The sequence below is a fragment of the Dasypus novemcinctus genome, chromosome 8, assembly GCF_030445035.2.
Source record: "Dasypus novemcinctus isolate mDasNov1 chromosome 8, mDasNov1.1.hap2, whole genome shotgun sequence".
NCBI lineage: Eukaryota > Metazoa > Chordata > Mammalia > Cingulata > Dasypodidae > Dasypus > Dasypus novemcinctus.
This window is the reverse complement of record NC_080680.1, coordinates 17533259-17677437: the sequence shown is the minus strand read 5'-3', so window position 1 is coordinate 17677437 and position 144179 is coordinate 17533259. Positions and strand designations below refer to the sequence as shown.

Here is a 144179-nt window from a genome sequence, read left to right as displayed (position 1 = left end):
AAGAGACCAGGGGCATTTTCCTCCTGATCTCCCTAACCTTCTTTCTCTACTTAATTCCCACTTCTAAGTTGGTTATAATCTTTTAAAAATGGAACTTCCCATCAAAGGGAGGAGGTGTTCTAACTATAGAGCAGTCAGGCCCCTTACCTTCAGCTACCTCACAAAAAACGTCCTGCTCTCCCTTCACAAACACAGATACTCTCTGTTCCAACAGCTATGCCCACTGGACAAACACACCTGATTAAACAGAAGCAGTGGTTAGGTCTCCCCACCCCCCTCCCCACTAATGCACTATTGCCTCAGTCTTCAAAAGCTTCAGTGATAGGAAAAAAGAGGTGGGGTGGGATGGGTGTACAGACATTAAGAACTTGACCCCTCAACCCTGGCCCAAAAAAGCAAGAGATATTAATTGGGCATGAGGAATAATATTCTGCCCTTTGAGTTGCAGCTAGTAGGACAACCGGGAGAGAGGAAAAGTGGCCGAGGGATGAAGAACTAGGAGGAGTTTGATGGCTGAAGGTTTAGTCCTCTTAGTTTTTATACTGGAAGGGCTCATCGCCGGTCTCGTTGAGAAGACACATGCGTATGAGGGCTTCTGTCACTGCAAAGGGGTCACAGTTGGCGGATGGACAGCGATCTTCAAAGTAACCCTTCTTCTCTTGACCAACAGTCCTGGGAAGGCGGATACTGGCACCACGGTTGGCCACACCAGCAGAAAAATCATTGATGTTGGAGGTTTCATGGAATCCAGTTAGGCGCCGGGCATTGTCCAGCCCCCCCTTGGGATCATAAGCGCGGATGTGGTACTGGTGTCGCTTACTTAGTTTCTCAATGGACTCCTCAATGTACTTCAGACCATTCTCTTCTCGCATGGCCTTCGTGCTGAAGTTAATATGGCAGCCTGCACCATTCCAGTTCCCAGGAATGGGCTTAGGATCAAAGGTTGCTATCACACCAAAGTCCTTGCATACAGGATGCAAGATGAAACGGGCCACCCAAAGATGGTCTCCCATATCGATTCCTTCGCAGGGCCCTATCTGGAATTCCCACTGAGCAGGCATGACCTCAGCATTCGTTCCTCCAGTCTTGATGCCGGCATACAAGCAGGCCCAGTAGTGGGCCTCCACAATGTCTCTGCCATAGGCTTTGTCTGCTCCCACACCACAGTAATATGGGCTTTGGGGCCCCAGGAAGCCATCGGAAGGCCAGCCGAAGGGGTGCCCATTTGTTCCCATAAGGGTATATTCCTGCTCCATTCCAAACCAGGGGTGCTGGTTGCTCACCATGTCCATTATCCGTTTACAGGTGTGCCTCAAATTGGTCTCTGCAGGCTTTCGGTTGTACTTGAACACTTCACAGAACACCAGCTTGTTAGGGTCCTTGTGGAAAGGGTCCCGAAACATGGCAACAGGGATGAGATACATGTCACTGTTGGAACCTTCAGACTGAAAAGTACTAGAGCCATCAAAATTCCACTCGGGTAGCTCTTCTTTATACTTGGGCTCACTGTCCAGGGTGCGGGTCTTGCAGCACAGTCCTTCTCCAGTGCCATCGATCCAGACATACATGGCTTGGACTTTCTCACCCTGAGGCAGAGCCATATAAAGCTGCTTGATGCCTTTGTTCAAGTGGGAACTTGCTGAGGTGGCCATGGTGGAAGGTGTTCTGCGCGGCGAGCAGGGCCAAGAGCGGGCTGGCTGCGAGAGCCAGGTGAGGCAAGGAGGCTGGGGTTAGGGGTCAGACGCCCACCTCTCTTCTCATTCTCGGCTCTCGGTGTATAGTTCTTTTAATGTGCTTTTGGATTCTGTTTGCAAGTATTTTGTTAAGGATTTTTGCATGTATATTCATTAGAGATATTAGTCTGTAATTTTCTTTTTCTTTTTTTGTAGTATCTTTATGTAGTTTTGGTATTAGGGTTATGTTGACTTCATAGAATGAGTTTGGTAGTGTTCTTTCCTGTTCAGTTTTTTTGGATGAGCTTGAGCAAGATTGATATGAGATCATCTTTGAATAATTGGTTAATTCACCTGTGAAGCCATCTGGTCCAGGGCTTTTCTCTTTCGGATGTTTTTGATGACTGTTTCAATCTCTTCAGCTGTGATTGGTTTGTTGAGAACTTCTATTTCTTCTAGAGTCAGTGTTGGTGTTTTGTGTGTTTCTAGGACTTTGTCCATCTCTACATCATCTAGTTTTTTGGCATACACTTTTTCATAGTATCCTCTTATGATCTCTCTTATTTCTGTGGAGTCAGTGGTAACGCCCCCTCTCTCAGTTCTGATTTTTTGTATTTGCTTCTTTTTCTTTGTCAGTCTAGCTAAGGGTTTGTCGATTTTTTTAATCTTCTTAAAGAACCAACTTTTGGTTTTGTTGATTCTATTGTTTTGTTTGTTGTTGTTGCTGTTCTTGATTTCATTTATTTCTGCTCTTATCTTTACTTTTTCTTTCCTTCATCCTGGTTTGGGATTAGTTTGCTGTTCTTTTTCTCATTCCTCCAGGTATGCAGTTAGATCTTTGAATTTAGCTCCTTCTTTTTTAATGTGCTTTAAGGGATATGAATTTCCATCTCAGCACTGCCTTTGCAGTGTCCCATTTTTTTTTTTTTTTTTTTTTGGTCTCCCCTTGCAGCTTTTTGCATGCTGTCTGCTCTCTGAGTTCATTTGCTGTATGTTCTTCTGTGCCTGTATTTATTTTATTTATTCCCCTCCCCCTTGTGGCTTGTTTGCTGTCTGCTCTATGTGTCCGTTTGCTATGCGTTCTTTTGCTTTGTTGCTTGTCTCCCTTTTTGTTATATCACCTTTGCTGAATCTGCTCTCCACGGTGCTTGCGGGCAGGGCGGCATTCTGCTGCACTTGCTGGCCAGGCAGCACTCCACAGCACCGGGGCCAGTGGCTCTCCACACCGTATGGGCAAGCCTGCCTTCACAAGGAGGCCTCCCATATGGTAGACGGGAGCCCAACTGATTAAGTCACAGCTGCTTCCCCATATGTTTTGATATATTGTGTTCTCATTTTCATTTGTCTCAAGATATTTGCTAAATTCTCTTGCAATTTCTTCTTTGACCTACTGTTATTAAAGAGTGTTGTTTAATCTCCATATATTTATGAATTTTCCCTTTTTCTGTCCATTATTGATTTCCAGCTTCATTCATTAGGATCAGAGAAATAGTTTTGTATAATTTCAATCATTTAAAATTTATTGAGACTCATTTTGTAACCCAGCATATGGTCTATATTGGAGAAGGATCCTTGAGCACTTGAAAAGAAGTATATCTTGCTGTTTTGGGATGCAATGCTCTATAGATGTCTGTTAGGTCTAGTTCATTTATCGTGTTATTCAAGCTGTCTCTTTCTTTAACCTCTGCCCAGACGTTCTATCCAATACTGATAGTAGTGTTTTGAAGTCCCTAGCAATTATTGTGGAGACATTTATTTCTTCCTTCACTTTTGCCAGTATGCATCCCATGTATTTGGGGCATTTAGGTTAGGTGCATAAATATTTAGTATAGTTATTTCTTCTGGTTGAATTGGTCCTTTTATTAATATATAATGACCTTCTTCATCCCTTATAACATTTTGCATTTGAAATCTATTTTATCTGATATTAGTATCACTACTCCACCTCTTTTGTTTACTATTTACATGGAATATCTTTTTCCAACCTTTCACTTTTAACCTGATTGTGTCCTTTCATCTGAGGTGAGTCTCTTATAGACAACATATAGATGGGTCATATTTTTTTATCCATTCTGTCAGTTTTGTCTTTTGATTGGGGAGTTCAATCCATTAACATTCAATATTATTACTGTAAAGGCATTACTTACTTCCTCCATTTTGTCCTGTTGTCATATTTTTCTATTGTCTGTCTTCCTACCCTTTAGTTTACCCTTCTTAATCTTCATTTCTAAACTCTTCTCCAAATCTCTCACCTTCGTTTTTTCCTTTCAGGTTGCAGCACTCCCTTTAATATCTCTTGTAATTCTAAACTTTTGGTAACATATTCTATCGGTTTTTTTAAAATTTATTTTTCATTTCCTCCCGCCCCCGCAGCTTTTTGTGTGCTGTCTGCTCTCTGTGTCTGTATTTATTTATTTTTATTTCCCGTCCCCCCTTGTGGCTTGCTTGCTGTCTGCTCTCTGTGTCCATTCACTGAGGGCTTCTCTGTGTTCTCGCTTGTCTCCATTCTTTTTGTTGCGTCACCTTGCTGAGTTGGCTGTCTGCGGTGTATGTGGGCTGGGCAGTGCTTTGCAGTGTGCGGACGAGCCTGCCTTCACAATGAGGCACTGGGACGAAAACCAAGGGCCTCCCATATGTTAGACGGGAGCTCATCTGATTGAGCCACAGCCGCTTCCCTTCCATCAGTTTTTGTTTGTCTGTGAAGACTCTGAATTTACCCTCATTTTTGAAGGACAGTTTTGCCAGACACAGAATTTTTGGCTGGCAGTTTTTCTCTTTCAGTCCCTTAAATAAATCATACTACTTTCTTTTCACCTCCATGGTTTCTGACAAGAGGTTGACATTAATCTTATTGCATTTCCCTTGCATGTGATGCTTTTCTTTTCTTTGCTGCTTTCCAAATCCTCTCTTTATCTCTGATATTTGTCATTCTGAATAGCAGTTGTCTTGGGGTAGGTCTATTTGGATTTATTCCTTTTGGGGTTCATTGGACTGGGCCATGTATTCCTGTTTCTTATTATGGTTTGTAATTTTTTGTTGGTGTCTAGGCAACTGTTTATCTTCATGGCTTTATTCAGCTGATTAGCTTCTCTCTCTAGGGTTTTATTTCATTGTTGTTTTTGTTTGTGTGGTAAAGTTTCACTTTGACACTTCCTTCCTCTTATTCTATTTCCTTGCTATTGTCTATGGTCCCATGAAAAAAAATTAGGACCAGAGAAAAGGAAAGATATAGGAAGAGAAAAAGAATAAATAGTAATAATAATAGTAAAAGGTAGGAGAGGAACTGTACAAGTTCTAGGAAAACAAATAATTAACATGAGTAAGAAGTACGGAAGAATAAGATCAAAAAAGTGGAATAGTAACAATGAAACAAGACACAGAATAGAGAAAAATATATGGAATGAATTAAAAGGCTGAACTGATGAGGAGAGAGGAAAAGAAGTAGAGAAAGAAAAAAGTGAAAAAAGAAAGGAGAAAAAGTAGAAATAAAAACAAGAAAAACTGAAGATCAAACAAAAAGGTGGAATGAAAGAACAACAGAAAACAAGATACGAAGATGAAGGAAGAAAAGAAATAACATAGGTAGAGAAAATCAGTAAACAACCAAAAAATGGAAATGAAGCAGAAACACAAAAACAAGAAACAAGACTGCAGCAACTCATTTTTTAAGAAAAAGGAGAACGAAAGAAAAAAACAAAACAAAACAAGAGGCAAAAATAAACACGGAAAAACAGCCTTCCCTCTTAGACCCGTAAGGATCTTCTCAGGCTGCTGTGTTCATCAATCACCCTGCAGCCTGCCCTCTGCAAATTTTGAACCAGGTTTTAGTGAGTAAAATAAGGAAAAATGTTAAAAGGAAACTTTTTCTCTAAAAAGAAAAATAGATCCAAGAAAAGCTAATACAAAGAGAATGTATATATATTTCCTGTCATGAAGTTTCAGCTGGAAGCCCAATAACCTCTTGGATCACTTCTCTAAGAGGAGCCAGAAATCAAACCAGGGACCTTGTATATGCAAGGAAGGAATTCTTTCACAGAGCTAACCTGTGTCCTTAAGGTTAGTGGGCCTTTCAGAAAACTATCCACCTCCCTTCCCCCAGGCAGGTTAGATTCCTTGCAGTTTGCTAGAGTCCTGCTGATTAAGCACCTGTCTGTCCCTGCCTCCTCTCTGATCTACTTCCTTTCTTTACCTGGGTGTCTGGGCATGACAGCCTGTCTGAAGAGATCCCCCTCCCCTCTCCCTGTCAAGTCGGGGTCCCTTCCAGGGGAAGGGCTCAGCTGGCCAAACTCACTGCAAAGAAACCACTCTCTCCCCTCCCAGAATCCTCTTCCTCCCTGGGAATTTGCCCTCTCACTCCCTTCAGAGCTGGAAGCCAGTGGCTCCACCTGTGCTGTTTGCCCTGAAGGTGGGATATATGTGCCACTTCCAGCCATAGGCGTGAGTAACTCAAAATCTTCTTTTGACGTCTTTATCTTTCCAGTACCTGCTTAGATGACTAAGAACACTTTCCCATTCTATATATATCCAAAGTTGCTGGGGGAGGAAGGCGTCTGCTCTCCTGACAGGCAGGTTTTACCTTTGCTTAATATCTCTGGGGTGGGGGAGGGGAGACCTTCCTGGTGGCCAGGAGATTTAAGAACCCAGATTAGTTGTTTCGGCTTCTTTGTCTCTCTGTCCCTCACTCTCCTGGGAGTTGTAAAATAGTGTCCTGGTCTGCTGTACCCCAAAGCAGGTCCCCAAGCCAGCCTTTGGCTCTTCATTGTTTTAGTGAGAGCTGAGCCTTATCTGTCTAACCCAATGGCCATGTTCCCACATTTCCTCTAATATATTTTTTTGTCTTTTTTTTTCTCTTTTTTTCTAATGTATTTTTAATTTCATCCATCTGATCTTTCATTCCCATAAAGTCTGTTTCTTTTCTTTGCAGGCTTTCAAATTGTTGTTTTTGCCCTCCCAGTGCCTTCTTAACATCTTTTATTTCTTTGGTCATTTTTTCTTTAAATTCTTTGAAGTAATTTAGGAGAGCTGTGTGACTATCACTGGTTAATTGTCTTAAATTCTGTATCTCTTCAGGCTATTTGCTTAGTTCTTTTGTCTGGGCCATCTCTTCCTGTTCCTAGTATGGCTTGTAATTTTTTGCTGATGTCTAGGCATCTGAATATGTTGGTGAATTTACTCTGATGGCCAATTTCTCTATCTTGCCTACTTTTTTTTTCATAGCTCCTCTTCGATATTTGGTCCAACTTATTTTAAGTCTTTAAAATTGCCTAATCTTAGGTTGTCAAAATCATACCAGGAACTCATTATTGGGGTACAGATATTCTCCCAGTGGTCATATACAGAGAGTGCCAAAAACTGTTTTGTCCATGCAGTTCCAAGACTGGCCAGCAGATGACATTTGTCAACACACCTTTCCACGGAGGTGTTTCCCACTCAGTTTTCCTGTGTTCCTGTGTTGAATCTCCAGATCAAAGATTCAAAGCAGGCTCTGCTGGCTGAATTCACTGAAGAAAAGCACCCCAACCTCCTCTACCTTTTCCTTTGAAAAGCTGACAGGGAGGAAGATGTCTGTTCCCCTCTCAGACAGCTGCAGTGAGCCAGGGGTTTTTCCCCCGCTTACTATCTGGGGGGTGAGGGAGAGGAGCCCTTCCGGCTGCCATGGGGGCTTGATAATTCACGTTTGTTGTCTCTCTGTACCTCACCATCCTGGGAGTTGTGTAGCACTGTCCTGGTCTACTGACCCCCAAAGCAAGTCCCTCAGACAGCTTTTGGCTCTTCTCCATTGTTTCTGTGAAAGGTTCAGCTCTGTTAGTCCATTGCAATCTTCCCACAATCCTCTAGTGGTATTAGTTTGATGATGCTCTTTCATAGTTTGTAACAAATATTTCACAACTATGCAAGGTGTCTGTAGTGGAGTCAAGTATGGGAGTCCTATATGATGATAACATGCATGTTTGTTTTGTTAATTCACAATTTTTACTATGCACTTATAGTTTAAGTATGTTCAGATATAAATAACATACTTTGATAAAAATTTTTTTAAGTAAAAGATATTCCTAAAATTCATGGAATCTGGTTGGAACATATGATCCTTAAAGTTCTCACACTTACTAGAAACCAGATATGTTGAAAAGTACATGGAAAGCAGAAGTAATTACAGGAAAGGGTTTCAGGAAAATAAGTGTGCTTATTGAAAGGGGAAACAAGATTTGATGGCCAGGAGAGGTTCACTTTTGAACAACACTAATCTATATTAAGGTAACAGAACTAGAATAGAGCAGGGAATCCAATCCTGTTGGAAAGATGGCTTTCCTTCCATTCAGTTTTACATTTCCTCTTGTGCATTTGCATTTGTATTCCTAGGAAAGGTAGGAGAATTAGAGTGAGGGCTTTAGGACAGTTTATTTAAACACAAGGAAATTGGTGCCATTAGAAATTTATTTTCGGGAAGCGGACTTGGCCCAGTGGTTAGGGAGTCCATCTACCACATGAGAGGTTCGCAGTTCTAACCCCGGGCCTCCTTGACCCATGTGGAGCTGGGCCCACGTGCAGTGCTGATGCGAACAAGGAGTGCTGTGCCATGCAGGGGTATCCCCGTGTAGGGGAGCCCCACAAGCAAGGAATGCACCCCATAAGGAGAGCCGCCCAGTGCAAAAGAAAGTGCAGCCTGCCCAGGAATGGAGCCGCACACACGGAGAGCTGACACAGCAAGATGACGCATAAAAAGAAACACAGATTCCCGTGCCACTGACAACAACAGAAGCGGACAAAGAAGAACATGCAGCAAAATAGACACACAGAACAGACAACTGGGGCAGGGGAAGGGGAGAGAAATAAATAAATAAATCTTTTTAAAAAAGAAATTTATTTTGGTGTTGCTGTGCAGAATGGAAAATTGGGGACTCCAAATGAAGCATGAAGACTTCTTATGAGTACCCTACATTGTATTCTGTATTTGACAGTTTAATGTCCTAGACCCAGATAAGCTCCCTATCCCAACTCTTTCTCTTCTATAACCTCTAAAAATCTTTGCTGATGATTTTCCTTGCCATTCTACTTACTGTTCCAAATCATTGTTAGATTTGTCCCATTCTCTGATTTTCCTGTTCCAGGGTCTAACTCTCTCAAAACCCTACATTCTAAATTAATTGTTCCATTCTTGTATATCCACTTCTCTACCCAATTTTAGAAATTTTACTTAAAAATGCCAAATACATATGATATTCATTTTCACTTTCCTCTTTCCTCTCCCATTTTCCACTTTAGCAAATCCCTTCTGTCACCAATGAAAGGAAAGGGAATAAAGTTAATATATACTTGGCATTACTTTATTTTTTTGGAGACTCAGTGAGAAATCAAAGCTTCAAATATATAATAGCACATATGTATAAAAGCTCCATTCCATAATAAATTATTTAAAACTTCTTAAGGAATTTTCACCTTTCTCATTTTTAGAAAACTGCAACTTGATTTCTCAGAGAAGAGCCAGAAATACCAAGACAACTATTTCTGTCAGGTTTTATTGACCAGCAACAGAACAGTGACTATAGAACAAGAAGAAGTTCCAAGAAAATCATTTACTCAGGAACTGGCACTTTTCCTTCAAGAAAAATACCTTTTAAATGTGACACTGTGGGACCTATGTACCTGGGTGTCTACCCGTTGGACCTACATAATTATTCAGAAAAGAAGACTGATTAGTTTATGTAAAAATGGCTTCTCAATATTAGAAATGAGATGGAGAGAAATCTTTTGTTTACAATTCAAATTTGAAAGCTTGTAGCTATAAGGAGGAACTTATTCACCATCAGACTATTCAGATTTTGGGGAAAACTATTGATTATATTTATCATGGAAATGCTTTCTATGATAAGGTCACTTTCATCACACATAAGAGTACCCACATAAAAGAGAAGACTTATTATAAATTTGGACAAAAGCTTTGTGAGAAGTCAACGCTCACTGTCTCCAAGCATTTGCACAAAGAAGATTCACTCTGAATTTAACAAAGATGAATGTAATAAAAACGAGAACAATTTCAATAGAATCATTCAAGTTCAGAGAACTAACACAGGATGGAAAACCTTCAGCCAAGCACCACTCTTCAGCAAACATCAGAAAATTCCATCAGGAGAGAAAGCCCTTGGAAGTGGGAACTATTTCAGTCATAATTCAGCACTTACAGTACATCAGAAAATACACATAATAAATATCTTTTGATAACAGCATATGTAAGGAAACCTTCAATTCCCAGTCAATCTTAAATATACATCAGAGAAGTTGCATGAGTGAAAAAAATATGTGAGTGTAATGAATGTCAAAAATTCTTCTCTAGGAGTTATCTCATTGTATATAAAAAAACCTCATGATATGAGAAAACCTATAAATGTAACGAATGCTTGAAAATCTTCAGGGGTTGTCAGGTATAAAGGGCCATCAGAAAAGCCACACAGGAAAGAAACCATATAAATGTGATGGATGTAAGGAAGATTTCTACCAGAATGCAAACTTCAGAGAGCATCAGAAAACTCACAGGGAATTAAACATATGAATGTAATGAATATGGAAAAACTTTCAACCAGATACTAAAGTTCACACCCTATCAGAAAACCCATGCAAGTGAGAACATTTCATGAGAACATTTCATTGAAAGCTTTCAGCCTGAAGTCATACCTAATAGAATATCAGAGATCTTCCATAGAAAAGAATCCATATAAAGGTGATGTATGTAGGGAACCTTTCAACCAAAAGTCGGTGCGAGGTATACTTTGGAGAACTCAGGGAGATAAACCCTATTAAGGTAATGAATGTGGATGTTTCTTTGCAAAAAATGAACCCTCCTGAAACGTGAGAAAATTTAAACAAGAAACCCTAGACATGCATTGTGTATGGACGGTTATTCAGCCATAGTTTTGTCCTTATTACACAAGAGAATTAACCCAGGGAAAAAACTGTAAGAAGTTAATGAATATGAGAAAAATTATGTATGAACTCAATCCTCTGTAAACTCACACTGTGGAGGAACCCTGATAAACTACCAAAAATGTAACAACTTTTTGGTCATATATTGAACATCCTTGAACAAAGAAATCATACAGTAGAGAAAACTTAGATTTACTAAATGGGTGATAACTTCTGCCAAAACCCACTTTCTCCGTATCAGGAAAAGATACACTGAGCAGTGGAAATCTTACAGTGTATCCACCCCATGAAATAAATCTTATGACCATAAAGGACTTAGGAATGCTGTTCCAGAAGTCAACCCTCTATATGGGCAAAATCCCCATAAGGTATATACTACTTGTTCACCAATAACCACTTCCTTTTCTCCTTACTATACAACTAGTCTCAATTTCCTAAGCAGTCTTTTTTTAAAAACTGCGCTTGTTAAAAAAGATACATAGATCACAAAAAAATGTTACATTAAAAAATATAAGAGGTTCCAATATACCCCACCCCACTCCTCCCACATCAACAACCTCTTTCATCAGTGTGGCACATTCACTGCATTTGGTGAATACATTTTGGAGCACTGCTGCACCACATGGATTATAGTTTACATTGTAGTTCACACTCTCCCCAAGTCCATTCAGTGGCTTATGGCAGGATATATAATGTCCAGCATCTGTCCCTGCAATATCATTTAGGACAACTCCAAGTCCTAAGCAGTCTTTTTATCCAAAGGGAGTAATGTCACAAACCTGTGAGCAGTGGATTTGGGTATTAGTTCTAAAACAAATCCCGTGAAAGTGACCCATCCATTCTATATGTTCTCTGCTGTTCTTAGTGCCTATATGGATGCGGAAAAGTACCACATGGAAGGAGTCATGATTCAAGAATCATGAAAAGAACATGAAAAGAACAGTTTCCTCCCCCTCCCATTCTGATAGTCTGGATTTTGTGAGGAAGAATTAAAATTTATTCTCTGTTGAGCTGTTATTGTTTAGGATCTAATTGTTTCATATCCTGGCTAATATAAGCTGTGATGTCTGTGAGAAGTTTGAAGTCTGTATGGATCACGAAGGTCACATGGAAAGAACCCCAGTAAACATGCTAAATAATCATAAGCTCTTATCCATAAATAATCTTTATTATAAACCAGGTAAAGAACAGGATTTGTCTGATATTTCCTTATAATTGCATTTAGGTTACTGTTACATACATGGGCCAAAGATGGCTTCTGTGTATGGGCCCTTATATTGTTTAATTCTTTATTAGCTCAATAGCTTCTTGGTGCCAAACTCAAATTATTATACATCCAGTCATTTAAAAAATAGCCCCAATACTCATAGTTTTAACGATTTGGAATCTGCCTGCTTTGCATAACCTGTGAAAATGTGCCCAATATCTGCTAGTCATAGATAAGACAACTCTGAAGCAATAAAACCACCTCAAACCACTGTTCCCCTTAAGCAAACTCTAGCCTAATATGCTGCTGAGCAACATCACCTAGCTACATGGGCACCTCCGATTACTGAGAGTTCTTTTTCTGGATGTGGCCTTATGCTACCGTCTCTGGAAGGTCCTGAGCCATAATATTTGAGGATGTCAACTTTGACATGAATATTATCCAAGAACTTGCACCCTATTCTATATGGAATTAATGTGTTTCTGGTTATACACAGGAGAGTTGAACATTGTTAGGAAGAAACATATACATGCACATGTCTGTTATTATTTTCACTCAGAGATTAAAGTATTGTTGCTGAGTTGACAAGGGGTGGATTGTGATGGTTAGGCTATTGTGTCAACTCAACCAGGGAATTGTGCCCAGGTGTTTGGTCAAGTGAACACTGGGTTAACTGTAATACAAGGGCATTTATGGACTTTAGTCACCTTTGAATTTACTGCAGTGGTAAATCATAGATAGCTGATTACAATTACATCAATTAGGGAGATTGCCATCAGCAATGGGTTGATGCTTTATCCAATCAATTGGGTATCTTAAAAGGGGAAGTGATTCCAGCATTGGGTGAGAATTTCCCTGCTCATCTTTGGACAGCCAATGTCTCCCATAACTCAAGAACCTTCATTGGACTTTCATTGGAGCCCCGGTTGCATCCTGCTTGTGGAACCTAGATTTGTGCATCCCCACGATCACATGAGAGACTCTTATAAAATTGCATATTATTGATAGGTCTTGTTGATTCTGTTTCCTAGAGAACCCTGACTGATACACCATCTCAGCCATTCTCAAAAAACAATTCAAGATTGATCACTTTCATAATTTTCTGCTACCTTCAACAATATCCATTATTCAAAGGTTCCCATCACTTCAAACATAAACCCCTTTATGCATTATCTCCCTATTCTGTGACCACCATATAATGTACTCATAATTTCTGTCTCTTCGTATTTGCATATTTTAACTATTTTATGTAAGTGGAATTAATTATACAATATATTTCCCTTTGTGTCTTATTTATTTCACTCAATGGACTTCATTCATTAAAAAAAAGACTGAGTAGTCCATTGTATGTATATTCTACATTATTTTTCTCCATCTGCTGATGGATATTTGGATTGCTAAACCTTTGCCTATTGTTAAAAACACTACTATGAACATTGGTGTAAATGTTTCTGTCTGAGTCTTGCTCTCAGTTCTCTGGTATATACCTACATGTGGGGTGACTAAGTCATATGGTAGTTCTATGTTTAACTTTTTGAGGAACTGCCAATCTGTTTTCCACAGTAGTTGTACCATTTTACATTCCCACCAGCAATGTATGAGAGTTGCAATTTCCCCACATCCTCCCCAACAGATTATATATTTTAATCAATTCTGTGATACATATTGATAAAGCATACAATTCATCCTAGGTGTACAATCAATGATATTTGCTATAATCATAGCTGTGCATTCATCACTTCAATCATTATTAGAGCATTTTCATTATTTCAATAATAAAATAAACAAAAAAACAGACGAACAAGAACATTTCTCACATCTCAATCTCTCTATGCTTCCCCCACCATACATAGCTGCCATTTCTGGCTATTCTATCCAAAGTGTATAATCAATGACTTTTAGTTAACCCCAATGTTGTACATTAATCATCCTAAAAATTTGAGAACAATTTCTTTACTCCAAAAAGAGAGATTCCAAACCCCTTAGCATTCCTTCCTCAGACTTACATAATAACTGATCTCTTCTCATCTTTATGAATTGATTTATATTTACATTTTATATAAATGGAATCATATAATATGCAGTACTCTGTATCTGGTCTCCTTCACTTAGTATATTTTTTTGGTCTGATATTAATATTGTGCAGTATTACCTTACATTTGTTCAGCTTCAAGTAAAAATGGTCTTATATTTGCAATTCTACCCATATTCATATATCACATAATATATTTATATTTCGTGTAATATATTTAGTTCATAATAGTGTAATCATAGTTATTTGACCTTTTGTGTCTGGCTTGCTTCACTCAATATAATGTCTCCAGGTTCATCCAAGTTGTCATATGTTTCACAACTTCATTTCTTCTTATTGCCACATAATATTCCATCATGTGGGGAAGGAGATGTGGCTCAAGTGATAGAGCTTCTGCCTACCATATGGGAGGACCTGAGTTCAATCCCTGCAGTCTCCTAGTGAAAAAGAAGAAGAGAAAGTGTGCCTGCATGGCAAGCCAGTGTCCATGTGAGTGCCCACATGGTGAGCCAGTGCCCACACGAGTGCCCACATGAGTGCCCACGTGGTCAGTGCCCTGTAGAAGTGAGTCATGCCACAGGATGATGCATCAAAAGAGAGATAAGGGGAGAGTCAAGGTAAAGTACAGCAGAAACCAGGAACTGAGGTGGTGCAATTGACAGGGAACCTCTCTCCCCATCAGAGGTCTCCAGCATTGAATCCCAGTGAATCCTAGAGGAAACAAAATGAGAAGAGAAGACAACAAAGACAGCAAAAACAGGAGGGTGGGAGGAGGAGAAGGGGGGAAAATAAATCTTTTTTAAAAATTCCATCATGTGTACATGCCACAGTGTGTTTATCCATTCATCAGATGATGGATATCTGGGTTGTTTCCAGCTTTCGGCTATCATGAAAAATGCTGAACATCGGTATGCAGATACTTATTTGTGTCACTGCTCTCAGCTCTTCTGGGTATTTACCTAGGAGTGGTATTGCTAGGTCCCATGACAAGTCTATATTCAACGCCATTAGGAACTGCCAAACAGTCCTCCACAGTGGCTGTGCCATTCTACATTCCCACCAATAGTGAATAAGCATTCTTATCTCTCCACATCCTCTCCAACATTTACAATTTTCTGACTTTTTAATAGCAGCCAGTCTAATAGTTGTGAAATGATATCTCATTGTAATTTTGATTTGTATTAATCACTTGGGATGTTGAACATTTTTTCATGTGTTTTTTTGCCATTTGTATTTCTTCTTTGGACAGTCATCTTTTGCCCATTTTTTAATCAGACACTTTGAATGGTGTGGTCTCCATAAATATCATGGATGTTAAGCCCTAATCAGATATGTGATTGCCAAATATTTTGTCCCATTGAGTCAGCTGCCTTTTCACCCCTTTGACAAAGTCCTTCAAGTTACAAAAGTGTTTAATTTTGAGGAGATTCCTTCTACCCGTTTGTTGTTGTTGTTGTTCAGGCACAAGATTTAAGAAACTACCACATACCTCAAGATCTTGAAGATGTTTTCCTACATTTTCTTCTAGGAATTTTAGGGTTGTTGTTTTTATACTTAAGTACTTGATCCAGTTTGAGTTAATTTTTGTATAAGGTGTGAGATAGGTGACCTCTTTCTTTCTTTTGGATATGGCTATCCACTTCTCCCAGCACCATTTGTTGAATAGACTGTTCTGGTCAGCTGAATGGGCTTAACAGCCTTGTCAAAAATTGCTTGACTGTAGATGTGAGGGTCAATTTCTGAGTTCTCGATTTGGTTCCATTGGTCAATGAATCTATCCTTATGCCAGTACTGTATTGTTTTTACCACCCTTTTGTATGCAAGCAATATGCTTTAAAGTCAGGAAGCAAGAGTCCTCCAAATTTGTTCTTTTTTAGGACATTTTTTGCTATTCAGGGTCCCTTACCGTACCAAATAAATTTGAGTATTGGCATTTCAAGTTCTGCAAAAAAGGCTGTTGGGATTTTTATTGAGACTGTATTGACTCCGTAGATCAGTTTCAGTAAAATTGACATCTTAATCATATTTAGTCTTCCAACCCATGAACACAGAATGTCCTCCGTTTATTTAAGTCTTCTTCTGTTTCTTTTAGCACTGTTTTGTAGTTTTCTGAATATAGGTCCTTATGTCCTTGGGTAAGTTTATTCCTAATATTTTACTGTTTTAGTCGCCATTATAAATGAAAATTTTTCTGAGTTCCTCCTCAGATTGTATATTAGTGGTGTATAGAAACACTATTGATTTTTTCACTTTAACTTTGTATCTTGTCACTTTGTTGTGGATATTTCAGGATTTTCTAGATATAGGATCATGTCATCAGTGAATAGGGAAAGTTTTACTTCTTCCTTTCTTATTGGATGCCTTTTATTTCTTTTTCTAGCCTAATTGCTCTGGCTAGAACTTCTAGCACAATATTGAATAATCGTAGTGACAACGGGTATGCTTGTCTCAGCAAGAAAGCTTTCAGTGTTTCACCATTGTGTACGATGATGGCTGTAGGTTTTTCATATATGCACTTTACCATATTGAGAAAGCCTCCTTCCATTCCTATTTTTGAAGTGTTTTTATCAAGAAAAGGTGCTGTATTTTGTCAAATGCCTTTTCTGCACCATCGAGAGAATCATGTGATTTTTCTTCTTCAATTTATCAATGTGGTTTATTACCCCAAGATATTCTTGTGTTGAACCATCCTTGCATATCTGGGATAAAATCCACTTGATTGTGGTGTATAATTCTTTTAATGTGCTTTTGGATTCTATTTGCAAGTATTTTGTTGAGGATTTTTGTGTCTATATTCATTAGAGATATTGTTGTGTAATTTTCTTTTTTTGTACTGTTTCTGAGGGATCAGTGGTAATGTCCACCTCTCATTTCTGATTTTATTTGTGGCTCTTTTTTTCTTTGTCAGTCTAGCTGAGGGTTTGTTAATTTTATTGGTTTTCTCAAACAACCAACTTTTGGTTTTGTTGATTCTATTGTTTCTTTGTTTTGTTTTGTTGTTGTTCTCAATTTCATTTATTTCTGCTCTGAACTTTCTTTCCTTCAGCTTGGTTTGGGATTAGTTTGCTATTCTTTTCCTAGTTCTTCCAGTTGTACAGTTATAGCATCAATTATATCTCTTTCTTCTTTTTTAATGTAAGCATTGAGGGCTACAAATTTCCCTATCAGCACTGCCTTAGCAGTGTCCCATAGGTTTTGATATGTTGTATTCTCATTTTCATTCATCTCAAGATGTTTGCTGAATACTCTTGCAATTTCTTCTTTGATCCACTGTGCTGTTTAATCTCTCTATATTTATGAATTTTCCATTTTTCTGTCCACTATTGATTTCCAGCTTTATTATGTTTTAATCAGAGAAAGTGTTTTGTACAATTTCAATCTTTTTAAATTTATTGAGACTTGTCCTGTGACATAACATATGGTCTATCTTGGAAAAGGATCCATGAACAATTAAAAAGAATGTATATCCTGCTGTTTTGGGGTGCGATGTTCTATAGATGTCTGTTATGTCTAGTTCATTTATCATATTATTCAAGTTCTCTGTTTCTTTATTTCTCCTCTGTCCAGATGTTCTATATGGTACTGAGGGTGGTGTACTGAAGTCTCCAACAATTATTGTAGAGACATCTATTTCTCCCTTCAGCTTTGCCAGTGTGTGCCTCATGTATCTTGGGGCACTGAGGTTAGGTGAATAAATATTTAGAATAAACTGTACACTTTTATAAATTTTTAGTTACATTATGGTTTACATTTAAACTATACACTTTTATAAATTTTTGGTGAAATGTAACATGTCCTATATCTATCACTTGTGGAACACTTCCATTGCCCCCCAGTTACCTCTGCTTCTATCTATTCTATTTCTCTCTCCCTCTCTCCTCATAGCCCACAGCAACAACCAAGCTTCAGTGTTAAGAATATGAAGATACACAGGGAAATTACAATTAATGTAACTTATGGATGATAGTTAACAGTAATATTGTAATATTTTGCAGCAATGGCGAAGAAGCTATATCAATTCTAAGGGATAACAATAGAGGGGGTATGGGATTTTTCCTTTTGGAGTAATGAAAATGTTCTAAAATTGACTGAGATGATGACAGCACAACACTGTGCTGAAAATGAGATCTACTGAGTGTACACTTTGAATGGATTGTACAAAGCATGGGTCTGTATAACACAGGAATCCCGTGGTGGAAGATGGACTTCATGAGCAAATACAAGAATGTTTTCTCATGAACTATAACATATATATATGTTATATATATATATATATATATATATATATATATATATATATATGGTGTTAAAAAATACACCAAATGGACTTTAGCTAAAAATATTTTGTAGTTAGTATATGGGCTATATCGTTTTTGTTTTTAATTTCTCTTCCCTTCCCCCACTCCCAACCCTGGTCGTCTGTTCTCTGTGTCTATTTGCTGCGTCGTCTTCTTTGTCCACTTCTGTTGTTGTCAGCGGCACAGGAATCTGTGTCTCTCTTTGTTGCGTCATCTTGTTGTGTCAGCTCTCCGTGTGTGCGGCACCATTCCTGGGCAGGCTGCACTTTCTTTCACACTGGGCAGCTCTCCTTACGGGGTGCACTCCTTGCGCGTGGGGCCCCCCTACGCAGGGGACACCCCTGCATGGCAGGGCACTCCTTGCGCGCATCAGCACTGCACATACATGGGCCAGCTCCATGGGGGTCATGGAGGCCTGGGGTTTGAACCGTGGACCTTCCATGTGGTAGGCAGATGCCCTATCCACTGGGCCAAGTCTGCTTCCTGGGCTAGTAAGTAGTAATATTTTGACTCTGATTTTTCATAGTTTGTAACAAATGTTTCACAATAAAACATGATGTTGGTGGTAAGGTGAAGTATGTATGGGAGCCCTGTATGATAAAATGCATGTTTGTTTTATAAGTTCACAACTTTTACTATACAATTTTGTGCATGTTCATGTATGAATGATATACTTCAATAAAATTTTATTTTAAAAATTATTCAATATAATTCATCCCTAAGAGAACAAAGGAATAATATTATCCACTAGGAGCACAGAAAGCATTTGACAAAATTTAAGACCTATGGATGATAAATGTCTTAGGAAACTTAAAATAAAGAGCATGTACAAAAAATACCTAGAGTAAAAATCAGATTCAGTAATGAAATATTGAACACTGTCCCCTTCAGGTAATGTATAAGATAGAGATATCTGTTACCTCTACTTATGTTGAACATTGTACCAGAAAACTTACTAATCAGCTAAAAAACAAATTAAAGATAAAAAAGATTGAAAAGGCAGATGGAAAATCATCTTTATGTGGAAAGACATTATTGTGTACATTTCCAATGTAAAAGAATCTACCAAAAAGCCATTAAAACTAATACATCAATTTAATAAAATGGCTAGCTAGAAGATCAATATTTAAAAATCCATTGTATTGTAATAAACTGAAAAAACTGGAAAATGATACTGCAAAAATAATATCATTTATAATAGTGTCAAAATACATGAAATATCTAGGAATAAATCTAATGAAAGAAATCAAACACTTCACTCATCTCTAAACTGAAGAACTATCTAATAGGATTTTCTGTGGAAATTGGAAAAATTCTTACATTACATATTTCAAGATTTACTATAAAGCAACAGTAATTATGACAGTGAAGTACTAGCCAAAAGATAAATAACTGGGCCACAGGAATAGAATGTAAAATTTAAAGTAGATCCACATGGTCAGTTAATGAAAACAAAATTCCACTGCAATTCAGTGGACCAATGATGGTCTTTTCAACTTTAGACTTGTTACTGAAAAGATTTGCACTGTCACCTACATGAAAAATATCAAAAACATTTTTCCACACTTCAATGTGTTTAGTTTCTGTAAGGAGTAAGTTTGGTTTATTCTTCCCATCATTTCATTCTTTAAACAAAATTATCTGCCTAACTCTTCAGTGGCTTTCAGAAATGTAAGAAATAAACTTGCTGTTCCACTTGGGAAAATCGGCAGCATCAGAGGGCCTGCACCTTCCTATATGCCAACTTTGCCCTGCTAGTCTTGTGCTTTTCTATATCTTCCCTAAACGATTGTAATTTATTTCTAATTCTACTTTTCCATTTTAATGTGTGGACCCTTAAACACCTATAAGTCCATATGATCACATGGGCTTAACCCTGCAGTTTTTCTCACAGTGAATGTAAACTATTTTCCTATAGATTTGTTAACAATTTATAGCCCCTTGACAAATTCACAAAAAATTAAGAGAATTGATATTGATATTTTATTAATAATATTCATATCTCAAGTCAGAAAATCAACAGAAAATTCTTAAAAAAAGAGATGGAATGCTTAATGGTATAAAATTTCTTTATATTTTGTCCTAACCAGTTGTAGTTTTTAAAAGGACTTTTTTTTTTAAGGGCTGGAGATTGAACCCTCACCTTTATATGTGGGAAGCTGGTGCTCTACCACTGAGCTACATCAGCTCAAATGTCTCCACTAATGTGGAGCCTTAAACCTGACTCTTGGAGTTCAGGACAGCTGTGCTATCCATTTCTGTAGCCACTAGCCATACATGACTACGGCACTGGAAACATGACTAATGTAACATGTTGAAATAATATTTTGGGTTTATGGGGTTAAACACAGTGATTTCTTAAAATTAAGTTTGTTTTTTTTTTCCCAAATGCATTGCTTGTTGGTACTTGGTAGCCATCCCTTGGTACCAGGGAGGCTCATCCCTGTGAGTCATGTCCCAAACTGGGGGGAGATTATTGCTTTTATATGCTGAGTTTAGCTTAGGGAGAGGCCACATTTGAGCAACAAGGAGGCTCACGGCAGGTAACTCTTAGGCACTGTACATCACTAGGCTAAGTTTCAATTTTAAGAGCAAACACTTATAAGCAACAGTCATTAATATCAAGGGGCCTTCAATGGACCATCCTCCTTCACAAGTCATTGTCCCTGTACATGGGGCATTCTTGTTATTCCATTAGAGAATGTGGCAGAGCTCCCCCGGATGGAAATTTGATATTCTTTTGGTTATTGTGTGAATCTCCACCCAACATGACAATGTCCCATGAACATTTAAACATATTTACATGCCTTATATGTACACCCAGGTGAACTTCCTCCCATGTATCCCCCCTCACTGACACCCCACACCAATGATCCTCCCCTGCCACAGTTGTGACCCTTCTGTGATCTAAAACCTCTTCAAAATTGAAGCCAATAAAATAGCCACATACAATTAATAAAAAATTAAATAATAATGATAGTTTTACACATAAGAAGTATAATACAGAAAAAATTAATAAAAAGTAAAAATAAAACAATAATTTTTAAAAATTGGGATATTAAAAAATAATGAAAAAGTATTTAAAGAAAAAAAAAAGACTGAGAAAAGCTAAAGACAAATAAATTTGTATGGCTAAGAGATTTCAAAGTGAGTTGGGAGGCCATTTCAGAGGTAGCACTTATGCACATTCCAACAGTATCTCATTGACGCCAAAGTAGATACTACTCCAAATAGTGAAGCTCCTCAGGAATATGGAGACATTTAGACACTATAGTCAGGGCAGATAGTTCAGGAATTTGGCCCCTTGCCAGTGAGCCTAATCTGGTATATATGCTCCCCAGTGTGACAGAGTTAGACTCAGTAGTGGTTTCCCTATGCATGACTCTTCTGTCCTTCTATTTAAACCTATAATTAGTACTAAAGTTGGTAGGTATATCCAAGAGACTTAAATCTTTGGGTTGTCCATGTGCCAGCTGAGCCCTGAATACCTATGGAGTTGCAACAGCTACTCTCCAGTTGAATGGACAACTAACAGGGAGGAGATGATGAACAAGCAACATACAAAGGAACCGAGAGTGCCTACAACTTCAAGCAAGAGAGTCCTATCCACTGGATGTTTGGAATTGAAGCCCCCCTCAATTAACAGTGGAGTGGGCACTATCATCCTAGAGTCTTCAGGATTGGGAAACAAACTATGGACTAAAATAAACTTATTAGTATTCTATTAAAAACTTATTGTGATTCTAGCAATGGAAGAAATATCATTGTTGTGGAGACAGTGACCCATGGATGTTCTGGGGTTAGGGAGAGGGAAAAACAGGTGTAATAGGGGGGCATTTCTGGGACTTGGGAATCACCCTGAATGACATCACAATGACTGATGCAGGTCATTATATTATCCAGCCATAACCTACAGAGTCAAATGGGAAAGTGTAAACTACAATCCATGCTTTGTGGCAATGCTCCAAAAAGTGTTTATCAATTGTAATGAATGAACCACATTGAGAAAAGATGTTGCTAATGTGGGAAAATGTGGGAGGGGTGGGGAGCGGGAATATATAGGAATCCCCTATTATTCTCTGTAACTTTTATGTAATTGAAGTATCTTTTTATATTTATTTATTTATCCCCTCTTCCCCATTGTTTGGCCCTCACTGTCTGCTCTCTGTTTGCTGTATGTTCTTCTGTGTCTGCTTGTCCTCTCTTTAGGTAGAGTTGGGAACCAATCCTGGGACCTTCTGGAGTGGGAGAGAGGTGCTCAATCTCTTGTGCTACTTCAGCTCCCTGGTCTGCTGTCTTTTATTGTGTCTCCTGTGTCTCCTTTTTTGTGTCATCTTGCTGCACCACTCCTGTGCCGGCTTGCACTCCTGCACGGGCCAGCACTCCTGCATGGGCCAGCACGTCGTGTGGGTCAGCACTCCACGTGGGCTAGCTCTCCGCTTGGGCCAACTTGCCACACGGCCCAGCTTGCCTTCACCAGGAGGCACCAGGAATTGAACCCTGGACCTCCTATATAGACGGAAGCCTAATTGCTTGAGCCACATCCACTTCCCTGAAGTAACTTTTAAAAATAAAAAAAAGTGGAAAAAAGTGCTCAAAATTAATTTCACCTATTTATTTTTACTTTACTTTTCTTTCTTTTTTTTTTTTAAGGAGGTATGGGGGATTGAACCTGTGACCTCGGACATGGGAGGCAGGCACTCAGCCATTGTGCTATATCTGCTCCCATTTATACTTTTTAAATATCATCAGGAGAAAATTTAAAATTATATATGTGGTTCTCTTATCTCTCACACAAGCACTGCACTATAGTACCAGGCTGTGCCAACTGAGAACAGTCAGCCTGGATAGAGCAGTGAGAGATCAGGAGTCTCAGGTTGATCCAAGGGGTTTGAGGAGATCCCAGAATTCCCAGCAAAACGCTGCTTGGCATATAGTAACATTCTTTCTGTAATCACTTCACCACCAGTTTTGGAGAGTTGGCAAAAAGTTACACTGCTAAGTACTGTGAAGGCTGCAATGTTGGGTTTAAGGCAGGTAGGCATTTAGGAATGACTTGAATTTGGAAAGCATATCTGTATTTTCATCCAAACTCCCTCATCCCTTTTAATCTGGATTAGATTGTTCCCACCTTTGAAACTCTTTTCTTTTTTTGAAAATGCTATGATTATACCTCTGCATAGAGGATCTGTAAGGATTGAATGAAATACTAAATGGAAAAACAAAGTGTCTTCCAATTACGATGGGAGCCAAAATTTACACACTAGTATTAAGTGACTGTTGGTTAGATGCTATACAGGCGATGGCTTTTGTCTGAGAATAACACCAAGAAACAGTTTTTATTGATACCTTGCTTTTTAGATGAGAAACCGGCCTGCCACTCATGGGAAAGCGCTGGAATTTACTGGAGTCTTTCTGGCTTCAGAGCTCACTCTCCTTGGCCTGCGCCCTCTGGCGTGCTGGTGGTCAACTATGCACAGGCGCGTTCCCTTCCCCCGCCAGCAGGGGCGTTTCGTTGTTGGGGCTGCGGGCTGGCCAGGGCACAAGGTCCTCCACATCCGAATCTGCACCGAGAACCGTCTCCGTCTCCTGACCGAAAGCGGTCTCACCGGAGCCCGGAGTCGGATTTCAAATGTTTTAAAATCATTTGAATCGAGGAATCAGGTTTGGGGAGTTCCCTCTCACCGCCGCTCCCACACTGTGCCCCTCACGATTGTTTTTTTTTCCCCCCAAAGCATTAGTTTATCTACAAGATGTCACTGACAGTCTGATACCTGGAGCCAGGTCGTCCTAAAGCCCCAGGTTTATGGGTTCGACTTTATGACGTAACAGCAAATGAAACGTGTTCTCCTAGATCGGATCCTGCGTGGAAAAGACAAGCGCTAGAGAAGACATCTGAGAATAACTGAGGAAATTTATGGACGTACTGATATCAGAAATATTTAGGAAAACAACTGTTGCTCTTATTAATTGTAATCATGTAGGTAACTTCACTTATTTTTTTAGCGATGCAAATTAAAGTCTTTAGGATTGTGTTACATACCGGTAATTTCCTTTAATAAAACATTTCATTAAAAACAATTAGAAGGGAAGCGGATTTGGCTAAAGCAATTGAAATCATGATTATCTTATGGGAGGTCCTGATTGGGTTCCCGGTGCCTACTAAAAAAAGACCAGCACACAACAAACAGACACAGTAAATGCAAACAACGAGGGGTTAGGAAGAAATAATTTTTTTTTTAATTAGAAAATGTAAAGATTTCCTGCAATAAGAAATTCAGAGTAAGCTTCTCTTAACTACTTTCTACTTTCCTGCATTTGAAGATTTTGTACTATAAAGTTTATAAAGGGAAAAATATGTGCTATCCCCCACAGGTGTGTGCTTTTTAAAACAGAGCTACCAAAGAAAAATAAAGATATATGCAAATATCTCTTAATAAGGCTGTAAAATGTAACAGACATTAGAAAATGAAGCCCAGAGTTAAGAGTGACATCTGTGACACTCAGAATTTATCTCTAGAAAAAAGGAAAAAGCAAGCAAGCTGTTCAAATTGACATAGGCAATAGGTGGAAGTATTTAAGAAAATGATTATCATGTAATTTAGGCTTCTCCTAGAGATGAACTTGCTGAAAATTTATGTATGCACACTTCTGACTCTACCAAATTAGAGCCACTTAGCATAATAATTTATGACCTTCTGTCACTAAACTATATACACACACTCACATATTTTTCTTGTCATTCATTAATACTTTCATATTCCATTGATAAAAGCATAGAAAATAAGTTTCTATTAGAAAGAATAAAGTATCAATGTTAGCAGTTAGTTATTGCATTTGTCCACATAAGGTGAACAAAGGAAAAAGACTAGTCTATAGACACTGAAAATATGCTAACAATTACAGGTGTCTAGATGTAAAGACTAAAACTTCTTTGATAAAGTCAGAATTCTCAAGAAGTTTTCTGTGTGTTTTTTCTCTTCGGTATTTTTATATTTTGGTTGCCAACTTGAAGGAATTATTCCAACTTTTATTCAAATAAAAAGTTAAAATGATGATTAAAATGCATAGTAATGCCTTTGTATTAATATATGTGCTACTGCCAAAATATTTTTAAAAATTTGTCCTGATACAGAGAAGTTCAAGTCCAGGTAGAATTAAAAGTGGGAAGGCAGTATATGTCAGACCTGAGGCTTAAAGCAGTGGGAAAGAGAATATGCAGTCAATACTGGAACAAAGTAAGGACGTATCTATGGTTTGGAGTGAGTTGCTACAAGGTGCATCATGGGAACAAAGACTGTCATCAATGACGGTTTTATTATTTATACAGCACAAAGGGTTCAAAAGAGCAGGGACCTCTCTGTAGTCCAAAACTTGTTCAAAAAGGAAGCCCAGGTTCTCCAGAATGTATTCACCGGGTGCAGTGGATGTGCCACAATGATGGAAGAGTTTGTTGATGTGGGAGGGTGGAATGGGTGGGATGGGGGTTATATGGGGACCTCATATTTTTTGAATGTAACATTTAAAAGAAAATAAGGAAGAAGAAACAATAATTTTGGCATTAAAAAAAAAAAAGAGGGAGGAGGCAAGATGGTCGCTGAGTGAACTTGCCTTGGCGGTCTGTCCCGGGAGGAGACGGCTGGGCGCGGCTGCAGGTTCTCCAGGTTGGGGCTTTTTCGGGATTTTTGCAGGGCAGAGGTGCCTGGACATCGATTGGGTGGAGGGGAGACGGAGAGGATTGGTCTGGTGGATATAATTTGGGTTCTATTGCCCGCAGGTGAGACCCGTGCACGGGCTCCTCCCTGTTGGGGGTGGGGGGAACCGCGGACCTGCCCGGGGCTCTGCTTTTGGATGGGTCTGAGGTGCTGAGGAGTTCGCGAGTTCTGGGTGAGCTGTTGGCGGGTTGATGCGGCCGGTCGCCTTTGCGGATCGATTTGGGAAGATAGTCGGTGTTTTGTTGTGAAGCGGGAGAAACTTTGGATTGCGAATACAAACAATAGCGCTTCCGCCTGAAGTCCCGCCCCCAAAAGCCCGGCAGCCGGGCTCCAACCCAAATAGGCTGTAGGCAATAAAGAGATGTAAATGGAAAATTGTTTTAGGCTGCGGTAAGGGAGGGGGACATGTCTGGAAGCCGATTAGGGAATATTCTGTGAAGCTTGGGAATTCCGGTTTTGGAATCTATTTTCGGTGTCACAGGCCAGGCTTCAGATCTGTACTAGTAAAGTGGCTGTGGTGTAGAGGCGCCCTCTAGTGGCAGTGGTTTGGAATCACAGGACGGGAGCTGTCCAAAAGCTGAAGTGAGATATACTAATACTAATGAGCCCAGCTAAGTAAATGAATTGCAGGGTTCAGTCATAATATAGAGTTTGCGGATCTGACTTCCCCCATAGGGCTGGCACCCAGCTGTGGGGATCCCTGAGGGCTGTGTTACAATGTGGGGCTCCCAGGCTTCCTGTTGACCAGATTGGAGGTTGCCAGGCCTGAATTCCCTAAACTCTGGTGGCCCACACTGCAGAAACTCACACCTCTTGAGTCCTCAATATCTCAGACTTTCCATCCCTGAATCCATCACGCACTGAGGTCCATCTGAGGTCCTTAAATGCCCTAGCCTTCAACGTTGGTGTTTTTTTCTTTATCGTTTCATTTTCTTTTGTTTTTATTTTCATTTAGACTTATTCTTTACTTTTTTCAATTCCCTGATTGCTAACACCACATTATCCCCTAGTCTTCTCTCACAGCGTATCCCCCAAAGTCTTTTTTTACTCAGTTATTTAAGGTTTTTTTTTTGTGGTAGGTGCTGTGTAGTGGGTGTTTTAATTCGGTTTGTGTATGTCTGTTTTTTTTTTTTTTATCTTTCCCCTACCTGTTCCCCACCCTTTGCCCACCCTCTTTTCCTTTCTTCCTCTCATCCCTTCCCCCCCTTTTTTTCTTTTTTCTTTTTTCTGTTGTCTCTCTCCCTCTTGTCCCTCATATTCTACTTAGTTTATTTTAACTCAATTATACAATAGGTGCGGCAGGAAACACCTCACATTCGCTGGGTTTTCTCATCCTTCACTGCCTCATTTCTGTGTGAACTGATTTAGGCTACCTACACTATCCTCTTTCCCCTACATCTTGATATCCGCCACCATCTACTGTCTCTCCTATATTCCACCTCCCACCTCCCTTTCTTTGATCCACGAAGGGTCTAAGTCTTAATTCCTAATAGCTTGGTTTTGTTTTCTGTCTGTTATCCACTCTTGAAACTATTACCTTTCTTTGCTCTTTCCCTCTCTCACGAAAACAATAGCTTTTTAGCTCATACCATATTCCTCCCATATTCAATCATCTACCTCATAATAAGTACTCTACCTACAGCTATAACTCTACACAATTTCCATGAATTTAACCTCCATCCTCCCAGATCTCATATTCTTGCTTTGTTAACATATATCACCAATACTACTTTACACTTTTCCCTTGCTTACACAAATGCCTTTCCCCAACACTAATACTTTCCTTTAAAGTGAACTTAACCAACAACAAGAAATTAGAATAAGAAGAAAAAAGTGACAAAGAGAAGATATAACACCTATGCAAAAATAACAGCTAATTAACCTCCAAGAGTAGACAAAGAAGCTAAGGAACTGATTAAATCTGTCAAGATAAAGAGATGACCAGAAAGCAACAAAAATCTACAAACCAAACCAGTAATCAGGAAAACATGGCTGAATCCATTCAACAAACCAAAAATCACGAAGGGGAGCAAAACTTTACACAAGCAATGAAAGATCTCAGAACATTTATCACCGACAAATTTGACGAAGTAATGAAAGAGGTTAACAACATGAAGACATCACTTGGAGGGGGAATTGCAGACATACACAAAAACATAACAGATATGATGGGAATGAACCCCACAGTTCAAGAAATCAAAAATACACTTGCAGCAAATATCAACAGACTAGAAGAGGCAGAGCAGAGAATTAGTGATGTGGAAGACAGTACATCAGAAATCAAACAGATAGTAGAAGGGGTCGATAAAAAGATAGAAAAAATCCAGCTAGGACTTAGGGACCTGAATGACAATGCAAAACGCTCAAATATACATATTATAGGTATTCCAGAAGGAGAAGAGAAGGGAAAGGGGTCAGAAGGAGTGTTGCAGGAAATAATGGCTGAAAACTTCCCAAATCTACTGAAAGAGACAAACGTACATATCCAAGAAGCACAGCACACTCCACTGGTCATAAACCCCAACAGGCCCACCCCAAGACATATACTCGTCAAATTATCCAATGCTCAACACAAAGAGAAAATCCTAAAAGCAGCAAGAGAAAAGAAAACCATCACATACAAGGGATGCTCCATAAGATTAAGTGCTGATTTCTCATCTGAAACCATGGAGGCAAGGAGGCAGTGGTATGATATAGTCAAGGTACTAAAGGAAAAAAATTTCCAACCAAGAATACTCTATCCAGCTAAACTAGCATTCAAACATGATGGAGAGTTCAAAATATTCGCAGACAAACAGAAACTGAAAGAGTATACCAACAAGAAACCTCCCCTTCAAGAAATGCTAAAGGGAGTTCTGCAGGAATAAAGGAAAAAACAGGAAAGGCAGAGTTGGAGGAGAGTATAAGAACAACAAGAACAACAAAAAAGACAAAAAAAAATACAAACAAAATATGACAAACACAAATCCAATCAAAATATGGCTAACACAAATAATTCCTTGAAAGTAATAACACTGAATGTCAACGGATTAAACTCACCTATCAAAAGATTCAGACTGGGACATTGGATAAGGAAATATGACCTATCCGTATGCTGTCTACAAGAGACACATCTTAGACCGAGAGACGCATGAAGATTGAAAGTGAATGGCTGGAAAACAATCATACAAGCTAACAATAACCACAAAAAGGCAGGAGTAGCTATATTAATATCAGACAAAATAGACTTTAAATGTGAAAAAATTGTGAGAGACAAAGAAGGATACTACATTTTAGTGAAAGGGAAAATCTGTCAAGAAGATCGAACAATCATAAATATTTATGCCCCTAACAAGGGTGCCTCTAAATACGTGAGGCAAACGCTGGAAAAACTAAGTGAAACAATAGATACATCTACAATTATAGTGGGGGATTTTAATACACCACTATGAACTCTGGACAGAACATCTCAAAAGAGAATCACCAAAGAAACAAAACAACTGAACAGTATATTAGAGGAGCTGGATCTAATAGACATATATAGATCGCTACACCCAAACACAGCAGGATATACATTCTTCTCAAGCGCACATGGATCATTCTCCAAGATAGATCATATGCTAGGCCACAAAGAAAGGCTGAATGAATTCAGAAAGATTGAAATCATACAAAACAATATCTCTGACCACAGTGGAGTCAAGCTGGAAATTTGCAAGGGACAGAAGCCCAGATTTCACACCACAATTTGGAAATTAAACAGCACACTCTTAGAAAAACAGTGGGTCAAAGAGGAAATCTCAAAAGAAATCAATGACTACCTTGAATCAAATGATAATGATAACACAACATACCAAAATTTATGGGATGCAGCAAAAGCAGTACTGAGAGGAAAATTTATAGCCATAAATTCATATATCAAAAAAGAAGAAAGAGCAAAAATTGAAGAACTAACTGCACATTTGAAGGAATTAGAAAAACAACAACAAAGTAACCCAACAGGAAGAAGAAGGAAGGAAATAACAAAGATAAGAGCAGAACTAAATGAAATAGAAAATAAGAAAGCACTTGAAAAGATAAACAAGACCAAGAGCTGGTTTTTTGAGATCAACAAAATTGACAAATCTTTAGTGAGACTAACAAAGAAAAAAGAGAGAAGATGCAAATACACAAAATAAGAAATGAGAAAGGCAATATCACCACTGACCCCACAGAAATAAAGACTATCATAAGAGGATACTTTGAAAAACTATATTCCAAAAAAATGACAATCTAGAGGAAATGGACAAATTCCTAGAAACACATAAGCAGCCCATATTGACAAAAGAAGAAATTGATGATCTTAACAAACCAATCACAAGCAGAGAGATAGAATCAGTTATTAAAAATCTCCCAACTAAGAAGAGCCCAGGGCCAGATGGCTTCACAGGTGAATTCTACAAAATATTCTGGAAAGAACTGACACCAATCCTGCTGAAACTATTCCAAAAAATTGAAACAGAAAGAACATTACCCAACACCTTCTATGATGCCAACATTACCCTAGTACCAAAGCCAAACAAAGACATCACAAGAAAGGAAAATTACAGATCAATTTCTCGAATGAACCTAGACGCAAAAATACTTAACAAAATACTTGCTAATCGTATTCAACAACACATTAAATGAATTATACACCATGACCAAGTGGGATTCATCCCAGGTATGCAAGGATGGTTCAACATAAGAAAATCAATCAACGTAATACACCATATAAACAGATTGAAGGAAAAAAATCACATGATTGTATCTATTGATGCAGAAAAAGCATTTGACAAAATACAGCACCCTTTCTTGATAAAAACACTCCAAAAAATTGGAATACAAGGAAATTTTTTGAACATGATAAAGAGTATATATGAAAAACCTAAAGCCAGTATTGTTTACAATGGAGAAATCCTAGACTTCTTCCCTCTAAACTCAGGAACAAGACAAGGATGCCCACTGTCTCCGCTCCTATTTAACATTGTCTTAGAAGTACTTGCTCGAGCACTGAGGCAAGAACCAGAAATAAAAGGCATTCAAATTGGAAAGGAAGAAGTCAAAATTTCATTATTTGCAGATGACATGATCCTATACATAGAAAACCCTAAGAGATCTACAACAAAGATTCTAGAACTCATAAATGAGTTTAGTAAAGTTGCACGTTATAAGATCAATGCACAAAAATCAGTAGCATTTCTGTACACCAATAAAGAGCAAGATCAGGAGGAAATCAAGAAATAAATACCATTCACAATAGTAAATAAAAAAATCAAATACTTAGGAATAAATTTAACTAAGGAGGTAAAGAACTTATACACCGAGAACTATACAAGATTGTTCAAGGAAATCAAAGAAGACCTAAATAAATGGAAGACTATTCCTTGTTCATGGATAGGAAGACTGAACATTATTAAGATGTCTATCCTACCAAAACTGATCTACACATTTAATGCAATCCCAATAAAAATCAACACAGCCTTCTTTAAGGAACTAGAAAAACTAACTATGAAATTTATTTGGAAAGGAAAGAGGCCCCGAATAGCCAAAGACATACTGAAAAAGAAAAACGAAATTGGAGGAATCACACTACCTGACTTCAAAACATACTACAAAGCTACGGTGGTGAAAACAGCATGGTACTGGCATAAGGAGAAACACATAGACCAATGGAATCGAATTGAAAGCTCTGATATAGAACCTCACATATACAGCCATATAATATTCGATAAAGCCACCAAACCCTCTCAACTGGGAGAGAGTGGCCTATTCAACAAATGGTGTCTGGAGAACTGGATAGCCATATGTAGAAGAATGAAAGAGGATTACCATCTCACACCTTATACAAAGATCAACTCAAGATGGATCAAAGACCTAAATATAAGAGCCAAGACCATAAAAACCTTAGAAATCAGTGTAGGGAAACATCTACAGGACCTTGTAATAGGAAATGGATTTATGAATATCTCACCAAAAGCACGAGCAGCAAAAGAACTAATAGATAAATGGGACTTCCTCAAAATTAAAGCCTTCTGCACCTCAAAGGAGTTTGTCAAGAAAGTAAAAAGGGAGCCCACACAGTGGGAGAAAATATTTGGCAACCATATATCTGATAAGAAACTTATAACTTGCATATATAAAGAACTCCTATATCTTGAAAATAAAAAGATAAACAACCCATTTAAAAAATGGGAAAAAGACTTAAACAGACACTTCTCCAAAGAAGAAATACAAATGGCAAAAAAGCACATGAAAAAATGTTCCAAATCTCTAGCTATCAGGGAAATGCAAATCAAAACCACAATGAGATACCATCTTACACCCATAAGATTGGCAGCTATGAAAAAAACAGAAGAATACAAGTGCTGGAGAGGATGTGAAGAAAGGGGAACACTCATCCACTGCTGGTAGGAATGCAGAAGGATCCAACCATTCTGGAGGACAGTATGGCGGTTTCTCAAAAAACTAGCCATAGATTTGCCATATGACCCAGCAATACCACTGCTGGGTATATACCCAGCAGAACTGAAAACAAGGACACAAACCGATATATGTACACCAATGTTCATAGCAGCACTGTTCACTATTGCCAAAAGTTGGAATCAACCCAAATGCCCATCAACAGATGGGTGGATCAATAAAATGTGGTATATACATGGGGCCACCCCTCGGCTGAAGTGTGGTTTGCTGGCCTGGCAGGGGAGCAGCCACAGTAGGCCTAATTCCACTGCCCCCATAATAGGGTGGCTGGTTGGACTCACTGCCACCCCTGAAGGGAGCTCGGCATGGGTGCAGAGTGCCCTCGGGTCTCCCCTTCTCGGCAGCCATGCTTCCGCGGCCACCCCTCCTCCCGGATGGCGCCACACGATGCCTTGTGGGGCGGCACCCTTCTTCTTCTTTCTCCCTGTGCAGGCGCAGGGCGGAAAATTCCAGTCTGCCCTTTTCCCTCCCCCCGACAGCAGCAAAAGCCAGGCGTGGGCGGGAAACTCCAGTCTGCCCTCTACCCCAGCAATAGCAGCCACCAATCACTAAACCCTGCCACTTCCCCCAGCAACAGCAACAGCCAATCCCTAATCACCACCCCTCCCCCATCCAGTACCGCCCACTGACCTTTCTCCGGCAACCAATCAGAACAGGGCGTGGCTTCGACCAATCAGCCTTCCCCAGCCCCTATAAAACTGTTGCCTCTCCCTCAATAAAGTGGACTTGCGTGTTTACCTTGTCTCCGCGGTAGTTCTTCTGCCGTGCGCCCTCCAGGCCTGAGAGCCCCTGACAAGGGCCTGGCCTCCCTTGTCCCCAGTTCATCGCCTGCTTCTCCGGGTGACCCCCTCGTCGCCGGCTTCGCCGGGCGACCCCATCAGCCGAACCCCGCAACCCCTTGTGAGACCGATCCCTCGTCTGCTGCCGGACCGACCCCTCGTCCCAAGTGGGACCGACCCCTCGTCCCAAGCGGGACCGACCCCTCGTCCAGAGCTGGACCGACCCCTCGTTCGCAGCCAGACCCCACCTCTACCGACCGAGCAAGCCGCCGCATATACACACAATGGAATACTACTCGGCTGTAAGAACAAACACACTACAAACACATGTGATAACTTGGATGAATCTTGAGAACCTTATGTTGAGTGAAGCAACCTAGACATTGAAGGACAAATACTACATGACCTCAATGATATGAAATAACCAAGCTGCCCTAGATAGCAAGAGACTGAACGATAGGCTTACAAGAAATCGGAGGGTGGAGGAAGGATGTGAGCCGATGTCTGCAGGGGTGGAATTTAAGACGAGATGGTGGTAAGTATGAACACAAAGAAGAGATAAAAGGGGGGCAAGGGGTTGCCTCTGGTTGGGGCTTTGCGGGTTTGAGGGTGGCTGGGGAGGGGCGGATGGGTAACGTTGCCCAAAAGTGGGGGGAGGGAGGGGTAGCATATGAACACAGGAGAGGGTCAGGTGTTGGTGGAGAGTAAAATGCCGAGAAAATCATATAAACATATAATAAAGAGGCTTACCTGTTTAGAACGCTTGGAGGGGAGGGTCTGATGCAGGACAGGCTCCTGGGCAATGTCTAAATGCTCATTCTGCCAGAGTGGGTGACACCATGGGGTAGAAACCCAAGTAGTGAGAGTGGGGGTGGACCCACATCCTGGGGAGGACTAATGCCATCAAATAGAGGGAACTGTATCCCTCGAGAGAAAGGGTGGCTCCCAGGGCATTGGGGCAGTTGAGCAAGTTAGGCCCTGAACACTATTCCATCTATCTCTGGAAGTGGCTCCTCGGGAAACGGAGGTTGGCTGTCACTGTGGGCACCAAGGTGGAAGGGAAAATGGACGTTAAATGTGTGGAACCAAGGTAAATGGGGGGTAAGAGAGGAGTTTCGTGAGAGTACACGAGGATGGATATAAAACATGTAATATTACACCATAACATATAGGAGATGACAGACTGATAATGTAAACCATAATGTAAAACATAGGATAACTAAGAATGTAAAAAACTGTGTATCCTAAAGTATGCACCACAATGTAAGCACAGATGTCACCTGGTTAGAAAGCTATTGTCTCAGACTCTGTACATCACGTTAAGTAAATATGATGTGAATAGGGTGTAAGAGTATCGATGTGGAAGGGAAAAGGTTTTGGTGGTGGATGTATGGGAGTGCTGTATATTATATATATGCATTGCTGTGGTCTAGGACTCCTGTGAAGAGAAGCTCAATAATTGGGGGGGGGGGGGGAAGAAAAGAAAAGAAAGAAAAAGATAGGATGTAGAATTTTTTCCAAGTCAACACATATTCTTTATCTAACCTTTAAACCCATCGCTATATGCCATTTCCTAGTAAGGGACCCGGACATTATATTGGGCTTCAAATTTCAGGGAGTTCTGGATCACAGAGTGGTTCAACAATGGCAATGGAGGGATACTGGTATGGGATACCATTGACAGGTGATATATGGCTGACAGGGAGCTATACAGAACATATGTCCAGGGTGCATGGTAATGTTTGGATATACTCACAGTGGCAACAATTAAAAACCACAGCAGAGGGGGTACTGGGTTCCTGACCAGTGGTGCTCTGTCATGGTCCCTAGGGGAGCAGCGACAGTCTCCCAGGTGCAGCGGCTGGGACTTGGGGGAGTGGGGGTTCAAAAGTGAGCCCCTGACGCTAATGACTATGCTTGTGAGCTGATGGGCCTGAAATAAGAACAAGGCCTAGAGCAGCATTGTGCCTGGGAATTTCCTCCTGTCAGCCTTCATGTTACTCAAATGTGGCCAGTCTCGAAGCTAAACTCGGCATGTAAATGTAATGCCTTCCCCCCAGCGTGGGACATGACACCCGGGGATGAGCCTCCCTGGCTCCGAGGGACCACTATCAACTACCAACTGATGATGCAACTGGAAAATGACCTTATACGGAAGGTTCAATGCGGATCAGCAGAATATCCCTGTCTACATAAAATAACATGACTTTAAAATGCTGTTTGACCTAATGTAAGGGGGAAATGGAAAGGAGAAATGAGTTTATATGGCTACGAGTCTCTAAAAAAGAGTCTGGAGGCTGTCAGAAGGATTGCCCTTGTGCACAACTGAGTGGGGTCTGAGAGACAGATAGAGCAGATACAACCCCCAGGTATTGGTTCCTTTGAGGGCTAAAGAGACCCGTGGGAGTTATGGTCATGGCCGATGGGGTTAACTACCAGGTCAGATGGCCCCTCTTTGGAAATGGTGTTTATGTGTGATGAATCTGGACTCAGATGGGATCTCTCTTCATGGGACTTTCATGCTAATGTGCTGGAGGTGCAGTTGGTGTTGGGGTTTGGGATATATTTGGGGGATTTGAATCTCTGGACTGACAGTGTGATGGCCAGGTCCTGAGCCTCAGCAGACTCCAGCACCTATAATCTGATTCATTGGACTCACCACACTCAGCTAAGATGGAGTTGAAGAGAGACAACCACCACACCACGGAGCCTAGAGTGATTACAACTGAAAGTGGGAGGATTGCATCCAGCATCCATGTGGAATCTGAGCCTCCTCTTGACATAGAGGTGCAATGGACACAACCAATCCAGTGTCCACATAGAAAAGGTGGCATTGGATTGGGAAAAGTGGACATGGTGGCTGATGGGTATGGGGAAAGGCGGGAGGAGATGAGAAGTGGAGGCGTCTTTGGGACATGGAGCTGCCCTGGATGGTGCTTCAGGGGCAGTCACCGGACAGTGTAAATCCTCACAGGGCCCACTGGATGGAATGGAGGAGAGTATGGGCCATGATGTGGACCATTGACCATGAGGTGCAGAGGTGCCCAGGGATGTGCTTACCAAGTGCAATGGATATGTCATGATGATGGGAATGAGTGTTGCTGGGGAGGTGGGGAGAGGTGGGGTGGGGGTGGTGGGGTTGAATGGGACCTCATATATATATATTTTTTTAATGTAATATTATTACAAAGTCAATAAAATAAAAAAAAAAGAGCAGGTAAAGAAATTACATCATGACTGGTCTTCCAGGGTGACCCAAACTGCTTGGGTCTGGTCAGTAGATAGCAGCTCCACACACATCACATCATCTATGGTGTTTGAGTGTGGTATTTACTTACCCAGGGTGGAGAGAGACTGCCACTAGGAACTCTTGCTCTGATTAGCATCTGGGTCCACTTGTTCCTGGTTTCCACGCACAAGGTCTTAGACTTACCATCTCTCCCGGAGTGTGAAATGGAAGCAGACAGAAATATCATTGCACAACAGAGGAGGAGGCAGGGGATAGGCAAGGGCTGGGAGAAGTCTGCTGTGCATGTGAGCTTGACTTCTCCAGCACATGGAGCTCCATTACAATAAGTAACTCTCAGAGGGATTCAAGCTGCAAACATTTAAAAGACAATCTCTAAGTTCTTAAAGAAAACAAAATGTTTTGATAAAAAGTACAAAATCCCTAGACTACTTGCCTAAGAAATGCTTGCCCTCTTCCCCCTACCATGTGCCTGAGCATCACATCCTGAGCCACATCCCCCATTCTAGGAGCCTGGCCCAGGGTACTAAGATGGGCTACAGACCTGCCCAGTGCTTTACCTATTTCACTGCGGGTTGTGGGGGAGGAATTCCTGGGGCCCTGCACAAGAGGAAGAAGACCTATGCTGGAGGGAAGGGAGGGAAAAGGGAGGAGAGAAGGGGGCAAAAGGGGATGGGGGATAGAGACGGACAGGTACCACGATCATGTGTGTGGCAGGGCCAGGGGAGCTAAACGCAAGAACTGAATCTTCTAAGTCACTGTATTTCTGAAGGTTCTATGGAATGACCTGTTAAAAGATGTGATTTTCAGTCTGGCAAAAATGGACCCTACTCAGTATTGGCGAAGGGAAAACAAACTTATTTTCCCTTGAACAGAAAGTTACATAATAGACTTCTTTAAACAAACAAACAAATATATATATATACACACACACATATAGTTACTAGAGAAGTTGTGAGCTTACAAAACAATGTGCATAATGTGCATAAATACCATACAGTGCCCTTCCACTAACACTTTACATTGTTCTGGAACATTTATTATAAATTATGAAGAATGTCATCAGACTATTACTGTTAACTATGGTCCATAGCGTACATTTGGTATATTTTTTCCATACACCCCCTATTATTAACTCCATGCTTTAGTATTGTACATTTGTTAAAATTCATGAGAGAACACTCTCATATTTGTACTGTTAACCACAGTCCATCATGCATCACATGGTTTGCTGTGTTATACAGTCTCTTGTATGTACAACTATTCAAAGTATACATTCAGTGGCTCTCACATTTATCAGACTTGTGTAGTCATCACCAAACACTGTTTTCCATAGTCCAAAAGAAAAAAATCCCATACCCCCATCATTGATCCTTAGCACTGATATAGTACCTTCTTTGACATTGATAAAGAATATTACAATATTGCAGTTAACTATAGTCCATAAGTTACATTAGTTATATTTTCCTATGCATCAACATAGTCTTACCACTTGGTAATAGTGACATAGAAGAGCATTCTTGTATTTGTACTATTACCCTCAATCCTCATCCACCTCCAGGTTCACTATGTTATTCAGTGCCTAGATTATTCCTTAGTTTTCTTTCAATTGACATTTACTTCCCTAGACTACCCCTTTCAGCTACAATCCCATTTATATATATCCCAGTCATGTCAACTATGCTCACTATAATGTGTTATCATCAACTCTATCACTTCCACACTTTTACAGTCAAGCTAAATTAAAATTTCTACATACATTAAGAATCATATGTATATAACACATCTTGTTTATCCATTCATTGGTTGTTGAACATTTGGGTTGTTAACAACTTTTGGAATTGTGCATAACACTGCTATGAACATTGGTACACAAATATCTGTTTACACCACTGTTTTCAGTTCTTCTGGATATATTCCTAGTAGAGGAATTGCCTGATCATATGGCAGGTCTATATGTAGCTTCCTGAGGAACCACCAAACTGTCTTCCACAGAGGCTTGCACCATACATTCCCACCAGCAGTGAAGTGTTCCAATTTCTCCACATCATCTCTAGCACTTATTGTTTTCTGTTTTAAATAATGGTTATTCCATGAGATGTGATATGATATCTCACTGTAATTTTTATTTGCATATCCCTAATAGTTAGTGAAAGTGAACATTTTCTCATGTGCTATTATACCACTTGTATTTCCTCTTTGGAGAATTTTCTATTTAAGCTTTTTGTCAATTTTTAATTGAATAGCCTGCTCTTTTATTGTTGAGTTGTATGATCTCTTTATATAGCATGGATATCAAATCCTTATCAGATATATGGTTTCCAAATATTTTCTCACATTGTGTAGGCTTAGTCTTCCCATCCATGAATATGGAATGTTCTTCCATTTACTTAGGTCTTCTTTGATTTCTTTTAACAATGCATTGTAGTTTTCTGAATACAAGTGCTTTACATCCTTAGTTAAGTTTATTCCTCAGTATTTGATTCATTTAGTTGCAATTTTAATGGAATTTTTTCCTGATTCCTCCTCAGATTGTTCGTTACTAACATACAGAAACACTACTGATTTTTTTGTGTATTAATCTTGTATCTTACCACTCTGCTGAATTTGTATATTAGCTCTAGTAGCCTTGATGTAAATTTTTCAGGATTTTCTAGGTATAGGATCATATCATCTGCAAATAGTGAAAGTGTTTCTTCTTCCTTTCCAATTTGGATGCCTTTTATTTCTTTTCTTGCCTGATTGCTCTAGCTAGAACCTCTAGCACTATATTGAACAAGAGTGGTGACAATGGGCATCCTTGCCTTTTTCCTGATCTCGAAAGGAAAGTTTTCAGTCTTTCAACACTGAGTACAATGTTAGCTGTGGGTTTTTTTTTTATCCACCCCCCTTGCAGCTTTTTGCTTGCTGTCTGCTCTCTGTGTCCATTAGCTGTGCATTTTTCTGTGTCTGTCTTTATTTTTATTTATTTTCCCTCCCCCCTTGTGGCTTGCTTGCTGTCTGTTCTCTGTGTCCATTCGCTGCATGCTCTTCTGTTTTTGCTTGTCTCCCTTTTTGTTGCATCACCTTGCTGAGTCAACTCTCGCAGTGCCTGTGGGCCGGTGGCACTCTGTGGTGCCTGGGTCAGTGGCTCTCCACAGCACGTGGGTGAGCCTGCCTTCACAAGGAGGCCCCAGGACATGAACCCAGGGCCTCCCATATGGGAGATGGGAGATGGGAGCCCAACTGATTGAGCCACAGCTGCTTTGCCCTCTGGGTTTTTCATATATGCGTTTTACCATATTGAGATATTGAGAAAGTTTCCTTCAGTTGCTATCTCTTGGAGTTTTTGTTTGTTTTTTACTAAGAAAGGATGCTGTATTTTGTCAAATGCCTTTTTTGCATCAATCAAGATGATGTGACTTTTATTTATTAATGTGGTGTATTACACTGATTTTCTTGTGTTGAATCACCATTGCATGCCTGGGATAAAACCCACTTGATCATGATGAATAATTCTTTTTTTTTTTTAATTATTTATTTATTTTTAAAAATTACATTAAAAAAATATGAGGTCCCATTCAACCCCACCGCCCCCACCCCCCACTCCCCCCACAGCAACACTCTCTCCCATCATCGTGACACACCCATTGCACCTGGTAAGTACATCTCTGAGCATCACTGCACCCCATAGTCAATGGTCCACATCATAGCCCACACTCTCCCACGTTCCATCCAGTGGGCCCTGGGGGGATCTACAATGTCCCATAATTGTCCGTGAAGCACCACCCAGGACATCTCCTCGTCCCGACAACGCCTCCACATCTCATCTCTTCCTCCCATTCCCCAAACCCAGCAGCCACCATGGCTACCCTTCCCACACCCATTCCACATTTTCTCTGTGGACATTGGATTGGTTGTGTCCATTGCACATCCATGTCAAGTGGGGGCTTAGATTCCACATGGATACTGGATGCACTCCTCCTGCTTTCAGTTGTAGACTCCATGGCTCCATGGTGTGGTGGTTGACCTTCTTCAACTCGATGTTAGCTGAGTGGGGTAAGTCCAATAAATCAAAGTGTAGGAGCTGAAGTCTGTTGAGGCTCTGGGCCTGGGTGTCATATTATCAGTCCAGAGATTCAAATCCCCTAAATATATCTAAAACCCCAGCACCAACTACAATTCCAATAAAGTAGCATGCAAGTCTTGTGAAAAGAGATCCCCTCTGAGTCCAATTCCATCACGCAGAAACACCAGCTCCAAAGAAGGGCCATCTGCCATGGCAGTGAACCCCATCTGCCATGGCCATAGAACCCGTGGGTCTCTTTATTCCTCAAAAGAACCAATACCTGGGGTTGTATCTACTTTATCTGTTTCTCAGACTCTGCTCAGTTGTGCATAAGGGCATTCCTTCTGACAACCTCCAGACTCTTTTTTAGAGACTCATAGCCTTATATTCTCATTTCTCCTTTCCATTTCCCCCTTACATTAGGTCAAACAGCTTCCCGAAGTCATGTTATTATATGTAGACAGGGATATTCTGCTGATCCGTGTTGAACCTTTAATTCAAGGTCCTTTTCTAGTTGCATCTTCAGCTGATATTTGGTAGTGATCCCTCGGTGCCAGGGAGGCTCATCCCCGGGTGTCATGTCCCACGCTGGGGGGAATGCACTGCATCTACATGCTGAGTTTGGCTGTGAGAGTGGCCACATTTGAGTAACATGAAGGCTGTCAGGAGGAAACTCCCAGGCACAGTGCTACTCTAGGCCTTATTCTTATTGCAGGTGTATAGGCTCAAAAGCATAGCCATTAGTATCAGGAGCCCACTGTTGGGCCCTCCTTCCTTCCTGGTTCTTGCTGTTGTGCCTGGGGGACTGCCGCTGCTCCCCCAGGGTCCACGACAGTGACCCCCCGGCCAGGGGCCCAGTACCCCCCCAGCTGTTGTTTTTAATTGTTTCCACTATGAGTATATCTAGACATTACTATATACCCTGGGCATATGCCCTGTATAACTCCCTGTCAACCATATATATCCTGTCAATAACATCCTATATCAGTATTCCTCCACTGCCATTGTTGAACCACTCTGTGATCCAAAACTTCCCATAAAGTGAATCCCAACATAATGTCAGCTTCACAAGAGTCTTAGATCACCGAAATTCATATATACAATATTCAGTACTTCCCCAGATTCACCATAAAACCCTTTCCCTTCCACAGTGATAATCTTTTAACTTGTTCATATCATATTTCCTGGAACTGATGTACAGATTCTGAGACAATAGCTTTCAAACAAGATGACATCTGTGCTTACTATGTGGTCCATACTTTAGGTTGTACAGTTTTCTAAATTTTTTAGTTATCCTATGTTTTGCCTTATGGTTTACATTATTAGTCTGTCATCCCCTATATGTTTTTGGTGTAATATTACATGCTTTATATTCATCTTCGTGTACTCTCACAAAACTCCTCTCTTGATGAATAATTCTTTTAATGTGTCTTTGAATTTAATTAGTATTTTGCTGAGGATTTTTGCATCCATATTCATTAAGGAAATGGGTCTGTAATTTTCTTTTTTCATAATATCTTTATCTGGCTTTGGTGTAAGGGTGTTATTGGCTTCATAGAATGAGCTTGGTAGCATTCCTTCCTGTAGCAGTTTAATATAGTTATGAATTCCAAAAACAGATATTGGATTATGTTTGTAAACTGGACTGTCTTAAATTTCCCATTTCCTTAATTAAATTATGATTAGGGATTTGATTGGGCCATGCCAGTCCTCACCAGGGGGTGGGGACTCACAGATAAAAGACATGGCAAAAGAAGAGAGATGGAGTATTGAGCTGGAGCCCTGAAAGTAAGCACACAGAGGAGCTTGGTGGTGAGGAAAGAGAGAAGGTCCTGAAAGAGAAATAAGCTGTTTGCCTAATAGTCTACAGCTGAACTTGTGGAAATAACAGAGCAGCTGAGCCCAGAGAAAGGCAAGCCCCAGAAAGAGAGGAACCCAGGAAACTTGAACCTTTACAGACATTGGTAGTCATCTTGCTGAAACACATGGCAGTAGACTTTGGTGAGGGAGGTAACTTGCACTTTATGACCTGGTAACTGTAAGCTTCTCCCCCAAATAAATATCTTTTATAAAAACCAACCAATTTCTGATATTTTGGATCAGTACCCTTTTGGCTAATATACTCCCTGTTCAATTTTTTGAAAGCGTCTGAGTAAGACTGGTATTAAATCTTCTTTGTATGCTTGGTAGAATTCACCAGTGATTCCATCTGGTGCTGGGCTTTTCAATTTGAGGAGTTATTTGATGACTCTTCCAATTTCTTTGCTTGTGATTGGTTTGTTGAAGTCTTCTATTCCTTCTAGGGTCAGAGTAGGCTGTTTATATGTTCCTAGGAAATTTTCCATTTCATCTACATTGTCTACTTTGTTGGTGCAGTTGTTTGTAATATCTCTTTATGATGTCTTTAATTACTGTAGGGTCAGAAGTAATGTTCCTGTTTTCATTTCTGATTTTATTTGCATCTTCTCTATTTTTTCATTTTCAGTCTTGCTAAGGGTTTGTCAATTTTGTTGATCTTCTTGAAGAACCAACTTTTGGTTTTGTTAATTCTTACTATTATTTTTTGTTGTTATTGATTTCATTTATTTCTGCTCTGATTTTTGTTATTTCATTCCTTCTTCTGCTTTGGGCAGAGTTTGCTGTTCTTTTTCTTGTTCTGCCAGCTGTGTAGTTAGGTAATTGATTTTAGCTCTTTTTTTTTTTTAAATGTAACCATTGACTGCTATAAATTTCCCTGTCAGCATTGCTTTCACTGCATCCTATTAGTTCTGATATGTTGTGTTCTAGTTTTAATTTGTCTTAAGATATTTACTGATTTCTCTTGCAATTTCTTCTTAGACCCATTGATTATTTAACAATGACTTGTTTAATCTCTGTATGTTTGTGAATTTTCAATTTTCCTGCCTGTTGTTGATTTCCAGCATTATTTCATTATGATCAGAGAAAGTTCTTTGTATAATTTTCTGTTTAAATTTATTGAGATCTGCTTTGTGACTGAACATATGGCCTATCCTGGAGAAAGATGAATGAGCATGTGAGAAGAATGTGTATCTCATTGTTTTGGGGTGCACCATTTTGTATATGTCTATTAGGTGTAGTTCATTTATCATATTACTCAGGCTCTCTGTTTCTTTATTGATTCCCTGCCCATATGATCTATTCAATGATAAAAGTGGTGTATTGCAGTCTCCAACTATTATTGTAGAGATATCTATTTCTCCATTCAGTTTCACCAGTGTTTGCCTCATGTAATCTGGGTATCCTAGTTAGTTGCATATACGTTTATGATAGTTATTTCCTCCTAGGAAATTGCCCATTTTATTAGAATATAATGACGTTCCTTGTCACTAACAGCAGCTTTGCTTTTCATCTGTCAGTTTCATCTGATATAAGTATAGCTACCCCAGCTTTTTCTTTTGGTTACTGAATGCAGGGAATATCTTTTTCCAGCCATTCACTTTCAATCTATTAGTATCCTTGGGTCTAAGGTGATTCTCTTGCAGATAGCATATAGATGGCTTACATTTTCTTATCCATTTCAAGGGTCTGTGTCTTTTGATTGGGGAGTTTAATCCATTAACATTCCATGTTATTACTGAACAGGCATTTCTACTTCACCCATTTTGATCTTTGGGTTTTATCTGTCATATCTTGTTTTCACCTCTCTCTCCTGTCTCTTCTTCTCAGGATGTAGCACTCCCTTTAGTATTTCTTGCAGAGTTGGTCTCTTCATTTCAAATGCTCTCAGTTTCTGTTTATTTGTGAATATTAAGTTGCTCTCATTTTTGAAAGACAATTTTGCTAGATATATGATCCATGGCCAGCAGTTTTTTGCTTTCAGTATCTTAAATATATCATATCACTGCCTTCTTGCCTCCATGGTTTCTGATGAGAAATGAGCCCTTCATCTTATTGGGCATTCCTTTTATGTGATTAATTTCTTTTCTCTTGCTGCTCTCAGGATTCTCTACCTTTGCATTTGACATTCTGATTAGTATGTGCCTTGGAGTAAGTCTATGCAGATGTATTCAGATGGGAGTACATTGTGTTGTCTTTGGACACAGATATTTACATGCTTCAATAGGGTTGGGAAATTTTCTACCATTATTCCCTCAAATATTCCTTCTGACCCCTTTCCCTTCTCATCTCTTTCTGGGACAACCATGACATATGTTTGCACATCTTTTGCTGTTATTTAGTTCCCTGAGGCACTGTTCATTTTTTCCTCAGTCTTTTATCTGTTCTTTTGTATGTTTATTTTCAAAGGCCCTGTCTTCATTCCCTCTAATCCTTTCTTCTGCCTTTTCAAATCTGCTGTTATATGCCTCCAGTGTATGTTTAATTTCATTTATTGTGGCTTCCATTCCCATAAGATCTGCTACGTATGCCTTCATATTCTTCTTTGTGCTCATTCAGTGTCTTCTTAATATACTTAATCTCTTTAACCCAATCTTTGAATATATTAAGATTTGCTTGAATATTTATGATTATTTGTCTCAACTCCTTTATGTCATCTGGAGGCTTAGATTCTCCCTTTGAGTTAAAGCTTCTTGTTTCTTGGTATGGATTATAATTTTTTGTTGGTGCCTCAGCATCTGATTTACTAGATGTTAATTCTGTGTGCAGACTCTCTCTTTAGTCTAGGGATTTCTATTTCATTTGCTTTGTGCTACAGCCCATTTTTGATATTTGGTTCAACTTAATTTTGAACTGCATAGTGGCTCATACTTAGCCAATCTGAGATTTTTTTCTGCTTTTTCATCTGTTTCTTGCCCTTTCTCCCTTGCTGGCTGCAGAGTAGGAGCTAAGGATGCAGTTGGTACTGTAAGCTGTGGAGGCTGATGCTGCTCACATTGCCCCAGGAACCACTGATGCTTCTCCCACCTTCCTATCCTGCCAGTGGTAGGGATGGAGCTGCAGCCACATCTTGTAACCCAAGCCATGAGGCCAAGGCCATCTGTAGTTACCCAGAAAGATTGATGAATTTCCATGCCTCTTCCTCCCCTGCCTGGGTTGGGGATGGAGCCGCTGGTGTGGGTAGCAACCTAAGCCATGTAGGTTAAAAATAACTGCAGTTGCCCAGGTAGACTGACAAAACACTGGCCACCCTCCTCCCCTACCATGGGTGGGGATGGAGACTGAGGCATGCCCAACAATCCAGTCTGGGAAAGCCAAAAACTGCAGTTGCCCAGGGAGCCCAAGGGAGCATGATCTCTCCTCCTGCCCTGTCTCAGACAGTGATGGAGTCACTAGTGTATCCAGTTTTCTAGTCCATGTGGGCCAAAATGGCTGCCACTGCCTGGAGAGGTTAAGGGGCACAGTTCCTTTGTCCTTCCAGGGACAGGGATGGAAAAAGAGGAGTGCCCAACAATCTAGTCCATGTGGGCTGAAGGTGCCTGCTTGTTGCTCAGAGAAGTAGAGGAAAAACCACCCCCTCCTGTCCTATCAGGGTCAGTGATGGAGCCACAGGTGTCCAAAAATTCAGTCCATGAATGCCAAAACACCTGCAGCTGCCCAGAGAAGCTAGGGAAACACTGTCTTCCTCTATCATATTAGAGGGTAGGGATGGAGTCATGGGTGCACAATAATCTAGTCTGTGTGGGTCAAAAGCTCCTACAGTTGTCCAGAGAGTCTGAGGAAACACCACTGCTCTTCTATCCTATTGGGGGAGTGAAGTTTTGGAGCCATGGCTGCCAATCTAGTCCCTGCTGGTCAGAAGTGCCTGCAGCTGCCTGGAGAAGCTGAGGAAATACCATCCCTTGCCTATCCTATCAGAGGCAGTAATGAGGCTGGTGAACCCCCCCTACTTCCCTCCTGCTGGAGGTGGGGCTGGAGCCTAGGCTAGGATGCAATCTAACCTGGGTGGAATGTAGCCAGTCCCTACCTTCACTGTGTTTCTCAATCAGTCCCACTTTCCCTCATGCCAGGGACAGAGTTAAAGTGGAGGCTACTGGACTCTTTCCAACTTGGACAGCTTCAAACTTTAGCTATTTTTTCTTCCCCTCCCCCTCCTCCACCCTGCTGTTTTTGCTGTGTCCATTTGCTGTGTGATTTCCTGTATCTAATTCTATTTATTTATTTATTTAGTTATTTATTTCTTTTATTTAACTCCCCTCCTTCCCCTCCTCCTACCCTGCTGTTTTTGCTCTGTTGTCTTCTCTTCTCATTTTCTCTCCTCTAGGATTCACTGGGATTCCATTCTGGAGACCTCTGATAGGGAGAGAGGTTCCCTGTCAATTGCACCACCTCAGTTTCTGATTTCTGCTGCATTTCACCTTGACTCTCCCCTTGTCTCTCTTTTGATGCATCATCTAGCTGCATGACTCATTTGCACGGGGCACCAGCTCAGCACTTGGGCACTCATGCAGGCATTGACTTGCCACATGGGCATGCTTTCTCTTCTTTTTCACCAGGAGGTCTCAGGGATTGAACCTAGGTCCTCCCATATGGTATGCGGAAGCTCTATCACTTAAGCCACATCTGCTTCCCATCTATTTCTCATTTTGTCTTCTTTTCTTGTCTTTCTCCTCTACGATTCACCAGAATTTGATTCTGGGGACTTCTGATGTGGAGAGAGGTTCCCGGTCAATTGCACCACCTCCGTTCTTGGTCTCTGCTCCCCTTCATCTCTCTTTTGTTGCATCATCATCTTGCTGTGTGACTCACTTGTGCAGGCACTGGCTCACCATGCAGGCACTCAGCTTGCTACACAGGCACTGGCTCGCTATGCAGGCACTCACACAGGCACCTGGCTTGCGGCATGGGCACTGGCTCACCAAGCAGGCACCCATGCGGGCACTCAGCTCGCCATGTGGGCACTTGGCTTGATGTCTGGGTACTCTGCTCACTGCGCAGGCACTTGGCTCTCCATGTGGGCACTGGTTCACTGCGCAGGCATGCTTTCTCTTTTTCTCACCAGGAGGCCCCAGGGATCAAACCTGGGCCCTCCCATATGGTAGATGGAGGCCCTCATTTGAGCCACATCTGCGTCCCACTTTAGCTGTTCTTAAGATTAGCCTTTAGCAAGCTGAATTTACTAATCAGTATCTGAAGTTGGCACCCAACCATCTCTGCCTCTCCCTATTTTGGGAAATGAAGCTTCCATCTCCAGGCAGGGAAGAGCTCCTGATGTGTCTTGTACTGCGTGTGGGGGATGGGCACCAGCCTCCACAGTGTAGACTGTCTACTCACAAATCTTCATTGCTGATGAACAATCTTCTCTTACCATTTATCCAAGCATGTTGCAGGATGCTCTTCTGGTCTCTTGCCCCACCCCCATGCTTTATATAGCTCTGGGTGATTACTAAATGCACTGTAGTACAAGCTGACTTTTGGAGCTCCTTACTCGGCCATCTTGCTCCTCCTCTCTAGACTTCTTTTTAAATTAAACACAATTTTCTACATAAAAACATTAAAGCTGAAGCCAAACTATCATCCCAAAACATTAATTTGTTTTATGCAATTAGGATAGTCTTTCCTTGTTTGTATGTTGTTGCTATAAAGAACATAATTTTTTTTCCATATTATTCCCATTTTGAGTTGTTCTTTGCTGGTGTATAGAAAAACACCTGATTTGGCAGTCCAACTCAATATGTTTTTGTCACATTGCCACCTCCTTCTATATCTCTCTTACTGTAGTGAAATTCCCTCTACTTATAAGAACACCAGTCAAATTGACTTACGGGCCCATTTGAACACCAGGGTTTGTCTGCTCTAAACATGACAGTGGCTACATCCTCTCTAAGCATTTGAGTAATGGCCCTGAATTCTCCAATCACTGGACTCATCTTGACCTCTTGACCTGTGGATTCCCCTCTGGCCTCGACATCTGCATCAATGGTTCTGCCCTTCAAGTTATTGCATTTCATTTTGTCCCATATCTGTCTTCTTCAGTCTAGGTTGGCAGTGGTTCTGCAATAGATAATTCTCAAAAATCTTGTTGGACTTTGTGACAGTTTGAAGTTCTTTTATGAATCCCCCAAAGAGAAAGATTATGTTTTTGAAGCAATCCATTCCTGTGGGTGTGAGACCCTTTTGATTTGACTACATCTGTGAGGCCTGACTCAGTTTGCATCTCTGCCCTTTTACTTGAGCTGATACAAATGATGACACAGAAAGAGAGACACAGGAAAAGGGAGGTCTGCCATTTTTGATCCCACAATGTGAAGGAGGAATCAAGGACCACTAGCAGGTAAAGCTTTAACAGGAAGCCCTCAAGAGGCTTGGCTCACACTGTAGCTCAAGGCTGAAGAGATGAGCCATATGCATGATAGTTCACAACTGATGGGAAAAGATTGGAGCAGCTGAGACTGAGAGAGGAGGCCCAGAAAGAGACAAGCCCTATGCCTAGTTGCCCTCAGCTGAGCTCTGGGAGATGGTAAACTCTGGTGGGGAATGCAGGGATCTTAGCAGAGATTGGCAGTGATCTTTGTCACATGGCAAGACCCCAGAATCACCAATAGCTGATGTTGGTGATAAAGCATTTCTTACATACTTTTATTTGGACATCTCACAGCCTCAGAACTCTAAGCTTTTATACCTAATACATTTCCCATTATAAAAGTCAATTCATTTCTGGTATTTTTGTGTTAGCAGCCCTGTGGCAAACTAAGACAGACTTCTATGGAACTCACAGGAGACCAAGCCATCAGACAAAAGGATATTCCACAGGTCTTTTTTGGAAATTGCATTTCCATTCCAGACTTCTGAGATGCTGATTGGACCCATGAGTCATATGCCCAATCGTTTTTGCAAATGGTTGCAAAAAAGCCTGTTTCCAGAGAACATTATCTTAAAGGCTGAGAACTTTCCAAATCAACTGTTGGCTACTTTCTGCTTAACATTTGATTCTCCAATTGATATCTTTATGGTCTCATTGTACTACAAGTAAAAAGGAGAAACCAGGCTGCACTTTCCAGTTTTCTTGCAAATCTTCTTTGCAAAATATCCAATTACATCACTTACAAGTTCATCACTTACAAGTTCTGGAACATTAGGATATAACTTCCCCAAGTTCTTGGCCACTTTCTAAAACATATAGCTTTTTTTCCCTTTTCCAATAACATGTTCTTCATTTCCTTCTAAGGCTGCACTAGAATTACCTTGAAGATCCCTATTTCTATCAATAGTCTCTTCAAAGAAATCTAGGCTTTTTCTATCACATTTCTCAAAATTCTTATAATCTCTAACTACAAACTAATTCCAAAGCCACTTCCACATATTTTTAGATTTGTTACATGAGGACCCCTTTCCCAGTAGCAAAAACTGTCTTAGTTTGCTGGGGTTGCTCTAACAATGTAACAGACTAAGTGGTGTAAAACAACAAATTTATTATCTCATAATTCAGGAAGACAGACATCCAAAATCAAGGTGTTGGCAGGCGTTGTTTCCTATTAAAAGGAAGAATCCTTTCCATACCTTTTTCTTGGCTTCTAATAGATGGTCAGGGTTCAAGGAATTCCTTGGTGTGTGGAATCATAACTCAAAATCTAACTCTACAACATGGACATCTTTGTTTCTTACTGCTCATGTCCGAATTTTCTCTGCTTATAAGGGCACCAGTCATATTGGATTAAGGGCCTCACATAAATCCAGGTTAGCTTCATCTAATAACATCTTCAAAGATCCTATTTCTAAATTGAATTAGTCATAGGAGTGGAGGCTGGGACTTGAACCTACCTTTTTGAGGAACTCAATTCAACCCATACAGTATCATTTACTTTACTTTTTATACTATTTTGTTTTCCATCTTTCATCTTTTTTAGTTTTTTTTTAAAGATTTATTTATTTATCTCCCCCCCCCCTCCCCGCCCCATTTGCTGTGTGTTCTCTGTGTCTGCTTGTATTATCATTAGGTGGCTCTGGGAACCAATCCTGGGACCTTCTGGAGTAGGAGAGAGGCGATCATTCTCTTGTGCCACCTCAGCTGCCTGTTCTGCTACATCTTCTTATTGTATCTCTCTCTGTGTCTCCTGTGTGGGATGGCATTCCTGCATGGGGTGGCACTCCCGTGTGGGCCAGCACTCTGCTTGGGCCAGCCCACCATGCAGGCCAGCTTGCCTTCACCAGGAGGCCCTGGGCATCGAATCCTGGACCTCCTATACGGTAGATGGGAGCTCAACTGCTTGAGCCACATCCATTTCCCCTATTCTTTCATTCTCCTGGAACTGAGTTTATTTTCCTTTATTTTGACTCAAAATGGAGGATTGAAGGATTGAAAGTGTATGCTCCCCTTCTCAGAGATTATTGTCAGGAAATATCTGTTGTTCAATGCCTGAAAAGTCACCTCAAATTGTCAAAGTTTTACCTGTTTCTGGCAGGCAGCCAGGCTTGTCTGAATTACTCCGTAATTTCTAGATATAATGTACCTTTAAAAAATCATTCTGTGACCTGCAGCTTCCAGATATCCTCACCCAGCTGTGATCTGATCTAGCATTGTGGATGCACCCATATGCTCTGTTTTTACCACTCCTGGGCCTTTTCTATGAGTATATAAAAATGAATAATTCCCAGGACTGGCAGCAACTGGACCCTGCTCAGAAAAATCCAGTACAAGGATGTGAAACTGGAGAACAATAAAAACGTAGTCTCAGTGGGTTATCATGTTAAAAAATCAGAGGTGACATTCAAATTGAAGTAAGGAGAAGAACCATGGATAGTGGAGGAATTCTCAGGTCAGAACTATCCAGAAGTTGATGATACCTAGTAGAATGACAAAGAGATCCAAGTCAAACATTTGAGGCAAACTGTATTCCTCAGCAGCAGAACACTGATTACAGAGAGAGCTAATGTGTTTGGAAAAACATTTAATCCAAACATGAATATTGTTCCCTCAAGAAAAATACCCTACAAATATGATTCATGTGGAAATGGCTTGAAAACTAATTCAGAAGTAATTGTTGCAAAAAAAAAGCTATATTCCTGATGAATACAGTGGGTGTGGGAAACTATTCCATACTAAGCATGATGAAAGTCATTCTGAAATGGAAAAGTACAAACATAATCAAATTAGGAAAGCCAGAACTCAAAATGAAGATTATTCTGCACCAGAACATTCAGACTTTGAAACAACCCTTTCACGTTAATCAATGTGGGGAAATCTTCTTCAAGAGTTCTCATTACACAGAAGAGGGTACATGCTGAAAGGAAACCAAATGAATGCAGGCAAGTAGGAAAACCTTCTCTAATAAGTCACCTTCACTGAACATCAAAGAATTCATACAAGGGAGAAACCTTATGTTTGTAATGATTGTAGGAAAACTTTCCATGTGAAGACACACCTCACTTGACACCAAAGAACTCCTTGGAGAAGGACCCTATGAATGCAGTAAAATTAGGTAAACCTTCTCTGACAAATCAGTCCTCATCATACATCAGAAAATTCATAGAGGGGAAATCCTATGGGTGTAATGAATACAGAAAGTCTTTCCTTTGGAAGTCAGCCCTCACTGAACATTCCAGGTTATATACAGGGGAGAAACCTTATGAATGTAATGAAGATGAGAATTCCTTCAGCAAGAAATTTTACCTTGTACATCAGAGAATTCACAGAGGAGAGAAACCAAATGAATGTAACGAATGTGAGGAAAACCTCCTGCTGGTCAACCTTGACTGTACAGCAAAGAATTCAGACAGGGAAGAAACCTTATGAATGTAACAAATGTGTGAAAGCCTTCTTCTATCAGTTATCCCCCTCAATGTGCATCAGAGAACACAAACAGGAAAGAATCCCAATGAATTCAGTCAAGATGGAAATTTTTTTATGTACTAAATCTGTCCTAATTGTATATCAGATAGCTCAGAGGAAATTTTATGAATGTAATGAATGTGGGAGATTTTTCTGCTAGAAGTCCATACTCAATATACATAAGAGAAATAATACACGAGAGGAATACAGGCTGTTCAATAAATATTGCAGAATATTCAGTGTGAAGTCAAGCCATGATGAACATAAGAGAATGCACAGAAAAGGGAATCTTTATGAGTGTAATGAACATGGGCATGCTATCAGCAAAAACTCACACTATGTACATTAGAGAACTGTATGGGAGGGACTATATGAATGTAATGAATGTAGGAGAACCTACTACCAGAAGTCAGCCCTCACTCACCATAAGAGAATATACACTGGAAAGAGATCCTATGAATGTAACAAATGCGGGAAAATTTTATCCCAGAAGTTCTCCTTCATTGAACATCAGCGAACTCACACTGGGGAGAAATGAATTTAACCAATGTGGGAAATCTTTGTTATAAGGCAGTCCTCAGGGTACACTGGGGAATTCACACAGGAGAGAAAAACCTTATGAATGTAATGAATGTGGGAAAACCTACTGTCCATTGTGGACTTTCACTAAACATCAGAAAATACACACAGGGGAGAAACCCTATGAATGTAAAAAATGTGCGAAAATGTTTCACCACAAATCAAACTTCCTTTTACATTGGAAAACTCACAAGTGGGGAGCAGACTGGCTCAAGCAATTGGGTGCCCACCTCCCACATGGAAGGTCCCAGGTTCAGTTCCTAGTGCATCCTAAAAACAAGCAGATAACAAGCAGACAGACAAGGGAGCCATCTTGAGGGAGGATGGGAATAAAACTAAAAAGCAAAAAAGAAAACTCACAAGGAATATTTTCCAAAAGGTAATAAATTCAAAGAAAGAACAAATCAAATAATTAACACGAGATAAAATCCTATGAATACTCATAGAAGGGTGAAATCTTATGAATATAATGCATGTGGAAAATTTTTCTGCCATAGTCAATATCACTATATGCCAGAGAACTCACAGGAGAGGAATATAGTATGTAAAGTGGTAAAAACATTCATTATCAACTGTCACGATGTTCAGCAACAATTCAATTATGCCAAGTGTGCCTCCCTTTTCTCCCCTCCAGTACTGGGGCTAGGGATTGAACCGGACTTCACATGTGGGAAGCTGGTGCTCAACCACTTGAGCCAATCTGTTTCCTCTGCCTCCCTTTTAAAATAATGACACCAATATTATTTTAAATTGTTAACTGATTCCTCTCCACTGTGTTTCTTGAGTTTGTATTATGAGGTATGAATTCATTCTAAATCAGTGCCAATTATTCCTGGGCTGATTGAGTACTTTACAATTTCCCAGTTTATGGTGTATAAGTTCTCAAATTTGGCAACTTGGTTTTTTTTTTTTTTAAAGATTTATTTATTTCCCCCCTCCCCTGATTGTTTGTTCTCTGTGTCTATTTGCTGCGTCTTGTTTCTTTGTCTGCTTCTGTTGTCAGCAGCACGGGAAGTGTGGGTGGCGCCATTCCTGGGCAGGCTGCACTTTTTTTTCGCGCTGGGCAGCTCTCCTTACGGGTACACTCCTTGTGCATGGGGCTCCCCTTCGCGGGGGACACCCCTGCATGGGGCGGCACTCCTCGCGCATCAGCACTGCACATGGGCCAGCTCCACACGGGTCAAGGAGGCCCGGGGTTTGAACCGCGGACCTCCCATGTGGTAGACGGACACCCTATCCACTAGGCCAAGTTCGTTTCCCGGCAACTTGGTTTTTGTCTTCTCATTCTGTTTCCAAATCTAGTAATGGACTCCCATTATTTTATCTATAAAAGTGGTCATTAACTCAAGAGGACTCTACCACAGATGAGCAACTAATAAAGCTGAGACAATGAGAGCCCTTCCTAAGATATTTCTAATGCAGGAGTTCTTAACCTTTTTTGTTCCATGGACTCCTTTGCCAGTCAGGTGAAAAACCACAGACCCCTTACTAGGCCCACATTATACTGGGGTTTGAGATGGAGATCCTCTTTCTCTCTTTTGAATGTGGATGTCCAGGTCTCCCAGTGCCATTTGTTAAATGGACTGTTTTGGCCCAGTTGGATGGGATTGACAACCTTGTCAAGGTTCCCTTGACTGCAGATGTGAGGTTCTTTTTCTGAACCCTCTATTTGATTCCATTTGCCAGTCTGTCTTTGTGTCAGTACTTTGGGGTAAGAAGGTGGAAGTCCTCCAACTTCATTCTTCTTTTTAAAAAGAATGAAGTTGGAAGCTTCTTTGGCTGTTTGGGGGCACTTACCCCTCCAGATATATTTGATGATTGGCTTTTCCAGTTTAAAAAAGGCTGTTGGAATTTTTGTTGGAATTGCATTTGGATCTGTGGATAAGTTTGGGTAGAGTTAACATCTTGTGATAGTTGGTTTCATGGTTGATGAATGTGGAATGTCCTTCCACTTGTTTGGGTCTTCTTTGGTTTCTTTTGGCAATGTTTTGTGGTTTTCTGAATATGGGTCCTGTGTCCTTAAATTTATTCCTCGGTATTTGGTTCTTTTAGTCATTATTGTAAATGGAGTTTTTTCTGACCTCCTCCTCAGTTTGCTCACTGATAGTGGATATTGGATAGTGGTTAGAAATGCTATTGATTTTGTGTGTTGGTCTTGTATCCTGCCACTTTGCTGAAGTCATCTCTTGGTTCTAGTACCTTTGTTGTGTTTAGTAGGAGACTGAATGTAGTCTGAGAATGGGGCACTGATACTTAATGTATGTAGAATGTTTAATGAGGTTGTTAAATATGTGGAAATGGATAGAGTTGATGGTAACACATTATAATGCACATAACTAACACTTCTGATTTGCAAATGTGATTGTGCCCAAAAGGCAGAGTATAAGGTTAATATTAATTAATAGAAAATAATCTAGGGACTGTTTAATACAATGAATTCAGTGGCAGATGAGGATTGTAACTTTAATACAAATAAAAGAATGTTCCTCCATTACAAAGTGTTAGGAATATGGTGACGCATGGGGAAAACACAAGTATTGTAACTTATAGAATATATTTAACAATAATATTGTAATATTTTTGTAGCAAAGGCATAGAATGTATTATATGAATGCTAAAGGTAAAAATGAATATGAGATTTAGATTTATGAGATGAGAATATGATCTTTGTTTTCATTTTGTTCATTAACAAGGAGACCCTGATCATATAATTTAACTAAACCATGCTCATTTATTCATCTTTTGGAACACTGGAGAAACAAATGAGTATGTTTTTAGGATTAAATAAGATAGGTGTACCTGGACACCTATCTTATTTTTTGAAATGCTTCCATATTTTGTTGAGCTGCCTTTTATCTTTTGTGTTTTGAGGTTGAAATAACTTTTTCAAAAAAGATAATTCTCTGTAATTAATACCACTGAATTGTACACTTGAAGGTGATTAAAATAGGAAATTTCATGTTCTATATGTTTCCACATAAGAATAAAATATATATAGACCTTTACAACAGAGAGAACCTTACAGTTATTGATTTTAGTAATATAAATGTAAAAATATTGGTTCTTCACTAAAAAATGTTCTACACTATTACAAAATGTTAATAGGGGAAATTGTATGTGTGAGGGGAGAGGTATGTGAGAACTCTGAACTTTCTGCATGATTTTTCTGTAAACCTACAACATTCTAGAAAACAACAAAAAGATCATAAGATCAGTGTGGTTTTTGTGCAGAGATTGCTTAAAGGTGCAAAGATTACAAGAAGTTAAAAGGTCTTGAAATGGACCAGGAGAGAGAAATTGGTGGTCACAGGGATGAAGAGAAGGGAAGAGATACCTTTGGGATCTAGATGACAAAGTAGAAAATAATGGGGTAGTTAATGAAAGAGTTAATGTTGAATTCTTTGGGCATCTTGATGGATATTGGTAAAATTCACCTATAAAGACATATTTATAAATGCTTTTAGCAGAAAAAGAAAGCACTGCTTTTAAAATATAATAGGGCTCATTTAATCAAGGACTTGAGTTCACTCAAGTTGCCTAAGAGCCTCACAATTACACTGTATATGGTTGTACACACACATTTATATGATTGTATTCACACTTACTGGATGGATGCAGACACTAATGTACAAGGCATTCACACATACGCACCCATAGAATGTGATTTTACACATTAGTATAAGTATTAAATGAAAGAGCCATATGTACCTAAATAACCCTCTTACTGATTTACTGATCATACAAAAAAGAGAATTTCCCTAGCTACAAGTAGGATGCTAGTGTATCCAGGAATGTATCTCTTATTGTACAGTGAATAATAGCCTCTGCCATGAAGCTAGATGAAGTGACTCTGTATTCAATTGTACAGGAAGCCTTCAGCAAGAATGGGGCTACCAGACATACCTAGCTCTGTCACTGGAGGACCTCGAACTAGCCCTACCCCTTATAAGACTGAGGGGTCATTATAGGGATCTCAGTCCCCCCATGAGAACAGGACTCCAAGTGGGCATCCAGGGTCAACTCAGGGATTTATTCTTTCTCCCCAGAATCCAGCCCTCTTAGATGGCATTAGGGCAGAGTGGCTGTGAACTGCTTTAAGGGCAGATCATTGTGGTAGGCGGAAATCTAAAATGACCACCAAATATGTTCTGCACTAATCTCTAGATCATGTTAATATGTGAACAGTCACATTAGTATACTAAGTTATAGGGCACAATTGACTTTAATATGAGATTTTTCATGTGGGCTTGATATTATCACACAAACCTATACTATGCCTGATGGTAGAAGTGTAAATAAGAGATAATTGAAGCATAAGAGCTTGACCTGCCAATGCTGCACTGTAGATGGGAAGTTCACAAAAGAAGGAATGTGGGTGGCCTTAAGTAGTGCATGGCAGCCACCAGCTAACAGGGAACTAAGTAACAGACACTTTAGACGCGGGAAGGAATAAGAATCTGTGAATAGCATGATTAACCTGGAAGGAGATTCTTCCCCAGAACCTCCAGATGAGCAAAAGCCCAGCCCAGCGGTTCCACTTAGTGTGAAACTCTGAGCAAAAGCTCAACCAGGACCTTCGGTCTACAAAAATCATAGAAAATGAGTGCTAATTTGTGGTAATTTCCTACACCACTATAGAAAGCTAATAAAGATTTCAGTACAACCTGGGTGCTGCATAACAAATAAAAAATGTGTACACAGCTATAGAACCAAGCTGTGGCAAGAGGGTGGAACAATTTGGAGGACAATTTTGAGGAACATGATGGAAAAAATCTAAATAAACATGGTCAGAATGGAGTAGAAATGTGGACATTGAGAATGCTGCTGGCAAGAACTCAGGAGGAAATGTAAAACACATTATTTGAAAATGAAAAAAAAAGGGAGGGTATTTCTTACGTACTTAAAAAAACCTTACTGTAATTATATCCTGAAGGTGTTGCACTTGTAAATTGTGAACTTGTACACTGAGGTGAGATTTACCAAAAATATTGAAAATGTTTCTACTACTTCCTTTGCTGAAACACTGGAAATAACTAAGGTTAGAGTAGACATTCACAAGAAATCAAGGACATGACTCATAGATCCACTCATTCAAACTAGGTGGCCTCTAGAAAATTTGTGATCACTTGTTATGGAGCAATAGAAACAAATACAATCGTAACATTTATGAGCTTCCTGGATTCTCTGAACAGTGGTTCTTAAAATTTCTGAGTCATTACATGTTACCCTTTTAAAAATCTAATGGAAACAATGGACCATCATCACACAAATATGTACGAACCAAATACAGCCATAAATCTGCACACATCTCAGATAAAAAATGGAAACCCTGTGGCTGATTTGTTGGTCTCAGTTTGAAAATGAGTTGGGGGTAGCTCAGTATATTTATTTTCTATTTCTCTTAAAATGTAGTCTGGAAGTGCACACAATACAGGAGGGCAGGGCTTTACAATGCAGAGGGCATAATCATGAAAACGAACCAGATAGCCATTTACCCTGGCAATATTACTTGGTTTCCTTCCACCTGGGTGTGTTACACAGCCCTGGCTTCCTGCCATTATGCCAGAAAAGGTTGATGGCAGACACTAACACTTAGTTTACTAAACAGTTAGTGAAGACTGTTCGGTAGAAATTTTAGTTATTTGCAGATAGTTAATCAGGAAGATTCAAGGTTGTTCACTCACAAAACAAGGCTGTCAGGCAAACATACGGGATCTGGGTTAGGGCAGATTGTAAAAAGGCTGCTCATCAAACCTTTCACAAGTGATAGACTGAAAACCCTCTGATAATAGGTTTCTCTCTCTGCCTGTAGCAGTGCAAAAACCCTTAGTAAGCAGATGCACAGAAAATCTAACTTTTCTTGGGTCTCCAAATGAGACTATCATTTGTTAGAACAAAAGAATCCCATAAGAAAGATAAACAGGCAGGGAGGAGAAAGATCCAATTGGTATGGGGAAAAAAGGTTAATGACCAGAATGTAAATGACATTCTCCAGTGGATGAAGGGGTAATGGGGTGTGAACATGTCTGAAGCAGAGAGAATAGGTGAAGTCTGTGTACCCAATCACTACTCTGTCTCAGATTCCAGGCCCTCTGGGTAAATTAATTTTACTTTGCAGGCACCTAAATGACAATAAATTTAATGCAAATCCAATCATAATTTGTAAGACTTATTGAAGGGGGGAATTAAGCTACCAAATATTATCACTAAGAAAAAAAAAAACTTTTTTTTGGGGGGGTGAAGTATGAAGGATTGCTGTATATTGCAAAAATGTTACAAAGGCAGAGGAAACAGCATGAACATAACAAATACAAATAGAGAGTTTGGTGAAAACAAACGAAGAAAAACAGAACATGATAAAGGGACACAGGGACCAAATGACGGGGCTCCCGCTGAATAAATTTGAGATTTTTTTTCAGCCCTGCCCCATAACCTCTGGAATTGTGATGATTTGATAGTGATTATAACCCTCTGGATAAATACAGCAAGCAGGAGTCCAAAGTGGTGGAAAGAAATGAAAGGAAGGAAAGGAGGAAACTCTTATGATTGAATACCAACTGGTAAGGGCAGAAGGAATATGCATTTGAAAAAAATTACTATTAAGCAAACATAATTGCTTTAGGCTAGGGTCATAAATACATGCTAGATCTGTAGGAGAAAGTTTGAGAATTAGCAGGATGTCTAAGCCCAAAAGTATCTCATTATAAGGTATTTATCAATACAAAGGGTAAAAAGGTGGCATTGTGCAGAGAAACTTAGTAGTCACCACTTCAATGACTAAGTTAACACCACAATCAATAGGACCGAGTGACAACATGTATCCCTTCATCTGATGTCCTCAGAACTCAGCATACTCTTTGGTACTGCTGGACATTACTAAGCCTACTCAAAGGAAACAGAAGAAAGGTCCAAATAAAATATGTTCCAAATTCTCCAAATATGCCATTATGGCTAAATACAAAGAAATGGTAAAGAGTTGTGATTACAGGAGACTAAACAGACACAACTACAGAATGTAAGGCATGATATTGTACTTTCTTTTGCTATAATGGGTGTTATTAGGCAAGTTATACAAAGAAATGGTAAAGAGTTGTGATTACAGGAGACTAAACAGACACAACTATAGAATGTAAGGCATGATATTGTACTTTCTTTTGCTATAATGGGTGTTATTAGGCAAGTTAGTAAAATATGAATAAGGCCCATTGATCAAATCCTAGCATTTTATGAATGTCAATTTCTTGATTTTGATAATTATTCTGAGATATTGAAGGAGATACCATTTTGGGAAATTCTTACATGTGAGGAAATCTTGGGTATTTCCTCTGATATTTATCAGGTTAGTAATGAAGAATAATTCTGGATAAGAGTTTTTGATCATTTAGGATGTCATCAGTGGTTAGTCATGTGTGAATTTTCTTGTATTTACATTGAGTTCACATCTCACAGAAATATTTTATTAACCTATTGTGATTATACCCCAGTATCAAGTACACTTATACTTACAGAACCTCAACAATTAGTTTATATCATCACAGAAAATCCAACTGTATTACATGGGGGAAAAACACCATTCCATAGTCACTCTTTTACCCTGGCTCCTTCAACCTTATAGTCCCCATCATCAGTTTATGACTACCAGTTTCCTTGGGAATAAACTCTTTTCTGTTTTGGCAAGAGAAAGGAGACAACATTGAGACTGTGATGGATATCTTTAATGAGACTGGTTTGTCACTGACTTCTACGTTCTACTATTCAGAAGTTGTTGATATGATCCCACTTGGAGAAAAGAATGGTTGGAAAATTTAAACTATGTGTGCCACAAGGGAAAAGAGAAAATGGTTATTGTTGAACAATACTCAATATATGATACATAAGGATAAGTCAAACTGAGATTTGATTTACTAAAGATTTCCCACATTCATTACCTTCAGAAAGTTTCTTTTTTTGATGTATTATGAAGTCTCCACCCTCAAAATATTTTCTGCTATACTGAAACAATTACATTATTTCTTGTGGTTACTACACATACATTACTTTCTAGGTTTTATCAGTGTGATTTTTCTGATCATGAATGAGTTTTGACTGCTAGCACAAAGCACACCCATTTTTACTTTTTCTTTTTGAAAGTTGAGTTCCCACAGAACATTTTCCATGTTTCTTGTTTGAATTCTGATATATGAGGACTATTCTGTGTCTGAAAGATTGTCCATAAAAAACGTATCATCACTCATTTATTCACAGGGTTTTCTGTTTTGTTTTTCCCCTGTGCATGTCCTTGGATGTTCTGTGAGGTTTGATTCTCAAGTGAGAGTTACCTGAATTCTTTATATATGTTCAACCCTGTGTGGGCTTTTTGATGTTCTCTAAGGCTTTACTTATGGCTAAATGTTTTTTCACACACATCATATTTTGAGGGCTTCTCTGTGTGAGCACTCTGAAGTTTGATTTCTGGATGAAAGATTCTCCATTCTACTTATAATTGTACAAGTTCTCTGATCACTTATTAGGAATTTCTCGTGGAAAGCTTTCAGTATTACGTACATAAGTTTTATCTCTCATGTGATTTCTCTGATGTCCTGATATACGATTCCTATGTGTGAGATTTTCCAGTATTTTACAATAACAGGATTTCTCCATGGTATGAGGTTTCTGATGTACACTAAGATTCGATTTCTGCCCGATTCTTCACACTGATTTTACATTTACAAGGTTTCTCACTTGTGTGTTCTATGGTGCCTTCTTAGACCTGACATCACTTTGAAAGCCTTCCCACATTCCTCACATTTATATGGTCTTTCCCCTGTGTGAGTTCTCTGATGATTCCTGAGGACTGAAATTTGACTGAAAGACTTCTCACATTCATTACACACAAATGGCTTCTCCCCTGTGTGAGTTCTCTGATGTATTTTGAGGTTTGACTTGTAGTCAAAAAATTTCCCACATTCACTGCATTCAAAGGGCTTCTCCCCTGTGTGAGATCTCTGGTGTACTCTGAGACTTGATAGTTGGCTGAAAGATTCTCTACACTGAGTACAACTATATGGTTTCTCTCCTGTGTGAATTCTCTGATGTCTTCTTAGAACTGACTTCTCACTGAAAGCTTTTCCACATTCATTACATGCATAGGGTTTCTCTCCTGTGTGGGTTCTCAGATGTCCTCTCAATTGTGATTTCTGACTAAAAGCTTTTGCACACTGATTACATTCGTAGGGTTTCTCCCCTGTGTGAATTCTGTGATGCTTTATTAAGCCTGACTTCAGTGTGAAACCTTTTCCACATTCATCACATTTGAATGGTCTTTCCCCTGTGTGAGTTATTTGATGTTTCTTTAGCCCTGAAACATGGCTGAAAGATTTTGCACATTCATTACATTTAAAGGGTTTCTCCCCGGTATGAGTTGCCTGATGTATTGTGAGGGTTGACTTATAGTCAAAAGCTCTCCCACATACATGGCATTCAAATGGTCTCTCCCCTTTGTGAGTTCTCTGATGTATTATCAAGACAGACTTATAATCAAAAGATTCCCCACATTCATTGCACTGAAAGGGCTTCTCCCCTGTGTGAATTTTCTGATGTATTCTTAGACCTGACTTTGTACTGAAGGCCTTCTCACATCCATCACATTGATAAGGCTTCTCTCCCGTATGAATTCTCTGATGTCTCCTTAGGACTGACTTTTGAGTGAAAGCTTTTGCACATTCACTACACACAAAGGGTTTCTCTCCTGTGTGACTTCTCTGATGTCCTCTGAGAGTTGATTTATGCCTGAAAGATTTTCCACATTCATCACATTTATATGGTTTCTCCCCAGTGTGAGTTCTCTGATGTTCTTTGAGATTTGAATTATGGCTGAAAGCTTTTCCACACATACTACATTTAAAGGGTTTCTCCCCTGTGTGAATTCTATGATGTCCTCTGAGTTGTGATTTCTCACTGAAACCTTTTCCGCACTGATGACATTTATATGGTTTCTCCCATATATGAGTTCTATCATCCTTTTTAAGACCTGACTTCAGTTTGAAAGTTTTCCAACATTCATCACTGTTATATTTTTCCTCTATGTGAATGCTCTGATGATTCCATAGGCTTGAAATATGGTTGTAAGATTTCTCATATTCATTACATTCAAAGAGTTTCTCCCCCGTGTGAGTTCTCTGATGTGCTATGAGGACCGAATTATAGTTGAAAGATTTCTCACATTCATTGCATTTAAAGGGTTTCTCTCTTGTGTGAGTTCTCTGATATTTCTTTAGGCATGATTTCTTACTCAAAGCTTTCCCACACTCATAAGTTTTTTCCCATGTGTGACTTTTCTGAGGCTGACCTAAATGTGAATTAGGGCCAAAATCTTTTCTGTAATCAAAGGGTTTTACCAATAAACGAATTCCCTGATTTTCTGTAAAGTGGGATTTAGGGCTAAAAGTTTTCTCTCCTAGGTCAGTTGTTGGAAGTTGAGTGAAGCTACTGAAATCCTTTCCATTTTCATTACAATTATGTTCATTTATTCCACAATGACTGCTATTCTCTTTATGAATCTTCTGAGATACAGTAAGAACAGATTCATCACACAGGTTTTCCCCCAAATTACTGAATTTATATGATTTCTTTTTTGTGTGTGCACTATTAGATGTAACAAGGGCAGCCTTCTTCAGGAAAGCTTTTCCACATTCAGTATATTCCAAAGCTTGTCCCAAAGTATGAATTGTCTGATCCTGAATAACTTCTTTCTTCTCATGGAGGACTTTAACAATTTTATTGTAATGAAAATCTTTCTGCCCAATATTAGTTTTGCTGTCATTAGTAAGGAGGAGCCATTTCTCACAGGCATTTAACTTATCAGCTTTCTCTTTGGAATATTGATAATGTGGGTCCAATGAGCTTATACCAAGATAAATAGGTCCTCCAGCACTACAGGAAAAGGGCACTGTTTTTGAAGGAAAAATGTTTATGCCCATATAACATTGTGTTCCTGAGATGTTCTCTTGCTCTGCAGTCAATATTTTGTTGGAGAATAAAACTTGCCAAAATTGTTTGCTTTGATTTTCTGAGCTCTTTTCTAAGAGTTCCTCATGTTGGCAGTCTTCTATAATGAAAAAATTAAACAACTTTATGACAGATAACGTACTTTTTACAGTATGGGGCTTATACAAATATGCCCTACTACATATTTGACACCTTGGTTTCTGGCTCAGTCTCATAGCTAAAGTAATTCCAAATGAAATTCTCTAAACTATTTTTTATTGTTAGATACAAAACACAAAATCCAAGTTTCCATAGTGGAAAATGGGAGACATGTTTTTGCAATTTTAAATTATAATTCTCAAAATTAGTCTACATGCTTCATTTGGAATTGTCTTTGTCCCATTCTAGAAATCACCACAAACATAAATTCGTAATGGCACCAATTTCTTCATTCTTCTGGTAATGTCTTTCACAAGAACATACATGTACAAGTGATGTGTCAAACTGATGTGTATAAGTCATTCTTCTACCTACACTACATTCACTGCTCTACCCTGGCTCTATTATATCAGGCATCTTTATTATATCACGGCACTTAAATGAATTTCTCTTATCAAATCTTAACTTTTCTTTCAACTTACTCATTTTGCCAAAACTAGCTTAGCTCCCATTCAAACCTTAATTCACTTTTCAACTTCTTTTCAACCTATCTATGTTTTAATGACTTTGAGAAACTAAAAATTTCAACCTGGCCCCAGAAACCTTACAAATATCTTTTATATTACTGTATCATAAATTTGTTGTGTGTGTTCTATTGCTGTCACCATGCTGCTATCTACATTCCATACTAAACTGAGTCAGACTTATACTAAAAACCTATGAAGGACTTGAGTTCACAGACCAAGGTCCTGAAAGATGTAAAGATTTAAAAGACATGATTCTGGGAAAGAAGTTTTACATTATCTGAATGCTCATTATGTATTCTAGCTACCATTCCACTGGTCCACATTATTTTATGCTGTAGTCTCAACAAATGATCAGTCCCCATTAAACAGTTCATTTGCAACAATGTTACAATTTTTTTCTCTGGTTATCATGATTCCAGCCTTGGCACAATTTACAATCTAGAGCCCAAGGTTAAAAAATTTTGTTTTTGAAAATGGATTCTTATTTCTTCCAATGAATTTATGCACCACTTATATTAAAATCTGAAGTAGTTACTGCCTATGTTTTTCATTTTTACAACAGATACATGGAGAGAATGCATATATCTGAGAAACAAATTTTAGGTAAATTACTATCACTAAAATCAAGATGCATCTTAAATATGATGGCATGACCAAAGTAAAATGGGCAGCATTTCCTCTTGGTTCTCTCTTAATTGTTCACCATTTAAAAAATGGCAGCTTATATGAATATAAAAATTTTTCATGGAGGTTTGCTTCAAATACAAACCTCATTCTGATTTACTTTGCATCTCTCAATATAAAGGAAATCAGCACCTTATAAAGCAGTGAGTCACAACTTTGAAAAAAGCTCACTAGATGCAAAGAAAAACTGATGAGTGTTTTGAAGAAAACGTAAAATTAATAAAGGGAATAATGAGACTGTAAGATGAGGGATGTCATTTTAGACAAGGTGGTAAGGGGAGGCTATACTGAGAAGGGGATATGTAAGATTTCTTTATCTATTATAGACGCAAACCTTTTGTGGCACATATTTGTAATAAATATCATCTCTCATCGGTTATTCTAGTTCAAACCTTTAAAAAACATAAAACTAACATGAATGTGCACCAAAGTCTTACACGTATTTCAACAAATGGGAGAGGTGAACACACTTTGATATTAAGTATCTGATAGGTCAAGAAAAAGAAAACATCTGCTTACAAAAAAATCGCAGGTATTTCTTCTTGAGAAAAACTTTCTCCATGTGTAAAGTCAGGTCTATCATGAAATTTATAGTAATCATTTCCTCAATCTACTTTATTGCTTAATAACATATATATGCAACTCAAAAACTGCCATAATTTTTATTACCATTAGCATTATATAAATCAGAGTGCTTGCTAACTATATTCATTGTTGTCTTTCTTACGTGCTCAACATTGTGAGCTTGATCCATGTATTTGCTTGTAGACATAATTTGGTACATTCCCTTTGCAGTGTAGTATTACTCCTTTCAATAAATGCACTACAATTTATTTCTCCATTCTACTGTTAGTTGGCATTTGGCTTGTTTTCATTTTGGAACAAAATTCTCACAAGCTTCCCAGGGCATAGCAGCACACCCTTCTCAAGAGTACACAGCTGGAAACAGAAATGCCTGATAGGGCATATGTGTATCTTTGCCTTTACTCAATACGCCCATTGACTTCAAAAGTGAGTGCACCACTTTCAATTCCACAGCACTGAAGAAGAATGGTGCTCCACATTCTGAACAACTTCTTTTACTATGAAACTCTTAATTACTGCCAATTGTATAAATAAAATATGGGATGGTCCCTTGCTGCAGTTTCATTTTACCTTTCTTACATAACAAAAGAGGTTAAATACCTCCACTTCTCCATGTTTACTGGACATGTGGATTTTGACTGGGGAAGTTTCATATTAAATCTTTTGCCCATTTTTCTGCTGAGTTGCCTGCTTTTCCCTCATAGGTTTACACAAGTCCTTCATATAATCTGAATAAATATTACTGGTCTTGGCTCTATATACTATAAAAGATTCTATGTTGTGCCTTGTCCTTTCCCTTTTTACATAATTAAAATTATGAAGCTTAATATAGTCAAGTTTATCTATCTTTCCTCATACACTAAATGACTGGTCTGCTAAAATTCCCTACCTAGCTTAATAGATTTTTATTAAATCTATTTTTCCCGCTAAAACATTTGTAATTTTGCCTTTAGTCCACCTAAATTGACTTTGTGATATGGTGAAAATTAGAGGTACATTATATTTCATATTAATAGTTTGGTAGCATTTTGCAGTGTTACCTGTTAATAAATCAAAGTTTGTTAAAACATGTGAAACTTGAGGTGGTCCTGGGGAATCCAGGAGCTTTCTAAAAAAGACTTCCAGTAAATCTGCTCTATTAAGTATATTTATTGGGAAGGCTATATTATGCTCTAACCATTATATCCTTCTATTTAAAATGTGCAATTTCTCAATTCCCTATTCATTTAGATAATATCTAGTATTTCTCTATTATATAACGACAAAATTGCTTCCTATTTCTATTCCAATCCTTTAACTGCCAATTTTAGATGCTTTAATAACATTTCTTAGTTTTTCTTTTTCTTTTAAATATATACAAATCACTTAATTTTTCAACCTTAAATGATATTCATAGCCCCATATGTTCAAGACAGGATATCTACATGCTTATATCTCATTCCTTTTGTTAGTTTTTCTTCTTACACATTTTATTAGCTATTTTAGTTTAAAATTCCAAAGATAACGACCTCTAAAAGAAGATGCTAAAAAATATTTCAAAGTGCCCACCAATAACTCATTACTTTGGATCTTGATTAATATCCTTGAATACTTTCTCCAAGCACTTAATATCTCACCTGTGCAGCTTCTGTTTAGAAATCCTTCCTCTAACAACCATGGGTCTTCTTGTTCCAATGCAAGTATCAGTTCTGGTTTTGAAAAGCAGTGGCCTGTAAATAGGAAAGGATTTAGAATTTGTATGAGCTGCATGGGCTTTACATTCTCTGATTATGAAGGTAGACACAGCTTCAGAAGTGGCACACTGTACATGCATATTTGACCCATTAAAGAGAGAAGTGACAATACAAAACATTTTCTTGACTCAAAAAGGACCAATTTCCTTAATACTCTGAATTACAAACCTAAATAATACAATTTCTAAAAGGTCAACATCTTGGGTTTCTAAGAAGTGATTTTCATAGGGACATCCATTTCTGGCTATGAAGACAAGGAAGATGATTTATCACTCCAAATCATAAACTAGAAAACTATGCAATATTTATAATGGATTTTATTTATTTTTAAAGATTTATTTATTGTTAAAATTTACTTCTCTCCCCTTCCCCCCCCCCATTGTCTGCTTGCTCTGTGTCTACTTGCTGTGTGTTATTCTGTATCCATTTGCATTATCAGGCAGCACTGGGAATCTGCTGTCTCTTTCTTGTGTCATCTTGCTTTGTCAGCTCTCCATGTGTGTGGTGCCACTCCTGGACAGGCAGCACTTCTTTTGCATGGGGCGGCTCTCATTATGGGGAGGAGTACTCCTTGCCCATGGGGCTCCCCTATGCGGGGGACACCCCTGTGTGGCATGGTGCTCCTTGTGCACATCAGCATTGTGCATGGGCCAGGTCATCACATGGGTCAGTAGGCCCTGGGTTTGAACCCTGGACCTTCCATGTGGTAGGCAGATGCTCTATCTGGCGAGCCAAATCTGCCTCCCAAAGAAGAGTTTTTAGACACTTGACTACAGGCAGAGCAAAAAGGGATTCTGGACAACAGACACAGCATTGAAGAAATGGTCCACAAATATTTAAAAGACAAGCACAAAATCCAGCATTCAACAACAATAAAATTCATAACATCAAGCACCCAATAAAAAATTATCAGGCAGGAATAGAATCAGGAGATATGATTTTTAAGGAAAAAAATCCATCAATAGCAACAGAATAAAAAATGACACAGGATAAAATCAGTAGTTGAGAACATTAAAACAGCTATTAAATTGCATATGTTCAAGAAGATAGGGAAAACCATTACCGTGATGAGAAGAGAAATATAAAATGATTAATATATTGGGAAGCGGATTTGGCTCAACTGATAGAGCGTCCACCTACCACATGGGAGGTCCAGGGTTCAAACCCAGGGCCTCCTGACCCATGCGGTGAGCTGGCCCACACTCAGTGCTGATGCACACAAGGAGTGCTCTGCCATGCAGGGGTGTCTCCCACGTAGAGAAGCCCCTTGAGCAAGGAGTGTGCCCTGCAAGGAGAGCCACCCTGCACGAGAAAAGCGTAACCTGCCCAGGAGTGGCACCACACACACAGAGAGCTGACGCAACAAAAAGAGACACAGAATCTCAGTGCCACGGACAAGAATGCAAGAGGACACAGAAGAACACACAGAGAATGGACACAGAGAGCAGACAATGGGAATGGGGGCAGGGAGGAGAGAGAAATAAATAAAAATAAATCTTTTAAAAAAAACAAAAAATATATAAAATAAAAAATAATGTATATTAGAATTTATAACACACTTATAAGTAAAATATATTATAAAAAGAGCAAAAAATATGGTAGAGAGAAAATGGAAGAAAAGTATAATATTCTTATATGTGAAGTGATAAAATATTGTTTGAAGATAGATTATGACAAGTTAAAGATAAAAAAACAAAAAAAGAAACACTAACAAATAGCAAATATTCATATGGTACATTTAAATTCAACCATATCAACAGAACATAAAACAAACAAATGGTCTAATCAGTCCAAGTAAAAGGCAGAGATTAACAAGACCCAACTACATGATGTCTTCAAAACTCAACTACATGAAGTATATAAGAAATCCACTTTAAATTTAACAACACAGAGAAGTTACAAGTAAAAGTATAAGGAAAGGAAAGACAGCTTGCAAACACTAATGTCTGAGAGGCTATTTTAATACCAAAGTAAAATTACACTATATACCTCTAACAACTACTAATATAAAAAATAATGACACTATAAAGTATTTGCCACAAAAGGAAATAACTGGATCTCTCATACATTGCTGGTGGGAATACAAAATAATACTGTCACTCTGGATAATCACTTGGCAATTTCTTTATGAAACTAAACATATTCTTACAATATGACCTAGCAGTGACACTCCTGGATATTTATCCAAAAAAAATTAAAAATAAAAAATAAACTATACAAGAATTATTTATAATAGCAAATACATGAATGGCTAAATAATCTGTTAAAATTCATACAACAGAACACTGTGCAGCAATAAAGGGAATCAATTTATATGAACTGTAACTTGGATGGATCACAAGAGCATTGTGCTGAATAAAAAAGCTAATCTCAACACATAACACACTGTATGATTCCATTTATATAACTATCTCAAAATGACAAAATTATAGAGATGGAAAACAGAACTGTAGTTGCCATAGGTTAGAAATAGTGGGGGTAGTGGTTGTGGCTCAACTGATAGAGTCCACCTACCATATGGAGGGTACAGGGTTCAATACTCAGGGCCTCCTGACCTAATGTGGTGAGCTGGCCTATGTGCAGTGCTGCCGTGTGCAAGGAGCGCTGTGCCAGGAGAGCGTCCTGCAAGGAGAGCTGCCCCTTGTGAAAAAAGTGTAGCCCGCCTGGGAATGGCGCCACACACACGGAGAGTTGACACAGCAAGATGACGCAACAAAAAAAGCGACACAGTTTCCTGGTGCCACATGACAAGAATGTTAAGCAGACACAGAAGAACACAGTGAATAGACAGCGCAGACGATGGGGGGGGGGAGGGGAGAGAAATAAAATCTTTAAAAAAAAAAAAGGAATAGTGGTATAGAGGATGTGAGTGTTCCTAAAAAAGAGAAGCACCACAGAGATCTTTGTGCTGCTAGAATAGTTCTGTATCTTGACAGTGGTGGTTATGCAAAACTAAATAGAAGATAAAATAGCACAGAACTATTCACATACATTGTAGAAATGTCAGTTTACTGGTGTTTATAGTGTATTAAAGAGAAAGTAACCATTGAGAGAAACTTGATGAAGAATAAAACTTTTGCTAATTCCTCTGAATTTATAATTATTCCAATACAAAATATTTTTAGAAAAATTATACACAAAAAAAAAAACCCAAAAAATCCTGAAAACACTTTCTCCTTCAAAAAACCCTATTTAACAAAAATAAGACAGCAACCTAAAGATGGAGACAAAAACTTTCAAAACGTAAGTGATAAAGCTCTAAACTCATTCAACTCATGTCCAAAAAAACACAAAGAAACTACTTTAACCAGCACAAAAAAGGGGTAAAGATTGGATCAATTAAAGATTACACTGAAGATTTCACTGAAGATTTATGAATAGCCAAAGAGCACAAGTAAAGATGTTCAATGTTGCTAATCATCAGGGAATACAAAGTAAAACTCAGTAAGATAAAAGTAGAATGTTTAAAAATAATAATATATAGCAAGCCAAACACTGGTAACCAAAAGTATGAGAACTCTCATACTTTGCTAATGAACATGAAAAACAGCATAGGCAGCTTAAGAGCATTTGGTAGTTTTGTTCAGATACATATATGAAGACCCACCAAGCTCATTCCTTGGTATTTACACAAGATAAATGAAAAGAGATACTGATGTAGTAAAGACTTGTATGCAAATGTTCACGGAAGTATTATTCATAATAGCCTCAAAGTGGAAAAGAAAGTCTATGAATTATAAATGATAATAAATTGGAGTATATGTGTACAAAGAAATACTAATTGGGATAAAGGTCTAAACTGTTGACATACACAAACACTTGCCTGCATTTCAAAAGCATTATGAAGAGTGAAAAAATCAGACAAAATAGAGTATATCTTTTTATAATAATTCTGCTTACATAAAATTTGAGAGAAAGCAAATCAGTAGTTGTGTGGCATCAGTGGGGTAGGGATGGAGGAAAAGGACTCCCTGCAAAGGACTACAAGAAAACTATCTGAGGTAAAGAAATATTCCAAATCATGATGTTTTTAGTAGTAATGAACTGTATACATTTCTCAAAATTTATCAGAGTTGTATAATGAAAAATAATGAATTTTATTTTCTTTAATACACTGATTAATATTAAAAAAGAAAAAAGAAAACAGAGAAATGTACTCTAGGTTGTTACATGTGAGGATCTGCTCACCCACTGAGATGAGGTGGCTGTAGTTCTCCAGCATCACATCTCTGTAAAGGGTCCTCTGAGCAGGGCCCAGGTGCTGCCACTCCTCCTGGGTGAACTCCACAGCCACATCCCTGAATGACAATGAGGCCTGAAACAGCACATTTCTGGTCAATCTGAGGGGTCCAGAAACAGGTGACATGGAAACACCTTAGGAAATGAATCTTACCATGTTTACTGTTGAGTGTTTCAAACAAAATGTTCAAAGAATGCCTATGATGGCCCTAATCTTGATGAGGAGAGTTCTCCACAGAAGGTGAGGGGAAATGCTTCAGGGGCTCTAGGTATGGATAAGGCAGACAAAGAGAAGCAGGGAGTGATTCTCAAATTATTATTTGATGACGCTTCTGTAAAAGTTATCACAATATAAACTTTCATTTTCTAATTGTTGCTGGAATATAAATAAGTCAATTTATTCATTCTAATAGTTTACATGTAAATAAGTCTGGATTTTCTACATACGCAATGTCACATCTAAAAAATGGGAATTTTGTTTCTTCCTCTCTAATCTTGTACCTTTTATTTCTTTTTTATTCTCAATATCTCTGATTAAAATTTCCAATACTTTACTTTCAATCTATGAGAAAAATATCCTGTATGACGTTATGACATATAACATTATCATAGAAGGCCAGCTTTATATACATCAGATGAATAAAGATCCTTTTTATTCTTAGTATTTTTTTTGTCTCTTAACATCAGTGGGTATTACATACTCAAATTCCTTTACTACATATAGTCATATGAACATATGATTCTTCTCCTTTACTCTGTTACTGTAATGAACTACACTGCCTTTTGATCAATTCAAATGTATATTCCTGGAATGTAAGTGATTTTGGCATGCCACACATTTATAATATATATCTTTGATTTTTAAAAATGACTTTATTTCAAATTTTTAAAAAATCAAAACAACAGCAAAAGGCAGTTCAGTAAATTATTTAAGCATTACTCCTAAAAAGTCCTGTTCAGGCACTTTTACGCCACCTAATTCCAACTACTAAGTCAATTGTTCCTCCAGTGTTCAGAAAGATACACAGATTAACACAGATTAGTTAAATAATACAGTCAAGGTCTCCTTATTAATGAAAAAAAGAGAAAAAAATTCTGAATCATATTCTTATCTCACAAAACAAAAGCCCGTATTTCTTTTTTTTCCCCTTGCTTTTAGCATTTATATAGTAACAACTTAGCTTTTGGTACAAAGACATTAAAATGTTGTTGTTAACTATAGCCTACAAATTAGTTATACTTTTCCCACATGGTACTACATGAATAAATTATAAGTCAATGTGGTCAAAGGAGAAATTTCAGGTTGAATATATCAACTAGCATAAAAATTTTAAAAAAGACTAACATAGGACTGTACAACACAAACAACCTGTTGTAAACAATGAACTATAGTCAAGAGTATAATTATAAAAATGTTCTCTCACAAATTGTAATAAATGTACAATAACAAAAAGTGATAATTATAGGGAAGTATGTGGGAACTATGTATTTCAAGTATGATTTTTCTAATAAATGTATGGACCCTTATAAAATTTCTAAATCCATTACAATACAAAATGGTGAATGAACAAAGAGCTCACCTGAGATTTTTTCATCTTCTGTGGTTCTTAGGAGAATGCAAAGAACTGTGATTTCAGCTAGGGCGACAAAAAGAGAGACCATGGGATTTAGTGAGACTTATAGCTCCTACATTTACCTACTAAAAATCTGAATCTTCAGCTGGGGAGCAGCCTTTCTATGGGATGGGGACACTTTTAGGCCTTGGCATAAATAGGACCATGCTGAAGCGGTGTATTTGTTCATGAGCAATTGTGAAATGATGATGGGGACTTCTCCTGCAGCTCTTCACTGGATGAATATAAACTTTCTCAATCGATTTAATTATAATGGCTGTGTCCTTCTGATAAATAAACACAAAGAAATAACAGCAAAAAGGAGTAGGTGAATTACAGTGCAACAAAGGATAAGACACCATTTTTTCTTTAAAGTGCATCATTCTTCTATTTTATCAGCAGGAGTGTTTACTCCTTGTTTAATATAACGTCCTTGTTTAATATAAAGAGAGCAGAGTAAAAGAAATGAGGATGCTTTAAGGCAAGGATTTAAAATTATTTGTTTTAACTGATGCAGTTTCTCAAAGAAACTTTTTGATAAGACGCTACTGTTGCCTATCTGTGAATGAACTGCATTGTGTGTCCCTGGACAATTTACTGATCCATTCAGGTCTAACATCTTTAAAACTTTCAAAGTGTTTGAAGTAGATAATCCTGGAATACCTTTGTGAACCATCATTCTAGACTTTTCTGAGGTTTGGATAATGTCTGTAGTGTCACATAAGGTAATGGACATGAGTCACAGAAGTGTATAATGCATACAGAATGGAGAATGAAGGCAACAGGAAACCCTTTACAGATGGGTGGAAACAGAATTTCCTAACTTCTGGTTGGTTTTTCCTTACATCCAGACCTTTCCCATACTACCTCCACTATGAAAGGGCTTTCTTGGGTAGCCTGCTTATGGGCCTCCCAGCTCACCTCACTTTTCTCATAGCTGGATCAAACTCTCCACTGTTACACAGTCTGTGGCAGCTTCTTGAAGTGGTCACATCAACTCTAGTTCATTCTGGGCAGGGGAATGAAGAACCATTTCTGGCCAAAGAAATCAGAATCTGATCCTTTCTGGGTACTTTTGTCTCTGCTCTGAAGCTCTGGTGGGAAGTAAAAGTCAAAGGGATCAACATTCCCTTCCAGCTGGCTCCCAGAGATCCCCTGCTTCCTATCACATTTGTTCCAGGAACCTGAGAAGTGGACCTAAGAAACATATTAATGTGAGAAACAAACTAATTTTAGGGCCAAAATCCTGACATTTGGAATTGCCAGTAATATCAGACTTAAAAACACAGATAACCTGCCAAACTTTATTTGACCGAAGGGAGCTGAAAAGACAGTAAAAATATCAGAACGCATTTGCCACATGGTAGGCTGCCATCTACATTCACTTCACATAATATCACCAGTGACTTGGCGACAGGTGACTCAGTGCTGTGAAATCCTTAATGTTGGTTTTAGGTATGTGCAATATTAGAAAGGGCCTGAGACTGGGAGTAAAGCATTTGAGTCTTTGAATCCAAGTTTCCCCACCAGCCAGCTTTTGACCTGAGCACATCACTCCACCAACTTGAACCTCACTTTTCTGGTAAACGCATACAATTATACCGATTCATAAAGTGGCTGGGAAGTTGACATAAGTCATCCAATGAAAGAAAAAAGTGTCTTCTAAATAAAAACGTTATTGTCACTTAAACATCTGTACGCGGCACTCGTATAATTACAGGAGACCTTAACTAACTTTCAACACATTGTCCTGCAGCCGTCATTATTAACCTCATTTCCAGATAAGTGAACTGACTCTTTCCCAGGTTCTATAGCTCGCCCCCGGTGACAGGTGACAGACTTGTAATTTACTAGGTTTACAGCTCCAGAACTCTTAGACCCATGGCCTGCTATTCCTGCCACCGTTCAGCGTCAAGGTTATAAGCATACTGAACACACCCTGACCTCCCTCTTCCGCATGGGATTTTTCCCGGTCGAGCTGTAGCTGGGAAAGGCAAAAGGTCTCCGAATACTCGGCTCACATCAAGAATCTTCTCCTGACAATGCCCCGGGAGCCGGTGGGGCCGGAGCAACCAACCATGGCCTTCCGGGGGCCGAAGGCCGGGACGGGCGCGCGCACGGTAGTCGGGCCGTTGGGCCTTTCCCATCGACTTCCCATTGTCGCTCCTCAGACCCCAGCCTGCCACCTCTGGCTGCTTCCCACGCTCTCTTACCCGACTCGCATAACCTTCACTCGCAGAAGTGACTCAAGTCGCTTTCCGGGACTCCAACCGCTACGGCAACTCGGAAAAGGCCGAATGAGAAACCATCGCTACCCGGCACATGCGCAGAAGTAAGTCTATTCTTCCCAGAGAGCGGTGCGATGCGTCACAGTACAAGTCCAGACTACATTTCCCACAAGCCCTTGCGTCCGGTCTTTGAGGAACTCTCCTGGCGTTTCCGCTTCGTAGAAGGTTGGGGGATGGTATTCTTCTCAAGGTTTGTCTTTTACTGGAGCTCTCAGAGTTCGCAGAAGTTATGTATTACGCTAGAATTCTACCGCCAAATGTAAAGCGGGCCTATCTGATCCTGAAGGAAATGACAAGCTTTTTTTTCACAAGGCATTTGGAGACACTTGAGAAAACGTGAATGTGAACTGGACTTAAAAAACATCAAGTAAAAATTACTATTACTTTTCTTAAGTGTGAGAAAACTTTGGGAATTGTGTAGGGAATTTAACTCATTTGTTAAAGCCTTGATTATTGAAGTATTTAGGATTTAAATTATATAACTGTAAATTTCTTTACAGTTAGTTAATGAAATTTATCCTGGGACTTCCATTCTGTCTCTATACAATTCCGGGACATACTGATCCCAGAGCCCAGTACTGGATCCCGCAGATTCCACCTTGAGAATTCTAAGTAGGAGCTGAGACTGGTGCTGCAGTTGTATCACATATAACGACACTGTTGGTTTTTTATATATTAATGTTGTTTCTTGCTGCATTCTCATTGCTTCAACCAATTTTACGTTAATAAAATCCTGGATTCCCATACACATAATGTTAAGTGTACTGGTCTGAAGGTCTAAGGACCCAGAAAAACATATTTTAAAAATTATCCCATTCCTGTGGGCGTGAACTCAATGTAAGTCGGAGTTTCGCTGAAGTTACTACAGTAAGGTTCAGTCAGGACGGGTCTTAATTCTATTATTGGAATTCTTTATAAGCAGAATGAAATGCGGAGAAACAAAGCCAAAGGAGTAAGAAAGCCACCGGAGTAAGAAGCTGAAATAAAGGAAACCTGGAAGACAACAGAGGCCAGGTGAGGCTGCTATATGCATTGTCTTGTGACAAGCCAAGGACCAAGAATGGCCAGCAGCCAACCCCAGAATGTCAGTCTTTGGGGAGAAACCACCTCCTTCGTGATATCTTGATTTGAACTGTTCAATTAGCCTCCCATTGTTCAAGCCAACTCACTTCATGGTATTTGCTTGAGGACCCTAGGAAATGAAAACAACCCAAATTGCCAGCTTTTCTCCAATATTTATACTTCTTAGGCAATTACAAATAATTAGTACAAAAATACTGGTGGAAACGAAACAAAAAAGTACTGGTGGAGCGTCTCTCAATCATAACAGACTTTAGCATTAAGATCACTAAGTGAGAAAAAGCGGGCTGTTAATTCAACAAACATTCATTGTAAACCTATTGTATATATGTTACTAGCATAAAAATGTAAGAAAAATACAGTGAACCCTCACTGTAACAAATGCACACACAATGCAAGTTGTTAATAATATGGTATTAAATGGAAATTATTTTATGAATGGTTTTTCTGTAAGCCTACAAATTCTCTAATAAAAAGAAGAAGAAGAAAAAAAGAAAACCTGCTAGATAATAAACATCACTCCAGATACTGGGAGAGCAACATGAAATAAAAGGTAAAATTCTCTACCTCCATGGAGTTTATGATCAGGATTGTTGTGAGGCATCTATGAGTCAGGGACCCTACCAGAAACAGGTGTTACTGTTAATAAAGACAAGAGAGACTAGTAAAAAGGACTCTTGACAAAACATGGACAGGGTTCATGAACTACCCTGTGAATAATGACAGTGGAGAAAGATTATCACCACCAGGTCTGAAATGAGAGGATGGAGAATTACCAGGACTAGGCAGAAAATGTTAACTCAATAGGAGCCATGGCCTTAGGAATAGAAACATTGTAATGGTGAAACATGGCTCAGCACAGAGAGCCATTCGAATATATGCTCCATAGCCACTTGTTTGCCACTTTCTAATTTCCTACCCTCTGGTAAGCATTTATAAGTCCCACTCTATGCTTCTTCCTAGAAGCCCATCCACACATATTTACACCAGAGCTTTTTGTCACCAATTTTATGCTCTCATTCTTTTCTAACTCCTAACTACCAGTCAACTGATTGAGCCATTGGGCATGAATCAATATAAACCTCAACTCAGAACATCTCTAGTCATCACAAAGTGGACAATTATACCTTGTTAAACTGCACATTGGAAAGATTTCATTTCACTGCATCTTCTCTGAACCACCACTCTGGGTCTATAATTGCAGGAGTCATTATTTCTAGATGATTCCACCATACATAGTAGGTCATATGTGAAAGAGATTCAACCTGTCTATGTCTACTTATCTTACTTGCAAATGCTTGGGGATGATCCATGGTATATATTTCTGACTAAATAACCAGGAATTTGTTCAAAGGGACCCAGCCTCTTACCAGTTGTCTATAAACTCATATGTATCAGGAAACTGAAAGAGGTTTTGAATCCCTATAATGGAGGTTTATGTTAATTTTCTACCCATGAGACCTTGAAAATCTCTGCACATTGGATATGCCCAAGAGTTTAAAAATAGATTTGTCAGAATATCCTTCACATACACTGGCTGGTTTTGACTGTAGTATTGAGGAAGGTCATGAGTTCCTTTGATTGTTTATTTCTGGATTAGACATTGCATTTTCCCTCCTGGATAGTTAGGTGTTACTCCCATTATGGACTTGGAGTCAATAAGGGAGGTTGTAGGGACAAGTTCAGAGGAGAGATGGCATCTTCTCTCCGGCTGAGTTACACTAGGAGCGGTCCTTGGAATGTGGAGAAAGAAGTGAGAAATCTATTGTCAGAAGCCAACTGATCCTTACGCTTTTGCTCAGCTCATCACAAACTTATTTTCTCGAACTGAAAGGTCATCTTAGATTTGGAGAGGGTGTGCTAGGTACAAGGAATCCTAATTAGTCGGCCTCAAAAGCCTGATTCCCCTGGCAAGAGCAGAGGATATCTGTTTTGACCACCCACTACTAGATGTGTGATCACATTCTTTTCTTCTGGTGATAACTTTGGGATTCCTGGCTGCTTTGCAAATCTACCTCTGAGAGGGAAGAAAGTTTCTTCTTGATATTATCTTTACACTGAGTTCACCCTAGCAGTGATGGGGGGAGAAGGTGGTACTTGCTAGGCATTGGTTCATGTGAATAGAAATCATTTTATAGACATGTCTGGGTCATGGTGACCTGTTGAAGATAGCCTTCTCTTTAGAACCGTATATGACTGAATCTGTGAGGTAAATTCTATTTATTGAATGCTGAAATATTGGACCATTTTATTTTTCTATCTACCTAGACACCTCCATCTGGAAACTGTTCTCCCAGCTTTCAGTCACTATAGATTAGTTCTGTCTCTACTAGAATTTCATGCAAAAGCAATTATACAGTGCATACTTCTTTGACTCTGGATTTTTCAGATTCATCTTTTTATAGAGTAACAGCAAGGCAAGGCAAGGCAGGACCAGCCTCATAGAGGGAAGTACAGCTGCTGATGAGCAAACATAGAGGCTTGCTGGTCCTCTAACATTGTTTTGAGTCAAGTCATTGCTTCTACCTTTTTTCTATTTTGAATTAGCCAATGTCCTCTTTACTAGCCCATCCACTTCACAAACTTCCACTTAGTCAATCAGAGCCTTGATTATTTTTCATTCCAAGAAAACACCAGCAAAAGAACTGGTTGTCAACACCCATGAATCTAAGGAGTAGAACACGAGTGCAGATGCTGCAACCAAAGTCCTAAAAAGCTGCAGGCCAGATACTGGTGCATGAATCTAGCCACCAAAGTTACATCCTTAGATTGACATTTTTCGAGATTTAGTTTGCTGTCAGGAACAGCTGCAGACAAATGTCCCTACTGATGGACATTTCTTCTTGGATGAAACTTAAAAGCCATCAACTTTGGTATTTCAAGTTATGATTTTTGGTGATGGCTTCGAAGACTCGTGCTCCCTCATCATTCCAAATGATACCCTCTAATAAAAGGCTTTGAATTTGAAATATGAAGGCTCACTCTTGCTTTTATGACTGAATATCCTATAATTCCCTGGCTAAAAACTTCTAAGCTTCCAAATGATCTAACTGATGGGTGACAGTTTGGGGTTTTTTGGACCTCCTAAGAATGTCATGAATAGGAGTCTCTTTCCATATAAGATCCTGCTCAGGGAGCTGAATTCCTGCAGATTCTTTCCAATATCATGGCCAAGGACAGTATAATATTGAGTAAGAGTAGTGACTATACTTGGCTTGTTCCTGATCTTAAAGAGTAATATTTCACTATTTCACCATTAAGTGTGATGTTAGCTGTGGGATTTTTATAAGTAATTAATTGATTTTCTTATGCTGAACCACCCTTCCATACGTGGGGTAAATGTCATCTGAATATGGTGCATTATACTTTTAATGTGCTTTTGGATTCAGTTTGCTAGTATTTTGGTGAGGAATTTTCCATCTATATTCATATGAAATATTCAATGGTAATTTTCTTTTCTTGTATCTTTATCTATCTTTGGAATGAGGGTGATGTTGGTCTCATGGAATGAATTAGGGAGTGTTTCCTCTTCTTCAAGTTTTTGGAAGATTTGAGTAGTATCAGTGTTAGTTCTTTAAATGATTGGTAAAATTCCCCTGTGAGGCCATCTGGTCATGGACTTTCTTTTTGGGTAGGTTTATGATTACTGATTCAATCACTTAACTAGTTATTAGTTTGTTGAGATCTTCTGTTTGCTCTTGAGTCAATGTAGTCTGTGCTTCCAGGAATTTGTCCATTTCATTAAGGTTATCTAATTTGTTGGTATATAGTTGCCCATAGTTTACTCTTTTTTAAAATACATTTTTTATTTTTTTAAAAAGATAGTTTACATAAAATGTTATATAAACATAGTTTATTATTGTAATCTTTTTTTTTATTTCTGTGGGGTTGATTGTAGTGTCCCTTTGCATTTCTGATTTTAGATATTTGTGTCCACTCTTTTTTTCTTTGTTTTTTCTTTTTTTCTAGCTAAAAGTTTGATTATATTGACTTTTTCAAATAATCATCTTTTAGTTTTGTTGATTCTCTCTATTGTTTTTTATTCACAACTTCAGAAATCTACACTCTAATCTTTGTTATTTCCTACCTTCTGCTTGCTTTAGATTTAGTTTGATCTTCTCTTTCTAGATCTTCCAGTTTAGTCTCTGAATTCAAATTTTCTTGTTTAATGTAAAAAATTAGAGCTATAAATTCTCTCAGAACTGCCCTTGCTGCATCCCATAAGTTTTGGTATGTTGTGCTTTCATTTTCATTCACCTTTTCTATTTACATTGTGATTTCACCTTTGACCCATTGGCTTTTTGTGAGTATGTTATATAATTTCCTTATATTTGTGAATTTTCCATTTCTCCCTCTTTTGTTGATTTCTAGTTTCATTCCATTGTGGTCATTAAAGATAAATTTTAAGAGTAAATTTTTAAAATTTATTGAATGTTGTTTTGTGACCTAACATATGGTCTGTCCTGGAGAATAACAAATGTGTAGTAGAGAAGAATGTGTATTCTGCTGTTGTTGGATGAAGTGTTCTGTAGATATCTAAGTCTAGTTGGTTTAGAGAATTGTTTTAGTCTTCTGTTTCCTTATTGATCTTCTGTTCAGATGTTCTATCCATTAATGAAAGTGGATATTTAAAGACCTCTACTATTAATGTAGAACCATCTATTTCTCCCTTCAAATCCGTAAATATTTGCTTCATATATTTTGGAGTTCTGCTGTTAGGTACACATATATTTATAATTGCTATGTCTTTTTGTTGAATTGACCACTCTTATCAGTATATAGTGATCATTTTTATATCTTGTAAAATATTTTTTGACTTAAAAGCTGTTTAATCTGATATTAATATAGCTACCCCAGCTCCCTTTTGGTTACTACTTGCATGGTATATTTTTTCCATCTGTTCACTTCCAACCTCCTTATGTGTTTGAATTTAAGGTGAGTCTTTTATAAATAGCATATAGTTGGGTTGTGTTCTTTTTATCCATTCTGCCAATCTCAGACTTTTGACTAGAGTGCTTAATCCATTTATATTTTAAGTAACTACTGAAAATGCAGGACTTTCTTCTGGTATTCTTCTATTTAGTCTTGTCAAGTCTTATACCTGTTTTGACCTTCAGTTCATCCATTAATGCCTACTTTCATATATATTTGATTTTTTTTTGGTACCATATTGAGTCCCTTCTCATTTATTTCTGGATATATTTTCATATATTTTGTTTGCATTTCTACTGAGTTAAAAGTAACCTCCTAAATATATAATAATCATTTTTCACTTGATACCAACTCAACTTCAATAGCATAGACATACCTTATTCCTATACCACTCCATCCCCCACTTTTCTTGTACTGTTACAAATTATATCTTTGTATATTTTATGTCCAAAACCAGAGATTTATTTTAATGTTTTATGCAATTGCATTTTAATACCATCTTTGTATACTAAAGACTGCTCATGCAATATACCAGGAATGAGTTGGCTTTATCAGTTGGAACTTATTAAGTTAAAAGCTTACAGTTCTGAGGCTATGAAAATGTCCAAATAAAGACATTATCAGGAATATTGTCTTACCAAAGGTCACCTGCTGGTAATGCTGGACTCATGCCATGTGAGAAGGCAAAATGGTGTCTGCTTTCTCCTCCAGGCTCACATTCTCCCTGAGCCCAGCTGTGGGCACAGAGACACATGGCTTTCTCTCCCTTCTCCTCTGGGCCTCATCTCTTTCAGCTTTAGGCTAAAGTGGCTTCCTCTCAGCCTTTGTGTTCCATTGATTCCAGTTTCTGGGTTCTTCTCTGCCTCTTTCACTTCTTTCTGTATGTCTCTGTTTCTAGTCCTCTGTTTATAAAGAACTCTATTAAAGGGATTAGGACCCATTCTGGGTTCCACAATCTAATCAAAGGCCCTTAACTGAAGCAATCTAGGCAAAAGTGATCTAATCAAAAGGTCTCTTAATGGAACCAATCAAAAAGTCCCATATAGGTTTACATACTCAAGAATGGGCTAGCTTAAGGACATAATTTTCTAGGGTCCACAAAAGACTCAAACCAGCATAGTACTTGTAAGAAGTAAGAAGTGAATTACATACAAAAAATACAATACTATAATACTGGCATTTGTAATTACCCAAAGGGTTACCTTTACCGAAACTTTTATTTCTTTAAGCCACATTGACCACTCTCTAATGACCTTTCCTTTCAGTCTGGAAAACTCCCTCTTTGCATTGCTTGTAGGGCAGGTCTAGTGTAATGAAATCCCTTAGCTTTTGTTTATCTGGAAATCTAAATTTTTCCCTCATTTTTAAAAGAAAATTTCACAAGATATAAAATTCTTGTTTCACTATTGCTTTCTATAAGCACTTTAAGTATTTCAATGTTTTGCTTGCTTCCATGATGAAATTTTAATCTACTTTTAATCTACTTGGGACACCCTTGTATGTAATATATTGCTTTTCTCTTACAGCTTTTAGAATTCCCTGTTTCACATTCAACAGTATGATCACCATGTGTGTGGGCATATTTCCCTTCAAGATTATCCTTTTTGGTGTTTGGTGGACTTCTTGGTTGTGAATATTCATGTCTTTTGCAAAGTTTGGGAAGTTTTTTCATTATTTCTTTAAATATTCCTTCTGTTCCTTTCTCTTGTTCTTCTCCCTCTGAGACCTCCATAACACTATGTTGATATGCTTGATGGTGCGCCACAGATCCCTCAGGTTATTTAAGTTTTTTATTGTTCTTTTTTTATGGTCCTCAAGCTGACTCATTGCAGTGGTCTTGTCTTCGAGTTCATTGATTCTTCTACCAGCTCAAATCTACTATTAAAACCTACCTGGAAATTTCTGTTTCAGGTATTGTGGTCTTCAGCTCCAGTAGTTCTATTTGCTGTTTGGTTCCTTTTTAGAACTTCTATCTCTTTATTATGGTTCTCATATTGTTCACTTACTGTTTTCCTGATATTTCCTAGTTCTTTCTCTGTCTTTTTCTTCATCTCCTTGAGCATATGAAAGATCATTTTTTAAAAAAGTTTTTGATTGATGTGTCCATAATCTGGTCTACCTCTTATTGATGTTTTCTAGATTTTATTTTCTTTCTTTGGATGGGCTCTCATTTCCTGTTTCTTCGTCTTGTAATATTTTGTTTCACACTGTACATTTTAATATTTAAAAATACTTACTCTTGGATTCAATCCCTGGCCTGTTTCTTGAATTTGTATCCAGCTAGTGATATGACAGAGATTTTCTTGTGTACCAGGAGATAGCAAAACCAAACAAAGCAGTACAAAAACCACCTTTCACAGTTTGCAAATTGGTTTTGCATTGCCTGGTGCTGTCCCCTTCGGCATTCGGCCCTATTATCAAGGTCAGCACAAGGTGAATGCAAAGTGCTGTGTCCTCTTTGTCTTTTCTGGGTCTATGTCTTGTCATATGGTTATGCTTGCTAGTGGTCTTAGGAGTTCCCCTGTTTACATGAATTTGAATGTTCCCTCTACTCCCCAGGAAACAGACCTTCCCCCTTTTTTGCCCCAAGCCAAAAGACTCAATTGTTTCTTACACTGCTTTCCCTGTCTCAAGCTGATTTTGCCTGGAGGGCAGGTTCTGGGAGTAGGAGAGAACCAGGTCAGTTTTTCCCAGCTGGATCAAGGCCAAGCACCCAAATAGGGATTGTAGCCAGACCCAAAGTTCCCTAGGGTGGGAAAGAGAGAGGGTCAAGGAAGGGTGCCAAGTGCTTCTCCTATGACTCAGTGAAGCTGTGTTTTCTTCATTTGACACTTGTCTAGTGTATAGAGCCATTTAACAGCTTTCTGTAGTTTTTAAAAGGTAGTCTATTTAAATTCTCCTTTGAAGATTTTCCCTGAAGCAGATTAGAACAATGGCCTCCTTCAGAGCTGTACTCACACCAGTTTGAAGTAGCTAATCAAAAGCCATGATCAGGGAGTTCTGAGAAGATAGCCTCTGAGTAGGCAGGCAGGGCTCAACTTGCTGAAAAAATCAATAGAGAACCGGCCAAAAGGAGTCTGAGGAACCTGCTATCGGGGTCAGAAGACCAGTTTAGTGCTGCGCAACCCCCAGGAAGATTTGGAATGACTAAATCCTCAAAGCAGCCGGGAAGGGCACCCATCCCCCACCCTCAAGATGTTAAGGCTGGATAAAATCCCTGGCTCAGTATAGCTGATTAAGAGGGAAGAGATGTCTTCCTCCTTGCCAGCTGTTACAAGGGAAGCGGGAGGCTGCGTTGCAGGGTGTATTCAGCCAGCAGAGCCCACTTAGAATCACAGCTCTGGCCCGACAGAAACACGGGCAAGTGAAGATTGAAATAAACACTTCGTAGAATGGTTCATCAATTAGCACCATCTGCTGGCTGACCAGGAAACTGCAAAGAGAAAAATGGCTTTTTGGTCTCTCTTAACACAAACTCCTGGGATAAAGTCTGTGCCCCAATAGTGACTCCCTGGCTCAATTTTGATAACTTAAGATGGGCAATTATAAAGACTCAGAATATGTTGAACCAAAACTCAAAGAAGAGCTGTAGGGGGAAAAAACCACTAGGCAGGAGAGAGAAATTGACCATCAGAGTAAATTCACCAACATATTCAGATGCCTAGACATCAGCAAAAAATTACAAGCCATACTCAGAAACAAGAAGAGATGGTCCAGCCAAAGGAACAAATCAAACATCCTGATGAGATACAGGATTTAAGATAATTAACTATTGATAATCACACAAATCTCCTAAACCAATTCAATGAATTGAAGGAAAGTATGACTAAAAGATAGAGAATAATAAGATATGAGAATGGAAAGCCAAAGGATAAAATGGACGAAGTAATACCTCTACAGTAATAACATTAAATGTTAATGGCTTGAACTCCCCGATCAAAAGCATAGACTTATAGAATGGATTAAAAATATATGAGCCATCTATATACCGGCTATAAGAGACTCACCTCACTCCACATCTATATCAAGAGGGGGCTTAGATTCCACATGGATGCTGGATGCAATTCTCCTGCTTTCAGTTGTAGACACTCTTGGCTGCCTGGTGTGGTGGTTGACCTTTTTCACCTCCATGTTAGATGAGTGGGGTAAGTCCAATAAACCAGAGTGTAGGAGTTGCAAGTCTGTTGAGGCTCAGGGCCTGGCTATCACATGGTCAGTCCAGAGATTCAGGTCCCCTGGGATACATTAAACCCCAGCACCAACTATAGTTCCGGTAAAAGTAACAGGAGAGAATTGTGGACAAAGATCACATCTGAGTCCAGCTCCATCACATGGAAACACAAACTCCAAAGTAGGGCCAACTGAGATGGCACTGAACTCCATCTGCCATGACCATAGAACTTGTGGGTCTCTGTAGCCCTCAGCAGAACCAATACCTAAGGTTGTATCTACTTTATCTGTCTCTGGGACTCTGCTGAGGTGTGCATAAGGGCAACCCCTCTGATAGCCTCCTGGCTCTTTTTGGAGACTCATAGCCATATAAACTCATTTGTCCTTTCCATTTCCCCCTTTTATTCCAGTTGAAAAGCATTTTAACTCCTGATATTATATGTAGATTGAGATATTCTGCTGGTCTGAGTTGACCCTTTTATTCAAGGTCATTTTCTAGTTATATCATCAGCTGGAACTTGGTAGTAATCCCTTGGCACCAGGGAGGCTTATCCCCGGGAGTCATGTCCCATGCTGGGGGGAAGGCAGCACATTTACATGCTGAGTTTGGCTTCGAGACTGGCCACATTTGAGCAACACGGAGGCTCTCAGGAGGTAACTCTTAGGCACCCTGCAGCTCTAGGCCTTGTTCTTTTTATTAAAGATTTATTTATTTATTTATTTATTTATTTATTTATTTATTTATTTATTTATCTCCCCTTCCCTCCCCACCCCGGTTGTCTGTTCTCTGTGTCTGTTTGCTGCCTCTTCTTTGTCCTCTTCTGTTGTTGTCAGTGGCACAGGAATCTGTGTTTCTTTTTGTTGCATCATCTTGCTGTGTCAGCTCTCCATGTGTGCGGCACCATTCCTGGACAGGCTGCACTTTCTTTCGTGCTGGGCGGCTCTCCTTACGGGGCGCACTCCTTGCGTGTGGGGCTCCCCTACACGGGGGACACCTCTGCGTGGCACAGCACTCCTTGTGTGCATCAGCACTGCACATGGTCCAGCTCCATCTGGGTCAAGGAGGCCTGGGGTTTGAACCGTGAACCTCCCATGTGGTAGACGGATGCCCTAACCACTAGGCCAAGTCCGCCGCATAGGCCTTGTTCTTATTTCAGGTGCACAGGCTCACAAGCATAGTCATTAGTATCAAGGGCTCATTGTTGAACCTTCCTTCTTTTTTGGTCTTTGCTGTTGCACTTGGAGGATTGTTGCTGCTCCTTTAGGGACTGTGCTAGAGCTCCCCTGGCTAGGAACTCAGCACTCCCTCGTTGTTGTTTTTAATTGTAACCACTATGAAAATATCCAAACATTTTTATGTACCCTGGATATATGCCCTGGAGAACTCTCTGCCAACCATGTGTCCCCTGTCAATAACATCCCACACCAGTATTCCTCCCCTGCCATTGTTGAACCTCTCTGTGATCCAAAACTTCTTCAAAAGTGAAGCCCAATATATTGCCAGGTTCCATTAATAGTAAAATGGAATATAGTGATGAGTTTAAAGGTTCCATTCTAAGGTCCACAGGATGGAAGAACAGAGTATGGATTAGAGTGGACTTACTGATATTCTATTCATGAACTATTGTGATTAGTAATCAAAGACAATGTGGCATTGGTGTGGAGAAAGTGGCCATGGTGGCTGTTGGGGGTAGGGAGTGGGAGCATTTTCAGGACTTGGAGTTGTCCTGGGTGGTGCTGCAGGGACAGTTACCAGACATTGTATGTCCTCCCATGGCCCACTGGGTGGACTGTGGGAGAGTGTGGGCTGTGATGTGGACCATTGACCATGAGGTGCAGTAGTGCTCAGAGATATATTCACCAAATGCAATGAATGTCTCATGATGATTGAGGAGGTGGTTGTTATAGGGGGAGGAGTGGGGTGAGGGGGGTGGGGGTATATAGGGACCTCATATTTTTTGAATGTAACATTAAAAAAATAAAGAAAGAAAAAAAGAGAAAAAAAAGAGACTCACCTCAAACATAAGGACACAACCAGGTTCAAATGAAAGGTTAGAAAAAGATATTCCACACAAATAGCAACCAAAAGAGATCTGGAGTAGCAATACTAATATCGAACAAAATAATTTTTTTTTTTTTTTTGCTGGTGATATCAGTTTTATTGGGAGGGGGGTGGTAACTAACACCTGGCTGGGAGCAGGGCCACCCTCACAGGTTGTTGAGTTCCAGCAGGGTCTGGTCCAGGGTCTGGTGAATCTCCACGTTCTCCTCCTTGGCACTGGCCAAGGTCTCTTCCAGGTCATCAATGGTTTTCTCCAGCTTTGCCACGGATCTTTCAGCAAACTCTGCTCGGGTCTCAGCCTCCTTCAGCTTCTTCTCCAGCAGTTTGATCTCCTCTTCATATTTATCCTCTTTGGTGGAATACTTGTCTGCTTGGGCCTCCAGGGATTTCAAGTTGTTGGTAACAATTTTCAGCTCCTCCTCTAGGTCCCCACATTTACTCTCAGCCACCTCAGCCCTCTCTTCTGAGCGCTACAGCTCTCCTTCCAGGATCACCATCTTCCTGGCCACCTCCTCATATTTGTGGTCTGAATCCTCAGTGATGTGCTTGGCCTCCTTCAGCTGCATCTCCTGCAGGTCCATCTTTTCCTCGTCCTTCATGGCCCAGTTTTCAATGACCTTCATTCCTCTTTCACTCTCATCAGCCGCCTTCTCAGCCTCCTCCAGCTTTTGCTGGGCTGTGGCCAGGCGCTCCTGCGCCCATCCAGCTCCTCCTCTACCAGCTGAATGCGGCGGTTCAGGGAGGCCACATCTGCCTCAGCATCAGTGGCTTTCTTCTCGGCCTGCTCCAGTTTCTCCTGGGCATCCTTGACTGATTCATAATACTTTTCCACCTCATCCTCAGTCCCCTTCAGCTTCTTCTGGAGAGCCTGCTGCTCCTCTTCCAGCTGCTTGCAGCGGTCCTCAGCTGGCTTCTTGTCGGCCTTGGCCTGCTCGGCGCGGTTGATGGCATTCTCCTTGTCCAGCTTCAGCATCTGCATCTTCTTCTTGATGGCGTCCATGACTGCGGTGGGGGGAGGGCCGGGCCAACAGGCGGTGCGCACTGGGCAGACTGGGTGGGCTGCACGGACCGTGCACGGGCGGCGGGCAAGGAGGACCAAGCCGGACTCCAAAATGGATTTTAAATGTAAACTGTTATAAGGGATGAGGAAGGTCATTATATATTAATAAAAGGGTCAATTTACCAAGAAGAATTAGCAATAATAAATATTTATGTACACACTGGCAAAACTGAAGGGAGAAAAAGATGTCACAATAACACTTGGAGACTTCAATACACCACTCTCAGTATTGGATCGAACATCTGAACAAAGGATACATAAAGAAAAAGAGGACTTGAATAATATTAAAAGTGAACTGGACCTAACAAATTTAGAGAGCATTACACTCCAAAACAGCAAGATACACATTATATGTTGAGTCACAAGACAGTTCTCAATAACTTTTTAAAAATTGGAATTATAGCAAAGACCTTCTCTGATCATAGTGGAATGAAGCTGGAAATCAATAATGGATGGAAAAAGGGAAAATTAATAAATATATGGAAATTAACTAACATACTCTTAAATAATCAGTGGGTGAAAGAAGAAATTGAAAGGTAATTCAACAAATATCTTGAGATGAATGAAGATGAGAACCCAGCATCTAAATACCTATGTGATATACCACAAAGGCAGTGATGAGAGGGAAATTTATAGTCCTCAATGCTTACATTTAAAAAGTTGAAAGAGCTAAAACTGAAGATTTTATTGTACACCTGGAAGCATTAGAAAAAAGAACAGCAAACTAATCCCAAACCAAGACAAAGAAAATAAATAGTAAAGATCAGAGCAGAAATAAATGAAATCAAGAAAATAAAATTTAAAAAAAATAGAGAATCAACAATCTGAAAGTTGGTTCTTTGAGAAGATCAACAAAATCAACAATCCCTTAGCTATACTGACAAAGGAAAAAAGAGAGAAGATGCAAATAAATAAAATCAGAAATGAGAGGGGGGAACCTTACCACTGACCCTGCAGAAATGATAGAGATCATAAGAGGATACTATGAATAACTACACACACACACAAAGCAGACAATGTAGATGAGATGGACAAGTTCCCAAAACACAAGAACAACCTACACTGACCCTAGAAGAAACAGAAGATCTCAACAAACCAATCACAAGTAAAGAGATTGAAACAAAAACCTCCCAAAGATGAAAATCCCAGGACCAGATGGCTTCACAGGTGAATTTTGCCTCTCGCTCAAAGATGATCTAATACCAATTTTGCTCAAACTCTTCTGAAAAATTGAACAGGAAAGAACACTACCAAACTCATTCTATGGAGCCAACCTCAGCAGATAAAGATACTACAAAAAAATAAAATTACAGATCAATATCTCTAATGAATATGCAACTCAACAAAATGCTTACACACAGAATCCAGAAGCACATCAAAAGAATTACACACTATGATCAATTGGGCTTTATTCCAGGTATGCAAGGATGGTTCAACACAGGAAAGTCAATTAGTGCACAAAAACACTTTAATAAATTGAAGAAAAAAAATCACATGATCCTCTCGATTGATGCAGAAAAGGCATTCAACAAAATATAGCACCCTTGTTTGATAAAAACACTCCAAAAGATAGGAATAGAAGGAAACTTTCTCAATGTGGCAATGTGTATATATGAAAAGCCTACAGCTAGCATTGTACTTAATGGTGAAAGACTGAAAGCTTTCTGACTGAGATCAGGAACAATTTAAGGATGCCCACTGTTATCACTGTTATTCAATATTGTGCTAGAAGTTCTAGCTAGAGCAAATAGGCTAGATAAATAAAAAGCACCCATATAGGAAAGGAAAAAGTAGAACTTTCACAATTTGCTGATGATATGATGCTATATCCAGAAAATTCCAAAAAATCACAACAAAGCTCTAGATGAGTGTAGAAAGTGGCAGGATACAAGATTAATACACAAAAATCAAGAGTGTTTCTATACACTACTGATGTGCAATTTGAGGAAGAAATTTTAAAAATTCCATTTATAACAGAGACTAAAAGAATCAGCATGATACAGGCATAAAGACAGATTGACCAGTTGAACCAAATTTAGAATTCAAAAATACAACTACAGTGATTTTTGACAAGGCTGTCAAGTGCTCCTCACTGGGCCAGAACAATCAACTCGACAAATGGTGCTGGCAGAAATGATATTCATATCCAACAGAAAGAAGAGGACCCCTATCTCACAATTTATACAAAAATTAACTCAAAATGGATGAAGGACCTAAATATAAAAGCTACAACCATAAAACTCCTAGAAAAAAAATGTAGGGAAACATCTTTAAAATCTTGTGTTAAGTGGTAGTTTCTTAAACCTTACACCCAAAGCAAGAGCAGCAAAAGAAAAAATAGATAAATAGGACCTCGACATTAAACACTTTTGCACCTCAGAGGACTTTGTCAAAAGGATGAAAAGGCAGCTGACTCAATGGGAGAAAATATTTGGAAATCACATATCTAATCCATGTTTAATATCCATGATACATAAATAGATATGAAACTCAACACTGAAAAGACAAACTACCCAATTAAAAAATGGGTATAAGATTTGAATAGACATCTGTCCAAAGAAGAAATACAAATGGTGAAAAAAAACCACTTGAAAAAATGTTCATCATCACTAGTGATTAATGCAAATCAAAACTACAATGAGATATCATTTCATACCTATTAGAATGGTCACTATTAAAAAGTCTGAAAACTACAATTGTTGGAAAGGATATGGAGGGATAGGAACAGTTATTCACTGTTGGTAGGAATATAGAATGATAAGTTACTGTGGAGTATTGTTTGGCAATTCCTAAGGAAGCTGAACATAGACTTGCCATGTGACCTGGAAATACCACCACTAGGTATATACCTAGAAGAACTGAGAGCAGTGACATGAATAGACATTTACACACTGAATTCATAGCAGCTTTATTCACAATTGCCAAAAGATGGAAACAACCCAGGTGTCCATCAATTGATGAATGGATAAACAAATTGTGGTATATACACACAATGAAATAGTATGCAGCTGTAAGAAGAAAGGGAGTAATGAAGCATAGGATAGCATGAATGAACCTGGATGACATTATGTTGAGTGACACAGAAGCCAGTCACAAAAGGACAAATACTGAATGACTGTGCTATTATGAACTAAATATATTGCATAAACTCATGGAGTTAATATATTAGAATATAGGTCACCAGAAAATAGAATGAGGGTAGAGAATGAAATCTAAGGGTTAATCTACAGAATTGGTAAAAAGGTTGTTTGTAAATCTTGGGAAATGACTACAAATGATGAAAGCATTTCATAGTGTTTGTAACAGAACAATTATATGTATGATAAATTGTTGAAAGGGAATATCTAAGGCCATGTATAGTACTAGAAGGAAAGCTAAAAAGTATATCATGGGACTGTATAGCATAGTGAAACCTCATGTGAAATACGAATAGGGTACTATTGCATATATATGATTGTTTTTACAAAATATAAATACAAATAAACTAGAAAGATGGAAACAATAGAAGTTATGTATGGCAGGGGAAGCATAAAGAGATTGAGAGGTGAGTTTTTTTGCTTGTTTGTGTTTATTATTATTGTTGTTGGAATAATGAAAATGCTCTAATGATTGAAGTGATGAATGCATACTAATTGGTATATGATTATACCAATTATCACTGATTGTATACTTTAGATGATTTATGCTTATTAATATGTATCAATAAAATTGATTTAAAATTTTAAAAAAAATTTGTGATCAGTGATCAGACTGCACATCCCTGGATCTTGGGGAACTGGGTTTCTATACCCCACCCTGGGTCCAGCAAGTGACACTAGGTGATGGGGTTGAAAACCTCACTTTCCAGTAGCTATTGCACATAGAGTGCAATTAAACAGCCTCTTCCTTCCAATCTTTCCTGAATGTTGCACAGTGTTCTACTATACTTTGGAGTTTCAGAATAGTTGATTCAGACAGTTTCTGCCTGTGTAACAGTTGTTCTGGTGGAGGGACTGATTCCTGAAACTTTTGCTTCACAATCTTCCTGTAATCCTCCTCCCGGATTTTAAAAAATGACAGTGTCACCTCATGTTTGCTGTTTTTTTTTCCTTCCAGGTGTTGATGGCATGATCTACTGATTGAGAACATTCACTTGCAGACAGACTACCTGTGCTCAAATTCTAGACCCCTGTGGGATCCTCATTTGCAAATGTGGATATTTTCACCTAGGTCGTAGTGTTATTATTAGGATTAAAGAAAATAGCCTATCTAAAACAAATGGAAGAATGCTGGCACATTACATATGAATGTTACATACGTGCTAGACACTATTATCATTATTTTATTACTACCACCATCAATATTTCTTGTACTTACTTAGGAAAAATTATAGAGAGATTTAGCAAATTCACATTAGGCCTGGAAGGGTTGATCTTCCAGGATCCATGCCCCTCTTCCTTGCTGTCAAGTCACCCTCAGATGCCAAAGGGATATGCCTGACAAGCCTCAGCTAATTATGTAACTATACCTTTCCTGTATTTGGCTTGTTTACACAATGCGTATGAAGCAGCTATATCCAGTGTGATTTTTTAAGGAAATTTTGTTGGACTATGGGGGGAGGTTTCTTCCATGATTAAATAAATTATACATGATATCACTTTATTAAAGTCATAATTCTGCTTCATGAGCTGTCATATTACCAGCACAAGCAGGTTCCTTTGGGAATTTAGAATAGCATAGCAGTGTCTCCACTGTAAAATCTACAAAACATTAAATTATCTACAGTGGGGCTTCTTTTGATGTGTTGTGAGGTAAGCATGAACCTATATGTTCCCCAGGTGCGTAACCAGTTGTCAATAAAATTTTGGGTTTATCTGAACCATCAGTAATGGAGTAATTTACTATTTTTCTTCTTCTTTTTAAATAACTTTATTGAGATAAAATTCATGTACCATAAAAAAGATGAATCTTTTAAAAAGTGTGTAATGCATTGGTTTCTAGCATATTCACCCATTTGCACATCAGTCACCACTAACTTAATTCCAGTATATTTCAACACCCCAAAAAGCAGCCCCATACCTATTAGTAGTCACTACCTATTCCTCTCTCTGTATCCCCTGGCAACCATCGATCTATTTTCTGTCTCTATGGATTTGTTATTCTGGATATTTCATATAAATATAATAATACAATATTTAGCCTTTTGTGTTCATCTTTTCACTGAACATAATGTTTTCAAGTTAATCCATGTTGTAGCATGTACCCAGAATTTCACTGATTTGTGTGATCAAATAATACAGATATACAACATTTAAAAAACCAGTTGGTGGCCATTTGGATTGTCCCTTACTTATTTTTAAAATTTTTTAAACTTTTTATTGTAGAAACATATGTACAACTCAAAACTTCCCATTTTAACCACTTACAAGTGTACAATTCAGTTAATTAATTACATTCACATTATAATATGGTCACCAATATCCACTATTCCTACTTTTACATCACCTCAAACAGAAACTCTGTACCCAGTAATATCTCCCTCTGCCCCATCACCCCCAGCTCCTGGTTCCTGTAATACACTACTTATCTCTAGAAATTTTGCTTCTTCGTTATAAGCTAGATCTTACAACATTTGTGTGCTTTAATTCACTCAAAATGCTATCTTCAAAGTTCATACATGTTGAGACATGCATCAGAATTTATTTGCTTATGTCTGAATAATAATTCAGTATATGTATATACTACATTTTGTTTATCCATTCATTGGCTGATGGACACTTGGGCTGATTCCATCTTTTGGCAATTGTAAATAAAGCCACTATGAACATTGGTATGCAAATGTCCGTTTGCATAACTGATAAGTAAAATAGTTTCAATTTCCATTGATTTAGTAAATAAAATATTAATGTTTTATATTTTGATAATTTATAAACCTTCTATAAATTATGTATCATATGCTTTCATCATATACAGTATTTTTTCCACTCAATCAGTAAGTAAATATTTGTTTAACCCATAATATCAATTCCTACCACACTCTACTATAATTCAATTCAGACTAACAAACAATGAGAAAGGTCATCAAACATATGTGCCATTGTGGGACAAAACATGCTTGATTTTTATTTTCATTTTATTCTGAGTTCTGGACACAGAGTAATCGCTACTGTCAAATAGTTGCAATGACCTGTCATAATCCAAAGTTTATTTTCTATTTGCCTGCAATGATTTCAAAACTACCTGTGAACATTTACGGGGCTAACTCACCACCGCAGATTGTTGCAACATGAGATTACTTCTATTCCCATTCTTTCCTTTTATATCATCTACATAAGACAGAAAATCCTGGAAACCTCACTTTTTTTTCTTGGTTGCAGCTTTTTGTGTTGTGTTCATGCTCTAATTTTTGTCAGTTTAGACTTTAACTTGGAAATTTTTCAGTCTTTTTAGGCTGATCTGTGATATTTGCACCACAATGCTTTCCAATGGTTATGTAGATTTTATTTCTCTTTCATAAAATCAATGGGATTGCATATTTTTAAGATGTCCCCAACAGAAGAAGCCCCCTATTGACAAACCACTAATGTAGGGTCTTAAACTTGACTCTTGGAGTTCAGTAGAACCCTGCTAACCATTTTTGCAGCCTGACTATTGAGTGCTTGAAATGTGGCTAGAGTAATATGTTGAAATAACATTCTTCATGTATGTGAAATATAATATATTCCTAAAATTCATTTCACCTACTTTTCACTTTTTTGTCACTAGAAAATTTGAACTCACACGTGGCCCTACTGTCAATGGGACAAGCACTGCACTAGAATATCAGGCTGTGCCTTTGTTAGAGGGATAGCCTAGAGAGAGCAGTGAGGGGACAGGAGCCTTGATCTGATCCAAGGGCTTTGGAGAGATGCCAGAATTCCCAGCATAAATGAGGGTGGCCTAAATTAGCTGAGGGTAGCCACTGATAGACAGCCACAAGGTGACTTCAGACACACAGATGCAAGAAAGTAGAGTCTGTGATCATGAAAGAACTTGGAAGCAGGTTCTTCCCCAGATTCGCAGGATGAGAGTGCACCCTAGCTCAGCTGTTTCCTTAAGCGAGACGGTGAACAGAAAGCTCAGTAAAGCCACCTGGAATTCTGACCTCAAAACTGAGAGATAAGAAATAGGTGATGATTTAATCCAATAAGTTTGTGGTAACTTCTTACACAGCTATAGAAAGCTAATAAAGATTTCAGTACCAAAAGCTGGGTGTTGCCATGACAAATAACTAAAAATGTGTAATATCTTCAGAAGCAAGCAGTAAAAGAGGGTAAAACAAGTTTAAGAATTTTAGGAACATAGTAGAAAAAGTCCTCACTGCATTGAATCGAATTTTGGTAGAAATATGGTGATTGGGAATGCTGCTGGTGAAAAAGAAGGAAACAGAAAACAGTGATACTGAAAGAAGGAAAAACCTAAGTGGAATAGTCTCCTGAAGTTACATATAAAGTAGAACTTGTTAGCAATAAACTAGAATATTTAGCTGGGGACATTTCAGAGCAAAGTGTTTAAAGTTTCTTTTTGCTGCCTATAGTAAAATAAGAGAGGGAGAAATTAAGGGAGGAATTGTCGAAGAGAAAGAAATCAGGACTATATGATTTGGAGAAATGGTCAGCCTCTCCAGAGGGCAAAAAGAAGCTAAAATTATGATACTGCTTCTAAAAGTGTGGCAAAGAGAAAAAGGTTGTGACTGTAAAACACTTTGATTAAACATTGGAAATGTCAAAGACCAGAGTAGATATTCACAACAGAGTAAGGATGTGACTCACGAGTCCCTTCAATCAAACTAGATAGTATCTAGGAAGTTTGTGGTCATTTGTTATGAAGCAAGAGAAACTAACACAATTGTAACGTTTATAAGATGCATGAAATCTCTGCTGTACCACTGGTAAACCTTTTGAAAAACTAATGGAAGGAATGGCCCCTCATCCCACAAACATGTACAGACCTACATACAGCCAGAAATTTTTATCTATCTCAAGCAACAAATGAACTCCTTAGAGCTCGTTGTGGGTCTCAGATTAGTAATGAGCTGGAGGTGGCTGAGCATATCTACTTCCTAGTTTTCTTAAACTGCAGTGTTTAAGTATGCTCAATAGGGGAGGACAGCACTCTCCAATGCAAAGGGCCTAAGCATGAGAAAGAATCAGCCACTTACCTCAGCAATTTATTTGGTTTCCTTCCATCTGGGTGTTCTACAGCCTGGCTGGCTATCACATCGAAGAAGATTGAGTGCAGATTAAATCACTTAGTTTACTGAGAAGCCAGTGATGTCTGGTCAGTAAAAATTTTAGTTATTTGCAGGAAAACCAAGGTCATTCAGTCACAAAACCAGACCATCAGGCAAACATATGGGGACCGGATAAGAGCAGAGTATAAGGCGGCTCCTTATCAAGCGTGTCACTATGTGCAACATCGTGAAGACCGCTGAAAACAGGCTTCTTTTTTGGCCTGTAGCAGCATGAAGACCCTTAGTAAGAAGGTATGCAGAAAATTTCACTCTCTCTGGGTCTCCAATGAGCACCATTTGTTAGAAAAAAAAGAAATATGTAGAAAAGATTGTCAGGCAGGGAGAAGAAAGATGTGCCAATTAAGGGGGGAGAAAAGGAAAGGGTAATGACTAGGAGGTAGATCACATTCTCCAGTGGATGAAGTGGTGCTAGAGAGTCCTCTGGACATGTCTGGAGCAAAATGGGAGAGCTGGTGAAGTCGACATCCCCAACCACTAGTCTGTCTCCTGCATTTCAAGGAATGACCAAGGGGCCTCTGGAGAAATAGATTTCACCTAGTGGTTGCCTCACTGAGCTGAATTTTAATGCAAATCCGGTCATAATCTCAAAAGATTTATTGAAGGTAGGATTAAGTTACCAAATTTTCTAAGGAAAAAAACCCCACAATTTTGGGAGAAAAATGAAGGACTTGTTCTATGAGGCAAAGTGCTGTTTATAGAAGAAAACATCATGACAAACACAAACAAGAGTTTGGCAAAACAGAAAAGATTAGAAACGAATATGAGAAGGACACAGGGGCCATATGAAGGGGTTCCCGCTGGACAAATCTGAGAAAGTTTAAGCCTCAAAAATATTCATACTGATTATTGCCTGCTGGATAAAGACAGTATCCAGGAATTTAAATAGGTATACATATATAAAAAAAGGAGAAAACTATTCCTTCCTATAAAATGTCAACTGATAAATGCAGAAGGAATATGAGATTTAAAATATCACTATTAGGCAATCACGATAATAACTGACTTAGGCAAAGGCCATAAATATATGCTAGACCTATTAGGTGAAGGTTTGAGAATGAGGAGATTTACAGCTGAAAAGTAAGTCGTCATAAGACATTTATCAATAGAAATAGTAAAAGGGTGACCTTGTGGTAGAGAAATTTAAAGTCCCCTCCTTACTTATTAACATCACTAGGAATAGGACTATGTGAGAGCATGTAGCTTCTGGTCTGATACACTGAGAAGAACTCAGCATCCATTCTGTGGTACTGTTGCTTACTCATAAGGAAACAGAGGAAATTTCCAAAAAAAAAATTGTTCTAAACTCTTCCAATATGCCATTTTTGTGAAATACAATGTTAAAGAACTGTTCAAGATTAAGTGAGACGAAACAGAAACAGCAACAGAATGCAATGCATGATAGTGGATTTTCTTTTGCTATAATAGGTGTTTATTTGGAAAATTGGTAAAATATGAATATGTTTTGGTGAATACTTGATAAAATATGAATGATAATTGGTAAATTATTATTTACCAATAATAATAAGGAACAAAGGAAAAGAATCACAACAGCAAAACTGTGAGTTGAAAGTGCCAGCTGCTAGTAATAATTGGTAAAATATGAATAAGCTCCACAGATTAAATGCTAGCATTTTATCAATGTTAATTTCTTGGCTTTGATAAGTATTCTGAGATTATATAAAATAATTATAATAATTATAAAATAATTCCTTGTTGTGGAACATACAGTGATGTATTCAGGAGTAAAGGGGAACCTTAACTGCCATTTACCCAATAGTTCAGGAAAAACTATGTATGTGCAGCTATCATCAATCTCTATATTTATCAGAGATAAGGATAGAGCAAATGTAGTAAAATTTTAACACTCTGGGAAATAGATTAAGGGTTGTCTGGGAATACTTTTATAATTCTTGCAACTTTTCCCAAAGTCTTATCACATTATCTGGTCCATATTGCAGCAGACACACTGACCAGGCACTGAACTGAGAGGGCTGCCAAAGAGTGCCATCTGCTGGCAGACCCAGGAAGTGCACATGAGGAAATTAAAAGTAAAAAAAAAAAAAGGGTAAATAGGTAAGAGAGGTTTTTTCTGGCCTTTAAATCCTCCCTCCCCAAAGCCCTATAGAGCGGATCTGCATCCCATTACTGGGTCTAGAGCCCAGTTTTGAGTGACTAACAGGGGCAATCCTAAAGATCCAGAACAGTTTGAAGCAAGAATCAAAGAACAGCAGTAACACACAGCCTCCTGCCGTAAATCCCTACGAGAGAAATTGAGAATCTGAGTAAACTCACCATCTTAATCAGATGCCTAGACGTTATTAAAAAATTATGAGCCATACTAAGAAAATGGAAGACATGGCCTAAGAAAAGGAATATATCAAAGACCTGGAAGAGACACAGGATTTGAGACACCTAAGTAACGAGATGCACACAAATTTCCAAAATCAAAAATTAATGAGTTGAAAGACAATATGGCTAAAGAGATAAATTACATCAAGAAGACAGGAAACAAAAAGAAGAATTTGAAAACCTGAATAGAAAACTAACAGAGCTCATGGGAATGAAAGACACGATAGGTGAGTTAAAAAACACATTGGTGGGGGGGGGGGAGTGGGATATATGGGAACATCTTAAAAATTTTAATGTAACATTTTGTGTGATCTATGTATCTTAAAAAGACAAAAAATAAGTGAAAATTAAAAAAAAAAACAAAAAACCCCAACATATTAGAGGCATACAACTGCAGATGTGAAATGACAGAAAAAGAATAAGTGATACCAAAAACAGACAGTGGAAATTGAAGAGAGAAAAGAACAGAAAGAGAAAAGAATGAGAAAAATTGAGTAGGGGCTCAGGGAGTTGAATGGTAACATGAAATGCAACAACATATGTGCCATGGGAGTTCCAGAAGAAGAGTAGAGAAAAGAGGCAGAAAGAGTACTTGAGGAAATAATAGCTGAAAATTTCCCAACTCTCATGAAAGAAATGAACCTACATGTCCAAAAAGCACAGTGTATCCCAATCAGAATAAATCTGAACAGATATACTCTAAGACACATACTACTGAAAATGTCAAATGCCAAAGAGAAAATTCTGACAGCAGCAAGGGAGAAGTAAACCATTACACACAAGGGATGTCCAGTAAGACTTAGTGCAGATTTCTCATCAGAAACTATGGAGGCGAGAAGACAGTGGCATGATACAATTAGGATACTGAAAGATAAAAATGGACAGCCAAGAATTCTTGATCCTGCAAAATTGTTCTTCAGGTATGAGGGTGAGTTTAAAATATTCACAAACAGAAACTAAGAGTTCATAAAAAAGATTCTAGCATTGCAGGAAATATTAAAGGAAGCCCTAGAGCCTGAAAAAAAAAAAAAAAGCAGAGAGAGGCTTGGAAGAGAGTATAGAAGAAAGAATAGCTGAAAAGACAACAAAAAGTGAAAAAAGACAGATAAAAATAAGATGCAATATATGAAAACCAAGGGATAAAATCGTGGCAGTAAAGAATGCATTTATAGTAATGTTGAATATGTATGAATGGATTATCAAAAGATACAGACTGACAGAACGGATAAAAAAAACATGAACCATCCATATGCTGCCTACAGGAGATTCATCTTAGACCAGGGATACAAACCAGCTGAAAGTAAAATGTGAGAAAAGGACACTCCATGCAAATAGCACCAAAAATGAGCAGGGGTAGCTATACTAATAGTGGACAAAACAGACTTTAAATGTAAAAAAGTTACAAGAGATACAGAAGGCCATTATATAGTAATCAAAGGGACAATCCACCTGGAAGAAATAACACTCATAAATATCTATGTACCTAATCAGAATACTCCAAAACACATGAGGAAAACTCGGGCAAAACTGAAGTATAGATACTTCTGTAATAATAGTTGGAGACTTCAACACACCACTCACATCATTAGATAGAACAATTAGACAGAAGACCAACAAGGAAACAAAGAGCTTGAACAATATGATAAATGAGTTAGACCTAACAGACATATACAGAACACTGTGCCTAAACCTGGTGGGTTATACATTCTTCACAAGTGCTCATGGATCTTTTTCCAGGATAGACCACATGTAAGGTCACAATGCAAGCCTCAATAAATATAAAGAGATTGAAATTATACAAAGTACCTTCTCAGATCATAATGGAATGAAACCGGAAATCAGTAATAGACAGGAAAGAGGTAAATTGGCAAATGTGTGGAGGCTGAACTACATACTCCTAAATAATCAGTGGGTCAAAGAAGAAAAGTAGGCGAAATTAGTAAATATATTGAGACAACTGAAAATGAGAATACAACTTATCAAAACTTATGAGATACAGCAAAGGCTGTTCTGAGAGGGAAATTGATAGCCCTAAATGTCTATACTTAAAAGAAGAGAAAGCTAAAATAAAAAATCTAAATGAAAAACTGGAGAAACTAGAAAAAGAACAAGAAACCACTCCCAAAGCAAGCAGAAGGAAAGAAACAATAAAAATTAGAGCAGGAATAAATGAAATTGAGTACAATATGACAATAAAGAAAATAAACAAGACCAAAAGCTGGCTCTTTGAGAAGATCAATAAAATGGACAAACCCCTAGCAAGACTAACAAAGGAAAAAAGGGAGAAAATATGCTTTTTACCAATCCTGTTTAAACTCTTCCAAAAACTGAAGAGGAGGGAAAATTACCCAACACATTTTATAAAGTCAACATCACCCTAATACCAAAGCCAGGTAAAGATACTAAAAGAAAAGAAAATTACAGACCAAGCTAATGAATATAGATGCAAAAACTCTAAACAAAATATTTGCAAATCAAATCCAACAACATATCAAAAGACTTATACATCACAACCAAGTGGGATTTATTCCTGGTATGCAAGGCTGGTTTAACATAAGAAAATAAATGAACTTAATGCACCACATTAACAAATTGAATGAAAAAAAAACAATGTATGATCATTTTGATCGATGGAGAAAAGGCACTGAACAAAATCCAACATCCTTTCTTGATAAAAACACTTCAAAAGACAGGAATAGAAGGAAATTCATCAATATGATAAAAGGCGTATATGAAAAACCCACAGTCAACATCATGCTCAATGGGGAAAGGTTTAAAGCTTTCCCTCTAAGATTGGGAAGAGGATGAGGATGCCTGCAGTCACCAATGTTATTCAACATTATGCCAGAAGTTCTAGCTAGAGCAATTAGGCAAGAAAGAAAAGTAATAAAAGGCATCCAAATAAGAATTGAAGAAGTAAAACTCTATTTGCAGATGACATGATCCTATATTTAGAATTAATGTCTACTTAAGCTACTTGAGTTAACAAATGAGTTCAGCAAGGTGGCAGATTAAAAGATCAACACACAAAAACAAGGGGTATTTCTGTACACTAGTATTGAACAATCTGAGGAGGAAATCAGGGGGAAAAATTCCATTAAAAATAGCTACAAAAAGTCTCCAATACTTAGGAATCAGTTTAACCAAAGAAGTACAGGCCCTAAATACAGAAAACTACAAAACAATGCTAAAAGAAATCAATGAGGACTTAAATAAATGGAAAAACATTCTGTGTTCATGGGTTAGAAGACTTAAATATCATGAAGATGTCAATCCTACCCAAACTGATTTATAGATTCAATGCAATACCAAGCAAAATTACAACAGCCTACTTTACAGAAATAGGGCCTCTACCAAATTCATTTGGAATGGAAAGTGCACCCAAATAGCCAAAAGCATTCTAAAAAAGAGGAGTCATGCAGAAAGAATTTCACTGTCTGACCTTAGAACATAGTACAGGGGAGCCGATGTGGCTCAGTGGTTGAGTGCTGGCTTCCCACATACAAGGACCCGGGCTGAATCCTTGGTTCCGGCACCTCAAAAAAAAAAAAGTGTAAAATTAAAAAAAAAACATACTACAAAGCTACAGTGGTCAAAACAGCATGGTGTTAGCATAAAATAGACATATTGATCAGTGGAGTAGAATTGAGAATTCAGAAATAAGCCCTCACATATGTGGCCAACTTGTTTTTGACATATCTATCAAAGCCATGTTAACAGGACAAAACAGTCTCTTCAATAAAAGTTGCTGGGAGAACTGAGTATTCAGAACCAAAAGAATGAAAGAGTTCTATAGTAGAATATAAGTAAGTCTACTCTAATCCATATTTCATTCTTCCATCCTGTGGTCTCTGGGATGGTGATGTCCACTCCACCTCTATATCAAGGGGGGGGCTTAGATCCCACATGGTTGGTGCATGTGATTCTCCAGCTTGCAGCTGTAGTCACTCTTGGTTCCCTGGTGTGGTGGTTGACCATCTTCACCTCCTTGTTAGGTGACCTGGGTAAAACCAACAAATTGGAGAGTAGGAGTTGCAACTCTGCTGAGGCTCAGGGCCCAGCTGGCACATGGCCAGTCCAGAGATTCAAGTATCCTGAGTATACACGAACCCCAGTGCCAACCACAGGTTCAGTAAAAGTGACAGAACAGGAATGTATAGAAAGTTCACATCTGAGTCCAACTCTATCACACTCAGGAACACAAATTCCAAAGTAGGGCCCACTGACAAGGCACTGAACTCCAGAGCCATGTGCCATAACCACAGAACCTGTGTATCTCTGTAGCCCCCAGGAGCACCATTACCTGGGGTTGTATCTACTTTGGCTGTCTCTGGGATCCTGCTGAGGTGTGCGTTAAGTGTGAACCCTCTGATGACCTTCTGTTTGTTTTTAAGACTCTTAGCCCTATAAACTCATTTGTCTTTACCATTTCCCCCATTTATTCAAGATCTTTTTCTAGATGCATCACCAGTTAGTGATTGGTAGTACTCCCTCGGCATCAGGGAGGTTCATCCCTGGGAGTCATGTCCAACACTGGAGGGAAGGTAATGCATTTACATGCTGAGTTTGGCTTAGAGAGTGGCCACATTTGAGCAACATGGAAGCTCTCAGGAGGTAACTCTTAGGCACCCTGCAGCTCCAGGCCTAGTTGAAATTTCAGGCACACAGGCTCATGAGCACAATCAAGGGCTCATCATTGGACCATCCTTCTTCATTGGTCTTTGTCCTTGTACTTGGGGGATTGTTGCTCTTTCATCAGGGAATTGACAGAGATCCCCTGGCTAGGAACTCAGTACTCCCTCAGTTGTCATTTGTAACTGTAACTACTATGAAAATACCCAATGAATATCCAAACATTTTTATATACCCTATATACATGTCCTGGAGAAATTCCTTCCAACCATGTGTCTCCCATCAATAACACCCCACACCAGTGTCCCTCCCCTGCCACAGTTGAACCCCTCTGTGGTCCAAAACTTCTTCAAAAATGAAGCCTAATATATTGCCAAATTCAATTAGTAGGAAAATGAAATAGTAATGATAGGTTTAAAGATTAGAAATAGAATACATACTAATTTAGAAAAACTGAAATAAAGTAAAAAATGAACTGGGGTATTAAAAAATGAAAAATATCATAAAACTTTATTCTTGACATTTTACCTTTCATCACTGTAATAGGTGTTGCCCTGTATGTACAGTGGCAAGGCAATTTTTTTTTCATTCCTTCCTCCGTGTCTGCATCCTTTTTTAAAAAAAAAGTTTTAATTTTGTCTTCAAAAAAGTTTTAGATCATAGTAAAGTCACAAGTACAATATAGGGAACTCCCATATATCAAACATCAAACCCTTTTCCCCCTTCCCCAGCAATGATCTTTGTACATATTGATGTTATATTTGCTGTAGCTGATGTACAGATATTGAAACATAGGTGCCAAACATGGTTTCATTTTGGTTTACATTATGGTTTATATTTCAGACTCTACTATTTTTTAAATTTTTAGTTACTTTATGGTTTACATTTTAGCCAATAGACTTTTATACATTTTTGGGAAATTTAACATATCCTATATCCATCATTGCATTGTCTTGTGGAACATTTTGATTGCCCCCCAGTTACCCTGCTTCCATCTATTCTATTCCTCTTTCCCCCTCCCCTCAGAGCCCACAGTGACAACCAAGCTTTACTGCTTGAAGGACCAGATTTACAGACACCTTGCAACAATGCTGAGGGCTTGACACACTAGACTGTCCTCCCCGACTGGGAGCCACCAATTCTTTGGAGAGATACATTTCCCTGTTTGAGAACATCAGGCCTCCCCAGGATGGGGGTACACTTTCCCACACATTGTATGGGTCTACACTCAATGTTATAAAACACTGTGACAAGATGTGCACTCACACAACCCCTAGAAGCCTGTCCCCGTGCCAGATGTCCCCCATTAAGCACCTTAAACAGGTAACCCTTCCTTATAATCTTTTCTAAAGTGTTTTCTCAACATTATAGTTTCAATCACATACCTGACAATCTCCCATGTTCATCTGTTCCCCCTTACTCTCTCCCCAATTCCTTGGGCCATCTAACCCATCCTTCCCACCCTAGCTCCCCATCAAGCCTGCAAAGCCCCATTATCCCTATGCCCCTGTCTTATCCCTTCCATGTACAATTACTAACTTCCACTTTATCATAGATTTCACTCATGTAGGTGTCAGCCCATGACCTTCCTCTCCCCTCCCCCCAATTTCCTGTAAGCCTATTATCCAGTCTCTGGCTGAAGCAACTTGGTTTTCTTATTTCAAAGCAGAGAGGTCGTGTAGTAGTTGTCCTTCAATGCCTGGCTTGCTTCACTCAATATAAGGTCCTCAAGATTCGTCCATGTTATCCCATGTGTTTGTACTGTATTCCTTCTTATAGTGGAGTAGTATTACATTGTATGCATATACCACATTTTGTTTATCCATTCATCTGTTGATGGGCATTTGGGTTGATTCTAACTTTTGGCAATAGTGAATAATGCCGCTATGAACATTGGTGTGCATGTATCCATTTGTGTCCTTGTTTTCAGTTCTTCTGGGTATATATCCAGCAGTGGAATTCCTGGGTCATATGGCAAATCTATAGCTGGCTTTCTGAGAAATTGCCAAACTGTCCTCCAGAATGGCTGGATCCTTCTGCTTTCCCACCAGCAGTGGATGAGTGTTCCCATTCCTCCACATTCTCTCCAACACTTGTAGTTTTTTTTAATAGCCATCAGTCCTATGGGAGTAAGATGGTATCTCATTGTAGTTTTGACTTGCATTTCCATAATAGCTAGTAATTTTGAGCATCTTTTCATGTGGTTTTTAGCCATTTGTGTTTCCTCTTTGGAGAAGTGCCTGTTCAAATCTCTTGCCCATTTTTTAAAATGTTTTTTTTTTTTGTCTTTTCATTTTCAAGATATAGGATTTCTTTGTATATGCAGGATATTAGTCTATCAGATAAATGGTTACCAAATATTTTCTCCCATTGGGTAGGCTGTCTTTTCACTTTCTTGACAAACTCCTTTGATGTACAAAAGACTTTAATTTTGAGGAGGTCCCATTTATCTGTTTGTTCTTTTGCTGCTCATGCTTTGGGTGTGAAGTTCATGAAGCCATTTTCTATTAAAAGTTTCTGTAGATGCTTCCATACATTGTTTTCCAAGGTCTTTGTGGTCTTGGCTCTTAAATTTAGGTCTTTGATCCATCTTGAGTTGATTTTTGTATAAGGGGTGAGATGGTAATCCTCTTGCTGAGGGAAGGGAGGGGGAAGAAGAGATGTGATGTGGGGGCATTTTCAGGACTTGGAGTTGTCCTAAATGATATTTCAGGGTCAGATGCTGGACATTATATATCCTGCCATAACTCACTGAATGTACTGGAAGAGAGTGTAAACTACAATGTAAACTATTATCCATGCAGTGCAGCAGTGTTCCAAGATGTATTCACAAATGCAATGAATGTGCCACAATGATGAAAGAGGTTGTTGATGTGGGAGGAGTGGGGTGGGGTGGGTGTGGGGTATATGGGAACCTCATATTTTTTAATGTAACATTTTTTGAGATCTATGTATCTTCCAAAAAATACAATAAAGAAAAAACACAAAAAATAAATAAATCATATTACCTAGCTTTAGTGGTAAAAACAGCATGGTACTGGCATAAAGACAGACACGCAGACTAATAGAACCAAATTTATGGTTCAGAAACAGGCCCTCACATATACGGTGACTTTTGACTAGCCTGTGAATGTACACACCTCATGCAGAACAGTCCATTTAACAAATGGTGCTGAAAGAACTGGATATCCATAGCCAAAAGATGGAAAGAGGACCCCTATCTCACATCTTATCCAAAAACTAACTCACAATGGATCAAAAACCTAAAAATAAAAGCAAGAACCATAAAACTTCTAGAATTGTAGGAAAATATCTTCAAGACCTGGTGGTAGGCGGTGGATTCTTAAAGGAGATAAGAGGAGGAACTGAGATGGACTACTGATGTTTAAAGTATGTAGAAGTTTTAATTAGCTTTACTGTAAAAGTGTGGAAATGTATACAGTGGATGGTAACACATAGTAACAGTTAGTTTATAAATGGGGATGTGGCTGAAAGTGTTAGTCTAGGTATGTAAATGCCAACTAACAAATACTAGAGAATAATCTGGAAATTGAATAGCACAGTAAACCAAGAGGTGGATGAGAATTGTGGTTGATGGTACAGATGCAAGAATGTCCTTTGTGAGCTGGAGCAAACGTACATCACTACTGCAGGGTGGTGGGAATGCGGAGAAGCATGGGAAAAATACAGCTGGAGCGACCTATGGACTATGGTTAGCAGTAATAATATTCTTGCAACTATGCGAAAGATGTACTGTGTTGATAATGAGGCAGTATGGAAAATGTGAGCCAAATGTACACTATGGACATGGTAACAATTAGATGATATTATCTGTAGCAAATGTTCCAGTACATTGTGGTGTGTTGATGGAGGGGTGTTGTTTGAGAATTCTGCACATGTGCATGATTGTTTTATAAGTTTACAACTTCTATCTAAAAATATATATTTAAAAAATAGTAATAGGGTGGGTCAGGGGGAAAACACACCAAATGTAAGATAAGGACTATGATTAGTAGTAAGATTTTGACAATATTCTTTCATAATTTGTAACAAACACCTCATGACAAGACAAGGTGTTGGTGGAGGGTTGATGTAGGGGACCCCTGTATGATGTTATGCATGTTTGCTTTGTAAATTCACAACTTTTACTATACGCTTGTATGTTCATATACAAATGATATAAAGGTAATAATAGGGTTGGTTGGGGGAAAATACTTTGGTTAGCAGTAATATTTTGACAGTGGTCTTCAATCATTTGTTTAAAAGGTTTTAACAACAATGCAAGTTTTTGGTAGGATGAGTTATGAGAGTCCTGCATGATGTTATATATGTTTGTTTTATAAGTTCACAACTATTATTATATACTTATTGTTTATGTATGAGTGGTATACTTCAATAAATTTTTTAAAAAATGAAAGAGGACCCCTATCTCACTCCCTATGTAAGAATCAACTCAAAATAGATCAAAGACCTAAATGTAAAAGCCAAGACCATAGAAGTACTAGAAGAACATGTAGGGAAACATTTTAAAGACCCTGTGGTAGGGGGTGGTTTCTTGGACCTCACACCCACAGCATGAACAACAAAAGAAAAAATAAATGGGACCTCCTCAAAATTTTAACACTTTTGCACCTTAAAGGACTTTGTCAACAGGGTGAAAAGGTAGCTGGAATTCACATATCTGATAAGGGTTTAATATCCATGATATATAGGGAGATGCTACAACTCAATAAAAAGACAAATAACCCAATTAAAAAATGGGGAAAATACTTGAATAGACATTTGTCCAAAGAAGAAATACAAATGGCGGAAAAACACATGAAAAAATGTTCAACGCCTAGTGATTAGGGCAAATCAAAACTACAGTGAGATATAATTTCACAGCTATTAGAATGACCACTATTCAAAAGACAGAGATCTACAAGTGCTGGAGAGGATGTGGTGAGACAGGAACACTTATTCACTATTTGGTGGAATTGAAGAATAGTACAGCCACTGTGGAGGACTATTTGGCAATTCCTAAGAAAGATGAATATAGACTTGCCATGTGACCCAGCAATACCACTACTAAGTATACACCCAGAAGTATTAAGAGCAGTGACACAAACATCTACACACCGATGTTCATAGTGGAATTATTCATGGTTTCCAAAAGATGAAAACAACCCCGGTGCCCATCAACCAATGACTGGGTAGCAAACTGTAATGTATACACATAATGGGATATTATGCAGCTGTAAGAAGAAATGAAGTCATAAAGCATATTACAAAATGGATGAACTTGGAGGATGCTGAGTGAAGCAAGGCAGGCAGAAAAGGACAAATACCATATGATTGTGCTAATATGAACTAAATATTGTGAAATCCCATGTAGTTAATAACTTCCTGAGTCACTAGCAAATAGAATGAGGTTAGAGAATGGAAAGTTGAGTGTTAACTAGTGCAGAAATGATAAAAAGGATGTTTGGTAATCTTAGGAAATGAATTTAAAAAAATGAAAGCCCAACATAATGTCTGTAACTAGCAGTACTATTATGTGGGTATGAAAGGAGTTTACAGGGAAAGTCTAAGGTCATACATTCATCGCTAAAATGAAAGATAAAACTGTAACATGGAACTGTACAGCATAGTAAAACCACATGTGAAATATGAATATGGGTAAAATTCCATATGACTGTTTTTCTTTGAAATTGAACAAATATATGTTAACACTATGTTAATATCAGCCCCCCCAAAATTATATTAAGTGAAAGAAACCAGACACAAAGTACTACATATTGTATGATTCCTTTTACACAAAATGCAAATATAAGTCAATTTATAAAGATGAAATTAGTGTTATATAGGGTTGGGAACAAGCTGCTAGGGGTGTGGAGTTTTTCTTTTTGGAGTAATGAAATTGTTCTAAAATTTTTTGTGGTGATGAGTGCATAACATTGTGATTATACTAAAAGCCAATGATTATACACTTTGGATAGATCATACAGTATATATCTCAATAAAACTTAATAAATAATTGTACAAGAATAGCCAGAAATAGCAGCTATGTACAGCTGGGGAAGCAGAGAGAGATCAGGATGAAGAATATTCTTGTTAGTTCATTTATTATTATTAAAAAATGAAAATGCTCTAATGATTGAGGTGATAAATGCAGAACTACATGATGATACCAAATGAAGTGTATGATTTATTAACATTTATCAATAAAATTGATGTTAAAAAACACACGAAAGAAGCAATGTAGAGAATTAAAGAGTAAATCAATTTAAGGTGTTTCCTACATTTTCATGGGAGACATATCTGACACGATGCTATGTTCTCAAAGGAATCTATTTGTGCTGGCAATATGGCAATTCACTAAGCACAAATCCTTTTCTTACATGATGCAATAAAAATAACCTATTAAATCACTGAAGCTTCTCCAAATCCCTGTTTTCTCCAAGGTCTCACTGAATATGGCTGGGTCACAAACACACTCTAAAGCAGTCAAATATACAGAGAGGGTAAATTTCCATAGTTATTCCAGGTAATATCCCTACTTCATCAGAGAGAGGGATACATCAGTAGGCAGAAGTAAGAGATGGGTCCTAAGTAGCCAACTAACGGACTTTTGCAGAAGAGGTAACTAAGCTACAGATTAACCTAGCCAATGTTCAACCATTATCTGGGATTTGAGCACAGGTAGTGTAGCTCCAAGTCCATGCTCTCAACAACTTCATCATACTGCCAACACTAGGAAAACAAGAACAGAGTACACTAAATGACTTTCTATCATAAAAAAAATACATGTATTATGGAGAATAAGAAGTTCCATAATCCAGTTTTATGCAATCACTTCACTGAAGCTTATCAAGAATGTGGACGCAGGGATATTTTCTTTACTAAGCACCAATATTCATAGTGTTCTCTTAAATTCAAATTGTGAATGTGACCTCTGTGTGTATATATATGTGTGTATGTATGATATATATTTAAGATGCATCAGTGACCCTGAGACATGAGAAAAATATATAGAAAACACACTTTGGCTCTTTGGAAAAGAGTCAATTAAGTAACAAATCTTTCCTATACATGTTAGAAGGCTTGGGAGAAAGAATGTGGTGTGGCACTTTTAACTTTCAGGTTATTTCCTTTAAAGGTTTGTTATTAATATATATGTAGCAAATTGGAGCTGATGTCAGAATAGTTAATTAGGGACACATAATCTTATTACAATCATGCTAAGTTCCAGTACATATATCAAATTACCTTTCAGTTGCATACACATAGATATAACATAACAGTAGAAAACTCAAGAGAATATTCACAAACATTTAACGCTGTTCTCTTCAGAATATGCCACTTATTTCTTGATCTTTTTTGAAGCTTCTTATTCTAGTGACTGTCTATGAATCAGCATGCTTATATTTCATTAAAAGTGTTGACATAACATGTGACAGAAGTGTTTGCATAGAGGAATGTCTAAATAAGGACTATAATTTAATACTTAGATTTCTCAAAATTTTAAATTTTCCTCTTACAGTAAACCAGGACAATTACACACATTCAAAACTCAATGAGGGGGGAGCAGATTTGGCTCAATAGATTGAGCATCCATCCATCCACCACATGGGAGGTCTAGGGTTCAAATCCAGGGCCTCCTGACCCATGTGGTGAGCTAGCCCATGTGCGGTGCTGATGCACGCAAGGAGTGCCATGCTATGCAGGGGTGTCACCTGCTTAGGGGAGCCTCATGTGCAAGGAGTGTATCTCGTAAGGAGAGCTGCCCCATGCGAAAAAAGAGCAGGCAGCCCAGGAGTGGCACTGTACACATGGAGAGCTGATGCAGCAAGATGATGCAACAAAAAGAGACACAGATTCCCAGTGCCACTGACAAGAATCCAAGTGGACACAAAAGCACACACAGTGAATGGACACAGAGAGCAGACTATGGGGGGGAAAGGGAGAGAAATAAATAAAAAATAAATCTTAAAAAAAAACCCAAAACCTTATAAAAAAAAAAAATAAACTCAATGAGGGAAGTGAACATGGCCCAAGTAATTGAGTGCCTATCACATGGGAGGTATCAAGTTCAGTTCCTAGTGCCTCCTAAAGATAGTAAGCTGGCATGATGGGCAAACATAGAAATCTGATGCAACAAGAGACACAAGAAGAAAAAATACAATGAGAGACTAAACAAAGTAGGGAATGGAGGTGACTCAAGCAATTCAATATGTCCCTCTCACATCAGAGGTCCCGTCGTCGGTTCCCAGTGCCTCCTAAAGAAACAAGGAAAACGAAGAGGCACAGCAAGTGCAAACAATGAGGGGGTGGAGAGAAATAAATAAATCTCTCTTTAAAAAAACTCAGTGTACAGTCAATTAAGGACATATCTTTTTGGTAAAGGATTTCCCGTATGTGTTGAAATGTTGAATTTCTCCACTGTTATTTACCTGATTATTTATGAAGAACAATTCTGAATAAGAGCTTATGATCACTTGGGATGTTGTCATGGGTTTTTCCTGTGTGAATTTTCTGATATACAATGAATTTGCATGTCTCACAGAAGTCATATTAGTAAGTTTTATTAAACTATGATGATAACACTTTAGTATCAAGTTCACCAAACCTGCAGAAGCTCAGTAAAGAACAAGTTTATTTCTCCAACTGTGTATACGGAGGAGAAAGTTCCATTCCAAAGTTAACCTCTGACCTTGACCCTTCCATCTTGTACTTTTTCATGAGTGTATGTGTCCCACGGATTACCAGGGGATAATTTCCTTTCCATTCAGATGAGAGAGAGAGATGGCTTTTGCGTTAGGGTTACCACGTTTATAACATTCTATGTTTTCTCACTGGGTGATTTTTATGATGATTAATGAGTTACATTTCCTGGCACAAAGTGTTTACTTGATTATTTTCTTAGTTTTTCCATAGTATGAGTTTCCAAAAGGTTGATATCATTCAGAATATTTCACATGCACAGGGTTTCTATCTTTGGTGAATTCTCAGGTACCTGATAAACACTGTATTCTGAGACTGAAACAGTGTCCAACTAAGACATATTTCAAGAAATTCTTTCTTGTGAAAGTTTTGACATTTAAAGACATTTGATATTTTGGAGAGGAACTTCTAATGTTCATTTATTCATAGACTTTCTTTCCTGTACATGTTCTCTGCTGTTCTGTAAGGTAAGATTTCTAGTTCTGATATTCCCATGGTCTTTAAATTCAAATATGTAATCCCCATGTGGGCTTTCTTATGTTCTCTAAGGCTTGATTTCTGACTGAAAGTTTTCCCACATTCATCACATTTGTAAGGTTTTTCCCCTGTGTGAGTTCTCTGATGTACTCTGAGATTTGATTTCTGCCTGAAAGATTCTCCACATTGATTACAGCTATAGGGTTTCTCACCTGTGTGAGTTCTCTGATGTTTTCTCAGGACCGACTTCTCATTGAAAGCTTTCCCACAATCATTACATTCATAGGGCTTCTCTCCTGTGTGAGTTCTCTCATGTACTCTGAGATTTGATTTCTGCCTGAAAGATTTTCCACATTCATCACATTTATAGGGTTTTTCCCCAGTGTGAGTTCTCTGATGTCTTCTAAGATAGGATTTCTGGCTGAATGATTCTCCACACTGATTACATTTATAGGGTTTTTCCCCTGTGTGAGTTCTATGATGTCCTCTGAGTTGTGATTTCTGACTGAAAGCTTTTCCACACTGATTACATTTATAGGGTTTCTCCCCCGTGTGAGTTCTATGATGTTTTCTTAGGCCTGATTTCAGCTTGAAAGCTTTCCCACATTCATCACATTTAAATGGTCTTTCACCTGTGTGAGTTTTCTGATGTTTCCTTAGTCCTGAAATACGGCTGAAAGATTTCTCACATTCATTACATTCAAAGGGTTTCTCCCCTGTGTGAGTTCTCTGATGTATAATGAGGATTGACATATAGTCAAAAGATTTTCCACATTCATTGCACTGAAAGGGTTTCTCCCCAGTGTGAATTCTCTGATGTCTTCTTAGACCTGACTTTGCACTAAAAGCTTTCTCACATTCATCACATTTATAGGGTCTCTCTCCTGTGTGAATTCCCTGATGTTTTCTCAGGACTGATTTCTCACTGAAAGCTTTTCCACATTCATTACATTCATAAGGTTTTTCCCCTGTGTGCGTCCTATGATGTTTTCTTAGGTCTGACTTCAGTTTGAAAGCTTTCCCACATTCATCACATCTATATGGTCTTTCTCCTGTGTGAGTTTTCTGATGTTTTCTTAGGCCTGAAATATGACTGAAAGATTTTTCACATTGATTACATTCAAAGGGTTTCTCCCCTGTATGTATTCTCTGATGCACTATGAGGATTGAATTATAGTCAAATGATTTCCCACATTCATTGCATTCAAAGGGTTTCTCCCCTGTGTGAGTTCTTTGATGTATTCGAAGGTTTGATTTCTGGCTAAAAGATTCTCCACATTGATTACAATGATAGGGTTTCTCTCCTGTGTGAGTTCGTTGATGTCTTCTCAGGACTGACTTCTTGCTAAAAGCTTTTCCACATTCATTACATTCATAGGGTTTCTCCCCTCTGTGTGTTCTCTGATGTCCTCTAAGAGTTGATTTCTGCCTGAAAGACTTTCCACATTCATCACATTTATAAGGTTTCTCCCCTGTGTGCGTTCTCTGATGTATTCTTAGACATGACTTTGCACTGAAAGCTTTTTCACATCCATCACATTTATAGGGTTTCTCTCCTGTGTGCATTCTCTGATGTTTTGTTAGGTGTGTCTTCTCGCTGAAAGCTTTGCCACATTCATGACATTCATAGGGTTTCGCCCATATGTGAGATCTCTGATAAACATTGAAAACTGACTGGTAGCCAAATGTCTCTGTACATATGTTATAATCAGAGGATCCCTCTGCTGTGTGACTTCTCTGATAGGTCGGAAGGGCTAAATCAGGGCTGAAAAATTTTCCATATTCAAAGGATTTCATCCCTATATGGATTGTTTGGTGTTCTCTAATGTGTGATTTTAGGCTGAAAGTGTTGCCTGTTATGTCAGATCTTTGAAGTTGAGTGATTCTAGTGAAACTGTCTCCATTTTCATTAGCTTTAGAAATGTTCTGAGAGTCAGAGAGAGTAGATGTATCACATAAGTTTTTCCCAAATTCATTGTATTTATGGGATTTCACTTTTGTGCAGACACTCTCAGATGTAACAAGGGCAGACTGTTCAAGGAAAGGATTTTCACAATCATTATTTTGAAAGGCTTGCCCCAAAAACGGAGTTTTCTGATGCTGAATAAATTCCTCCTTATGAGTGAGGGCTTTCACATTTTTATTATAATGAAAACATTTCTCTCCAGGATTAGCTCTACCCTCCTTAAGATTGAGGAGCCATTTCTGACATACATTAAACTCATCAGTCTTCTCTCTTGAATAGTGACAGTGAGGGGCCAACGTACTTACACCAAGGTAAGTAGGTGGAGTAATGTCACAATCAGAAACTACTATTCTTGAAGGAAAAATGTTTATGCCCAGATTACATGGCATTCCTGAGATATTCTCGTGCTCAGTAGTCAATATTTTGTTGGTGAATAAATCTTGCCACAAGCATTTGCCTTCGTTTTCTGAGCTCTTCTCTATGAGTTCCTCATGTTGACAGTGATCTAAAAATCAGAAAATTAAAAATACTTTTGATGTTTAACACACTTCTTATGGCAGGGGGCATATGTACATATCCCTATTATATACTGGACTCCTTGGTTTCTAGACCAGAACCCCAACAAAAAAGTAATTCCAAATGTTAATTCCCTAAAGAGTTTATTTTTAAAAACAGTGGAAAACGGGGGAGGAAACTAGAAATATTATATGATTTGGCATTTTAAACCATAATTCTCAAATTATTCCTTTGGAATTCCCTATGTTCCTGTCTACATATTGACACCAAAATTAATTCATCATGGCACTAATTTCCCATGTTGTAGACCATGCCTTCATTTTCCCTGCAGTATCATTCATTCATGTACAAGTGGACATGAAAAACTGATGTGTGCAAGTCATTTTTCCAGCTGTATTGGATTCTTTACTCTAACCTGGCAGAATTACAGTACCTTTGTCTACTATATCAAGTATTCAGTGAACCTCTCTAGACTTGCCATTTAAACAATGAATACATAGAAAGAACACATGTATCTGAGATATATAAACGTTAAACAAGTTAGCATCACCAAAATCAAGATGTATCTTAAAACTGATGGCATGTTCATAGTTATATGGACAGGAATTTCTCTTGGTTGTACCTTAAATGATAGTTTACCTTTTAATCAGTGGCATCTTGTAGTAATTTGGTTATCATTAGATAAAAGCAAAAAGCTTTAACTTTATCTACACAGTTATTTCTTGTGTAGTACTTCTTCTATTTCACTATCCTAAAAATGCCCTGTGTTCTACCTATTCATCCCTCCCCCACCCTTCTGAGCCTGTGGCAACCACTGTCTTTTGATCAGTGTTGACAGGTTTTGCAGCTAACACAAGATAATAACTATAAAATCAATAAACCTACTTTGGTTCATGGTTACACTCCCCCCTTATGTTTGTTTACTCTTCAGTCTTGAGGGATTTGAGATGATGTCTGCTCTGACTGCTTCAGGCTGAGAGGGGACTTAGCATAGGTCAGATGAAAGGAACTATTTTGCCTGCAGTTGTAGATATTCCTTGTTTCTTGAGATGGAATTTGTCCATAATCATCATTTTTTGTTGGCTGTCTAGGACAAGCCCAAAGAACTAGAGAGTAGGAGTTGGCCACAATTCTGCTGGGATTCAGGGCTCAACAGGCATATGAACAATCCAGATTTATGTCTCAGAGAGATATATTTAATAGGTATTGTGAGAGTTTCAGATTATTTTTTGAATGATAGAAAGTTTATGTTTTTAAATGAATCTATTCTGTGGATGCGATATCCTTTGTATTAAATTTGATTGAGGGCCTTTGATTACTTTGTAAGTTTGTTTTAGGGCTTTTGATTGGACTATGTCAGTGAGCCGTGACTCAGGTTGAGTCTCCGCCCCACTACTGGGTTTGATATAAATGGAAACACAGAGAAAGACAGACATGGATTAAGGAAGCTGCTGTTGTTTGATCCTACCATTGTAAGAGAGAGGACTAGAGGATCCCTTAAGCACAAAGCCCCAAGAGGCTGGGTTCAGGGGGCAGCTCAAGAGGAGATAAGCCCTGTTACATGCTAGCTTACAGGTGAACTTGGAAAGAAAGCAGAACAGCAAAATGACATAGGAGGCCTGGAAAGAGACAAGCCCTATGCTTGATCTTGCTTCAACACATGGCAGCTGACTTTGGTGAGAAAGCACCTCATGATGCATTGGTTTGGACTTTTCACAGTATAGGAACTATAAGCTTTTACCCCAAATAAATCCCTTTTATAAAATCCCAAATAAATCCCGATACTTTGCATAGACAGCCCTTTGGCAAATTAAAACAGGTATATTGAGAATTATAGGTTCAAATAAAAGGAAAACTCCTGAGTAAGGAAATTATGAATGAGTACAGCTATGTTATATTGGGGAAGGAGATTTTCATATATTCCCCTGTAGAGCCTGCTGAGGGGATGCTGGTTTCAGAACCTCTGAGAACCACTTTTGATCTTACAATTTATACCATCACAGTTTATCTTAACTACTTTGTTTACTTACTCTTCTTTTAGAACATTCTTGCTTTCAAAAATGAGTATGTGAAATTAAAATTTTTTTCTTCTTAGCTCTGATTTATTTATTGCACAAGTCTCTAATAACATTGGTTTTCATTTTTATGACTTTCTGGGTATTGTACAATTTTGATTTTGATAAACTCTTTGGTCAAACAGATTTTTAAAAGATATTCATTATAGATCTTTAGATAATTTTTCTCTTGTTTATTTTTATTGAACAATAACATTTCTACTATCCGGAATTTATTGAAATAACTTAACATTTTGTGAATATTCCACAGTCAAGTAAAGAAAGGTTTATTCCTTGTTCTAAGAGCACAGAACTTTGACATACACTTATTACATTCATTTTATAAAATATGCCATGTCTAACTTCCAAAACAGTGGACTTCAAACTTATTATGTAAAGGTCCAAACAGTAAATGTTTTGGTTTTATTGGTCATGAGGCTTTCTCACAACTAATCAGATCTGCCTTACAGTGTAAATACATAAATGAATGCATGTGGCTGTGTTCCAATAAACCTTTCTTTAACAAAATAGGCAGCAGGCAGGATTTTCCTTGAGGGCCATGGTTTGCCAAGCACTAGTCTAGAGTCTCAGTTGTTGACTACTGGCTCTGGTACCATTGGTTTATATAAAGGTCTAATCCGTCTAAGGAGTTTCTATTTCTACATACTTCTTGAAGTTTTGTGTTTTGTTAATATTGATCATTTACTTGATGCACATTTACTCAAAACTGTTATAATCTCCTTTTTAAATTGCCTTCTTTAGTATTATCAAAATGGCCTTCTATTCTGTTTTTTGACCCGAATCAAACCATAAGTAGATGTCAGATAAATAAACCTTGAATTACTTCTATGCTTACTGGCTTAATATTACACTAGTGTACTTCAAAATTCCCAAAATATGTTATAGGTTTATCTCTTTGATACAATCTTATAGCATTTTTCTTTTAATAAGTGGCTTTAATCCATTTTCCTTAGTTGATATGGCAGATATGTTTGTCTTACTTTATGTTACGATGTGTGTCTGCAACCTTTTCCACAGAAAAGAGTTAACATAGTAGGCTTGAGAATACTATCCTTAGAAAGGCCTGCTTGCAAGGTTGATGGTTGGCTGGCATATGGAATCTTAAATTTCAGGAGGATACCCAACATTCCTAGAATTGATAAAAGTAGCTCTGTACCAAAACTGTTTGTTCAAACAATGTGATTTATGCTGAAGGCCTTCCTTCCTTCTGGGAGTCTGGAATTTTGGTAGATGGTAGACAGAGGGTGCCTATATGACCAGGTCCTCCAAAAAGCCTGGGTCCTAATTCTCTAATGAGTGTCCATAGGCAACAACATTTCACAAGTGCTGTTGTAACTTGTTAAAGGATAATTAAGCTTGACCTGTGACTCTACTGTGAAGGACTGTTGAAAGCTTCTGTCTAGTTTCCCCTGGACTTCACCTCATGTGTCTTTTCCTTTTGCTGGTTTTGCTTTGTTTTCTTCCAATGCACTAAATCTTGGCCATGACTATGACTATTTGGAGTCTTTTGACTTTTCCATGTCATTCATCAAACTTAAGGTGGTCCTGACACAGCTCACTAATAAACATTTCTAGTAACTTTGCTCTGTAAAGAGTATTCGTCTTCTAATAATTAGGATGCACGTATTTTGCTATATTAGCTATTCTTATGATTACGTTATATGTAATTTCTCAAATACTTATTAGATGGTATCTAGGAATTATCTATTATATAATGCTAAGTTTGTTTCCTCTCTCTTTTACCATTCTTTAATTCCCAATTTTGGTTAGGTTAACATTTCTTGATTTTTTATTGTTTTAAGTACATACCTTTAATTTTTCAGCTTTAAATGATACACTTGGCTCTAGTACTGTCAAAATGGGAAATCAACAGGATTATATCCCATGCTTTTTGTTAGATCTTCCTCTCCCACATTTTATTAGATATGCCACTTCAAAAATTCCAAGTAATGGCCTCTACAAAGAGAGTGCTAAAAAAAAAATTCCAACTGTCCACCTGTAATGGAACACTTTGGATCCAACTTCCTTGGCTACTTTCTGCCAGTACTTAATATCTCACCTGTATAGTTCCTGTTTAGAAATCCTTCCTCTAATAACCCTGGGTCTTCTTGTTCCAACATGAAGATCAGTTCTGGTTTTGTAAAGCAGTACCCTGTAAATGGGAAATGATTTAGAACTTGAGTAAACTGCAAGGGCTTTGCTGTCTCTGAATGTGAAGGAAAGCACAATCTCAGAAGTGGCATGCTCAACATGCTCATTTTGATCCTTTAGGGAGAGAAGTGATATGGAAAACATTTTTTTCTGCTCATTAAACTATAATAAAGGTTGAATTTAAAGAAGGATTTCATGAGGACGTCCATTTCTGGTCATGAAAAAGGAAAAAAGAAACTGACTTGCCCATTCATGTCAGACATCTAGAAAATGAAACAAAATATATGAGAGAATACTTTTTGGAGACTGGACAACAAGCAGTGCAAAATGGATTCTTCACAACAGGAAACCAAATACCGTGAGCCTTATCAATATCACAGATTACTGCAGAGTTTCCAACACACAGCACTTCAGAAAGGACTAACAAAATGGATCCTGGCAGTCTCTGTAAATTAACAAGACAGAATTGGAGATTCACAAGAGCCATGAGAACAAGAATGTGAGGTAATATACCAAAGAAGAAAGAGTTGCACTGAGAGAGCCAATCTTAGAGAATTGCAGAAGGTCCTTCCATGCATATGAGAAAACCACCCAAAATTGGGGAAAGAACTAGTAAAGAGGACTAGATTGAAAAACCACAAAAGCACACATAGAGATGGGACAGACTAAAATGAAAGTTCTGAATTAAACATAACAATGCTTAAAAGCAAATCTTATAGGGATCAATGTAATTCCAAATAACTTCATTGCACTGCAGAAATGGCCCCAATTACTGAAAAGAATAACACAAATTCCAGATTCATCAATAGTGAAAGACACAAAAAATCAATCGGCAATTACCAGGTATGAATAGAAGCAGGAATCATGACTCTTTACAAGAAGAAAACTCAATCAAGAGTAACAGAATAAGAAATGGCACACAGATAAAATTAGCACTTAGGGTCATTAAACAGTTTTTGTACTCCACAAGTTCAAGAAAATAAAAGACCATATAGAACATATTGACAAGAGAAATACAAGTTCCAAAAGGGTCCATATTTAAACTCCAGACATAAAAATAAAATATATCTGATATAAGAAAGCAAACAAACCAAGAAATGAATAAGAACACACTAGACAGAATTAATAACAGTAGACAACACATAAGGAAAGATAAATGACATTAGCAGACTGGTTACTTTATGAATAGAGTATCTGTGACCTGTGGGATATTATCAAACAGTCCAATATGTTGATAATGAGGATTCCAGAAGAATAAGAGGAGGATCGAAGAAAAATCATAAGAAAAAATAGCTGAAATGTTCTAATTTTGATGATGCACATAAACCCACATATCTAAGAAGCAAAATGAATTCCAAGCAGAAGAAACATGAGGAAAACCACGCTAAAGTATATTATAATCAAACTGCTAAAAGCTAGTGATAAAGAGAAAATCTTAAGCAGACCCAAAAAAAGTCATGTACAGAGAAACAAGGATAAAATGAGAGCCAACATCTGATCCAAAATTATGCAAACCAGAAAATGAAGTTACATTTTTAAAAACAGAAAGGAAAAAACCTAGAATCATACACCTAGCAAAAATAAGTTGTTTTTGCACAAAAGTTTAAAGACTTTAACACCTCCTGATGTGTATTACAAATAAAGTTAAGAGAAATGCTTCAGAGAGAAAAAAATGATAGCAGGTGGAAATTCAGATCCACACAAAAAAGAGAAAGAACACCTTAAGTTGGAAACATGAGGCTAATTTTAAAATTCATTTTAAAAAGGCAACTGAATGGTAAAAATATAATAATTCATTCTAGGATTTATAACACATATATAAGTGAAATACATGCTAAATACAGCACAAAAGATGGACGATAGAATGGAAGAAAAGTATTTTAAGATTCTTAGACAGAATGTGATAAAATATTATTTGAAGGTAAACTGGTAAGTTAAAGATCAAAAAAAGAAGAAACAGATTAGAGAAAATAGTTAGCAAATACTCATAAGGTAAAATTAAAATCAACTATATAAATAGTAACATCAAACAAACGAATAGATGGTCTAATCATTCCAATTAAAAGGCAGAAATTGACAAGACCCACTACATGATGTATAAAAAAAAATAAACTTTAAATATAAAGACACAAAGAAGTTAAAAGTAAAAGGTATGAAAAAGATACCAAAGAAACACTAATAAAAGAAAGTCTATGTGGCTATAAAATATCTGATAAGGTCAGATTACACAATATACCTCTAACAACCACTAATATAAAAAAATAAGGACAATACTGAGTGCTTGCAAAGTATAACCAGAACTCTCATACATTGCTGGTGGGAATGCAAAATGATACTGCCAAGCTGGATATTAGTGCAGCAATTTTTAAAAAAACTAAACGTATACTTACCATACAACCAAGCAATGATACTCCTAGGTATTTATCCCACAGGAATGAAAACCATTGTCTGTACCAAAACCTGTATATGAATATTCATAGCTGCATTATTAGTAATAGCAAAAAACTAAAACGAACAAAATGTCCTTCCATAAGTGAGTGGCTAAAGAATCTGTTAAAAAGTCATATACCGGAATACTAGTGCAGCAATAAAGGGAATGAACTATTGATACAAACTACAACTTGGATGGATCTCAAGAGCATTATGCTGAGTGAAAAAGCTAAACTCAACAGATCATAAATCTATGAATATAATTTCTTGAAATGACAGAATTATAGAGATGAAAAACAGATGGGAATTGCCAGAGATTAGGACTGGTGGGAGAGGAGATAGGTGTGATGACAAAAGGTAGCAAATAAGACATATTTGTGGTGATAGAATAGTTCTGCCTCTTGATTGCAGTGGTGGTTACACAAAAGTGATAAAACAGCACAGAACTATTCATTCTCATTGTACAAATGTCAGTTTATTGGTGCTGATGTTGTATCATAGTTATATAAGATGCAAACATTGGGTAAAACTTGGTGAGGAATACAATTTTGATTAATTCCTGTGAGTCTATATTTATTTAATACAAAAAATTTTTAGAAAAAGTATTTGGAAAAAAAAAAACTACCCTTAGGGAAAATAAAAAGTCAAGCCAAAGACGGAGACAAAAATTTGCAAAACATATGTGATAAAGTTCTGAACCTGTAAACTTAAGGCAAAAGAGCAAAAAACTAAACAAAAAACTTGGTAGTCATTAGGGGGTAAAAATTAAACCCCAGGAAGTTATAAATAGAACAGCTGACAACAGTAAGACTTAACAAAGCAAACACTGATAATCAAAGAGCAGTAAGCATTCTCCGACTTTGCTAGTGGATATGGAAAATAGAATAGCCAGTTTGAAGTACACAGTAAGTTTGATAATGTGACTTTTTCGTGTGAAGATACAAATACAAACAGCCAGCAAGCCTACTCTTAAATACTTACACAAGATAAATGAAAACAGATGTTGACATATAGGCTTGTATTCAAATGTTCGTAGCCATGTTATTTATAATAGCCTCAAACTGAAAAAGAAAATGCCTATCAATTGGTAAGCAGAATATGAATACAAAGGGACTACTACTCAGTATAAAAAAAATAAACTAGTAATACTCACAAACACATATATGCTTTCCCTAAAGCATTAAAAGTAACAAAATCCAGAAATAAGAAAGTATATACTTTATGATTCCACTTAGGCAAAATTCGAGAAAAGGCAAAACTGTCATAATAGGAATCAAATTAGTGGTTGCTGGGGTTGGAGAGAGAAACGATAAAGGGAGAGGACTCATGGTGAAAAGCTACGGGAAAACTTTTTTGGTAGTAGTAATCAACTGTATACATTTCTCAAAACATATTAGACTTGTACACTATTTTCTGTTAAATACACCTCTACAAACATGATTAAAATTTAAAAAAGAAAAAACACAAATGCACTCAATAGGGTATTACATGTGAGGATCTGCTCACCCACTGAGACAAGGTGGCTGTAGTTCTCCAGCATCACATCTCTGTACAGGGTCCTCTGAGCAGGGTCCAGGTGCTGCCACTCCTCCTGGGTGAACTCCACAGCCACGTCCTTGAACGACACTGAGGCCTGAAACAGCACACTGCTGGTCAATCTGAAGGGTCCAGAAACAGGTGACATGGAACCCACCTTAGGAAATGAATCTTACCATGTTTACTGTTGAGTGTTTCAAACAAAATGGTCAAAGAATGCCTATGATGGTCCTAATCTTGATGAAGAGAGTTCTCCACATAAGGTCAGGGGAAATGCTTCAGGTGCTCTGGCAGACAAAGAGAAAAAGAGGCAGACAAAGAGAGAAGCAGAGAGTGATTCTCAAATTTAATATTTGATACCACTTCTGTACATGTTCTCACAGTATAAAATTTCATTTTTAATAGTTTATTTCTGGGATATAAATAATTATTTTGATTTTTTCCAAATAAAATTCATTTTATTTATAGAGAAATTCACAATGATATGTCTGTTATTATTTTCTACTTAGTTTTAAATCCATATAATGAGAACATTATAATTGCACAAAATGAAGCGATATAAAATCTCTACATGGGCATATTACAATTAATGACAATAATGTCTGTCATTTATTACATGCTTCCTATATGCTGGCAAATGATTTTTTAAAAATACTGACTTGTATCAAGCTATACACTATCTTGACTTATTAACTCTCATAGTTTACATGTAAATTTTTCTGGATTTTCTACATACACAATCATCTAAAGTCTAAAAAATGGAAGTTTCATTTCTTCCATTCTAATTCTTATATCTTTTATTTCTTTTTCTTTCTTTATATCCCTCATTGAAATTTTCACATTGAAATTTCCAGTAGTATATTTTCAATATGGGGGAAAGTCTCATGTATTAAGTTATTATTTTACCCTAGAAGGTTATTTTTAGATACCACATAGCAGATCGAAAGATCCCTTTTACAGATAAAGCAGATACAACCCCCAGATATTGGTTCCTGTGAGGGCTAAAGAGACCCATGGGAGTTATGGTCATGGCCAATGGGGTCAACTACCAGGGCAGATGGCCCCTCTTTGGAAATGGTGTTTATGTGTGATGAATCTGGACTCAGATGGGATCTCCCTTCATAAGACTTTCATGCTAATGTGCTGGAGGTGCAGTTAACGTTGGGATTTAAGATATATTTAGGGGATTTGAATCTCTGGACTGACAATGTGATAGCCAGGTCCTGAGCTTCAAGAGACTCCAGCACCTACAATCTGATCTATTGGACTTACCACACTCAGCTAAGATGGAGTTGAAGAAGGACAACCACCACACCATGGAGCCTAGAGTGATTACAACTGAAAATGGGAGGATTGCATCCAGCATCCATGTGGAATCTGAGCCTCCTCTTGACATAGAGGTGCAATGGACACAACCAATCCAATGTCCACATAGAAGAGGTGGCATTGGATTGGGAAAAGTGGACATGGTGGACGATGGGTATGGGGAAAGGCAGGAAGAGATGAGAGGTGGAGGCGTCTTTGGGACATGGAGCTGCCCTGGATGGTGCTTCAGAGGTAATCACCGGACATTGTAAATCCTCACAGGGCCCACTGGATGGAATGGAGGAGAGTATGGGCCATGATGTGGACCACTGACTATGAGGTGCAGAGGTACCCAAAGATGTACTTACCAAATCCAATGGATGCGTCATGATGATGGGAACGAGTGTTGTTGGGGGGGGGGAGGGGGGGGTGGGGGGGGGCTGAATGGGACCTCACATATATATTTTTAATGTAATATTATTACAAAGTCAATAAAAAAAAAAAAGATCCCTTTTATTTTATTCACAGCATATTAGGAACTCTTATCACAAGTGGGTATTATATACTCTCAAACTCATTTACTACACATAATCATGTGAGCACATGACTTCTCTCCTAAACTGTTACTGTAATAAATTACATTGGCTTTTGATTTATACTACATACCTTTAATATCAGTAACTTTTGCAATGATATATTATCCTTTTTAAATACTTACTGATTCATTTTATTTATTGTAGCTCAAAAATAGACATACATAGCCACAAAGGGTTAAAAGACATCAAATATCATGAAGGTGACAAACTAGGTATTGAAATGCAATGGAATGATCTAGGGAACAGAAGAGAAAGTAAGAAACAGACACAAATATATATGAATTTGTAATACAGGTGGTATCTCAAGTAAGTGAAGAAAGGCTGGATGTCAATGTCAAAGAGATAACCAAAAGGTCTTCTGGGACACAAAAGTTAGAGCTATACCTCATATCACAAAGCAGGACAAAATTAAAATGTATAAAAAGACTGAATCTAAGTTAATCTTGGTGGTTACCATGGGTCTCAAGGGGAGAGGGAGAGAGGAATAGAATAGATGGAACATGGGGCATTTTGGGGGCGATAGAATTGTTCTACCTGATCTTGCAATGACGGATACAGGACATGTTAAATTTCATCAAAAGTTTTGGAAGTCTGTGGTCCGAAATATAAAACATAATGTAAACCATTGACCATGGTTAGTAGCATTGTTTCAATATTTGTACATCAATTTTAACAAACATACCATCCACACATAAAACGTTATTAATAGAGGGAACAGAAAAGGGGGTAGGATGTTGGGTATATGGGAATCACCTATATTTTGTATGTGATTTTCTGTAACCTAAACCTTCTTTGAGGAAAATATGAAAAAAATAAGACACAGGGAATAAACGGAAGAAAATATCACTGTACATTTAAGACAACAGATCTTACAGTGACAAAAGACGTCAATTTTTTTTTACTTTTCTATTTTTTTATTTCAAATTAAAAAAATTTTTTTTGCATTTTATTCATTATTTTTAAAACTATTATTTCATTTTCTTATTCATTATATTTAGTTATTTTATTGGCATCATTTTTGAAGTTTTGGATCACAGGTGATTACAATTGCAGCAGGGGAGGATCATTGGTGCAGGTGTCAGAGACGGGGGATGCATGGGAGAAGGTTCACCTGGGATATACCTAAAAGGCATATGAATGTGTTCAAGTGTTCATGTGGCATTGTCACGGTGGGTGGAGATTCACACAATAACAGAAAGAATATCAAATTCCCATCCTGGGGAGCTCTGCCACATTTTAATGGGACAGCAAGAATCCCCCACGTATAGGGGCAGTGACTAGTGAAGGAGGGTGGACTATTAATGGGTCCTTGATAGTGATGACTGTACTTTTGAACCTTCACTTTTGAAATTGAAACTTAGCCTAGTATTAAAGGGTGCCTAAGAGTTACCTCCTGAGAGCATCCTTCTTGCTCAAAAGTGGCCTCTGTCTAAGCCAAACTTAGCATATAAATTCAGCATAGGACATGACTCCCAGGGATGAGCCTCCCTGGCACCAAGGGATTACTACCAAGCACCAATTAGCAATGCAAATGGAAAAAGACCTTGACCAAAAGGTAGAAAAGATAAAGACAAATGAGTTTATATGGCTAAGAGACTTCAAATGAGTTGGGAAGTCATCCCAGAGGTTACACTTATGCACATCTCAGCAGGATCCCACTGACTGCCACAGTAAATATTGTCTCAAATAGTGGGGCTACTGAGGGCTCTGGAGACAACAAGACACCATAGGCAGTGCAAACAGCTCAGAAGTGTGGCACCCTGCAAGTAGGTTCTACTTTGGAGTTTATGCTCTGCAGTGTGACAGAGTTGGACTCAGTTGTGGTTTCCCTACACATGGCTCTTCTGATCCTCCTATTTGAATCTACAGTTAGTACTAGAGTTGATAGGTGTATGTCCAAGAGATGTAAATCTTCAGGCTTTCCTTGTGTGAGTTGGGCCCTGAATCTCAAATGTTGCAACTCCTCCTCTCCAATTCACTGGACTCACCAGGACAACTAACAAGAAGATGATGATGGATAATGACCATCCAAAGGAACAGAGAGAGTCTGCAACTGCAAGCAAGATAGTCTCATCCATCTGCCTGATGGGATCTAAGCCCCCTCTCAATTAGAGGCAGAGTGGGCATCACTATCTCAGAATCCTTGGGATTGGGGAATGACAGATGGACAGGGTAGATTTACTGTTATTCTAACGGAGACGACTTGTGATTCTAGCAATGGAAGAACTTTTATCATTGATTTGGAGGCAGTGGCCACTGGAGGTTCTGAGTGGAGGGAGAGGGAAAAAGTCATTGTAACATTTTTGGGACATTGGAGTTGTCCTGAATGATACTGCAATGACAGATACAGGCCATTACATATCTTGTCATAAGTTACAAAATTGCTGGGAGATAGTGTAAACTACAATGTAAACTACAATCCATGCTTAGTAGCAATGCTCCAAAATGTGTTTATCAATTGTAACAAATATATCACTAATGGAAGGGATGGTGTTAATGTGTTAAAATGTGTGAAGGTAGGACTGAATCTAAAAATGAAATCCATCACATGCTAGAAGATACCCAGAATGATTCTTTACAATGTACAATGGAAGATACTCAGCTTTAATTCAAATTCCAGGAATCATAAAAGAAAAAGAAAAAACTGCTAAATTTCATAACATAAAAATCTAATGTCTTTATGGTAAAAAAAAAAATCATAAGTAAGGCATAAGTACAAATGGAAAACTAGGAAGTTTTGAAATTTATATCACAGAATAGGGCTATAAATTCATACTATATACTATAATTTAAAAATCAACACATCAATAGAAAAACGGATAAAGGATAGTTCAATAAAAAGAAATACAAATATGCCATAAACACAAAAATGATGTTCCACCTCATTCATGAGAAGATAAAAGCTTATAAAACTCATTGGTGTGTAAAGTAAGGGGGAAATGGAAAGGAGAAATGAGTTTATATGGCTACGAGTTTCTAAAAAAGAGTCTGGAGGCTGGCAGAAGGTTTGCCCTCATGCACAACTGAGCAGAGTCAGAGAGACAGATAAAGCAGATACAACCCCCAGATATTGGTTCCTTTGAGGGCTAAAGAGACCCATGGGGTTATGGTCATGGCCGATGGGGTTAACTACCAGGGCAGATGGCCCCTCTTTGGAAATGGTGTTTATGTGTGATGAATCTGGACTCAGATGGGATCTCCCTTCATAAGACTTTCATGCTAATGTGCTGGAGGTACAGTTAATGTTGGGGTTTAAGATATATTTAGGGGATTTGAATCTCTGGACTGACAATGTGATAGCCAGATCCTGAGCCTCAACAGACTCCAGCACCTACAATCTGATTTATTGGACTTACCACACTCAGCTAAGATGGAGGTGAAGAAGGACAACCACCACACCATGGAGCCTAGAGTGATTACAACTGAAAATGGGAGGATTGCATCCAGCATCCAGGTGGAATCTGAGCCTCCTCTTGACATAAAGGTGCAATGGACACAACCAATCCAGTGTCCACATAGAAGAGGTGGCATTGGATTGGGAAAAGTGGACATAATGGACAAAGGGTATGGGGAAAGGCAGGAAGAGATGAGAGGTGGAGGCGTCTTCGGGACATGGAGCTGCCCTGGATGGTGCTTCAGAGGTAATCACCGGACATTGTAAATCCTCACAGGGCCTACATGATGGAATAGAGGAGAGTATGGGCCATGATGTGAACCAATGTATATGAGGTGCAGAGGTGCCCAAAGATGTACTTACCAAATCCAATGGATGTGTCATGATGATGGGAACGAGTGTTGTTGGGGGGGGGAGAGGGGGGGTGGGGGGGTGGGGTTGAATGGGACCACACATATATATTTTTAATGTAATATTATTACAAAGTCAATAAAAAATAAAAAAATTAAAAAAAAAAAAACAAACTCATTGGTGTTATCATGATTTTATCACATCAGTAAAAACTCAAAACGTTTGACAGCATACACTCTATTTGGAAGACAGGGCAAACAGGCACTCATTCTGGTGGCTCTACCTACAAAATCTGACTGCTTCAAAGTCCCACATCTACTAAAACCCTTAAGAACATATTTATCGGAAACGGACTTTGGCCCAGTGGTTAGGGCATCCGTCTACCATATGGGAGGTCCGCGGTTCAAACTCCAGGCCTCCTTGACCCGTGTGGAGCTGGCCATGCGCAGTGCTGATGCGCGCAATGAGTGCCGCCCCACGCAAAGGTGTCCCCCGCGTGGGGGAGCCCCACGCGCAAGGAGTGCGCCCGTGAGGAAAGCCGCCCAGCGCGAAAAGAAAGAGCAGCCTGCCCAGGAATGGCGCCGCCCACACTTCCCCTGCCGCTGACGACAACAGAAGCGGACAAAGAAACAAGACGCAGCAAATAGACACCAAGAACAGACAACCAGGGGAGGGGGGAAAATTAAATAAATAAATCTTTTAAATAATAATAATAATAATATTTATCTTTAAAAGATACATAGATCACACAAAATGTTACATTAAAAAATTTAGGAGGTTCCCATATACCCCACTCCCCACACTCCCCACTTTTCCCACATCAACAACTTCTTTCATTAGTGTGGTACATTCATTACATTTGATGAATACATTTTGGAGCACTGCTACGAGCCCTATACCCATAGGAAGGTTGCTCCAAAGCTAGAATGTCAGATTTTTAATAGGTGAATCTATGATTTGTAAGGCTGACTAGATCTTTTGACCCTTTTCCATTTCTGTTACTGCAGCTGAACTCAACGTTTTCTGCATTTTTCCAGAAACTGCAGAAAACGAAAAAATCTCAGGTGAGCTCTTTATCCATTCCCCACTTTGTATTTTAACAGGTTTAGGAGGTTTTTTAAAAAATGTATTAGAAGGACAATGTTGAGGTGATATTATCTATCCATGTGCAACTCTGAAATGATCATGCAACCTTAAACCTGCAGCTTTCCATTGGGTGAATATGAGTTTTCTCAACTGATTTAATAATAATGCAAGTGTCCTTCTGACAAATAAACACAAAGAAATAAAATTTAAAAATGATTAATTGAATTACAGTACACCGAAGGATAAACCATTATTCTTTCATTATTAGGGCACACCACTTATTTTCTCAGCAATATTATTTATTCCTTGACATAGAAAGTCCACAGAAAGCACACTAAAATAAATGGGGATTTAAAGCAAAGATTTTTAATTATATGTTTTAACTGTCCTGCAGCTTCTCAAAAGGACCTTTTGATAAGATGTTTGTGGTGTCTTATCTGTAAGAGAGTGAACCTCACTGTTTTCCTCTTGGCTCTACACCAACAAAATTAATGTCACTGGACAAGTTACTGAATTTTCTCAGCAATTCCGCCTCTCCTTCTAAGCTCTGGAGAGATAAAAAGTCAGAGGAGCATTCTCTTCCAGGTAAGATTCCAAATCCCAGAAATCACTGCTTCCTACCTCATGAGGGCTATTTTGTTCCCAGGGATCTGGGTCCTGGCCTTGGGAGACAAATTCATTTTATGGGCTAAAACTTGAGTTTTGGAATTCGCTATAAGATTTAAAACAACGATAGCCTGTCAATGCAGGAAGTGTAGGAACTTTGTCTGACCCAAGGGATCTGAAGAGACCAGAATGCACCTGCCTCGTGGTAGTATGCCATTCACAGTCACTTCACATAATACCACTCTCTGAAGTGCTGTGAAGGCTATAATTCTGTGTTTTAGGCAGGTGTGATATTAGAAAGAACCTGAAATTGGGAGTAATGCACACCTTTGAATCCACCAACTTGACCCTCAAAAAAAAAAAAAAAAAAAAAAAAGCACGATTATACCAACCTCATAAACTGGCTGTGTGGTTTATATAAACCACCTAATAAAACAGCAAAGTTCTTCAAAATATAAAAGCCGTTGTTACGTATTCATTGTTTTGTACCTGGCACTTGTATACTTATAGATGACAGGTATGTAACTTTGAAAACTACGCCCTGAAGCAGTTCATTTTCCAATGAGAGAACTCTTACCCAGGTTCCTTATCTCGTCCCTGGTGACAGGTGATAGACCTGGAATTTACTCAGGTCTTTCTCGCTCCAGAGCCCGCAGATCTAAGATCGGCTGCGGCTGCCACGTTCACAGTCAACGTTATAAACACACACTGAACTCCCGCCTCCAGCATGGGCTTTTCCCGGGTCAAGCGGCACCCGGAAAGGTCACAAGGTCCCTGCACAATATGCTTGCACCGAGAACGAACAGCACCCCCTGAGCCACCGGAAGCCGTGGGGCCGCAAATCGCCCCCACTGGCTTTCCCCCGGCAAAAGGGCCTGAAAGGGGTGCGCACGGACTACAGCAAGAACCGGCTTTTCCACGGATGCCCATTCTCGCTCCTCGGACGCTAGCCCGCCCCTCCGGGCTGGTCCGCACTTGCTCTCACCCGCTGGGCTTACCCTCTACTCGGAGAAGACCCCAGCGGTCTGGACAACCTTCCCCAGAGGTCTTAGTGGGCGGAACGAGGAAGCGGAGGTAGGGCACCGCAGAAACAGCCCAGAATTTCGTTCCCATAGTGCTGCGCGGCGAGTTTACTGCGACTCCAGACTACATTTCCCACAAACCTCCGCGCCCCATTTGAAGGACTCTAATGGCGTTTCAGCGTTTTAGAAGGTTGGAGAATTTTGAATCTCTGCTGCTCAGGTTCTCTCAGAGCCGCAGAAGTTAATGGGCCAACTTGAACTCTACGGTCAAAGGCAAAGCGTGATCCCGATCGGGTTCCGATGGAAATAACCTTTTTTCGTAAGACATTTGGAGAAAATTGTGGAAACTTCAATAGGAACAGTATTAAAACACTAAGAAAATTATTTTTCTTAAATGTGGGGGGAAATGTGAATTGCGTAGGAAATTTAACTGATTTCTTAAAGGCATGCTTAGTGACGCATTTAGGAGTGAAATTATATATGAAGTAAACTCACTTCATTTATCTCGCTAACAAAGCCCAGGCACTTCGACCCCAGAGCCGGTACTGGTTGCCTCTGGGTGCCAGCCCGAGGGTTTTAAGCGAGGGGTGAGTCTGGTGCTGCCGTCCTATCGTATATAAGAATACTGTTGATTTTTATAAATTAAAGTTATTTTTTCCTGAATACTTTTATTTTATCAATGAACTTTCACATTATCTTGGATTTCCATGCACATAACGACAAGTTTGCCTGCTTTCCCCCGTATTTATAATTCTTAACCAATTACAAATAAGTACAAAAATATTAGTGGCACTTTATTAAATCACTCATAGTAGTTTTCAACATAAAGATCACTAAGGGAGAAAAAGAGATTTAACAAATATTTGAATACCTGCTGTAAAATAAACGTCACTAGGATTGTAAAATGAAATAAGGCATAAAATTCCCTATCTCCACGGAGTTTTGATCGAGATTGCTGTGAGGAGTCCATGTGTCAGTTTCCCCACAAGGAACAGATTCCTGGATTCCATAGCTAATGTAACCCAGTTTCCTGCAGAACAAACATTTCATTGTATCTTCTCGACATCTGAGCAGTGACTATGAGAAAAGAGATGACTTTAGGGCAAACATAATAGATTTGGCCATTTTCTAACTTTGAATGATCCAGTGTACTCTTTATTTAGCCAATCCACACCCACAACCCACATACAAACTGCAACTTAGTCGGTCAGAGCCTTGCTTTCTTTTTCATTCCAAGAAAATACCCATGATACAAACATCCATTATTCTGAGAAGTGGTTCCTGGAACCCTGAGTCCAGATGCTGCAACCGGATTCTTAAGAAACTGCTGGCTAGAAACCAGTGGATGAGTCTAGTCACCAAAGTTACCTATCAGCATTGACATCTTTAAGCTGGTGTTTGTTGTTTGTTGTCAGGAACAGCTGCAGAGAAATGATGCTTGCGATGGGCACTTGTTCCTGGGGGATCTTAAAAGCCACCAACCTTGGTATTGAAAGTTAAGATATTTTATGACAGCTTCAAAGACTTGTGCTACCTCATCCTTCCAAATGATTCCCTCAAATAAAATGCTTCAAACCTGAAATATGAGAACTAAGTCTTATTTTCATGAATGAATAGCTCCTAGTTCCTTGGATAAAAACTTCTAAGCCTCAAAATGATCTAGCTGATGGGTGACACTTTGAGGTTTTGTGAGCCCTAAGATTACCATAGAGAGGAGAATCTCTTTCCATGTAAGATCCTGCTCAGGGAATTGTAATGACTGCAGGAAGGCTGTGGTTTGTTGTATCAGGACAAACTGAAGGTTAGTATTTTTCACTTACCAGAGAATTAAAGTAAAATTTTGGAAGAATTCCATAAATATTATCAGGTTAGATTTCCTGAATGCTCAAGAGTTAGTAAAAGGTTATGAGTAATCTCAAAATACTAACAGAAGTGATGAGTTAATTCAGAGTTCACACATCAACTCGCACAATATGTAGCATTTTCAGATTGCTTCTTTCCCTTAATGGTTTTCATTTCATGTCCTTTCATGTCTTTTCACTTGACTTGATAGCTCAGTTACTTTTATCTCTGAATATTTCACTGTATGGATGTACCACAGTCCCTTCATCCATTTACATCATAGCTGTTTCCAATTTTAAGGAATTATGAATAAAACTTCATATGAATTATGAATAAAATCCTCACAGTACATCAGCAAACTCACAGGGGACAGATGTGCCCGATGGATGGCGGCAGTGGCCACTGGGCGGGTCTAGCCTGGGTTTACAGTGCAAACAGGCAGCTTGGACCCGCCCACCCCCTGTAGAATACCAGCTCTGCGAGGCGTTCGTGACCAGCAGGTTGCCTGTGGCTACGCACACGCACAAGTATTAACAGATGAAGGCCAAGTGTATGCGTAGGTGCAAATTCCTATGGCCAACTGGGCACTGGCAATAAAAGTGACCACCCTATCCTAGCTTCATCATTGTGGACAAGGACAGAATTATAGAGATTGCGGCTTATCACTCTGCCCACACATCTACCGCCGAGACCCAGGACGGAAACGTGTACCTGTGGCGCTAGTGCCAGGGCCAGTCGGTGACCCTGCCCGCGCCCTCACCCGCCTCTACTGCCCAGCCGATGTGTTCGCCTGCTTTGCCACCCCCACGCTCACGTGGCGCCTCCCCTCTGTGGAACCGTTGACCACCTCACAGTGGCTGAGTCACTGAAAAGGAAATTTGACGACCCTGACACCACAGACCTGAAATTTCTGGGAGCTGGAATGTAACTTTATGCACACAAAGTCCTTCTCAAAATTAGGTGTGAGCATTTTCCGTCGTCATTGGAGCACAGTGAGGATGACATTGTAGAAATGAGTGAGTTTTCATACCCTGTTTACAGCGCCTTCCTGGAGTACCTGTACACAGACGGCATCGGCCTTGCTCCGGAGGCGGCAGTAGGCTGGATTTGGCCACATTTACAGAGAAAATCGATTGAAAAAGCCCCGCCAACAAACTATCAAGCAAGGAATCTGCGAGGAGAATGCCATTGCGCTTCTCTGGGCCGCTGTGAAATACGGCGCTCAGGATTTTGAAGAATTCTGTTTCAGATTTTGCACAAGCCATCTGACTGTAGTTAACACCGACTGCAGGATTTGTGGAAATGAACCACGATCTCCTGGAGAATTTTATCAGTAAACCAAGCAGAATTGGAGCCTTTAAACATTGATCCCCACGTGCAGGAATGATTTGTTGAGCCTTTCTATTTCCTCTGCAAAAGCCACAGAAGAATAACTTCTCTTTAAGCAACAGTACCTATGATGAACTTAGGAAGCTACATGTCGCAGAATGCTTATGTTCTGTCAAAAGAGGATGCTGGTCAGTCTTCTCCATCTGCCTAAATCCAGAGTTTACACAGAAGGTGTTAGAATGTGTTATTGTGCTCTGATCAGGTAACTATGCTCAAGGAAAAAGAATGAAAAATGTCTTAATATATTTGCTATCCCCCACCCCCACACAGGGCACTGGCACAGGAAGCATGCACACTTTCTCTTCTTTTTCACCAGGAGGTCCCAGAGATCAACGAAGTCCTCCCATATGGTAAGCTGAGGCCCTATCACCTGAACCACAAGGCTTCCTCATTTCTTCTTTTGAGTCACCGAAGTTGAACACCTCTGATACTCTGGTTTCAGTATGTGCTGTTGTACTGGGGAAAAAAATTAGTGAGTATTATTCAAACCTAAAAGTGAAACATCATGCAGGAAACTGTTAACTAGCAAACCAATGTTTTACTGGCCAGCACTTTTCATTTTTCAGGAGGAGTGATGAGAACTACAACAGTGGCATATTGGGGGATGTTTTGTAACAAATAAGAATAGGGTGCATTCCAGGGAGTATTGTGTTCCTCTCTGGGAAAGCTGGCCACTTACTCAGGGACTGATGTATAGAACTTGAAATGTACTGCCCAAGGAGTGTTGGGTTCCTTTCTTGAGGAGGCTGGTCACTTCCTCGGGAACTGACAAAGTGCTTGCAAGTTGGCATCTATAGTATCGATCTCATTGACTATGAGCTCAAGGAAAAGGACAGTCCCTGGTTAGGCCATTTGAAGTCCTGCTCTGGGAGAGGATGCTCTGCACAGGTGTTTTTTTCAATCAAGACTCTGGTATCATCAACTATGTGGGATCTAAGCCCCCTCTTGATTGAGAGGTGTAGTGGACATCACCATCCCAGTGTCTTTGGGATGAAAGAATAAAAAATAGGTTAGAGAAGACTTACTGGTATTCTACTGTAGAAATATTGTGACTCTAGCAATGGAAGGAATTATATCATTGATGTGAAGACAATGGCCATGGGAGTTGCCGAAGGCAGGGAGAGGGAAAAAGAGGTACGATATTGGGACATTTTTGGGAGTTGGAGTTGTACTTGATGATACTGCAGGGACAGATGCAGAACATTATATATCCTGCCATAACCCACTGAATGGACTGGGAGAGAGTGTAAACTACAACAAAAAGTATAATCCATGCTGTATAGCAGTGCTCCAAAATATACTCATCAAATGCAATGAAAGTACCACACTAATGAAAGAAGTTGTTGATGTGGGAGGAGTGGGGGGTGTGGGGAGTGGGGTATACAGGAACCTCTTATTTTTTTAATGTAATATTTTGTGTGATCCATGCATCTTTTAAAAAAAGATAATCATAATCATAAAAACACTCTGGTATCAGCTGCTGATTCAGGACTTCCCAGCCGTGAGCTAGATGTTGGTGAGTTGTATGTAAGACTTCTATTTTTCCATCATTTTGTGACTCTGTTCAATATCGATTTAACCTTTTGACTGATTATGTTATTCTTGTTTCTTTTCTCTGTCAGTATAGACTTATTAAGCCATATATATATACACACACAAATACATGTGTGTGTGTGTGTGTGTGTATATATATATTTATATTGCATCCAATCAGGACTCTGAATGGACATGGGCCAGGAAAGTTGGTGTGTCCCCCAGTTTGGTGCTTATATCTATATGTACGTATATCGTAAATGATTATGATGCAGCAGTTGGACCCCTCCTTGTAGAAAATCCTTTACTTATTTCATATTCTCCCAATTATTAACAGAAGTTTAATAAAATAAATATATGTCTGTATTGCTTTCTTATGCTTGAATTAATTAAGTCATCATATCAGTCTATATACATACATATAGATAGATAGATATAGATATAAATAGATATAGATATGGAAAGCATTTTATTTAGCAGAACAGCTATTCTGGCCAAATACTCCATTATTCAACTGCTGACATCTCATGGGTAGCTGGACAAGGAATGCTGGCATGACCTTATATGCAGTATCCCACACAGAGCTTAGCAGATAGGAGGCACTGAGTTAATTTATTATAAATCTTCAATATTCCCTGAGAAGAGCTCTATTTGGGGATACTAAATGAAAGAATAACATACAAAATATTTAAATTATTATTAAATTTAATTTATATAAATTTAATTAAATAATTAAAGGTTCAGATTCCTCTGGTACCTTGTTCTGAGAAATAGTGGCTGATTTAGGGCATTAATTTAGAGCTCATAAAGGGCCTTGGCAATTACAATATTAAAGGCCCGTGGGTGAGTTTCAGTCTCACATGGGATTATTGAATATGAAATTCTACTGTTTTTGAATGAATGGTTTACATAAATTGCATCTGCCTTACATAAATTGCATAATGTCCTTTGCTTTTCTTTGTGTTATGAGATTTGCCTCCATAAAATGATTTTATGTTTTTCTTGTAGTTGGCTATTGGGTTGCTATAAAATAGGTCTCTTAACCTGGCACCAATATTACTATAAAGTACTAGCTGAAAAGGAACTAATGCTTTAATTTCATGAAAAGCATTAATAAGAATGGGATAAATTTATGCTTTTTAGATCAAAAGCAAGTTATTGCAAGAGAAACTAGAATGAGATGAACTGCCAGGTTCTTCTAATATGTATGTCACAATATATTATGTAAAGAAAAAGCTTTTGGAGTTTAGAAATCTTGTTCTGATGCTGAAGTATTTGATAATAAAGGCTTATTTGTAGGGAAAAAAACCTGGTTGGCCATAGATGTATGGGCTTATTTATGAGTTCTCAATTCTATACAATTTGTTTATATATCTATGTTTATGCCAATACCACACTGTTTTGATCACTGTGGCATTGTAGTAAAGTTTGAAATTGGAAAAAGTGACACATCAAACTTTGTTCTTCCTTTGCTATACTGATTTGGCTCTTTGGGGTCCTTTGCAATTCCATATGAATTTGAGTATTAGCTTTTCCATTTCTGGAAAAAGAAGAGTGCTAAGATTTTGTTAGGTATTGTATTGATTCTATAGATGGCTTAGTGTAGTACTGATATCTTACTAGTTAGGATTCCTGTCATGAACAGAGGATGTCTTTTCATTTATTTAGGCTTTCTTTATTTTTTTAAGCAGTATTTTGTAGTGTTCTGTGTTCAGGGCCTTTACCTCTTTGGATGAATTTAGTCCTAGGTATTTAATTCTTTTAGGAGTTATTGTGAATGGAACTGTATTTTAATTTCCATATCAGAATATATTTTGCTGAGGTATATATATGACTGATTTTTGTGGGTTTATCTTATAGCCGGAAACTGCTGCATTTATTAGTTTTAGCAGATTTCTGTGGATTCGTTGGGATTTTCCATATAAGCGAAAATGTCATCTATTAATAGAGATATTTTTACTTCTTCCTCTTCAGCTTGGATAAATTTATGTCTTTTTCTTGCCTAATTGCTCTGGCAAGAATTTCCAATACAGTGTTGAATAGCGGTGGTGAAAGTAAGCATCTTTGTCTTCTTCCTAACATCGGGGTGAAGGTTTTCAGTCTTTTACCAATGACTATAATGTCACCTATAGGTTTTAAATATGTATTCTTTATCATATTGATGAAGTCATATTCTATTACTTTTTTTTTAGTGACTATATCATAAAATTGTGTTTGGATTGAGTCAAGCACCTTTTCTGCACTAATTAAAGATGTCATGATTTCCACTGTCCATTCTGTTAATGTTACATATTACAAGGATTTTATATGGCTGAACCACCCTAGCATTCCTGGAATAAATCCTACTGCTTTACGGTATATAATTCTTTTATTAATAATAATATGCTGTTGGATTCAATTTGCTAATATTTTATTGATGTTTTCCCCATTTATATTCATAATGAAAATTGGTCTGTACTTTTCTTTTATTGTGTTGTCTTTATCTGGCTTTGGTATTGAGATAATATTGGCCTTGTAAAATGAGTTAGGAAGAGTTCCCTCCTCTCCATTTTTTTGGAAAATTTTGAGAAGATTTGGTGTTAATTCTTCTTTGAATGTTTGGTAGAATTTACGAGTGATCCATCCAGTCCTGGGCATTTGTTGGTAGGTTTAGATTACTGGTTCAATTTATTTACTTGTTATCAAACTATGTTGAGATCTTCCTTTTCTACTTGAGTCAATTTAGGTAAGTTGTGTGTTTCTAGAAACTAGTCCTCTTCCTCTGGGCTATCTAATTTGTTGAAATACAATGGTTTATGATGTTCTCTCTCTTTTTATTTTGTAAATAATGCTTTTTTATTAGAGAAGTTGTGAGTTTACTAAACAATCATGTCTAAAATACAGGATTCCCGTATACTACTCTATTACTAACACCTTGCACTGGTATGGTACATTTGTTACAATTGATAAAAGCATATTTTATGATATATAATTATGTAATTATAAAATTATAATTAATTATAATTACAAAATAAAACTGATTATATTTTATAATATGATTTTATAATCATATTATAAAATATTATATTTTATAATATGATTATAAAAAAATCCATGGTTTAACTTAAGGATCACTGTGTAGTGCAATTACATGGATTTAGGAAAAATTTATTCTATTACCATATATGCAACCTAACATTACCCTTTAACCAAATTCAGAATATATTTCAGTGCCATTCATATGTTCACAATGCTGTGCTACCATCACCCCCATCCATTACCAAAACATTTCTGTATTCCCAAATAGGAACTCTGTACATTTTAAGCCTTAACTTCCCATTCCCTATCACCACCCCATCCCTGGTAACAAAAATCTAGATCCTGACTTGATAAGTTTGCTTATTATAAATATTTAATATCAGGGAGATCACAAAATATTTGTTCTTTTTTTTTTTGTATTTATTTGGGGTAGGAGCTTACAGTTACCAGACCATAAAGCATAAGTTACTTCCCTCACCAAAGTCTTTTGCCACCATGTTTTGGCGCAAGACAGCTGCCAGCATCTGCCAGGGTCCAGGCTTCCTGGGTTCCTCTCTTCCTAGGGCTTGCTTCTCTTTCCTCACAACCTAGCTCCTCTGTGTGCTTACTTCCAGGGCTCCAGCTCAAGACTCCAGCATCAAACCTCTCAATATTTGTCCTTTTATGTCTAGGTTATTTCACTCAACATCCTATCTTCAAGGTTCATCCATATTGTCGCTTGATTCAGAACTTAATTCATTTTTGCAGCTGAAAAATATACCATCATATGTACATAACATATTTTTGTTTATCTGTTTATCAGCTGATGGACACTTGGGCTGCTTCCATCTTTTGGCAGATGTGAATAATAGTGCCATGAACATCAGTGTGCAAATATTTGTTTGAGTCTGTGCTTTCAATACTTCTGGGTATATACCTAGTAGCAGGATTGCCAGGACATGTGATAATTCTATACTTAAGTTTCTGAGTTAATGTCTAACTCTCTTTCTTGGCAGCTGCACCATTTTACATTGCCACAAGCAATGAATGGATGTTATTTCTCCACAACCTCTCCAACAATTATAATTTTCTGTTCTTTAATTGTGGCCATTCTAGTGGATATGAAATGGTATCTCATTGTAGTTTTGATTTGAATTTTTCTGCTAATTATGTTGAGTATTATTTATATGCTTTTTGGCCATTTGAATATCTTCTTTAGAAAGAAGTTTATTGATGTCTTTGCCAATTTTTAAATTGGGCCCATTGTCTTATTGTTAAATTGAAGGATTTCTTTTTATATCCTGGATATTAATCATTTGTTGGATATGTGGTTCCCAAATATATTCTACCATTGTCCAGGTTGTTTTATTTCCATGATAAAATCCTTGGAGGCCAAAACTTTTAAATTTTGATGAGGTCCCATGGATCTCTTTTATCTTTTTTTGCCTGTGCTTTGGATGTAAAGTCTAAGACTCCATTGCCTAACAAAATGTCCTTAGGGTGTTTCCATAAGTTTACTTTTAGGAGTTTGATAGTTAGGGCTCTTATATTTAGGTCTTTGATCATTTTTAGTTACAAGGTGTGAGATAAGGGTCTTCCTTCTTTCTTGTGAAAATGGAGATCCATTTTTCCCAGCACTATTTGTTGAAGAGTCCAATCTTTTCCAACTGGGTGGTCTTTGCCAACTTGTCAAAAATCAGTTAGCCATAAGCGTTCGGGTTGATTTCTGAGGTCTCAATTTGATTCCATTGTCTATATGTCTGTTATAGTGCCAACAACATGTTGTTTTGATTACTATGGCTTTGTAATAAGTTTTAAGATTGGTATTATGAGTCCTCCAACTTTATTCTTCTTTTTCAAGATGTCTTTGTCTACTTGGGAGCCCTTGGCCATCCATATAAATTTGGCTTCCATATGACTGGCATATTTCTGAAAGTAAGATTGTTGGAATTTTGATTGCCTTCATTGTGCCTCACAAATTCCATTATGTTGTGCTCTTGATTTCATTTGTCTCAAGGTATCTCCCAATTACCTTTGTGACTTTTTCTTTGACCCAGTGTTTAACTGCATTGTTTAATTTCCACATAATTGAATTTTCCAGTTTTCCTTCTGTTATTGATTTCTAGGTGCATTCCATTGTGGTTATAAAAATAATTTGTATAACTACAATCTTTTAAAATTTATTGTGACTTGTTTTGTGGCCTAACTTGTGATCTATCCTGAAGAATGATTCCTGTGAACTTGAAAAGAATGTTTACTCTGCTGTTGTTAGGTGGAGTTTTCCATATATGTCTTTTAGGGCTAACTAATTTATAGTCACATTTAAGTCCTCTGTTTTCTAATTGATCTTCTGTATAGATGTTCTATCCATTAATGAAAACTGCATATTAAAGCCTCCAGCTATTACTGTGAGTAGTCTATTTTTCCCTTCAGGTTTTTCAAAGTTTCCAATATATATTTTGAGACTGTTTGATTAGGTGCAGAAATGTTTTTACAATTTTTCTATTTTTTGGGTTGATATAGTGTCAGTGTCATAGTTTGTTTTTTTGTAACTGCTATTGACAAAGTCTATTTTGTCCAGTATTAGTATAGCCAGCCCAGCTGTCTTTTGGTTACTACTTGTATAGAATAATTTTCCATCCTTTCACTTTTTTTTTAAGAAAAGGTTAGATTTTAAAAAATTTTTTTAATTAATTCAAGTATATCACTCATACATAAACAATAAATGTATAGTAATAGTTGTGAACTTACAAAATAGACATATAAAACATCATACAGGACTCTCATAACTCACTCTACCACCAATGCCTTGCATTGTTGTTAAACATTTTTAACTAATGCTTAAAGAGCATTGTCAAAATATTACTGCTAACCATAGTATTTCCCCCCAACCCACCCTATTATTATCTTTATATCATTTATATATGAACATACATAAACAATAAGTTTATAGTAAAAGTCATGAACTTACAAAGCAAACATGCATAATATCATACAGGGGTCCATACATCACTCCTCCATGAACACCTTGCATTGTCGTGAGATATTTGTTACAAATTATGAAAGAATATTGTCAAAATCTTACTACTAAATATAGTCCTTGTCTTACATTTAGTGTGTTTTCCCCTGGTCCTCCCTATTATTATTTTTTAAATATATTTTTATGATACAAGTTGTAAACTTATAAAACAATCATGTGCATGTGTGGAATTCCCTAACAACAGCCCTCTATTGACACACCACAATGTGGTGGAACATTTGTTACAGATAAGATAATATCATCTGATTGTTATCAACTCCATAGTGTACATTTGGCTCACATTTTCCGTACTGCCCCATTATCAACACAGTGCATCTTTTGCATAGATGCAAGAATATTATATTATTACTGCTAACCACAGTCCATAGGTCACTCCAGCTGTATTTTTCCCATGCTTCTCCACATTCCCACCACCCTGCAGTAGTGATGTACATTTGCTCTAGCTCACAAAGAACACTCTCGCATTTGTACCACCAATCACAGTTCTCATCCACCTCTTGGTTTACTGTACTATTCAATGTCTAGATTATTCTCTAGCATTCTGTCAATTGGCATTTACATACCTAGACTACCATTTTCAGCCACATCCCCATTTATAAAATAACTGTTTTTCACTATTTGTTACCATCCATTCTATATATTTCCACACTTTTACAGTAAAGCTAATTAAAACCTCTACATACATTAAACATCAGTAGTCCACTCAGTCCTCCTCTCATCTCCTTTAAGAATCCACCACTTATCACCTGGTCTTGAAGATATTTTCCTACAATTTCTTCTAGAAGCTTTATGGTTTGTGCTTTTATTTTTAGGTTTTTGATCCATTTTGAGTTAATTTCTGGATAAGATGTGAGATAGGGGTCCTCTTTCTTTCTTTGGCTATAAATATCCAGTTTTTTCAGCACCATTTGTTGAATAGACTTTTCTGCCTGAGCTCCACAGTTTGACAGGCTAGTCGAAAATTGACCATACATGTGAGGGTCTGTTTCTGAACCTTCAATTAGGTTCCATTGGTCTGTATGTCTGTACGCTGTTTTTACCACTAAAGCTAGGTAATATTATTTAAAGTCCAGAGATGAGGATTTGCCTTTCCTTTTTAAGATGTTTCTAGCTATTCAGGACCCCTTACCTTTCCAAATAAATTTGATAATCGT

At 38.4% G+C, this 144179-nt stretch overlaps 2 protein-coding genes and 4 pseudogenes across 14 annotated transcripts; 2 read left to right on the top strand and 4 right to left on the bottom strand.

The window, feature by feature from the left end:
- Window positions 1-154: 154 nt before the first annotated feature.
- Window positions 155-1749, bottom strand: LOC101432843 (glutamine synthetase pseudogene; annotated as a pseudogene).
- Window positions 1750-50892: 49143 nt separating this feature from the next.
- On the top strand, window positions 50893-52977 carry LOC139439380 (zinc finger protein 334 pseudogene; annotated as a pseudogene).
- A 7380-nt stretch (window positions 52978-60357) lies between these two features.
- LOC101421612 (zinc finger protein 782-like) lies at window positions 60358-103378 on the bottom strand. 10 transcript variants are annotated; one of them, XM_071216612.1, is made up of 7 exons: window positions 102821-103378; window positions 74087-74259; window positions 73133-73189; window positions 71707-71817; window positions 71502-71628; window positions 67197-67289; window positions 60358-63746 (listed from the first exon to the last, which is right to left on the bottom strand). In XM_071216612.1, the coding sequence occupies exons 4-7, from the start codon at window positions 71707-71709 to the stop codon at window positions 61378-61380; spliced, it is 2592 nt and encodes an 863-aa protein (XP_071072713.1). In that variant the 5' UTR covers window positions 71710-71817; window positions 73133-73189; window positions 74087-74259; window positions 102821-103378; the 3' UTR covers window positions 60358-61377. The 10 variants fall into 10 exon arrangements, with proteins under 10 accessions (XP_071072713.1, XP_012378289.2, XP_071072714.1 ...); XM_012522835.4 differs by lacking the exon at window positions 102821-103378 and adding an exon at window positions 75379-75534; XM_071216613.1 differs by lacking the exon at window positions 102821-103378 and adding an exon at window positions 75104-75408 and having other exon boundaries at window positions 74087-74362.
- LOC131279412 (tropomyosin beta chain pseudogene) lies at window positions 82921-88787 on the bottom strand (annotated as a pseudogene).
- A 6508-nt stretch (window positions 103379-109886) lies between the features above and the next one.
- Window positions 109887-132321, bottom strand: LOC105744233 (zinc finger protein 782-like). 4 transcript variants are annotated; one of them, XM_071216610.1, is made up of 7 exons: window positions 132201-132307; window positions 124041-124151; window positions 123835-123961; window positions 123310-123389; window positions 122289-122358; window positions 119807-119899; window positions 109887-115661 (listed from the first exon to the last, which is right to left on the bottom strand). In XM_071216610.1, exons 6-7 carry the CDS (start codon window positions 119865-119867, stop codon window positions 113137-113139), a joined length of 2586 nt encoding a protein of 861 aa, XP_071072711.1. In that variant the 5' UTR covers window positions 119868-119899; window positions 122289-122358; window positions 123310-123389; window positions 123835-123961; window positions 124041-124151; window positions 132201-132307; the 3' UTR covers window positions 109887-113136. The 4 variants fall into 4 exon arrangements, with proteins under 4 accessions (XP_071072711.1, XP_071072712.1, XP_012378292.3 ...); XM_071216611.1 differs by lacking the exon at window positions 123310-123389 and having other exon boundaries at window positions 132201-132299; XM_012522838.4 differs by lacking the exons at window positions 122289-122358; window positions 123310-123389 and having other exon boundaries at window positions 112559-115661; window positions 132201-132321.
- LOC105745541 (RCC1 and BTB domain-containing protein 2 pseudogene) lies at window positions 131930-135434 on the top strand (annotated as a pseudogene).
- The last annotated feature ends 8745 nt before the right edge of the window (window positions 135435-144179 follow it).

Coding starts and splice junctions, on each gene's coding strand:
- LOC101421612 (XM_058301522.2), bottom strand. Junction 67,290..71,501: donor CAGCCACCTCATCTCAGTGG/GTGAGCAGATCC, acceptor TCCTATTTACAG/GCCACTGCTTTTCAAAACCA. Junction 63,747..67,196: donor TCTAAACAGAAGCTGCACAG/GTGAGATATTAA, acceptor TTTTCATTATAG/AAGACTGCCAACATGAGGAA.
- LOC105744233 (XM_012522838.4), bottom strand. Junction 119,900..123,834: donor CAGCCACCTTGTCTCAGTGG/GTGAGCAGATCC, acceptor TCCCATTTACAG/GGTACTGCTTTACAAAACCA. Junction 115,662..119,806: donor TCTAAACAGGAACTATACAG/GTGAGATATTAA, acceptor TCTGATTTTTAG/ATCACTGTCAACATGAGGAA.